The sequence below is a fragment of the Molothrus aeneus genome, chromosome 1, assembly GCF_037042795.1.
Source record: "Molothrus aeneus isolate 106 chromosome 1, BPBGC_Maene_1.0, whole genome shotgun sequence".
In the NCBI taxonomy this organism is placed as follows: Eukaryota; Metazoa; Chordata; class Aves; order Passeriformes; family Icteridae; genus Molothrus; species Molothrus aeneus.
The window spans coordinates 136,273,347-136,417,525 of NC_089646.1; the positions used below are offsets into that span (position 1 = coordinate 136,273,347).

General features: G+C 41.2%; 2 protein-coding genes across 5 annotated transcripts; one reads left to right on the forward strand and one right to left on the reverse strand.

Moving 5' to 3' along the window:
- The first annotated feature begins 22,390 nt into the window (after positions 1-22,390).
- ENPP2 (ectonucleotide pyrophosphatase/phosphodiesterase 2) lies at positions 22,391-94,833 on the forward strand. Of its 4 annotated transcripts, none has more exons than XM_066565803.1 (25): positions 22,391-22,517; positions 38,036-38,138; positions 43,928-44,083; positions 46,106-46,231; positions 48,235-48,295; positions 49,556-49,653; positions 50,661-50,740; positions 51,957-52,076; positions 60,616-60,671; positions 62,838-62,903; positions 63,655-63,727; positions 71,787-71,898; positions 73,232-73,357; positions 76,900-76,931; positions 77,752-77,879; positions 79,802-79,889; positions 80,004-80,091; positions 81,053-81,225; positions 81,507-81,558; positions 84,354-84,490; positions 84,978-85,113; positions 85,892-85,969; positions 88,551-88,683; positions 89,329-89,485; positions 94,217-94,833. In XM_066565803.1, exons 1-25 carry the CDS (start codon positions 22,497-22,499, stop codon positions 94,385-94,387), a joined length of 2,571 nt encoding a protein of 856 aa, XP_066421900.1. In that variant the 5' UTR covers positions 22,391-22,496; the 3' UTR covers positions 94,388-94,833. The 4 variants fall into 4 exon arrangements, with proteins under 4 accessions (XP_066421900.1, XP_066421877.1, XP_066421884.1 ...); XM_066565780.1 differs by lacking the exon at positions 22,391-22,517 and adding an exon at positions 37,471-37,590; XM_066565787.1 differs by lacking the exon at positions 22,391-22,517 and adding an exon at positions 37,645-37,731.
- Positions 94,834-131,475: 36,642 nt separating this feature from the next.
- CCN3 (cellular communication network factor 3) lies at positions 131,476-138,022 on the reverse strand. Its single transcript, XM_066549153.1, has 4 exons — positions 137,620-138,022; positions 137,100-137,351; positions 135,041-135,246; positions 131,476-132,679 (listed from the first exon to the last, which is right to left on the reverse strand). The coding sequence occupies exons 1-4, from the start codon at positions 138,020-138,022 to the stop codon at positions 132,383-132,385; spliced, it is 1,158 nt and encodes a 385-aa protein (XP_066405250.1). The 3' UTR covers positions 131,476-132,382.
- Positions 138,023-144,179: the final 6,157 nt, after the last annotated feature.

Sequence of the window (144,179 nt, forward strand, 5' to 3'; positions counted from 1 at the left end):
AAAGTTAATAAATACTTTTATATTCTATACCTGCTGGTGAATCCTGTAGTTCTTGGAATAAAAAGTTATCTGTAGGCTAGAAAGATGATAGGCTCAGGTACTTTGTAATATGCACATACTTACTTTGTTATTCAAACACCACATCCTTTTAATAGTGCACAGATAGTTGTGCTAATCGTTGCCCTTGGAACCCGTTTGGGCTGGATTCAGACACAACAGGCCTGGGCAGCCCTGCAGCCTCTCCTGATCTGCTGCTTTGCCAGGTCAGGGAAAGCCCTCCTGGGTTTCCTTTTAGCAGTAACTGCAAGCTCCTGGAGCTTAGGTGAGCTAAAGGTGCAAGAGGAACACCTAAGCATGGGCTGGATGAGGTGCTGAGCAGGTTTTGGGTACTCACCATGTGTGCAGCTCAGCTCAGCTCAGCACTCCTTGTGAGACAGCGAGTCATAGCTCAATGGAAATATTCTGAGGTGTTTTTCCCTTGGCTAAGCAGTGATGTAACAGTGCCAGGGGTGTTTGTGGGAGACCTGGGCTAATAAGCAATGAAAGCTGGCATTGTTTGGGAGATTGAAGGCAGATGCATTTATGTTTTAAAAATGAGGTCATGGATAATTTATACTGGTGTAGTTTCTACTTTCAGAGATGTGGATTTACACTCTTAGGCTGAGAGAAAAAGTATTGTTCAGTGATACAGAACTGAGGCAGAGCTGTAGCACAGGAATTCTGCCATCAGAGATTTTGCTGTATGACTAATTTAACTATTCAATACATGCTGAGACAATATGGTGAAGATACTGCCAACAGAAAATTGGAAGGTAGGGGAGGGAGGGGGAGAATCTAAAAAAACTTCTAATGCAGTTTCTGAGGTTACATCATGTTCCTGGTTCAGAATATCCATTTGTGTATTTGATGGAATACAAAGTTTGAGGTCTGCAGGTGGTGCAACATGGACAGGCTATGTTCACAAACTGGTAAGTGTGCTCAGAAATCAGAATAATTTGGCAGATTGCACAGGTGATTCAAAAAAAGCAAACTGGAATTCAGAAAGAATGAATGTGAAATACTGAACTCCAGGGGAAAGGAAGTGCATGAAAGCAAGCCATTCTCCCCATCTAGTATGGTGGAGTGAAAAAAAGCATCTGCTTGCACAGAGGTGAGCAGTTTGATACTATTGCAAAAGTAAAAGTCATTTAAGGATTAACAGGAATTTTTTCAATATAAGATCTGAAAGTAATTGTTCTATTGAGTGCCAGTGATTTGGGGCAAAATATTTTAAGTGGGCAGATGGAAACAAGAGGTAACATTGCATATAAGAAAATACATAAACAGAACTGAGTATTCCTGGTCTAGAACAAATTAAGTCTGAGGGAGGAACTCGCCCTTCACATACCTAAAATATTGCTACAACAAAAAGTGTTTATCAGTTGTTATATTTCCCTTGGGAAGGGAGGTATTACCTTTATTCACAAGAAAAAATATTTTTGTTGAATATTAAGATAAAAAGCATTCCAACAGGCACCCAATGATGAGGTGAAAACTCATTTCTTGTAGGCTTTAAAGCAGCAGATTGGCAAACATCTGGAGGGGATGTTTATGGGATGTTGCACCCTGCTGCAGTGCAGGCACCTCACTGCTATGGTTGTTTTTGTGGTGTCTTTAATCTTTCATTTATGTCAGCGAAGTTCTTGTGGTGTCTCCCTGGATGTGACCAACACTTGCAGAAGGTTTAGGAAACTGAGATCTTTGCTCTCACCAATTGTGTTTTAGGTTGAGTTTTTCTTCTGCTGAAAACCTGATGACTATTTCAAAGTTATAACCTGACATTGATTCAAGTTAAATTTGATATTTGGACAGTGGATTAATCTCTCTGTTCTCTCCACCTTCAAACCTCATAGGTTGCCTGCAACCCATGCAGTTGCTTTTGATCTGATTTTTAGTTAAAACTCCTGCTTTATAGTGCACTCTTCTTAGAACAAAAGTAAAACTATTTTATTTGATAGTCCAAATCCAAATACTGCAGGAATGCACATTATACATATAAGTAGAAATTAATGTGTTGTTGAAAATAGGCAAAGCAAACTGGAGAATTTATTTCGGCATAACAGCTTTTAACACGAATTCCTTTATTTTGTTTAATATAAACATTAGAACCCACATAAGTGCATGGCAAATATGTAATGCTAAAATATCTGTATGTGTTTCTAATGCAGACTTTTCATTGGGTTTTTTCTTTATTTCTCAGTATAATTATAGAATAAAATGTCCACAAAGTAAGTACTGCATCTCTTAAATTTGTAGGCATGCTGAAGCATCTAATGAGGAGATAGCTCCTCTCCTTCCGAGTCCAAGTAAGCAGGAGTTTCAGCAGTGTCCCAGTGCTGTGGAGGGAAGGACAGCAGGATGCTGAAACCTTCATGGAGTCCATGGAGTTTTGGGTGAGCTCAAAACATCTCTGTATCAATAAGCTCTGCTGTCCATAAAGCACTCAGGCTGACACAAGGGCTCCTATCAACGAAAATTGGTGTCTTACACTATTCAGCCTTTGGGAATAAAAGAGCTTCTTAGTTTTAGTTGATTTCATATTCATAGAAATAGAATTTTTTCAAATTCTAATACAAGAAATTTTGAGTCATGTCATTATTTTCAGTTCTTTATGGTAGTTTATTCTCAGAACTTAAGAACCCAGATTTTAATGGAGCATTGGTATTAAACAGCAGCCCTTAAAATACACAAAGTAAGTAAAAATGTTTTAGATGAGATTGAAATATTTTTGTATGTTTCCATTTTTATATATTCATTAAAATATATATTCTAAAATATATGTTTACTTTCTGATTTTATAATTTTAAATGACAATAATATATGAGTGTTTGCATATGAATTAAGTCACAGCAGCTAATATTTAAAGTTGCATTATTCCATAGGCATCTGATACCATAAATATACATATTCTAAACACATTTCTAAGGCTTTCTTTTACTATTATTTTTGTCCTGATAAATCTACAATGTTAACAATCTTTGTAGATGTAGAAGAGTCAGGATTTCATTTGAACCACTTTGCATTTTACTGAAAAATCCTTCAGTTATATGGTGCTTAGGTTGTGGTAACCACCATAAAGTGACAGAGCAAATGAAAGCATATGTAGCTGGATTTCCTTAATCTCTGAATGAAAGTGAATCTATGTGGGTATGCTTTGGGCTGGTTTAACAGCCTGTCCCTCCTGCAGCAAGAAGCTCTTTTTCCCCCACAGCTCCTGACCCCACAGCCACATGTAGGATTTTTTTTTTGCTATCATGCCACTGGGCTCTTCAGTGGCATGATACAACTCTCTAACCCATGAACAAAATTGGGGTTATTCTTGCACTGTTAGTGAGCTGAAACTTTTGGGCAGAGGCTGAGTAGGCAGCAAGGCTCATGCCTGGCTTGTGAAGTCAAGGGTGGAGTGGGAAGAGGGAGGGAGGGAGGGAGGGAGGCGTGAGCAGGAACAAAACTCTCTTTGGCAGCAGCAGCCAGTTCATCTGGCTCCACTTCTTCTTGGGACTTTGCTCTGAGAAAATCATACAATGGGGAGAATTCAAGTTTTCACATCTGCGCCTCTTTGGGAGTCTTAATTTTGTCATGAATTGGTTGAATGATTGTTTTGAATCAGATTCATTTTGGACGTTTTGGAAGGTTGGAGCGAGATGAGCTTATGACTGGCAGTTACTTTTTTTTATTTGCTGTGTTAAAAAAAAACTGGTCTCAATAATAGAGTGGAAAAGAAACTCACTTCAGAAATTACTCCAAAAGTAATTTCAGGTCAAATGGAGTTTTATTAATTACTTTTGTTATTAATATTACTATTATTATTATTATTAGTAGTAGTAGTAGTAGTAGTAGTACTACTACTACTACTACTACTACTAATACTAATAATAATAATAATGTGTTTTTCTTTTATCCACAAAATTGAATTTCACAAGAGTTAATCTGAAGCAATTGATTCTGAAAATGGACTTTTCATTTTCGAAATATTCCTATGTTTTGTAAATAAAGCACTCTGTGAAGTGTAAGTAACTGGTTAAATCTCTAAATTTAAAAATTCCCTGAAAAAAGGCAGAGTTTGAAAATGGAGTACAAACGAAAGCATATTGCAAGACCTGATTGATTCTTCCCCTTTTCAAAACCATATTTCTGGGGAAAAAAAGTCTCTTTTGAAACTTACATGTTTTGTAGCTCATTCCCCACCCAGGATCTGAATCAAAGCATATGAGGGAAGAAGGTTTCTTAGAAGTTTTGAAACTATTTGACTACAACTTTTCAAGCTGATACAGAGCTCAAGGAAGTTTTCACAATGCTAGTTTTAGTCAATTCCTAGTTTTTCTGTACAGAGAAAAACTTGAGATAGGGAGGAAGAGAAGGGTCTGGGGTGGTCTGTTACCTCAGGGAAGAGAGGCTTGGCAAGATGAAAGGTCTCCCATCAGCTCTGTCACTCACCCTCCTGAGGCAGCTTCTGCTGCTTTTAGGTATCACAGAGCTGCTGCTGTCATCACTTGTTTTCCTCTACTGTTTCTTTGCCTTCAAGTCTTCTTCCAGTTTATAGATGCAATAGATGTCAGAGGGATGTCCAAGGTTCCAGAAAGACAAATCACTCAGAGACATCCACTAAAGCAGAGGGTTTAAGCTGCTTAGGAGCAGCTATCCTACACTTGAGGGTTTGAGTCTTGTCATGGCTTTTCATGGTCTGTTCCCTGTTCTGTGGCCAGCAGGCTGCTACAGCTTATTTCTCCTCTCTGAGAACCAAACACAGACATTCCTTGTCCCTTGTGGACATTTTACAATTCCAGAGTCTGTGCAAGCATCTTGCTTGTGTTTGAAGCAGCCTGTATAAAAAATGCTTTTCCATCTCAAATGCCATTTTATAATGTTGGAATTCTGTTTTTATCTGAATAGTTGACTAATTTCAAAATATTGAACACTTTCTGTTGCTTATATTTTGAAAGTCGGATTTTTACAGAGACATATTTTTTATAGCACTGAAAATCTTCCAGGTGTTCTGTGAAACACAGCACTTAAGTAGGATTAAGACACAAAGTAGGAGAGAGAACAAAAGTTTTTTGTACATCTCTCGATGGAAGAGAAATACAATTACACAGTAGGAGAACTGATAAAGGACTTCAAAGAATTGGTTGTTGACTATGGCTATGATGAAGAGATATGAAAACCTCAGAGTAAAATAGTGTGGAAAGGGCAGCTGATAACAGTACTCTTTTTGCAAAAAAAAAGTTAAAAAATTTAATTGGAGATAAAATCACTTGTGAAATGAAAACAAGAAAGTAGTAATGTATATAACGTACAACAGCTGCTTAATTTTTGACTATTGTCCTTGAGTGCTGTATTCCTTAACTGAGAACCTAGCAAGAGCCCCATTTCTTTTTCAGAGTCAAGCAGTGTATCATGACTGAATATCTGTCATCCAACACAATCTAACAGCTTGGAGGTTCACTTTTCATATTCCTTTAGCGATTTGTGCTATCAGTAATAGAGAAAGCTTCTAAATACGTGATTTACAGCTGTTTTACAAAAATCAAATAGAGTTTGAACCTGATTTACCTGTTCTGTAATAATGTATGTGATGTATACTTGAGTTGCACAGAAACACAGTTGGGAATTAACCTTTGAGCTGTGTTTTTATCAGTGTGTGTTTCTGATTGTGGCTGTGAGTTGAGGCAATGACTTGTACCTTTCCCTCGAGTCTGAGATGATTTTGGGTAATTGGTGCCACCATTTGAAGCAGATATTGCAATGCCATTGAGAGCCCCTTCCAGCTTCCTCAGTTTGAGTGCCAGTTTTTCTCATTCATCCACCTTTCTTGTACTTAAATATGATGGAGGCTTCACCCAAGGATGATGGGAGGATTCAGTCTGGGCAGATTTTCAGGCTGAGGTGATCCTGCTCCATGTGCTGGGCTCCTGAAGCAACTCCTGGCAGTTACTTCTCTGCTGCAGAAAAGAGGGAAGCTGTAAATCCTACAGTGGTTTTTGGTAACTGATATTTAATGTAAAGATGAATTAGTGTAAAGCATCCACAATGCTATTACTGTTAAAAGAAGGTGGTGAATTGTTACATGTGTGATACTTAATATTCTTGGGCCTTTGACATTCATTGGAGGGACATGACCATCTCAGCTTTTTGGATCCCAGAATAATTCAGAATTTTTTAGTTTCTTTTTGTATCTGCAGAGTTCATCTCTGTGAAGGCAGCATCTCCCTCTTCCTTCAAATTACTGCTCAGGTCCTCTATTTACATACTAATTACTTCTCTGCCCTTTCAGGGGGGCAAAAAAGCACTTGCAGGCACCTGAGCTGCAGTCACAAGTTCCAGGATTTTTTCTCCAGCACACCTTCTGCATTGTGATTGAAATGTTCATCAACCACACAAATGAGCTGTTTTGGACATTTCATGTGGCAGCAGGTGCTGTAGCAGCACCTTGCCAGGCAAGGAGGGGATGGACTGGAAGGTGAGCTCTGTGTACCTCTCGCTGTGTACCTCACGCCCCATCAACTCTCAAGCTCCTCTTCTCCCCAGCCCCATCCCCCTGCTCTTCAGTCTCCCCTCTTCCTTCTCTCCATTTTCTTTTCCTCTACTATTGTTTCACAATTCCCCAGCTCAGACATGATTTCAAACCTCATTGAGATGAAGAGCTAAACCAGAAGATGGAAGTACCTTTATGCACAGGCCATCAGTACATGCCACCAAACAGTCTCTCATGGCCTTGAGACCCTTACAGAGGTGGTAAAATCTGCACATGCAGTGTGCAGGTGAGGGCACTCTGCTCAATTGCCTCTGCCTACTCCCCAGACTTGTTGTTTTGCTTTTTCAGAGGTTTTGACTGTCTCTAGTGTTTTCTATAGCCCAGATGGATGCAGTGTTCTGCCCTTGGCACAGCTCTGGGGTGCTGGAGTGAGTGGGGACAGGGAGCAGCACCAGTGCCTGACATGTCTCTGCTTTCTGGACTGGGGGTCATGCTGGTGCTCCAGCAGCAATCAGAGACCTGTTTGATCAAAATACAGGCAGCAATTCACCTCCACATACTGCTCATGTCTAGCACTGTTTACAGGCTGGGCTGGGAACAGGTGACTGAGCAGCATTTTCAGCCTAGAGGAAAATAGGTCATTTTGTTTAGGATTGGGTATTTTTTCCTTTTTGGAAGGCTACTCTGTTAAACATCTTAAGCATACAAAGTTGACCTAATAATGTACTATGTCCTTTCCATTCAGAGACTGTAGATTTCCTTCTATATATGTAAATAAATAAAATTTATTCTGAGTAATTGCAGGATTTCTATATAAATTGACTTTATATGGCACTGATCATGCCCCTCTGGGTTAATAATGCTCATACTAAGGTTTGATTCTGAAATATAGCAAAACTTTAGAGAAAGGCATAGGGAAATGAGAGGCCCCATTGTGAGCTAATGACCTCTGTGAATGAACCAACATGTCAGCACTGTAAAATGAGATACACTTAATAGCTTTTCACAATGGATGCTTGTATACGATACACATCAGCGTACTGTGAAGTGGCTTGTTATGATAAGACCATAATATAGAACTTTTCTGTTGAAATGGTTCTCTCTCCCTACTTCTTGGGAAATATTTGTTCAAATAAATATGTGGGTTAGTGAGGCAACAGATAGTTATTTGTCTCTCAAGTGTGAGTAATGTAATATGAACAAGCATTAATGACCTAACTCTTTAATTCAACAGGAGATCCTTATTTTTCTTACACGCTAGCTTATTTCTTAATATTTTGGAATCCATTGCTCAGTGTGTGTTGTGTGTTCCCAGGGGAGCTGAGAGCAAGTTACAAGCTCTGGATTAACTCTCAGTTTTGCTCAACTTTATTATCTCTTGACTCTCTCTGGGGCTTCTTCAGCTCAATGGCTGGCAACCATGTGTATCTGCTCCCTGCATCATCCACTAACATCTGCCTGAAATACTGAAGGACTCACATTTTTCAGTGGACGTGAGAGGCAAAACTGGCCAAACCATTCACGTGACTTAGAAGTCCTTGCCTGATTTCCAGAGGAGACTCCAGCATGGCAAAACCAAAGCCCTTTGAATTTCTGTGACTTTGCACCTTGATACAAGGCTCAAGCAGTTCACATAATCACTGCCACCAGGGCAGAGGCAGCAGAAGTGAGGGAGCTAAGCAAATGGATCAGGAACTGTGAAAGGGAGCCAGTGACAGGCCATAAAGTCAAAGGAAAATCTGAGAGGCAATAGCAACAAGGAAGAAAAGCTGGGCATCAAAGAACAATGGGCAAAGATGACTAGACAGAATAATTTAGAGCTACGATCCACTGGGTTGTAGCCAGAGGTTCAGGAGTCTTACTGCTCCTGGCCAACAGGTTTCATATCCATTTGCTTAAAGCATGTGTTTTATTCCTCTGTAGTTGTGAGTTACCAAAGGGATGACAGCCTACAGCAGCTGTGGTTGCCAATCTCTTACCTCATGCAAGACAGACATGTTCCAGTACTCCTCTTGAACCATGAAGGAGGCAGCACATCACCAGCACACTAGGAATTGCTCTTTGAATTCAGTCTTTTAAAATAATTTTTAAAAAAACAAGCCACAGAGCACTCTCTTTGGAGAATATGAATAAGGCCCATTTGAATGGGCATAAGACCATCTGGGCAACTTTATGCAGTACCTTGGCATTCAAGTACAATGAGACAATCTCAACACAGTGTCTTGGGTGGGGAATGGGGCTGCAGGAGAAATCTGGTCATGCTCAGATCAGCTCAATCTTTTTCTGGAGAGCTGGATCCTGTTTCTGTGTCTCCATAGACAGAAGTATTGTGAGATGCTGCCAGGTCTTTTAGAAAACTTTTAGAAAAGGTTGGCTTTTAACTTCTCTGTTCAGCACTCAGCAGAGCCCAGCTCTGATTAGGAGAACTGCTGAGTCTTGATGGGTTCATGTGAAGGTAACAAGTCTATGCTGCACATATCCAGTGCAGCCAGTCTCTGGTAGTGCCTATTACAAACTGTGGTAGTAGTGCTTTATAAAGCTGTGCATTCTTGAAATTGGCATTCTTGAAGTCTTAAGATACGCTCCTAAATGTAATAGAAATGGTTTGTTAATGTCCCTGTCTCTCATTTGCAATGGTGCTGCCTTTACCTGAAAGGAGTGCTGTCAAGATACTTTGGTAGCTGCTTGGACACCACTGCAAGGACATTTTTTGATCATCTTGTCCATAGAGAAGCTTTGAATGGTGCTCCACAATAAAGTCAGGAATTTGTATGCAGTGACTGTGCTGAGCTGCTATGCTGCTGTCAGTATCACTGGCAGCATCTGGAAGATTCAGCTGGTCCTACAGCCCTGATGCACAGCTCTGTAGCTTTTGAACAGCAAGGGTGTGTTCTGTGCCCCTTTTTTCTCAGCAGCATTTAGCATTGCTAAATGGATGTGTCTGAGAGCAAGCTGGTTCAACATTTCTGATCTGGAACAGCTCTCTGCCTGCGTTTGCTGAGTGGTGTTCATGTGGGAAGCAGATGAAGCAAGGGTGTAAGAACATCTGTTTGTTGCTGTGGCTGATGTTGCCTTAAGCAAGGGTCTACAGCACCAAGACCTGTACAGAAAGCACCTGAACAGGACATATATGAGCCAGAGCAACAGACATGAATCAGTGTCTGACCACAGGACAGACTGAGTGGCAGTGGAAATCTGTCCTAGTCTGAGTGACCTAGAGTATATTTTGGGTGACGTATTTGAAATTTAGGTGATAATGCTGATACCCTAAGAGCATGTTAAAGCTGGCTGTTGCCTAGATATGAATATACTAAAAAGTGCAGGAGAATTGTGGTCCTACATTGGATGCCTTCTACAACACAGAATTGGTTGCCATCTTGATCAGGTCCCCGGTAGCAGAGAAACACAAAACCAGCTGGGAGCTCCTTCTGCATTAGGCAGGAGGTTTTCCCTCAGCCACACTTCAAGCTCGCTTTAGCCTTGTGCTGCTTGTTGAACACTGTGTGGCTTCTCAGTACTTGATCACTGTTTGTATTTGACAGGTGACCTTCGAGTCAAGTCAGTGGCTACTTGCCATCCCTTGTTAAATCCGCCTGGTTTAGGGTCATTGTAAAACTTTAGATGGACTTTTGGTGAATATAACTGGTTTTCTCTTTGGACAACATTCCAAATTTAGCACATCTTCTCCAAAGCTTAGCATAGCACTTTGCTGGAGCTGCATCAAATCCCAGCACTCAGTGTTAGTGCCTGTTGGAGATGATGTTGTAATAGTCTCTGTCACACTTTGAGTGATGGTCTTGTTTTCTTTAAATGTCTCTTACCATCTTGGAGATATCAAATTTTGGAATCAAACACTGACTTTAATGCACGAATGTTCCCCATGGGCCCTGATGTTTTATCCAAGAGTCCCAAACTTTGTATACAATTGCTGCTGTTGATTTCCAGTCTAGGGGACTGTCTCAAACCCTCCCTCCCAAGTTTTGTGTCACCAAAAAAGCTCACATCTCTTTGCAGGTATTCAGAAAGAAGGGCTGGGCATTAGGAGATCATCTGATTTTGTAGATACTGGAAGAAACCTTGATTAGTGGCTCTTGAGCTGAAGATTTATTAAGTGATTTTATATATTATATTCCTTTTTGAGTGACTGAATGCATCTCTTGACAAAATGAGACATCCCTTTTCTGCTTCTCTCCATTCTGCACAGTTCATGGTCCCCAGGGATGGGAGGAGTTCCTTCAATGAAATACAAACAAAAAAGTCAAGATTCAGTTGCTACATGGGAATAGCAATTAGTATTTTCAATGTTTTAAACCTTTAATATGCTTTAACCCTCTCATTCTTGTTTTCTAGGTGAGGAAATTGTTTTGGCTTTCCTCAGAAAGGCCTAGGTAATCCTGTTGCTGAAATATACAATTTCTTTTTGTAATAGAAAGTGCATGAGCTGGGGAGACAGAAAGTGCCAGCTCCTGGATTGTTTTCTCAAACATTTGCAATGGATATGGATTAATTCAGGGAACTTCTTGGTTTTGTCATGAAGGGTGAACTTGGCAATCATGTTGTTGCACCTCCAGCTCAGACGTATTTTGATGGAAGTGAATTTTTTATATAAAATTCATATCCAAGCTGCTCTGTGGCCCCATGTGGGGGGTAAGATTTAGTATCAGGTAAAGGAAGGAATCCCTGTTCTCAATGAACAGCCCAGCTGTGTGTTACTGTTGGGCCTGTTGCTAATGTTTTTTCTGATGAGGCATGTTTATTTACTTTCACCATGACTGTCCGGAAATCCCATGGCAAGAAATGTCAGAACATTTGCCAAATCACTACTTCACCCATCAAGCTGATTGTTGTGTGTTACTCAGTCTGGTTCACATTAAGGGTTTGCTCCATCCCTGCCTTTGCTCTTTTTGGGTATATTGATTACTTGTGGTGGGTTTTATGACAAACAGCCCTTTTTGAGGGATTACTCCCCCCTTTTCTCCCTGCGCCTGTGGCATATTAGTAAATACAGGACTAATCTTTTCTACTTCAGACACAGTCTATCTAAGGCAGTTCATCCAAAGCAAATCAAAAGCAAACTCCTTCCAGTGGTTGATTATTATATTATAATGTCTTTTGCAAAGCAAACAAAAAAGAAAAAGCCTACCTATAAAATCGAAGGAATGTAATAAAACTGGAAGAGGCTTAATTTCTCCTCCTGACAAGTATCTTGTTTTTCTCTATATAAAAAACTTTTTCAAGAATCACAAGTCCTGCAAGCAGAGGTAGGCTGGTGCTGCTTGAGAGCTGGCCTGTGTAAAGGGAAGGTTTGGCAGCCGGGGTCTGGCTGGCTGGGGGTGCACACAGCCAAGCCCCCTCGCGCCAGCACAGCCAGGGGGCTGAAGTCTCTCCAGGGGTTCCTCCAGAGCACAAGAGGAGATTTGACTGATAAAGACAGGCCTGAAAGGCTGTCTCAGATCTGCTGTCTGCAGTCCCTGTGAAACTCTGCAATGGACAGAGGGGGCCTTTCACAGCCTGGGTTTGGAAGTCTGGCATCCTCCCCAGCCTCTGATTTAACAATTTCATCTTACGTCCAACCTGAGATGAATGGCAAAAGCGTAAGGGATCAGAGAGAGTAGACTGGTGCTTTGCAAGAGAGAGGCAGCACTCTTGGAACCCTCTTGATGTTGTATTATTGCTGTTATTTATTTGCATAGTTCCACATTAATCCTGCTGGTTTTACCTACTGGTAAAGTACGAGCTGAATTAATAGATGGGTGAAACTCTGCTGGAGAGTACATGCTTCAATAATTAAATTTTAAAAATTATAACTTGTTTTATTTCTACTATGCATGTATTGCATTTATACCTAAATTGGCTTTTTGTTGTGCATTAAGTATTCCTGCATGTCTTGCAGGTAACTTGGGAAGGAAACATAATGGGATTGTGCTCTACTAATCCTTTTAAATGGAGGAAGACACCTTAAAAAGTCATCTCTTAAAGTATATTTGGGCTTAATTTTACTTTTGAAATTCTTATTGGTCCCCTGGAAGATGTGTGAAGACTGACAGTTCAAACAGCAGAATTCTACTTCAGTAGTAATTATGTATTTTCTGAAAGTGATGCCTTGTTAAAGGTAAAATATGTTTTTTGCAGAAAGATGTTTATATGCTAAAAATTATGTGGAAATTGCTGTCTGTGAGGCAAGAAGAGAAAGTGGAAGAAGGATGGGTGCTATCACCTGTTAATTTTTGTCAGCCTTCTCTAGGCTTGTTCTATTAAATGTTTTTCTCTGAGGTAATGGATGTAGGGGTGGGATGATAGCAAGAGGCATAGCAGGCTGAACCTGGAGGTGTTTTCACCTTTTGAGCCAAAAGTGATAAGAATCAGCAGTGGTACTGAGAATAATGGATCTGGAACTTTGAGATTAAGAAAAAAATCTGAAACCTGAAATTAGGCTGTGATGAAGAGCTTTTTGGAGTTTTCTAAGCTCAACAGCTCTTCATTAATGCAGTCTGACATATGTTTATTTCAATACTGTGATCCATAACAGCTAACTCCAAATAGAAGCAAGAAACTCAGCTGAGCACAACTTGGCAAGTTGCTGGGGTGTCTGAGTTTTATATGCTCTTCTGGCTACATGGAAGAGATTGCAACAATTTAAACTGGAAATGCTCAAAGCCCTAATGAAAGGTTTCATATTTGAAATGTGGAGCAAGATTATACTCTGGGCATAAGCCAGAAAATGAGATGGAGTAGCTGACATCACCTTAGCTAGATTTGAGCTTTTGTTGGCGGAAAAAAGGTCTGAGAAAAAACTACATCTCTGTAACAGCAAATTGTGTTGCTTAGGCCACCTACAGGGACTCCTTGCTGTGCTGTTCATTCCCTGGCATCCATGTCATGAAAGCAGCTGAGAGCTGTCAAGAAATACAGTGCTAGAAGATGTAAAGAAAATAGAGGTGTTCAGCTCTCACCTGCCTCAGGCCTCTTCCTTGGCATCCTCACACAATCAACCCTGGAGAAATGGCTTTTAAATTCTTTGTTTAGTGAAAGATGGCTAAGCAAGTGATCACCACCTTACATTTACTGTATGGGTCCTTGTCTCTGCTGGGATATTTGGGTGTCCGGTTGAAAACAAATTGACAGAAGTAGCATTGATGGTAAGAGATCCTGCAAGAACTAAAGCAAAACCTCAGGACATACAAATAAATATCCATTTCTTGGTATTCCTAGACACTAACTTGCTGCTGCTTGTGAGCAGCATGGTGCAGCTAAAAACTCTGATCTCATTACTCAGGTCCTGCTTACCCTTTGCAGGGATGGGAAGGGATACAGTGCCATTGACTAGCTTCCTTCATCTAGGCCACTTTTCTGTAGTATTTAATCTCATCATACAGCTAATTAAATATGCAAACACTTATTATAAATTATAATAGCTATTGCTGGGAAAATTCAGCAGAAGATGAGTCTCCAAGTTTTCTGCTGTAAATCTTGATGCATTGGCTCACTGACACATGGTTAAAACACAGCCATAAATCTCCTTGTGAGACATGTTGTGAGGAAGGAAACACACAGGAGTTTTTCAGCAGAGCAGTTACAAGGAAAAAGCTCGGAGCTCCTTGCTGCTGCCAATCCAGCCCCACTGGTGTCCGAAGTAATTAATGAATTCCTGGCTTTTTACCAAGGCTGGAAAGTGATAAAAAGAAACAATCAAGTTGCTTTTACCTTGATTCCTGTCACTGAAAAGTTCAAACACCCACAAAAGCCTTCAGATGTTTTCACTTGAGTTCAAGTCAAACATTGCAAAGTTTGCAGTTCCCACCCCCCACATTTTGACCTGGAGTATGATATAATCAAACTGTTTGCATCCTTACCTTAAAAGTAGGCGTACAGCTAACATGCCAGCTTTGAAATGCATTTAGGTGCTGCTAAAAATCTGTCCAGGTCCAAAAGCTGCCATTGTTTTCAGGAAATCTGCACTAAGATATTTTCTTACACTTTGTGTATTGTAAAATGCTGACAAAAAGGAGACGGTGTATAGAGATATGCAGCCAGAAGGATAGATGGAGCTGTGTCTTTCTCTTCCCTAATTCATGTATGATTCTACAATTAGTTAATACAGGACTTCTGAATTTGGTGGTCCTGTCCTCCTCCCACTCCACTTCTGGGGATTCCTGAGAATCAGCCCAGAGGCTCAGCTGGATCTGGTGAGTCAGTTTGCTAAACAGCCAGAAACCAGATCCAGCCAAAATCAGGGGGGAAAAAAGTGTTTTGTGCCTTTTGAAGGACTAAACTAAATCCCCTGGGAGCCAAGTGGGAACCATAGATGGTACAAGAAGGGGGCAGTGGTGCCAGCTGGGGGCTGCCAGCTTCCAACCTGCAGGGCTATGGGTGAGATCCTGTTCTTGGGCACTAGGAGGGAACAAACCCCACAGGAGTTGAAGTGCTTGGTGTCCAGCACTCAGCAGTACTCAGCAAAAGGCAATTCCATCGTGTGAAGGCCACGGGCACAGAGCTGCAAGCTGGAGGCAGCCATGACGCAGTGGATTTTGTGAGCAGATTTGGAAGGCAGCATGTTTGGCCACTACAAGTGGGAGGCTGTTCCCTGCGTGCAGTGTGGGGACGCAGCTCTATGAATGGAGGCATTAATTGGGAGCGCGGCTGCAGCACCAGCTCAGGAAAGCTGCTTGGTGCTTGCTTGTGTCCCTTCCATTGCATCAAAGCTCGAGCACTTCATGGAATAAAGGCATATGGGACCAATAAAGCAGATTTAAGGAGATGGAGTCCAGGTGGTAAAAGTGTATAATGGGAAGTGACTTATGGGAAAATGTTGCATTCAAAACTCCTCTGTTAGTTTAGGTGACCCTGTAAATCCAGGCCCGGCTTTTATTCAATGGGACTACTCATGAGAGCTGAATTACTTATGTTGCAGGATTGAACCTACTGAAAGGAAGACTTTTCAAGGAGGTCCAAATAAATGTTCTGACTCACGCTTACAGTGTTCTTAGTTTTAGCATGAGCCCAGTTGTGAACACAGACAACCAATTTGCTGTGATTTGTATATTTGGTTGGCATGTGTTTACAGAGGGGAGATCTGGATTTATGTAAAGAACTACTTTGCCCCTGGTTTCCATATACTTCCCTTAATCTCTCTTCACAAAAGAAGCTCAAACAAAACCCCCATACCCTCCTTCCCCCCCCACTTAATGGAAAACTTGAAAGAAAGCCCTGCACAGTGTACCTTTCATATGCACATAGCTACCTTGCAGTGAAATGAGAAACAGCAGAAGAGCTCTGCAATAACCATGACTGAATGTGCAAGGAAAAAATCAAGCCCTTCAGTAGAATACTCCTTCGTTAGATCTTAAAAGCAGAAAAAAGTCCCCTAGAAATAAATCCTCAACATGAGTCTCATATGAAAGAGAATCTTTCCACGTTGAAACCAAATGTTCAAAAGCTCTGTGCTTTGTTGTATTAATGCCCATAATTTATTCTTCTTAGAAACTATCCCTCACAGGCTGTTATAGCACTCAGTGTGGTACATCATAATAAAAACAACTTAGAAGGCAAAAACATTAGAACAAAAACAAAACTCTGAAAGCTTTAGTGAATAAAGACTTGCAGGGGGGTCCAGAAAAAGGACACAAATGTTGTGAGAAATCAAAAACAGAAGTATAAATTGTAAGCAGAAATATAAACTAAGCTTTGTGAACAAACAAGTCCTTTTAGAATTCTCAAGTAGTTGCATGTAAAATTGATTTGTGCAACCCAAAAACCTTCACTGCAGTCATTCCTCTCTGCAGTATCCAAAGGTAAATAAGCCAGTTCACTCTTGGGTTTTTTTTTCCCAGAATCGAGTACATTTCAGTGCAGGAGGAGCTGTCACTGTGATTGATACCTGCTCAGTCTAGCACTTGTTAGGCCCTAATCCATGTTGCAGTTGGGCTTGTAGTTTCTTCTCACAATGGATTTTCACACAACAAGGACAAGTTGCTAAATCATGTGAAATAGCTTTTAGACCCCATCTGTAGATGATAAGAAATAAGAAAATTTTATTATCATTATTATTATTATTTTTTACTTCTTAAAAATTTATCCAATTTCCCCTGCCCCAAAAAGACTGAGATGTTTATTCTCTCTGGAGATTCAACTTTCTTTTCAGGAAGATGAAAATCCAAGCGCTATAGTAATGGTGGCCAACCCCCTGATCTTGAATTACAAATGCTGCATCTACAACCCAGGTCATGTCACAGCTTGGACCAACAGCTTCTTGCTGGCACAGTATATGGTGGGTAGTCAAAATTCCTGACTGTGCTTCAAAGGCTGATCTTGGTGTATCACCTGCAAATCCATGTGTATATTCAACCCCTGCCCTGCAGTGGGACCCTTGGAAGTCATTGGTCTGTAAGCCTTGTTCTCTAGGGTAAGCCTCTGTTCTCTAGGGTAAGCCTCTCTCTGTTGACTGTGTTTGTTGCTTGTATTTGTTGGCTACTGTCACCTATAGATTGGTGTTAACATCTGGGAGTGTGTAATCATATTATTATTTTTTATTTAATCTTCATAACCCTCATTCCTAATGCAGCATCTCTTGTCAGGCCTTTATAGTCAGGTTTCAACACTGGATTTTCTGTAGCAGGTAAGAGCAGCCTTGAAATTTATCATGTTCCCTTCTCTATGGATTTTACTAACTTGGTCCCTAGTTAAAATTTGTGAGTTACTGTTTGATTTAAGAAATTTGTACATCTTGTTCAGGATGTAGACTTTGACTTCACTTGTATATATTGTGCAAGACAAGGAACTTCAAAATTAGGTGGAGCTGTAATTGTGTTAGATTAAAGAGATGTTGTTTGGGATAGGGCATAAGGGATTGTCTTTGGAACAAGAAAACCAGTAGAAGAGAAGGATTGAAAGGTGTAGAGAGCAATGTCTTAGTGATAAGACAGGTAGATAAGGAGCCATGGTGTCAGCCCTCAAGCCAGGGAACAGGATCTTGGCTGATGCTCTGTTCTTCCCTGTGGCTCTTTGCTGGCCTTATCCAGGGCTTGGAGTGCCCTGCATGATGGCCAAAGTGATAAAGCTGTGAGCTATCTCAGCTAGTTCTAGCTCACTCTCTCAGAGGAGAGCTGCAGCCCATGCAGAGTCTTCTCATGTTGATCAGGGAGAACTAAGCCTTAGTTTACAATCTTTATGATTCTTCACACATCCAAACTTTTTCTCCTCATACATATTTATCCCTGGCTACAGTTTATGGCCATTTCTTTTCCATTCTAAATTCCCCATGGCAGACACCCTCACAGAGGTGGATCCTGCTGGTGCAGGTTTGTAAAGCTGTGATATTTTATAACTGCTTGTGGCTTGGTATACTGTGGTTAACAGAGCCCAGGACAAGAGGATTAATATTTTGACAGATGATTTTTAGAAGCTCTGGGTCTGATGACTTTTCAGAGGGAAGACATGTTTTTGTTTTAACTGAGGATAAAGGATACTGTAACATTCCCACTGTGGGCAAAGTCTACTGGAAATAAAAAACATTTAATAGCAGGAGAAACATTGTTTAACAGTGGTAAAGCTTTGGAGTTTGAACAAAGCTTTTATGTAGCTGTAGTACTGCAAATGAAGGGTTAAGAACAAGAAAATATGCCAAAGCAAAGTCAGAGATACAAGACCACATAATCCATTCAGATTGCAGACGGAGTAACTCCAGCCATGCCTAGAAGGTAACTGGACAAAGTATGTTTTTTCCATTAGCTCAGCTCACACTATTATGCTGGTACAGGATTACATATTTCTGCACAGTTCTGGCCACATAAGCTATTTCTTCATGCTCAGATCTGCTTGCTGGAGGTGAAACTGAGCCGGGTCATTGGAGCTGCAGAGAAACTCATAATGAAACAAAATCGCATGAGGTTGTGCTTTGCAGGAGGTGGATGGCTGGATTAGGCAGCACACTAAGTAGTCCCCCGGGATATTTTTCAACTGCAACGCAAGCTCAGTGATCAAATATGGAACAGATTAACAGGAGGAGGGGTTGTATATTTCTTGTAAGTCACAATCTTCTTTTATTCATGACTATCTGCAGTGCAAATTTTTTGAAGCACTGGTTTTTATGGTTGATTTTAGTGCTGTAATACCCATGGCATATCAAGCTGCCAATATAATTTTCTGATGAATTTATTTGCATTAATACTGTTTAAAATGAGTGCAGTAAGTGCAGAGATTAAAAGAAGTTATGTTTAAAAGGTCTTTGTTTCTGTCTAGCTTATCTGTAAACACAGCTTTTAAAAATAGGATCTTAATGTTAGCTCCATATATATCCATATATAGTTGCTCAATGTGTGGCCTGATTTAATTATATAGCTACTCCCTCTGATTGCATGAGATCAAGAGATGTTCAGATTTCTGATTCTGAGGAGAACAGCTGCTTTAAAGCTGAGCTTGCACAATCTTTTCTCCTATGTGTTCTGAATATTGAAAAATAATTAATATTTTTTTATCCATTTCATTAAACCTTAGCTACACATGAAAGCATGAGCCTATGCCCCTTAGAGTGAGTACTCTCCTCAATGCATTTGTTGTAAAATCATATTCCTGAATACTGATATCCGAACCCAGTGTACCGGGGAAGTTGCCACTTCTGTTTTCATTACTTTGGATGTTTTGCATGATCAAAATAGGACCTTGGTGTCTGAAATGTTTTACTTGTAGCTATACCTGTGCAAGTGCAGCCCTGCCCTGATCTAAGCAACTTGTGCCTTGCTGCTGCCTAAAGCCAAGTCCAGAAAGCAGATCCAATGTCTCTGATCACAGCTCACTGAGGGTATGCTGCAGGGAGAGGCTCTTTGATATTATCACAAGGGCATGTAGTGATAGGGCAAGGAGAAATGGCTTCAAACTGAAAGAGGGCAGGTGCAGATTGGATATTAGGAAGGAATTTCTCATTAGGTGAGTTTTAAAGTCCCTTCTGACCTAAACCATTCTATGATTCTGTGAAAATGAAGTGATGGCCACAGCCTGTAAAAGAGTGGTGGTGGCACTGCACAGATCGCCTTTTAGGGATGCTAAATAACTCCTTATACATATACATTTCAAAATTATGTGGGTTTGGGTAGAAATCCATTCCCAAAGCCCTTCAGGACAGGCAATGGCTTCCGCTTCCATCAGTGTGTGTCCCTCTGCCCCAGGTCACTGCTCCTGCTTGAACTGAGGTAGTTAATCCTGAGGAAGCAGAACCTAAAGCAATACCCACTGCTCCCCATGACACCGAGGGACAGCAGCATCTGTTTTGCTAAATAGCCTGAATGTGTTTATACAGAGTGAGAGTTGCCTAAGATTTATTTTAATTGAGTATGACTCAAAAGTGAGTAGCTGTATGACCGAGAATGTTGTGGTGTTAAACTGATGTCAAGATTGACCAAAATATTTTTAGAGTGCAATGAATATATTGGGAAATGCTAAATCTTGCCAGTTCCTGCAAGCCATGCTGAATTGAGACCAAGTAGGGAAGCTTGTGCTTGTCTCCAAATACAGGTATATATTAACTCTGTCAATGTGGAGAAATAATTTAGTTTATAATGTAGACGTCTTTATTCAACAGAACACTTGTAACAGTAAGTTTAAGCCCCTCTGCTGTAGAATAGATTCGTTTTCATGGTGTAACAAATAATGAAAGGTGATAATCTAAAGTCAAAGAAAAAAAAAAGGAAAACTATATTTAAGTGACATGGGGTTAAAAGGCTGTCAATGGCATGGCAGGCTGCACATTAGCTTCTAAGGCAAGTGAGATGCATCTTTTTTCCCATGGAATTCAAGCAAGTATAGGGAGCACAGTGTTGGGAAAAGCCTGCTATGTATGAGGAGGAGATCTGTGTATTTGCTAGTTTGTTTCTTCTTCTCTGGTACTTTTTTGCTCCCTTTGCTCAGATATTTTGTGTTTAGATATTGCAGAATATATGTATATGTTAATTTCCTTGCATTCATTACTTGTAGTACTCTAACTGGATTTGTATCTAAAATTCTTTGAAATTTTAATATTCCTCAAAAACTTGAAATCCGTCTGTTTCTGTGTTCTCTGTGCATTATCAGGTGCTCTGTGCTGTCTTTCCAACAGACACCCTGTTTCATTTATGACAGGACCTATGCAATAGCTCCTCAAAGCTTTGATTTTTATCCTCCTTCTCAATGTTCCCTCTCTTGAAAGACTTATGTTGAAGGAAGGGGCTGTAGGGAACAGGGAGGATAGTTGGGGAGAATTCACAGTGGGGTTTGGAGTTTTTTGGGGGGTGGGCTGAAATTTATTTCAGCACAAGAAATTTGCTTTCCCAGCATGCTCAACACCACACTTTTTATGGAGAGAGGCAGGCTGTGTGTGCAACTGTGCTGAGGGAGTGGTGTATGAAAGAGAGCCATGACCACACTCCTGGACCTGGCTGGGACTGTGAGCACCTTTTAAAACTCCTTTCCTTTGAAATAAACCTGCTGTTTTAATTCACAAATTTCTATTGTGACCCATGGTAAGTGAGGGCCTCAAAGTCACCCAGAGAAGATGCTCTCCAGAGAGCTCAACATTGAGTGTGAGCAAGTTGCACACAGTGCTCAGCATACACATAAATCTCTTAAAGATCTGTAACTTGACAAAATTTGTATGGAATTTGGTAGCAATGAATGAATGTAATCATTTGACAAAGGCCATTCTTCCCTGGTCCCCAAAATCTGGTCTGTTGCTCCAGGGTATGTAAGCCTGAGATCTGTTTATGGACAGGACAGATAATTTTGGTTAACATTTGTATAGAAAAGAACACATTCTTTGTTTTAATCTCAAAAATGTTCAGTGTATTTTGCTGCAAACTAAAAATAGATTAAAAACTCCCAACTCCTTTCAGCACAAAATATCAGTGCAAATATAAATTTGTCAGAGCAATAAACAGCAAAAATCAAGGTCCTATAAAGGAAAATTTGGCTAACCTGAGAGTCACAGTGCTATTTACTTTCCCTGTAACCTGATAAATAATCACTCTGAGGGCCCATCACTTCACCTGCAGCATTCACTGCCATATCCCAAGGTAAAGGTGATAAAATCTGTCTTCATGCCTACACCTCCAGCCCAGCTGGCACGATAGTTGGACTTCATGCATACTGTGTATTGACAGCCACTATTTCATACCCATTCAAGTAAGAAGCCTTCAAAATACTTAAAAATCATAGTTAAATTAAACAATTTTAAATACATTTATTCACAATAAATTTATTTAATAAAATTTAATAAATTTGATTCAATAAAAGCCACTCCAGTACAGTAAAAACCCAAGGCCCTGTTGTTGTTATCTGGATGCACAAATTTAAAATTATATGTACTCTAGCAAAGGTGGCCTGAGCTTGGATGTGTTTGGAAGTGCTAGTCAGTGGAGGCTGGCTCAAGGCATGGGATTGGAAATTGGGGTGTTCTGCTTTTGGGGTACTCTGTAGTTAAATTTCTAAAAGCAGAAAAGGAGCTCCAGGTAGCAGATCCTGGTGAAGGACTTTACAAAGTGAAGAAAGGAATCTTATCCGTTGCTGAATAGCTCTATTAAATGATGAGAAAAAGCTCAGCACCACCTTGTTATCTGCACATGACCTCTTCTGAGGCATCCGTGGCACAAAATAAAATAGGAAAAAAGAAGGACAGATTAAGCAAGAGCCCGAGAGTTCTGCATTTGAAAGCAGAGCTTCAGGACAAGGACACTTTCCAAAGAACCATTTCAGGCAAAGGTCACATGTACGCATATAAAATCATTCCTGAAAGCAGCGCCTTTGTCCCCCAGCTATCTCCCAATGGAGCCATTGTCCTGCCGGGGCAGCTGGCACCCTGACTTCAGCCCCGCCGCAGCGGGGCCGGGGCGCGGGGCACCCCCGGAGCCGGCCTGGCCCGGGGCAGCCGCGACCTCCCCGGGGCACTCCGGGCCCCGCGCGTCTGCCGGAGCCGCTCCGGAGCCAGCGCCGAGCGCAGCTTCCACGCCGAGCTTCTGACATGGAGAGAAAAGACCCGCTGGTACGGTAGGAGCATCTGCACTCCCCTTCTGCCCTGCGTGTTTTCCTGGCTTGCCAAAGTAGCCTTAAATAAATATCATTACAAGCAAAGTCAGCTAATGAAGTAGCATGAATATGGTTTTGCAGAATGTAATTCGGATTGGGATTTGGCAAGTAGGAATCCTTCCAAAATGCATTCAGGGGTGATGTTGAAAGTCCCCTGGTTCATAATAAAAGAGAAAATATTATTTAATGCACAGAGAAGAAAATGTATTTTGGAAACCATAACAAGCTTGTATAGCTTGTTTTGCCTCCTGAAGAGATCTCCTCTCTTAACCTATTTAATATAAACTGCTTTTCATATATATTCTTATATATTCTTACCTTATAGCAATATCAAAATTGGCATCCAGCACAGACATGAGCAAAGTATCTTGTGTTTTGTTTATATTTACCTCCTACAGTATTAATATTATGCAAGTACATAAATATGAGTTTAGAACTCCTACATCACTTGGCTTTTGATTTATATTAAAATTTCCAGTGTCTGGAGCTTCACTGGTAAAGTTCTGGTCTTGAAGGCAATCTTTCTCAACAAAGTTCCTGTATGGGTACCTCTCCTTAAGCCTTTTTCTCCAGGGGAACTATATGGATTCCTTTAAGCAGGGTAGTAACACTTCAGGTATCTGTATTTTTTTCCCATAACTCCCTGTGCCACAACTGTAAAGTGCTGATTAGAGAGACAAATTGGATAAGGAGCAATGAAACACTGCATGCCTCATAGTTCTTCTATTCATAATGGACTCATTATGATTTTGATTATTCTGATTTTGAAGGATTAGTCTTGGGTCCTTCTTTCAAGGTTATTTGCTTCTGATTTGCTTACATTTTGATTGTGATTTGCTTCTAATTTCTGTTGGTCTATGCAAGCTTCCTGTCAGCATGTGTCAGTGCTGTGCACACTGTTCCTTATTGCCACCACATCTGTGATGGAAACTCTGCAAGTGGAATTGGGACACTGACTTGTCCATGAAAAACAAAACAGGGAATTAGGGCATTTCAAGGGTGTCAGTTCTACCTGAAGTTCACAGGAATGCTCCAGCTCCCCACTGGACCTGTGGGGAGGTGGGTAGGAGCTGGCAGAGAGCAGTGGCTGTGCCTAAAAAAAAGCAAAAAAAAAAAAGGTGGATAGGGAGAGATACCGGGGGGGTGTCTGTGCCTAAAAAAAAGCCAAGGTGACTGTGCTGCTAAGATTGGCTGCCCACAGAAGACCTGTTGTACCTGTTTAGGGACAGATAGAAACATTTGTAGATTAAGAGCTTCTCATGAAGCGCAAGGCGGGGAAATGTTTCCTCCTAGGAGGCTGGCCTGTATAAGATGTTAAGAAAACAAAATAGTGCTCCATTTGTGTAGTAATATTTATTCTACAAAATCTTAGCTTATTTCAGAGGTTGTAATATGAAGGTTAAACAATAAGTTTAATGTCACTGTGGCAAGGAGGTTTCCAATTATTCATCAAAGATGCCAGCTGAGTTTGAATGCCAGACAGCTGAAGATATGTTAGGTTCATTCTTGGAAGCTGGAGCTGTTCATAGCGGTGCCTGCACTGCAGCCTTTACCAATGGATGCCAAATGAATCCTTTGACATTAGGTGAACTGGAAGTGGAGGTAATGAATATTTGTGAGAGATGAATGAAGTGGTGCATGAGACTGCTCCTGGCAGTGCTGGGGCTAGCAGCAGCTCGTCCAAATGCCCGTGCGCTATTTGTGCCCATTTATGGCACTTCCCCAGATTAATGGACCACTTATGGAAACACATCAAACCTCATATTGCTGACACACCAGTAACACAAACTGTTTTTCAGGTGCTTACAAATCTGACAGCATCCTTGACCTATGCCACACCTTGCTGGATGAGGGGTTTTGAGCCTCCCAGCACAGGTCTCCCCATGCCACCCACACCAGCCCAGCTGGGATGCACCCTCCCCTGTGCTCACCACCGGGAGAGATGACAACTGTGTTTGTAGGGAGCCAGACCAAATGATCTCACAGGCTTTCTTTGTCTCAAAACCCAGGAAACTCTGTGTGCTCCACATAGTTAGAATAAAAGAGAACTGTTGCCTTGGTACACAAAAAACCCCATAAATATAGAAATAAATACATATTGGCTCTATCACTTTTGGTGAAATATTTTCCTATTGTGTACAGTTGTTTAAATTCCATGAGATTCATGGTAAATGGTCTTTTGTCTTAGAAGGCTTCATGTTTCACAACACTGAAGTAATGAATTGTTTAGAAGTTCTAGTGGATAGTGCTGTATGTGAAAATTTGGATAAAAAGAGATTAAAAATACAAGATAATAGCAGGTATGCTCAGCTTCTGTCCTCTTGCCCTAAGCCAGACAGAACTTTTCTCCTATTGCAGCTGGATTGCATCCATGACTGGGAGATTGTGTCCAGACACCTGCTCTTCTCCAGCCCTTAGCCAGCCGTTTTCTTTTCATTTCTTTGTGGGGCTTCATGCCCTCCTTCCATACTGTTTTTCTTCTGAAGTAACTCAGAAGTCTTGTCCAAAAGCTTTCCCCTTTGTTTATCTAACTTTGTCATTTCTTGTAGAGTTTTTTTACTAGGAAGCTCTTTTGGGTTGGCCTTGTCCGGCTGCCAGATGCCCTCTCTCATTCCCCCTCCTCAACAGGGCAGGGGGAGAAAATAGGATGGAAAAAGCACGTGGACTGAGATAAAGACAGGGAGATCACTTACCCAATTAGTGTCTTGGGCAAAACAGACTCAACTTGGTAAAAATGAATTCAATTTGTTGCCATCTAAAATAGATTAAGGTGGGAAGCAAATTAAAAAATTGAAACAGCACCTTTCTTTCCCCTTTTCCCAGTGCTTCATTCCTGGTTCCTCCACCTCTCCCCACCATCCCAGGCAGCACTGGGGGGATGACCAGTCCACAAGAGCCCTCCTCTGCTGCTCCCTCCTGCTCACACATCTCCCTGCCCCGCTCTGGGGCCTTTCCATGGGCCAGGGTCATCAGGACAAACCTGCTTCTCTAAAGTATTTTCTGATGGCTGCAGGGGAATCCCTGCTCTGGTCTGGAGCGCCTCCTCCCCTCCTTCCTCAGTGACCTTGGTGCCTGCAGAGCTGTTTCTCTTACTTTCCTCTCACTCAGCACTACCTGCACAGCGCTTTTTACCCCCTTCTCTTTTGTTCTTCCCGAGGCGCCGCCATCTTGGCCTTGTGAGGGGCTGGTGAGGGCCTGAGCCCGGCCTGTGGTGGGACAGGCTGTGTCTGCTCCATGGCAGCCCCGGCCTCTCCACATAATGCACTACTGCTCATGTTTCTGCATTCTCACCCTCTGTTGTTCTGTTTCCATGTATTTTTTAGGTTAGTTAAAGACTTTAACCTGAAAGCCTTCTAGTTTTGAAGACCTCTCTGGGCTTTGCTGTCGCTTGGCTCTTCACCATCCTTGTCCATAACCTAAGTTTTTCTTCCCATGTCATCTGATGTAGAAATCTGCAGAAGCACCACTGTTGGGACATGGCCAGGGTTGTTCCTGAAGTCCTCCCTTCCACAGCACCCACCTCCCATCCCCCTCACTGAAATGTCACATTTTATTCCCTTCACAGATTTCTGTTCCCTGCTGCTTGCTGTAAATGGTGTGTTCAGCTGAGGCCCTGCCTCTCATACCTGTGGTGCTCAAAGAACTTGGGATATATGGATTGTCCTGGGTAATAATGCTTTGTTCATGCAGGCTTCTTGATCTATGCCAAGTTTCAAGCTCTATATTGGCACATGTGGCAGTGGAGGTGGCTGCTGGGACATGGCAGGATGAGCTGCTGAGGCTGCCAGGCCACACATGCACTCAGCCAGCACCAGCCCACTGGTTCCCAGACACATCCATCAGGGAATCACTCCCTGATGTTTTATAGAGTTTTACAGAGAGCCCTGTGCAAACCTGGGACAGGATTGGAACACTTCCCTCACCTGTTTTGCAAACAGCATAACAAAGCAGAGGGTAGGAATATGGCCCAGGGACACCTCATCCCACACCCTGAATTTTCAATTAGTTGACTACAGCAACTGGGGTCTGCAGAACTGCCCCAGATTGTCTAATTTAGTCCTTGAGGCAGGAGATTTTGGTGCAGCAGGATGCACCAGCACCCATGACAAATAGCAGTAAAAACGGCAAAGACACTGAAGTGAATTCCAAGATAGGATTTACTATCCACAGGACATTTGTGGATTTGAACCTATTGCTGTGTATCTTACCCTGCTGAAAAATATTTTAAGTAGCATTAGCTTTATGTCCCTGGTGCTGTTGATGAATGTCACAGCTTGAAGACCTTTTCTGGCCAGTGACAGGAGAAAGGGAGAATGGAACAAGGGTTTTTGGAGCTGCAACAGGATGGTGGTGAGGAACCTGTGTTGTGGCAGCAGCAAAGGGGGACCAGCCCTGCACCAAATTAAATGTTGGAGCTACCAAAGGGGACAGGGAAACTGTGATTGCAACTGCAAGGACTGTAACAGTTGAGTGCCCCTCCAGCTGCACCAGCCCACGGTTTGGTGTGTCAGCCTTGGTCTCAGGTGTGAGTGGGATGGTGGGAACTGGCACTCATCTGTATCAGGACCACTGAAGGATGGTCAGTGCAATACTTAAAGACTTTACAGGCTGTATAAAGAGAAAATATTGATTGGTTCAGCCATCTTTGGAGAAAGAGGAGTATGAGTTTGTGGCTGCAATCTGGTACCTGCACCAGGTGACACTTCCTCAGTCGTTTCAGGCATTCTTCAAAGGCTCTTTGCACACCCACAATGATTTTTGGCTGGGACAATCATCAACATCCATAAACATGAACATGAACATAAACATGTCTATAAACTGGATATCCAGGGGATGAAAATATGGTAATTATGGGGTAAGAGAAAATGTACTGATGAAACAATATTTTGTAAATAATTAAGTTGCCATCACCCATAAATTCCTGTTTTTATTTCTTTCCATGCTGAGGCTGAGCAGCTAAAATGGCAGTGAAGACAGTAGGCAAACCTCAGGAAAGGTCACCCCTCCAGCTTGGAGAGAGGGCATGCTGCAAGATGGGGTGAAATTCCCTTGGAGCTGATGACCCTTCATCTGGAAGAAATGTAAGAAGCCCTTAAGTGCTTTTGGGATCTCCAGAATAACAGGATTCCTTTTCCTGCTCAGGGGAACAGTATTTCTTTGTATATTCCTTGTAAATGACAGGATTGTACCAGAGAATCTAAGTCTCTGCTTACAGGAAACAACCTGAAGGGTCCCAGCCTCAGCTGGCTGCAAGTCCAAAAGCACTGGCCCAGGCCATTTGTGCTTGACTACATGAATTCAGTGCACCTAAAGACACTCCACTGCTTTGACATTCTCTAAAATATAATGGACTTGTGCAGTAGAGTACAACTGAAAGAGCATTAGCAACAGGGCAGAGATCACAAGGATGTTTTCCTCCTTCCAATCCTCACAACAGCAGGAACAAGAAGGAGATTCCCTTTTGGAGTCTCCAAAACTCTGTTCTCCTAATATATTTCATCTCCTTTCACCCTCAACACTAAGATGTTTTTTTCTGCCCTCCAATTGCCCTGCCAAGCCAGCCCAGCATTCCCCACAGATGGCAGGAGCTGGCTGTGACAGTCGTGGGTTATTGGGTACCCTTCATTTACTGTGCTGTCCTAGCAGTTGCTGTTGGCAACATTGAGCCTGGTTTGTGTGTTGAATCTGCCACTTCTCCAAAAGTTTCCTGTGCCTTTCCCCTGTGCCTTCTGTCCTGCAGTCTGACTGTACTTCCACCTGCACTTACACAATGGAGTTTAGAGTTTGCCTTATTTGTTTTACTCATAATGCATCAGAGTAGGAAGCAACAAAACTTTTCCTAGTGTTGCTTTATTTTTACTTCAGTACCTTCCAAAACTATGCTGGGATTATCTGCAGAATCAAGCAGATGCTTCAGCAGGCTTAGACTCCCAGCAAGCAGGAGTATGAACATGAGGTTATAGTCCCATACCCATTTTCAAACCAACTTTTACAGCTTAAGCTGCCAGAAGGGCAGTTTGTGCTTCTGTTCTGTATCAGTGCAAGGGGAACTCAGTTAACACAGGGGTAGGGGTGCTCCTCCTCTGATGATTTCAGCTGTCACCTGAACATATTGCTGCTCCTTGCCTCTTTCCATCATCCATCCTGGCTTCTTTGCCCAAAGTGTATTGGGATTTTTTGTTTGTTTGTTTTAAAGGTGATTTAATAATAGTATTCCTCCTCTCCCAAAAGACTGAAATGTTGAGCTTGCACATCTGAGCAGGGACAGCAGGCACTGGAGGCCCTCCCTGCAGCTGGTGAAGGAGATGTCCCTGCTTTCTTCACCACAGGAGTAGTTTACTCAAGTCTTTTTTACATGGTTTAGAACACTTTGATGGTGTTGCCATCAAAGTTGTTTGGTTTCAGTGTCTTAGAGAAGGGTTAGCCATGGACAGTGAAAAAATAATAAATAAAATAGTTTTGCAGGCTCTCTGTGGATGCCCAGGAACATCTGTCTCTACCATGGAAATCTTCAACAACTATAATTTTAAGCTGGTTTCAGTCTTGTCTGCTGTGAAAAGGACATTTACCAGGGCGGGGAGCCTTCTCTGAAGGTTGAGCAGAGCAGAGCTGCTGTTGGTCTACAGCAGTCAGCAATCACTAAACCAATGAATTGTGTCTTTCTGAAAGTTTTGTTTTGCTAAATAAAAAGCCAAAATATGAGTTAAACAAAGCTTAACTCAGTAAGATTATTTGCTTTAAAATAATGAAGAAATCTATTAATATTTAAGTGACCTGAGTTTCCCTGCAGTTTATTTGTTTAATCTGTTAGAAAAAATACTTTACTCCTTTCCAAAGTTTTATGCTGAGAAAGTGAAAAAAGTATTTGCCTAAAACCCCCTGATAATCCTTATGCAAACCAATGCAGAGTAGCATATTTTTGATTACTAGCATTTTTCTTCATTATTTTTATATTGCATTCCTGCAGACTTTGAAATTTTTTCAATTACACATTATGATATGGGTTTTTAAAGGAATCGTTCAGCAATGGATCACATTGTTTAGTTGTTGAAATGTTGCCTATACTTTTCTCACCCGTAGAAAACAGGGAGTACTGTTCCAACAGGATGTTTTTCCCTTTGTACTTACATTTGTCATCTTTGCACTCAGCTGAAATCAGAAAAAAAAATGTGACCTTCAACTGAACTTGCGGTGACATGTTTCAACTTAGGAAAATTTGTGATGCTTGGAAAGTGGCCCATCTGTCCGAAATGACCCAAAAGCCAGATGTGATTGTTTTACCCTTTTGTGCTTTGCCATTACAGCGGGCAGCAGCAGATGCCTAGTAAGAAATGCAGGGTGTTTAGTGAATGCTGAGGTGACAGCGCTCCCCTGGGAGCAGAGGGAATGGGGGACAGCAGAGCTCGTCCCTGCCCCCTCCCCACTCCCCTGCCCACGGATGCTCCTCACTTACTGGCAGCAGTAGCAGCAGTTTGCAGCTCACTGTGTCTCACTGCTGCCAGGGCTGAGGACGAGGGCAGGAAACTCATCCAACTGTAAAACCTGTCAAAGGAAGGGAGGTTTTTAACCTGTTTTGATTTGCGGTGTATCTCTAGAAATGGTTGGGGTGAGAGGATGGAAGAGACAGCAAGAATTTGCCAGTCTGCTAGGCCTGGTGGTAGACATTAGGTATCTGGATTCTATTTGCTGTGTTTATTTCTATTCTGAAGGAAAAGGCCAGAAAGGACAGTTATTTCCAAGGTGTGGAAATATCTCACCCCTCTCAACAGATAGGGAAGCTTTAAAAGATGTGTCTTTCAACTATGAGATAAATGAGATAAATAAATGAGTACATCCAAAAAAGGGCTGCAGATGGGATTAAGTTTATTAACATGTTAGCTGTGTCCCCATTTTATGCAATTTTCCATGAACAAAAGCCTGGACAGTTCCTGTTGTATCTTCTGCCACATAAATATTCATGTGGCCAGTGAATCAGATCAGGCTGTTTAGGCAGCATTTAATAATTGTTTTTCTCTTTAAGAGGACACCTCTTCTTCATCAGCTGTCCTAATTTCTTCAGGATTTCCTTCTCTTTATGTTGGACTGATTGCATTTAGTGGTGTAGACCTGCAGTTCTTATGCAAATAAAATAGATTTGCTTGAGTCAGGCTGATGCTCATGTGGAGTAGGTTCAAGCCCTAGAAGGCCCACAGCTTTTTTTTCTTTTTTCTTTTTTTTTTTTTTTTTTTTTTTAATTTTTATTATTATTGTCTTAACTGCAGCACTGCCAAGGTCTGTTCTATGTTCATGCATTTATTTTCCATGCCAAAAAAAAGCTTTAGGTGGAAACACACATCACCATAACAGCAGCCAATTCTTCAGCCTCAGATGCCTCTTATGCATAGAACCAGGAGGAAAATGTGCCCATCTGAAGGCATGTCTCCATTTGTGTGGGAATCTCTGTTTCCAGCCTGACCCCACTTTGATCTTTCTGAAGTACTGATGCTGCAAAAAAAGTCTCAGCTGCAAGCAAGTCAAGAACAATATTCCTAGTGACATATCTCTTTAAACTGAAATCAAATAGGATTCTGCTGTTTTGAAAATATCAGGGGTTTTTTTTATTAACTAGTAGAAAGCTATTAATTAAAATATTTCTTTTTTGATCCAAGTGCTGAAAACATGAAAAAAAGTATTTCAAACAAACAGAAACTCTTGTTTGCAAAGAAAACAAAGTAAACAGTATTAATTATATCCACATTTTACTTGTAGGGGAGAGACTAGCACTTGGAAATTTTTAATCATATCCAAACCTTGACCTTGAAAATGTGCCAAAATGGAGTTTGAGCTGAGGGTAAATGTAATCAGAGTCAGAGAGATATGTTACAGGGTTATTGTAGAAGTCCTCACAAGAAGTTTTATATACCCAGGAGATTCAAAGCTAGTATTCTACTGAGAAAGGTTTGAAAATGGTAAAGGATGTACATAGAAATTAGAAAAAGAAACTGGAAAGATTATTTGAAGTCTAGAAAACCTGCTTTTTTACATCTTTAAGTAGCTTTCCCATCCTTGTGGGGTTTTTTTTGGTCTCTGTTTAGCTTTTTTCACTGTTTGTTTTTGTTTTGGTTGGATTTTTTCCTCATTTAGCTTTAATTCATTATTTTAAAGAGCCTATGGTTTTTGTGGGATGTAATAGGTTGTATCACTTGTAAAATTCAAATAAATTAACAACAATTGTGTGTGGCATATGCAAGGTACCATGCCAGGCCCTTGAAAGCTCCAGACTGCTGTCTGGGGGGTAGGTGGGTGGATTTCACACCATTGAAATCTACAGCTCTTTGAAAAAGACCGATGTAAAGCTGTTAATGGGCACCTGTGACACCCATAGCAAGCACTGGAAAACAAGAGTGAGGACTTGAATACACAGCTTTTATGGGCTGTGCTAAAAACACATATGGGCCCTGTGGCTCCATGTTTCACTCCTTCATATTCTCCCTGAAGATTTTTCATCACTGAACAGCTTTTATTCTGCAGTTGCTAGAATTTTTATATATGACTATCTTAAGAAATACAATTCTAAGTGCATTTTAGTGAAGTGCTTGAGCTGCTTCATAATAGTGTTATTGTCCAGAAACTGAATTGGGCATATGTTAGTTTCTTTAAAGATGAGGAAGGCACAGATATGGAACTGCTGTTAACGCTGCTACTGTCGTGTGTGGCTCTCAGTGAGAGGTGAAATACCCTGCCTTGCAGTGGGTGGTGTATTAGCTGTGGTACTGCTGGGAGAGAGACAAGCACCCAATGCTTTCTCCAGGTCACAGAAAACTCCTCTTCTCTTTCCAGCTGACCTAGCTCTCCTGCTAAAACACATAACCTGGCATATAAACCTTGTTCTGCTTGTGCCACCACAAATGGTGATTGTGTGTGGAGGGGGCACTTGGGCTGAGACCTCTCCACAGGCAGCTTCTGGAGCTGCAGTGCTGTCACCAAATCCACAACCCTCACTGAACCACTGAAGCTGTTGTATCTGATCTGGGGTGTGAGAAAATTTATTTCTCTACTGCATTATGTCCTCCTTTATCTCACCAGCCTGCTCACCAGCATTTCAGTCATCCCAGTGAGTATACAAACATTTTACATAAGTAAAGCAGAGACAGGGACTCGGGTCCTCCCCTGGCCAGTGGTTCCTCTTCTGTCTCTGGCTAGGCAGAACCCAGATTCAGCCAGGCATGAACTCACTGTCCCTGTGTTTTGAGCAGGACACGTACATGAGGGTGAGGTGAGGTGAGGAGGGGTGCAACGTGCTGTGCTGGTGGTACTCAGTGAGTTTTGGCTGTATCTGAGTGCTCTCCCTCCAGCCCTATGAACCCTGCAGGCATTATATAGAATGCTCAGAAATGCTGATGGGCCTATATGTGCCTAAGGCACTTGGTGCTTCAGGGGCTGGGCTGCAGCAAACTGCAATTTTGAAGACTTTAATTTGTCCATGATTGTCCCTGAGGGTCTGGCACTGCTTTATGGGTCTTTTTGGCCAAGAAAGTCATCCTCAGCACAGCCCTCCAGGGCACCAGGCACTATGATTTGCATACCATTCCCCTCGGGGCAGTGATGAGCAGACAGATAATTGAAGACTGGTGGTGTTTTGAGAAACTGCGGTGAGGAGGGTGTACTTTCATGTGAGCACAGCCTGGTTTGTGGGTCTCCCCAGGCTCATGGGGTAGCAGAGGGCATAGCTCCTCAGCAGTCAGTCCTGTGCCTTCGGAAGTTCCATCTGAATGTGAGGAAGAACTTATTTACTGTGAGAGTGACTGGAGCAAGCTGGAACAAGCTGCCCAGAGCGGCTGTGGAGTCTCCTTCTCTGGATATATTCACCATCCTTAGAAGTCTGCCCTAGGGAATCCTGTTTGATTGGGGAGGTTGGACTAGATGACCTCCAGTGGTCCCTTCCAACTTTAACCATTCTCTGAGTCTGTAATTAAAACGTGGTTTAAAGTTCTTTATACACAGGAATCAGCTCTATTTGATATATTGTGCCTCTCTGACTTTGTTAAGACTCAGGGTGTCTTCAGCAAGGTACTCAACTCTTCCCATGGTCACTCTGACTGTTGGAAGTTCATTTGGTTTCCCAGCACTTATACCTGAGTACAACTGATGTGGATACAACTTGAATTTCTATGGCTTGTCCAAAGGTTTTGTTCCTTGAAATTGCCATTTTGTGCACTCAACTGACTGTTTTTCTTGGCCACGACTATACGTGGATGCTGTGTTTAGGAGGATGAGAGTTCTGAGGCACTATAAAGAAGTCCTTCACCTTTCTGTCTTTCATGTTGCTGTCAACCCTACTGGAGGCTTTCACCTGGTCCCCCAGTCACCCCATACATCCAGCATCCAGTGCAAAGTTGACACGAGTAGCTAAAAAGGCTCATTTTATTGCAGTCCACTCTATCCCCAACCTCTGACTCAGCCAGCATACTTGATTTCTCTGCATTCCTTTTCTCATTAGAAAAACTGCAAAAGAAAAATGAGTTTATGTAAGACTGTAAGTACTGCTTTGCTTATATTAACTCTATGGAATAGCCTTTGATACCACTTCCCATAGCATTCTTCTGGAGAAATTGGTTATTCATGAGCTGGATGGGTGCCCTCTTCACTGGATTAAAAAACCTGCCTGGATGGCTGGGCCCAGAGAGTGGTGATAGAGTTAAATCCAGTTGGTGTCCAGTCTCCAAGGCTCAGTAGTGGGGTCAGTTATGTTTAATATCTTTTATGATGACCTGGACAAGGGAGTTGAGGGCACCCTCAGTCAGTTTGTTGCCCAGCAGAAAAGGAGCTGGGAGAGCTCATCAGCAGTGGCTGAACATGAGCCAGTGTGTGCCCAGGTGGCCAAGGCAGCCAACGGCACCCTGGCCTGGATCAGAAACAGTGTGGCCAGCAGGGCAGTGACCTGGCACTGGGGAGGCTGCACCTTGAATCCTGGGTTCACTTTGGAGCCACTCACTTTAAAAAGGACATTGAGGAGCTGGAGCATGTCCAGAGGAGGGAAACAGAGCTGGAGGAGGGTTTGGAGCACATGATGAGGAGAAACTGAGGGAGCTGGAGCTGTTTAGCCTGAAGAAAAGGAGTCTCAGGGAAGACCTTATCACTATTTACAGCTGCCTGAGAGGAGGCTGCAGCCAGGTGGAGTTTGTTCTCTTCTTCCAAGCAAACGTAACAGGATGAGACAAAATGGCCTCGGGTTGTAGCAAGGGAGGTTTAGACTGGATATTAGGAAAAATTTCTTCACAGAAATTGTTGTCAAACTGCCTAGGGAAGCTGGTGGAGTCACTATCCCTGGAGGTATGTAAAAGACGTTTAGGTGTGGCACTTAAGGACGTGGTTTAGTGGTGGACATGGGTTTGGACTCTGATCTTAATGCTTTTTTCCAACCTAAATGTTTCTGCGACTCTGTGAATGTTTGTAACTGGAAATGGAACAGCACGAACCTCTCCTGTGAGGCGCCATCTGGTGCCTCCTTGTAAGCTTTGCAACCCATGTTAAACAACCAGGCTTGTAATCATACAAGCCTGAAAAGCCAAAGGACAATTTTTATACACAAAAAGTGAGGAAGAGGCATTACATATTCTGATGATCTTGTTAAAATTCCTTTTTAAAGTGTTTCATTTAAGCCTTAAAACTTCCACTGAATTGCTGAATTTGTGGGCCAGGAATATATTATTTCAGCTTCAGTCCTTTCTTTTCTGATTAGTAAAATGGCAATTAGTTGCTGAAAAATTAGTTGCCAGTAATCCCAACAGTGAAATTTTTCCTGAACAAAATCATTAGACCTTGTTTATGCTAATAAGTTCCTTTTGAATCTGTGGGATAGCTTCAGGCACAATCCTTGTGACAAAAAGGACATTGTGCATCTGACTGTGTTCAGTTCAGAGCTACTAGAAAATGTCTTACATAACACAGATGAAAGAGATTAGCCATTTCAGAGTCATCATCTATAGTTCTAAAGGACATTACAAACGAGCTTAATTAATTTAATATACTTGTAGCATGGACTAGGAAACATAAAATAAGCTCTTCCATTTATGTCACGTTGTGAAGTTTACAAGCTCCAGAGATGTTACATGAATGGAAGAATGAAATATGTATATTTCAATTGGTATAAGTCATTCATAAAGCTGTATTTTTTGGTTTTCTTTGTTAAGGGTTTTTTTCTGAATGGCCATTTTTAACATATGTAGGAACTTTCCAAAAAAATTGAGGACCTGTGTGTTAGGAAGATGTGCAGGAACGACAAAGGCTGTGAAATTGAGAGCATCTCAGAGACTTCATGTATTGGTTTGAGCACACAAAATTGGCCACCTGATTTGAAAAGTCCATTGTGTTTTGCCTGAGTCCCTTGGTGATCCGAAGGTCCTAGCCTGGAGGAGAGCTTGGAGCTGCTGATTCCCGTATTTTGCTCTGAAACCATGAACTCCGTTAGTTAAGATACATAGGCAACACTGTTAGCAGTTTCATTTGTGACACTTCAGGTTTCCCTTCTGCTGCGCGCACACTGCTGCACTTAACCTAGTGTTTGGGCATGAGGTTGTTTGACCACAGGATATCCAGAGGCTAAGGGCAAAGAATTTTATAGTAAAACCTTTGATGATTACTTTTCTTTAGACTTCAACACAACAGCTTTTTGCTAGAAAAATAGTGCCTATTGCAACTTTTTTTCTTTTTTTTTTCAGCCCAGATAGTGATAAAGTGAACATTAGAAGATGGGTCTTGAATACATAGTCTCAGTTTGTGCAAGGAAAACGAATACAATGTCCTTGTGTAGGAATTTTCAAGCTAATTACATTGCCTTGAGACTTGCAATGCAAAGTTGCAGCTGCACAATGGAGCCACTTTCGGTTAAGAGACTGCATAAAAAAGGATCAGGTCCTAGCAAAGGCTAGCAGGCTGACACTTGGGCAGCAAAGAGAAAGGATTTTTAGACTCTGTCTTGTAAAGCTACACAGTGGGGGAGTTATTTCAGCAGGTAAAAGTTGCCTCTAAACAAAGTTCAAAATTGTATGTGTTTAATACTGCAAAATATTTTAAAGAAAACTGTACTGTGTCTTTCAATGCCAGTATAGAATATGGGACAGGTCCCAAGGGAAGCCCAAGGGAAGCTCAGTCCACCCGAGGGCTTACAAACCTTGACTCTGTCCCTTTAAATGTAATTGTTAGTAAACATTTTCATGAAAGAAGCTTTCATCAGAGAAAAAAAAGTGGCAAACTACAGTGGTAAATAATTTGCCTTGGCAAATAACATTTAATCCACTGATTTGAACTGTAATTCTGTTCAGCATTATCATTTGCTTTGTAAATAAAAGTGCTTATCCAAACAGCCAAGTTTTCTGTTGTTGATGAAAATGGGGAAATGTGGGGCAGAGGGAACGTGTCACTTCCCTTCCTTTCTGGAAGTCTGGGGTTTCCAGCTATTCAGATGAAACTGCTTGTGTTTCCATCGATACGAGCCTTGCCCTGCCACAGCAGCCCGGGCGAACACCCCCTGCCCCCCGCTCTGAAGGTGTCTCCAGTTTCGAGAGGCCCCTGCTCGGCAGCGCAGAGCGGAACTCGGGGAGCAGCCGCGGAGAACGAGCCCCAAACCCGCCCGGCCGTGCCAGGGCAGCGGGGCGGGCGCGCCCCGGGTCGAGCCCCTGGGGCTGCCACACCTGACACCGGCCGGGCCACTTTTGGGGGTGGCAGCGGCAGATCTGCAGTGCGCAGCCCCCAGCGAGCTTCCCCCCTCTTCTTCTCTGAGCCAGATGGAGCCGCATTTGGTTTCTCTTTTAAGCATGTTACTTTTGTGAGGAGAATAAAACGAGCAGGAACAGCTCTTGGCCGCAGCGGCACAAGCGAGCCCTGCTCTGCCAGAGGAAACCACATAAAAGCGCGCGGGTGTGCGTTTCGGGGGAGGGCGTAGCGAGCGATGATGCCTGGAGCTTCTTGCACTCGGAGCTGCGATTTGTGAGTGAAACATGATGAAATCACCCCCTGGACAAATCACACGAGCCTGTCAACCTCACCAGGTGGGATTACTCGTAGCTAATAGCCTCAACTCCCCGAGCAAACAGAGCTCTGCGCTCACTATAAAAAAAGGCGACAGTGCGGCGTAGGCTTTTCAAGAATTCCCTGGTATGGCTAAGCAGGGCTGCGTCCACTCGCACCAGGTAGGAGAGGAGAGGAGCGGAGCGTGTTTGCTTTTAGAGGAGGAGTAGCCCGTCCTCATTCCGAATAAGTTCCTACAAAAAGGAGCGTTTCAGCTCCAGAAAGAGATGTTTTATTCATAAACCCCTTCTGGTCTGTGTTACTCTCCAACGGTGACGCTGTCAGCTGCTGCTCCAGTGATGGGAACTGCAGTGCTAGGGAGCTCCAATGTACTGAGGACCATCTCCGCCCTTTATGCATAATGCTCTTAGTGCAAAAGTCCTGCTTCTTGCACGGTTTGCTTACTTTGCTGTTTTACTTTTGCAGGTTATATCCTTATTTGCTTTTGCCTTTGGAGTAAATGTCTGCATGGGATTTACAGCAAATCGATTTAGGAGATCTGAAGAATGGGATGAGGGCCCGGTCTCAGGTACAGTAACAGACATAAATTGTACATCACCATATACCCTTATGTTATAGACTGCGGTTAGAAACCATTCCTACTCTGTAACAGTAGTTTGCTTGTTCCTTTTCCCTGTAGGATATAGAGAAGAATAAATAACTCACTGAGCCCGAGTCAGTTGACCTTTGGGACTCACCTATAGGTCTCCTATTTACTTAAACTTTTGCTCTGTGTGCATGTGACTATGGAAAATTTAGCTTATTTTAGGACTAAGCACTGTCAGTCTCACAGAGACTGGTCTCCTCGGCTCGTGAAGTGTTTGCTGTGTTTTGTACTCTGCACGGCTTCTTTCTAGCACTAAGAGAAACTCCCTGATGGCTTTAAGGGTGGTGGATTTATTTTGGTAGCACTGAAGCGGTTTCTAGAAACTTGATTAGTGCTTTCAAGAGGCACTGGTGAGAAAAGCTTTTGGGATTTCTGTGGCTCCTGAGGTTATGCTGGTTTGTGAACAGTAGACGGCAGACATCTGACGGCAGAGAAGGCTGGGAGAGGAGAGCAGGTGTTCGTGCAGATGTGCTGTCACCGAGTCCTCTGCTTTTCTTACGCCTGCTACTTTTACTCTTTGGAAGACAGCAAGAACATGCCGCAGGAGAAGCTGTTATTTGTGTTGTGGGGCAGTATAGGGTTCTGTGAGCTCAAGCATAGTCCCAATGGAAAAATGTATAAACCAGACAACTAGCCTTTTTTTATTCAAGAAAAAAAAGGCTTGAGTTGTGTCTCTGTTCCTTTGGCAGGAGAAGGGAAACTCGCGGTCATTGACTTAGAGCTGGTTAATGTAACTGAAGTGAAAGGGTTTCATTTGCAGTGCCTGTCTATAATGATAGCATGTGAAGTTTAATTATAAAATTGCTTGCTGTGGCCAGAGTTTCTTGTGTTCCTGGTAATGTATCTGTGTCCTCCTGTCCTCCCTCTTTGAGGAATTGGTGTCTAATCACAGCCACTGTCAGGGCTGCTGGTCACTGAGTAGAGGCATTTTAGGATTTTAGGTAATCAAGAAGATAGTGGCTGTTGCTTTTGATCTATTTAGCAGTAAAAGAAAAATTGCTTGAAAAATAATTTCTAAAAATCTTCTAGGATGTTAACTGTAGAACAGATGTGTAGTGTCTGTAATAGGGATGGGAAGGATTTGCATTTCAAGTGCTCAATACCTGAGTGGCAGTTGCTTTGCTTTCACTGGTGACTGTCTAGGGTAGAGCTCAGCTGGTTTTTCCTAAAGACCCAGAGGTCTGATATTGGGGTCCCATGGCAGCTGATTGGTGCCAACCCTGCTGAGCCAGCCAGCAGTGTTCAACACATCCAGGGCTGGGAACAGTAGCTGTGTGCTCCTTCCAATAGCAGGAGGATTAGCTCAGCATTCCAGAAAAGTAGGAAGAAACACAGGATCTCTTGAAAAGGGCGGGAGATCGGATACTTTTGGAAATATATTGAAAATTTGTTTACACGTGGGACTGACCCAGCACCTGGCATTGAAGTCGTCCAGTCAAGGGTGCAATAATGAGAGACAAAATAATGGAGGATTTTGTCCATTCTGTATTTATATAGCTTGGTTACTTTTATTGCAGGAGAAATAAATTATAGCAAAACATAAAGGTGTATAGTCACAGTAAAATATAAACAGTAAAAAGTTACACTGGAGATGTACAGGGTTTTAGCAAACTGAAAGCACTGTGATCAAAGAACCTTAGTCACTCTTAACTGCATGACTTCCAATTATACTTCATTAGAAGAGAAGTCCAGTGAAATATCCAGAAAAAAAATTAGTATAAATTCTTTTTCAACATCACTATTCTTTAGCTTATTTGCTCCCAAGAGTCTTGACGTTGAGAATTAATTATTTTATGTTGGCAAAACACTTTCTTTACCAAATATTATTGTAGAAATCAGTTTGTTATTTCTCTAGAGGTATGCCATGATTGTAAGCAAATTTTCATTTTTATCTAGCATGGAACTCTGCTGTGAGCCAAAATTTTTATGGTTTTTTCCTAGTCCCTTGCAAATTCACTCCAAAGTACCACCACAGTGGCTAAACCACGCCTTCTTGTTCTCTTTTTACAGTGTACAGATGTATGTCTTTATACACTTAACATGTTGAATGTTTGTACCCAACAAATTATTTAATTTTCATTAAATTTTTTACTCAAAATAAATTTTTTACTCAAAATTTTAAGATACAGTAAAGAACCAAAGCTCACACTTTTCCTTAACTTTGCCTTTGTAAGTTACTTGCTTTATGAATTTTCTTAGCCATCTTTTAAAGCAATTCAGGGAAAATGGCCTTAGTAATCTCTTGAAGCATGGTTCTTGATCACAGTAGGATAACTTAATGCTTTAGAAGGAGAAACACTGTCGATTTTCTCTCTTCTCACTGTAGTTTTAAGCATGAAATTAAGAATGGAGTAATGCTTTTCTTCTGTTGGAACACTTGTATTTTTCCCTTACCTGACTTTCCATTTGGATTTAACTCATTGTAAAGATGAAAAGCAAGTTCACAATAGGTGTATCATCTAGCAGAACTAGCACTCCAGATGTTTTGTTAAGTATTTGGTTGTTCCATATGGGATCCAAAATGGCAAGTTTTTACTAGGTAGTCTCCTTTTTATAATGACTCTGTAAGCATGTCTATATTGTGTAATCATGTTTTAAACACTACTGCAAATAAATTGATTTCATTATTTTTAAACCTTTTAATCAGAATCAAAAGAAATAGTTCGATATGGCACTTTCTAAGATAAATATAACACCTTTAAAATGGAAATGTAACAGCTTCCTTGAACTGAATCACAAAGGCACTATTGCCCTATTTAGCTTTGCTCTCTAACCTATGACATAGAAGACAATTAGATGGCTGTTTTGAACTTAGTGGCAATAAAAGGAATGGATGGAAAACAGTGTGAAAATCTTTATGTATGAAATACTGAAGGAAGGATCTTCAGGCTGAGGTCCCAGTGCCTGCTGCACCGTCTGACTGCAGGAGCTGTGGAGGGATGCAGGAATTTTGAAAAGGATTTTTAAACTGTCTGAGTTTGTTCTATACAAGGGTTTTTGTTAGTTTGAAAGTGCTCACCACGGAGAGAGCTCCTGATGACATATTTTCAAACTATTCTGCATGCACCAGTACCTGTGCCATGGCTTTGTGCATGACCTGAAAATCATGGTCTGCCTGCAAAGGCAAGGTCAAGCATGAGAAACAAAGGAGTGATCTTAATGTATTTGGAGAAATTCAGCAAGCTCTCTTTCATGCTGCCATATGGAAAGTGTCCTACATTGACTTAGGACGCGTGACTTGAATTTGCAAAGTGATTTGGGATAATTCGCTACATCACTAATGAGGTGGTTGTCAAGAGATGTGAAAAAATTAGACAAGGTAGGTAGGCTAAACCTTTCTTACATTATATGGAAACCCTTCTTGCAGTTATAGGAGATGGAGCTAGAAGGGATTCTGAACAGCTGTGTAGACCTCCATATCCCAAGACCTGGTCAGTTGTTACAGAAGTACTTCTGACAGATCTTCTAGATCCCTAGCCCTTCTTCAAAATCTTCAAGCTCTGAGATTGCACAGCTTCTCTGTGGGTGGTTTTTGGTGCAAATGAGCTGTTCTTTACAACAGGTAGGCATTCCTAGAATGCAGTTAATTGTCTCTTACATAATCTGCAGTCAGATTTACACCTTCTCTTTCCTAAACACATGTTGATGTGTTGGTTTTGGAGGTTTTTTTGGCCCTTTGAAAAGGTCTCCCTCTCTGCCCTTTGAAATTAAAAGGATAATGTTCAGGTAAAGGTTTGGTTTATATGCTGGTATGCAGTACCTTCAAGTTTCTAATACCTTTGATTTGCAGCTTACTGGATCTGTGATTAGATATTACCTACCTTCCAAAAAAGAAAGTAGTGGAAGAGATTCAATAACATGAAAATATTTTTTGATAGTAGATTTTCAGAAGCATTTGATAGGAAAGAGCTGTCATCAAAAATAAGGACCGCAGCTTCATAACTCTGAAAATTTGAGTGTTAACCTGATTTGAAACAATTCTCATGTGATTGATTTCTAGCATAGATTTGTGACCTACTTATGTAAGCAAAGAAAATACTGATCTGTGTATTGCCAGCATAGATGCACACTCTATCTCCTTGGAATTTCAGATGGCCAGAATCCTAATGGCTCACTAAGAGCATGCCTGCAGGGTATGTACCTGTAGACTGAAACTTCACTGTGTGTATGATGTTTCTCACCCTGAGCACTGCTGACGTGATTGAAATAAAACCCCACAAAACCAGAAAGATGGAATTGTCTGCTACTACCTTTTCCAGCAGTTATAGGAGTGTGCCTTGAACCTGTTATGAGCCACAACTGCAACCATGGTACATTTGGGTTTCTTACCTATGATCTTGCTGCAGCACTGATTTTCTGACAGGTTTACTCCCTGAGGTGGTTTGTGCTAATATACAGTCAGTGCCACTCCAAGGCAAATGGTGGAGCAGTAGTGCATGGGATGAGAGCTGGTGACACATCAGCGGCGACAGTGTCACCTCCAAACTCCCCCTTCATCATCTTTTCCATCCATTTTCACAGTGTTCACTTAATGCCATCTTATTTGGGAAGAGATTTCCCTTCAGTTTATGTGGAAACTAAACTCTCAGCTATGTAAAAGTGTAGGGGGAAAAATACATAAGAAAATATCAGAGCAAGTATTTCCCAAAAGTGCCATTGCGTCAGTCCTCTAAAAGTCATACTCCTAATCATGGTGAGGTTTGCCAAACCCAAAACCAAACTATGGCCTAAAAGGAAACAAAACAGAAGACAATTTCAAATACTTAATTTTAATAGGTCTCTCAAGGAACAAAAGGCATTGTGAAATTTTCCTTGGAACACCTCTATATTTAAAGGAAAACATACATTCCTTACTTTATTTCATAAAATACAATTAAGCCTAGAGAATAGCACACAATTTTCCTGCTTCATATAAGCTGTTATGTAGGATTCTCCTACAAGAAAAACTTTTAAAATATATGAAGTGTATAAAATAGTAAGTTTTGAGAAAAGAGCCGACATATATCAGCTTTGACATTAAGGGCCCTTACTAATAAATAGATTATTGAAGTCTAATACATTATTCATGGTTTGCAGACTGGCAGCCCTCCATTTACTTATATATGTAATAGTTATTGATTTCTTAAATACTTCTGTATTTTTAAAAGTTTTTATAATTTAGTGCTTTGCAAAAGCCCATCAAGAAGTCTTACTTTATTTCTCCATTAATTTATAAAGCATTTTAAAGTTTTCTTTCATGCTTCACATTGATTTGACACCTTCCAGTGTAGCAGACCAAGTCCTGCTGTCTGCATGTAGATTAATTGGAGTCCTTTCCTATGTAAACTGTCCAGCCAGCCATGAAAATGTCACTTGGTTTCTGAAAACAAAGGCTTGCTTCTGTGGAATAGCTACAGCTCCTGGAACTGGGCCTTGGAGACTTCAATACATTTCTGCTAATGATCTCTTGATTGTTACAGATGTAAAGCCAGGGCTGTTTCTTTGCAGGATGTTATCACAGCATGCTGCTTCCTCTTATTTTCCCCAAAAGAACAACTTTTTTTGAATTTGTTCTTTTTTTGTTTCGTTTCTTTGAGCAATTCTTCTGCACTCCCCTCCCTTTCCCAGAGCAAGCATCCGAGGTCTTGCTCATTTGAGTGGCTCAGGCCTGAGCTGCCTGTCCCATCGCTTGCCAGCCTGACAGATGTTGCCCTGTTTCTTGTTCCACACAGTCCTGTCAGATTCCCCCTGGATCAATACCTCTGGCTCCTGCAAAAACAGATGCTTTGAACTTCAAGAGGCAGAGCCTCCTGGCTGCCGCTGTGACAACCTGTGCAAGAGCTACAACAGCTGCTGCTTCGACTTTGATGAGCTGTGCTTAAAGACAGGTATGATGGGTCTCCTGCCCTGCACTGCCGGGCCCTGCTGACACCTGGGTTCTGCCAGTGGTCAGGACCTGCTTGATAAACCAGCACTCCTTGGCATAACCTGCATCTCTTCCTCACCTTGCTTTGGTTGGGCAGGCTCAGCTCAGCCCAAAATGCAGCCCAGGTTTCCTTGCAAGGAGCAGCAGGACTGTGCACCTATTGCTCCTTACTGTGAGGAGCAGAAAAAGCATGGTACTCTTCATACCACGCTGAAAAGTAGATCTTCTGACACAAAATTAAAAGTAATAATCAGTGTTCAGGCACCCATCTGACCTCTAGTTTACAATCAAAAGCCATGGTAAAAACTGGATATTGGTCATTTTGTGTCAGCCATCCTTTTTCATCCCGGAAGCTAACTTAATAGTGGAGCAATTCCAGCTCACTTGAGAGAGTGCCTTGGAAGCTGGGTTTGTTGAAGGGGTACAGGTCCTCTTGGAGCAGGGGACAGTCAGGTTTTGCTACCCATGCCCCAGATCCTGATTTCCAGGTGTTAGGATGCATATTACTGTGCTGGTGGAAACATTTGACTTCAATTCGTTGGACCCTGGGGGATGGAAATATAGCAATAGGTTCATTTTCTGGTTTGGGCTTTTTTTTTTTTTTCCATGAGTCATAGGCAAGGAAAACTTCAAAGAGGGACATGAGTTGTATTTTACTTCTTAGCATGGTGCATTTAAATTATTAGTTGTATCCATCTCCTTCGGTGTTTGCACAGTGGTCAGAGTTGACACAGGTGCCTTTTATTTTTGCCATTGAACTTGTTCTTGCTTTATTGAAGTAATATACTTAATAAGCAGCCAGAAGAAAAGTGTAATGATTAAAAATATCAGTGCCCATGGATGTGCCATGCTTGAAAGTCCTGACTTCCTCAGTTCTGTTTATGATTATATAATTTTCATAGATTGGTACCAAGAAAGAGTGAGCTAATCTAGTATGAAAACCAATTTTGGTTCCAGGCCAAAAATTTCTGAATTTTAAGCTGATGCTCTTCTGCCCCTGCTGTAAATGGCTGCAGAATAAGAGGCTCTTTTTGAGGACTTTCAGCACGATATGTGCTACCAAAGGGCAGAATTTCAGTTCCTTACCCTCCTGTCCACAGCAGACACATATGTTCACATATGCATATGGATACTGTATGGCCCCTGGGGCTGTTGTGCTAGCGATCATATATTCCCACAGGCATTTATTCAGGCAATTATCACATGTGTGATCTGTAAATATTACACACTTATAGGAAAAAAGCCCCAAATGAAGCAGAAAAGGGGATAATGTGTGGCTTTTTTACTGGGTGCATGTTGTCTAAAGTGATTTTTATAGTTTCTTGTGTAGGCCTTATTGTGGAAAACCATATGTTTAAAACCATAGGCCCTTTTCCAAAGCAATGTACTACCCTTGAGAGAGCATCTATTTTACACAGGCCAGATCTTAAATTCATTTGCAAGAGAAGAGAAGATGGAGTTCTCACAGCAGCCATGCCATGCTTTTCCTTGAAGAACAGCTCTTGCTTTTTCATATCCTTGAGGTTGGTGCTGGATCTGCCCTATGGGTGAGGAACTGATGGTGGGAGTAAGGCATCACTTTGCATCGATGTAGTCTCTTTTCTACTTTCTTATTTCCTAGGGATTGAACAGGGGACTGTAGTAATTGTGAGGAAAAGCAAACGTTACCCAAGAAACACTGGAATTCTTAGTTTGTGCTTTAGGTTCCACCATCTATCTGTGAAGATCCTTTTTTGTCTTTTCCTTTCCACATTTTTTCTGGCATTCAGATTGTACAAAGCCTGGAGTACAACACCTGAGGGTAGCAGAAATACTCACACACGTGTTTGTGGAGGAGCCCTCCTGCACTTGCAAGTGATGAAGGTCCTTTTAGTTTCTGGTTGACGTACCTACTTTAACGACTACAGTGTTTTCCTTATAGCGTGAATGAATACTTTTTGTTTTGATTGCAATCTCTCATTCTTGCTTACACTGAATATTTTAGCTCGGGGCTGGGAGTGTACCAAAGATCGCTGTGGAGAGACCAGGAATGATGACAATGCTTGTCACTGCTCTGAAGACTGCTTAAGTAGAGGAGATTGTTGTACTAATTACCAAGTCGTTTGCAAAGGTAGGTCTTTGGTCTTTCTACCTCTTATCTTTCCAAGCCCAATAGAAGGCAGGGTAAAGAGTTTTCATCTAAAGGAGGAACTCTCCTTGTTTTGCTTTGATTTTTTTTTTTTTTTAGGAGGTGGGGGAAGTGGGGAATCGCATTTTTAAATTTCTGGGCACTAGCAGAGGTAAATAATAGGTTGAAGGATGTTATCTTTGCCTGTAGAGGTAATGGTCGGAAGAGAAGAGGTGGAGGTGGGTGAAGAAGAGTTTAAAGCAAAGCTCTAAAGTGCTCAGATTCGTTTTTCTCCATCACAGGGAGTGCAGGGGTATCTAATGATCCGAGAAGGAACGGAGCATTCCTAGATATGTTATCTCTGTCCCAAAGACCTCTCTCCACCCCCACCACAAAAGCTCCTGCTCAAACCACTTGGCCTAATATCTGCAGGCTCTGTTTCTTGTGGAAGAGGAGTTGCAAGGGCTATTGCTGGGCTTCAGGTGACCATGACACACCATGGCTGCAGAACAGCCCGCGTTGCCTGGCGGGTGGATGGGCTTTGAGGACTTTATTTTCATCCACTGCTCTGCTCTTTTAGAGCGTGGATGCCTGTCTATTGTGTCTGCCATGGACAGCAGGCCTTCTGGTCCTTGGTAATGAGTTCTACTGGTTTTTGCTTTTGTATTTCACCTAGTTCTTAGGTTTTTTTTCATTCATTAACTTTGCAGGGGCAAGGGTTACAGTTTGAAATTGTTTCACATTTTTGGACAAATGCATGTGTTCACAAAATTGTAATTGTCCAGATCCATCCATACAGTGAAAATGGGCCTTTTTGTTTACTTGTGTTTTGCTGTTGGGAATCCAAATGGAGTGTGTATTTTTCAACAAATCCCTGTAGATTGTCCTTCCCCTTCCCAAATAAACCAGAAGCTGAGATCACTTGAATACTGGTATAGATTCCAGTTCCTGCCTTTTTTGTGAGCTTCCTCTCACAGGGGTCAAAACAGAGGAATTAGTGTCTCTAGCTTTAATGCACATAATCTTCATTTAATTGGGTAATAACAAATTATATCATCAACCCTGGAACTCTGACATGACTAAGCTTTATGTGAGAACAGTGTTTCCTCTTTATTTGTGCCTTTGCACATCTGAGGATAGTGTGTTGGGTTTTTTTTTTTCCCTTGGAAATTGTCCATCCACCTCCTGTCATGGTCAGTTGGAATTGCTGCAGCACACATTTCCAGCATGTCTTTTCTATGATGTTTTTTGTTTCATTCTTTTAATTGAATTGCAGTTCCTCTATAAGTGCCAGGTTCAGAAAGTAGGGTTGTTAGTTAATAATTTGGTTTTTTTCAACTGATCTGTAAAAATGCAAGTCATGAGCCACTATGAGCCACTCTATAGACAGCATTCATCAGTGAAAACCTTAAGAAAATAGTTGATTACACAAAGTAATTTCAACTAATGTAGCTCTGAAAGAGTATTTAATGCTTTTTTTAGCTTGAGTCTCACCTGATCCATGAGCTGATCCCCTCTCTAAGCCAGCTGGAAACTATTTAGAGTTGTTTTGCTTCCCCAGAATGAATTTTGTTCTATGCCTTTAGACAGCTGAATCAGCTCATGGAGCCATGAGAACTGATGGTAGGAGGGTGGGAATTCACACACAGAAGCAGCACTACCTGTTTTTGACAGATCAAAAATTAAAAAAAAAATTAAATAGATGACCACTGTGCCTAAAGCATTACCACTGTCTCCTGCAGTCAAAAGGACACTTTTAACTCCAGTTTTAAGAGCTTCTTGTAGAAGTGCTAGTTTGGATATTTTTGTTGAATAGAATATAACCAGGTCACTTGTTCAGCTTTGTGAAAAGACATTCTCATTACTCATGGGAAGTATGACAAGTCAGTCCATTAACTGGAGCTAGACTTTATTTTTTTACATATATTTTCTGTGAAACCTGTAGCTGTATCCACAAATTTTGTATTTTTTTGTTTTTTGAAACTCCAATGTGAATTTTCTGGTAGGAGAAACCCACTGGGTGGATGATGACTGTGAAGAGATAAAGACTCCTGAATGTCCAGCAGGGTAAGTGTTTGTTTTGCTTGCATCTGGAAAGGCAAATGCAGCAAAGCCAGTGGTCCCCAGCTCTGCCTTGGACCTCTGCCCATCACATTTCTGCACTGGCTCTGTCATGCAGGCTGAATAACTGTGGGTTGGATGCTTTCCTGGGCTTCACCATTTCTAAAGTTAGGCTCATAATACTGTAATGTATTTGCCTTTATTTAAGCTCATAATATTGTCATGCATTTGCCTTTGTGCTGCTGGATGAGTAGTGGTGGATGATATTGAACTCTTGGTCTTCAATCACCTGCTGCTGGGTTTGCCTGCCTCACTTACGTGCAGAGGGAAGGTAGCCAGACTCCTCTGAAGTCAGTGGAAAGGCCTAGGCTGTTCTGCTTTCAGTAAAATTCAGGTTAAGCCATACGTGAGCACAGTTCAGGCCGTTCATTTGTTTTTTTAAGTATAATTTTGTACTTTTAGCATTATGCCCTTAAATGAAAGGATTTCTAAACTGCAGTGGGGTACAGACTTAGTGAGGAACTTGAGCATATGAGTAATATGGAGAAAGTAAGTAACTTTTGAAACCATTTGTCTCACTATTATCCCCAAAGGAAAGCATCTGCTCTGGTGCTGTGTTGGGTTGCAGCTCAGCCTGTGCTGTTGGGAGGATAGTTTGGAGATGCTTCTCCTAGTGACAGTGACAGCTGCTAATCCCTGCAGCAGATGACATTAAAAGTCCAGGTGTGTCCATCCATGGCATGTATCTGCCTGCTTGGACTTGACTTTCAATAGCAGTAGTAAATTCAAAAAGTAATAAAGTGATAAGAAATACTGTCATCTTTAGTATGTTAGAATGAACTGTGCCTCACAGAGTATGCTCCAAATGCCCCATGGACTTATGTTTGAGAAAGAAGACCAACAATCATGAGACGTGGTTTTTAACTAGAGATTGTGTGCTGGACTCAGTACTTGTGCATGGTAAATTTCCTTCTCCATCACCTTCTATAAGCATTTGCCTTTATGGGTTATATCTTTTCAGCTCAGGGAAGATGTCTTTTATGTTGGATATCAGCCCTTTCACTGGCTGTGAGTGAGCACTGGCTGTTACTAAGTGTCAGGATTATCAGTTTCTCATGATCTGTTAAGTGTGTAAAAGACTGTAGGTATATAGTTTATACAATAACTGAACTTCTGGATTTCCTAGAGGCTCAGTGAGCAAGTGGAAATTAAAAAAAACTAAAATTTTGAAATGCTGCTTTATATTCCTGCTGTTTTTTTCTTTAGCTTTGTTCGTCCTCCTTTGATCATCTTTTCTGTGGATGGTTTCCGTGCATCATATATGAAGAAGGGGAACAAGGTCATGCCCAATATTGAAAAACTGAGTGAGTACCTGTATTTTCTGTCAATAAATGAAAGACAGTCTCCTGCAGCTCAATTGCTTTCTTTGTTTGTTGAGCAACAGAAGGGTCAGCATGGAGATGAAATGGCAGAAGTCCCCTTTAAATTAGGTGGTATCTACTGGTGACTTGAAAACACCCTGAATAATGCAGCACATTATTCCCAGCTGCTGCTTTGGGAAAGGCTGCTCAGAATCAGTGACCTTTATGTGGTTCTGTCAGCAAAGAAGTTCATCTTTAGTACATGATACATATACATGCTTACAGGCTAGTTGGTAGGTGCCCACAAAATTTTCCACTTGGTTCAGAAATGTCAGAAGTATGGATAAGTGGCTGCAGAAGCTGTACTTGGATGCCTGGTAACTGGATGAAAACATGCCCTGCACTCATCCTCCTGGCAATGGGCATCCCCATGGGTTTGTGGAGGACTGGGTGCACTGAATATTTGAGCCTCTCTGTACAGCATGGTGGTTTGTGTGTTCCTGTACCCTTGAAATATGTTGGGGTTTTTTCCCCTGTGTAGCCAACTATGGTTGGTTCAATGATCTTGAAAGTCTTTTCCAGCCTAAATGATTCCATGATGGGGGGGGGGGGGTGCTGAGGCCACAAAGCCCAGTGTGAAACTGCAGCTTTGGTGTATTTATTACTTAAAATAAACCTGTGTTGTCTCATGTTGTTTTAAGTATAAAGACACTTCCAATGACTCCAGATGGAGACTATCTCAGGAAAAAAAAACAATCTATGGGAATATAGCTGGTTCTGTAGTCATCTGGAGGCATTATTTCAATTGTCAGTTGTGAAGTACAAAGAGTGCATGAATAGATTTACTACTGCCCTTACTGCTGACTGCTGTTAAGCAGCAGAAAGTTCATTCAAATTAGTTAAAATTTAACTAGTTTCTGCATCATTTTGAGTCACAGAAATCACTTTCTCTTGTTTGGTTTTCCATGTCTAAGAGCTTTGCTTCCTCACATTTGCATTTGATTTTTCAGGATCTTGTGGTACACATTCTCCTTATATGCGACCTGTTTACCCTACAAAAACATTCCCCAACTTGTACACCCTTGCTACTGTAAGTCCCTGGGAAGGATTTTTTTATGATAAAATGTTGCACTGGAGTAGAAATATGTGTTATGGGAAGCAAGGTTTAAAAAAAAAATATATATATATGTGTGCAACTGTTACATTGTCCATGCTTTTTGGTATTTATTTATGTTAAGTATTTTCTTCATTTTGAAGAAAAAGTATTTAAGTATTTTCTTTTATTTTGAAGTGGTGAAATGGATTGTATCTCCCCACTATACACTGTCAACTGTCACAGCTTTCCTATGCTTTCTTGTGTCTGCTTTTGCAGTTATTTGTACTGCTGCATAATTACAGGTCAAAGTTTTCCTAGGGGGAAAAAACCCACCCCTGCAATGCTGCCCTGAACACAACCAGCAGTTGTTTCTCTGCTGGAGCAGTCGGAGTCAGGGGGGCAGCGTGCAGCTGCTGAGTGTCTGGCCATGCAGAGAGAGGAGCCTTCGCTGTGCTGTGGTGGCAGGGCTGGCAGCCAGGCTGTCCCCACACCTGTGTGACACTAATAGTGCTCCAAAAGCTGCCATAGGGGACTCTCCACCTGCAGCTGAAATTTTTTTCCCTTTTTTTTTTTTTTTTTTTGCACAGCCACTGACTGCACAAATGTTTAAATGGATGAGACAGGAGCATATGGAGAAAGAATAGGTTGGGAGGGGAGAGGGCCCAGAGAAAGGAATTTTCTGCTCTTCTCTCTGAATTGCTTTTACTGTGGGACAAATTATGGTATAAAGCCATGGCTTTGGGTGATCTACCTCAATTTTTTTTTCTTGGAAATAATTTATCTAACAGAAGCAGTCATGAAGATAAAAATAGTAAAAAATGGAAATGCTAAGTGTTACTCTTGCAACCAGAGAATGAATTACTGTGTCCAGAAAGGGCATTCATAAAGAAGAACTGAAAGTACAAACAGATCTTTTTTTTATACATATATACTTTTTCTTTGATGACCTCAAACTAACTTTTAAACAGTGTGAAAAACTTGAAAGTATTGAGTAACAGGAGTTTATTTTTTTAGCACAATTCAATCATCTCTTACTGCTTTCATTACTACAGCCAGATTTAAATCTACTTATCTGAAAGTAAAAATATTTTCCATTATGTAGTTACAAAGATACTTATTTTAAAATAATTTAGTGGTACTTTCAGATAGCTAGGAAGCACTGCACTTGTGTGCATTAGAGTTTTACTAATTAATCTACTTCTGCACAAAGGGACTCTATCCTGAATCACATGGGATTGTTGGCAATTCGATGTATGACCCAGTGTTTGATGCCAGCTTCAGTCTTCGAGGGCGAGAGAAATTCAATCACAGATGGTGGGGAGGTCAACCAGTAAGTTTCAAATTCCCTCCTACTTTTTTCTTCCTCCCTTTTCTCCCCTCCCCCTGTGCTGTGGAACATAGCCAATAATAATAATTAAAAAAACCATATGTGAACAATTTGTACCTAATCCCTACCCCCTCCCCCCTGGCGTGGCCCTCTGTCTATCAGTTTAATGCAATGTTTTGAGTTGGCTTTTGCTTTTCAGAATAATAAATCCATTGACTATGGAAAGGTCCTTGCACTGATAAGTATAAATTAGACATAGCTAGGACAAAACCCTCACTTGAGGCAGCAGTATAACACTGTGATTTTGTTACTATGGTATAATGTTTCCTTTTCGTTATGGGTTTCCTAGGTTTTTGTCCTAGTAATGTTCTTGAGAAGTTTTAGTGTAAATATTTTGTCAGCATAGCATGGCATAATTTCATAATTACTGTTAAAGTCCACAAGTAATCACTGTTACCTGATTCCTGTTACACTGTTCCAGAGGCTGTGGAAACTTGAGAATTAATTTCTGCCTTGAGCACAGCAGCAGAGGCTGGTCCAGTCTCTTAGGTTAGTGATGGACTTGGTTTGTCTAGGTCTGAACCCTTATTCTAGGCAAGGAGATGGAGTCCTTCCAAGTATTCTGTGTTACTACAGCAAAGACAGTCCCTTTGCCTCTGCTTCACTTTCCCCATTGGTGCATGCTGTGTGGCTTGCTTTGTAAGTAAACAAATCAGTAAGTTTTAAGTGCAGGAAGCCAAGGTGCATGCACATTTCATTGCACTGATTGCTTTGGGAACTATGGTTCGAAATGCTCTCTGATTAATTAACCTCACAAAAGAATGAGATGGTAAAGGTGAGGAAATCAGAAGGGGTTTGAGAGCACCATAATCTGTCATTTCTGTTTGCTGAATTGATCGATATCATCCCTCAAATCTCTTAAAACAGAAATATCCCAAGAGGCTAAAGGGAGTTATTCTGACAGTTGTAGGCTTAGCAAGTGTCTGTGCTGTCTGCAAGTCATTTGGTCCTCAAAAAATGTGAGACAAGGCAATTTAGAGCAACAGGCAGATGTGTCTGGCTGTAGCTGAGGCAGAATGAGGTATTTGTGCTGTTGTAAAGCCTGTCAGTGAGTGTAGGCACTCCCTTGGCTAGCTATGACCTGGGTTAGCTTTTGGCATGGGTGGTGAGGAGAAGACAGGCTGAGGAACATAGCTATTACCTTTCCAGATGGAAGCAAGGAATCAGGATCAAAACTAGGAGCAGCAAAAGAGCAGCAGTGTGTAACCTCTTTATCTCAGCTACAGCCAGAGCCACACTGTTAAAACCTGCTCCAGTCTGGAGTTGAGCTCATAGATAATCCTGTGGCTCAACTGCTGTGTGACAACTCATAGAGCAGTTGGAATTTAATTTTGCATTGCAAATTTAATTCTGCATCTTACCTTAATCATGGTTAGGTAGGAGTTAGTGGAGAACTAATTGTTGGGGCTTGTACAAATGTGTGTACTTTTAAAATATGATATTTTAGAAGTACAATATAAGTCTATGAAGACTTCATCACCTCCTATGTTGTGTGAGGAACATTGTTAATTCCCACACCTATGCTACTCCAGGGAATAAAAGATTTTCTGGATGAAAAATTTCATCTGAGAAGAGTTCAAGGAAGTTATGCAATAGTGGGTGACCTTATGCTGGATGAAATCCTCAGAGGATGGGGCGTGTGTGTGTGGGGGTGTTGCATACCCAAGGAGGGATAATAAAATAAACCAGTTGTTCTGAAAAATTGTTAAAAAGGAAACACACAAATCATGCAATAAACTGGACATGTCTTAGGAAAATTGGAAGCAAATGCACAGAGGAAGGACTATAATTCAATCCCCATACACAATAATATGAGGGAAACACATAAATTGGGCAAATCTGATATAGTGGCCACAATAGCTGGATAAGGAGGTGATACATCTCTTGCAGAAATATGGTATAAATTATACTCTCTCTGCATGTGCAAGAATTGCACATTTGATAAGAGAACTGCAGATTTTTATAAGAGAGGAAGTTATCTCTGTCTATATATTGGTTAGATACAGTCAGCTTCTAATACCTTTTTATAATTTTCTTTAAATATGACATTGACATAGACTGCCCAAAATAGCTGGGCATTGAAAGATGAGACAGTTCAATTAAGGGGGTAGAAAGGGATGCCTGGTCTATGTATCAAAGGAATCCTGTCTGTCATATCACATATTCAGCTGGCTCTTTTTATGTCCTGGGTCTCAAACTGAAGTATTCAAAACCTGCAGAGTGGAATATGGTTTGCACAGGATAAGAAATTACTATTTTTCTGTGCAAAAAGGCAGAAAAAGTGTCTGCGATTCCCAGCTTTGTATTATGGCTAAAATGCCTAGAAGAGAATGTAATTTAACGTTGATAATTTCTGAAATATTTTCTTGCTCCTGGAAACTGGCCTACTGTATGGCTCTATGAAAATATAGAGGGGTTTGGTGGTCTTTCCTTCTTTCCTTCTTTCTTTCTTTAGTTGTTCTAATACTCAGTCTTTTGCTGAAAAACAGCCAGATTACCCCAGACATCAGTGGGATTTGGCAGATGAATATCTGGATGCTTTTACTCCATGAATTATGAGAAATTAATAGCATTAGGAAAGGGAGAAGGGGGAGAAAGTAGCTTGGAAGTGTTTCAGGGTACTCTAGCTGGTTATGGGACTTCCTGATTTAGTATACAATGTTGATTTATTATATAAGCTTAAAACAACCTTGTTTTCAAAACAAAAGTGTTTCATAGGAAACAGCCATAAAACCACTCCTCATACTGCAACAGCATCTCACAGAAATGGTGAGCATCAGGGCCCATGGGGGAAACTAAGTTTACTGCTCATTTTTCATGACACTGACATTCTTGTTTTCATCCCAAGTAACTTTAGGCACTAAATTTAGGCCCCAGCTGTCTTTGGCTTCTGTTAAGCACTAGTTTTCCATGTCTTGGTTTGATGTAGTGAGTTTAAACTTACACTACACATATTGGGGTTTTTTAAAGTGATCTTTCATGATCTTTAGAAATAACCCATTAGCCTCTCTGAGGTCAGAAGAGGCAAGGTATACAACTGCTGGTTAACAGGGACGGAGAGGCTCCTTCACAAGGTAACCAGGCTTGCATTTGAGTTTGGGTCCAAAAGATGTCCTTCACTTCAGAAATATCATGATTATAAAAGTATTGATGGATGTTTAGGGTGCCTTGTATGTAGCTTTAAATTCACTATCAACCTTTTAAAGACTACAACCCTCAAAAAAGGCCTATCTTGAGATGTTAATCCTTAAACGTGGCCATGACATTCCTAGGTATCAGACAGCATGTTGTGAAACTATCTTGGTAGTTTTCAAGGTATGCCTGTGGACATTAGCTATCATCACCCTGCTATATCTTAACTTGATATTCCTGATTCATCCAAATTTATATATCAGTATTTAGAATAAAACCATTATTGGAATTTTGTTGTTTTGTCTGTCTAATAATTACAGACAGAGCTTCAGAATGCTGTCATATGCCTTTCCATCCTGAACAGGTCTTGCAATCACTTTGTTGATTGGTAGAGGAAGCAGAAGGAGAGATGTCTGTAATTCTGTTTTATAAGTACTTCTTTTTATCCAGCTTGAGCCATGAACAAGCAACAGGACTCTGTATATTTAATAGACTTCTTGTACCAAAAATCTTCTGTCTGGGCAAAAAGGCAATGCTTAGTTGCCAAGTCTGGGAGAACATTTCTGTCACGTAAGAAGTGTGGAAGGGGCTACTCCATACTTTACCTTGTTGGCAGAACAAATTGCAAATGGTGCAGGAATGTTATTAATTCTACATGCTTGCACCAGTCTTGTACACATTTCTTTACTAGGAAATGCTGTGATTTCCTCCTTCCCACCTCTGCCTAGATCTGGGAGGGATTTCTCATTGCTACATCAGCCTTTGATTCATCTGACACATCAAATATGTGTCAGCCTTTGTGAAGTTGTGGGCTCTTGTTTACTCATGGAAGATTAAAACCAGGGAGGTGTCCTACTTTCTGTGCAGGTTTTCAAAGAAAATTCCACAGCTATCTTGAATAACTCTGGATTAAGTGCTTGCACACCTGTGTGCAAATGTGTCTAGCAGTAAGAAGAAGGGAGAACCTGGGACTTCCATGTTCCATATGACATCTAACTTATTGCTTAGCCTTGTCTACTTTCATCCATAAGTAATGGAGAAGAATTGTAGTCATTCAACACAAAGGATATAAAAATAAAAGTGATTCAACTTACAGGATATGTTTAATATATATCTAGGAAAGCACGTATACTACTTTTTGGGACACATGCCAGTGTACTAGGTTTGAATTTGTGATTGCATATTTTAATAGGTCTTTCTATATTGGAAAAGCTGGATATTGTTGGTTTGATGGTAGGAAGGTAGAGTGGTTGATGTCATTATTTTTCAAATATTTATTCCCCTTCTCTCTGCTTAAGCAAATTAATTCAGAAGTATGTCCTTTATAAAGTTTGCAATACAATTAAGCTTGTCCCCTCTGCAAACCAGAAGAGGACATTTGACATGGTTAAACAGCTGACTATAAAATTCTAACATATTAACAGTTAAACCCAACAAAATTATGTATGGCAAATGAATTGCATAAGCTCACAAATGGTACTGACCTTGCAGAACAATAACCCTTATTTACTTCCTAATTTCAGCTGGTTTGAATGGACAAGGTAGAGAGGGCATCTGGCAACCTTTTTCTATCCCACCCTCCTGCATAACTTGTAGACTGCCTTGAAAGACAATGAATTTAACTTAGACAGTGAGAGGTGTTCACTGGTGGTAAGACTACAGTAAGAGTTTGCTGCCAACAATTCTACTGAAGTTATTATCCTGTAACCAAAGTACTAAATAAACTTGTGTGCTCCCATCAGTTGCTCCAGTCCGTTGTCTAATTTTGCCTATCCATTAAGGGGTCTGGGTAACAAAGGTATCTCTAGTAGAAACGGCTCTGCTAGATGCATCAGCAGTGTCTCAACTCCAAAACATGATGAGTATTTTATTTAGAGCTTGATCAATGCAAATAGAAATTCTTCCACCTCGATATGGCTGCTTCTCTGCATGCTGAAAGACATCCACAAACATAGTGCTGAGTAGCAGTTTTAGGTACCGTGGTGCTAGTGTTGTATTTTCTTAATTTGGATTTAAATAAATCAAGGGCTGGCTGGTTTGTTTTTTGGGGTTTTTTTTCCCTTCCTCTTAAAAAACAAAGGAGAGCAGAGGTCCAGTAGTGATTTGATGTAAGTTTGAGTTGAATCAGGATCTGCCTGCCAAAGTCAGGATGGTGTCGTTGAGACTCACTCAGATGTTGTAGACAGATAGGGGCCCTTTGATTTGCTGATCTTTGACTTCAACAGATCCTTGTCTTAGCTATTCATCTTATTTCAAGTGCAGCAGACACATGTACTCATCTAAACTGCTAATGCCAATGTAAATGGCTGCATTCCTGAGGTGAAATACTGGCAGGTGCAGCTCTTCCCTCTCTGAAGCCTTTAGGCTGAATGCCTTTAGGCTGCACCTATTTCTTTTAGGACTGCACAACTGGGAGCGATCTCCATTTATGTGCATTACCCCAGTGCATGCTGTTTCAGATGAAGAACACTCTATGCTCAATGAGAATAAAAATATAGCAACCTTTCTCACACATGTGCTGGCTACTTGGTGAGATACCAACGATCCAGTTATTCATCTGTCAGGATGACAAGTGTTTTACTTGCCTGACTGGAGGGAGAGTGTCTTTTGGCACGTGTTTAAAATCTCTGCCTAAAACACACAGGGTCAGAAGGGAATTCAGCTGTGTAAGGAGCAGCACAGGATGTCTTCAGCTGCTGAGGGTTGAAACTGGCTGGTCTCATTTAGACAGCCAGGCAGACTGGACAGTTTGGGCCTGTGTGGACCAAAGTACTAGGAATTCAAACTAGAGTTTGCAGATGGTAAAATCCAAACACAGAATTCTCTGGACTTAGCTTGTTGGTACCTTCCCAAAGATATCTGCAAAATTATTTAGAATGTGCAAGAACAAAAACATTTTCAAAGAAAAATCTGTTGTGGGGAAAATGGTTCTCCAAGTAGAGCAAGACAGAGCATAACAACAGTAGGAGCTGGCACACATTTCATGCTGAATGTGTCTTTGACCACCTTTCTCTGCCAGGACTGGGCTTTTCTCTATGAATAAATCTGCAATGCAAAGGAAATTGCTTTAAGTGTGGGCCCTTTTTCACCTGTGAATACCATGAGGCACTAATGAATATGTAATGAATAACTGCCTTTAATTAGACAGTATCTAGGCTGGTTATATACCCTGATGTGCTGATTTATGTGGCACAAACAAGCATCCTTGCATTGCAATCATACTTCTGACTGCAGTGTGTGGGCTGAGTGACATGGCCACTGGGTTGTAGGCACGCTTCCTTTCCTGTTCACTTACATCCTTCTGTCCCATCCCATCAGAGCTAGTATCCTGTGATATTCAAACTTCAGTATCCTGAGATACTGAAAACCATATTCAACTATAACCCCCAAATTCCAGTATAAATTCAAAACATTTTTTTTGGCAGTTACTGTGCAGCCACATCATTTTCTGATCATTGTCACTATGCAACATATGCTGCTGGTGCAAGGCTGGGGCTGCAGAGGCTGGGGGAGATGTTTTGGGGACTTGCTGTTTGGTGGCAGCTTTTGAGTGTTTGTAAATATGAACCGAGCCTGAAGTCAGATCCTTCAGGAGAAGCACCTGAAAACAAAGAGTGGGCTCCAAACCCGTGGCCATTCTGCTTCTGATCTTGCTGCACGTATTTAGTAAAACATCCTTTCTATAGTGTTACTCTGGATGTAGTTTTCACTGGAAAAGAGGTTTCTAGCATTACTAAAAAGTTAGAACAAAATGAAAACAAATGACCTTTTATAGATATAATCTTGATTTAATTGGACTGAGTCCAGTCAGATTTGGTGGAGTAGAAGATGAGAGGTAAAGGTTGTGTCCAGGGCAATGGAAATGCAAATATGACCAATTTTCCCATAAATAACATTACAATATCCAAATCTAATTGCTTTTAACTATAGCCTCATTGTGCAAATGATCTTTCATTACTGTGCCAAATCAATTTCAATTAAGACTGATGTGTGAATAATTCAGGCATGACATTTGAATGATGCATGTCCAGATGACAGTTTATAAGTGCCTCTTTGAGCAAGGTACAGGGACTTTGTATTTTTAAAGAGTTGATTTAAAGTAAACAAAAACCTGCAATTATTACATAAGTGAGCTACATTTTGTCTTAAAGCTTCATTAAGTGTATACATTGCAGTATGCATAGGTAATGGGAGGAAATAATCTAGCTCTATACACACTGCCACTTTTGAAATGAGTTTTGAGATAATTTGGATAGTTCCTTGCAAGAGAAATTTAGTTCTGTAGAGCTATAAACATATCTTGCTTTCCTTGATATTTATATTTATATTGCTTTCCAAGATATTTATAAAAATATCTTGCTTTCCTTGATTGTGAATCTTTCTGATTTTCTAACATTCTCATTCCCCTGCCTTGTGTAGAGTCATAGGATAAAAGAGAGAAAGAGGGTGGTAAGGATAACCAGGAGTATGTGGTATAGCTTTCATTAGAGAAAGATCAAACAAACCTGTGTTTAAAAAGGAATGAATAGAGAGGAATATCATGAATGTTGTATAGAAGTGGAAGAGAAAAGATTAATTACCTGTTTTGGAGTATGAGAATGGTACCCTAACCCCATTGAAAACCAGCAGGTTTTAAACCAAGCAAAATTAAAAATGCACTCACGGAGTGTGTGACTACATTGCAGAACTTTCTACTGCAAACTGATTTATAGCTAGAAAAAATGCAAGGGACTTGAAGGATTGGAAAAAGGGTTTGAAAATTTCATGGAGATTTTTTGGCCATTCCCAGCAATCACCCCATCGGGTGAGCTCAAGAAGTTCTTCAACATCTGTGTAGGAAGGTGTCCCTCCCTGCAGTCTTAACACCTCTGTGTCACTCTCTGTGGCCTTTTTTGTGTGCTCTCTTCTAACACGTCTTCTGCTGATGGTTACTGATTGTAGGATACTGAGAAGAGGGACATTTATGCAGACGCTGATTAGTGTTAAGGTATGTTCCTTTCTAACTGAGTATCCTCCAAAACCTGAATGCTAAAAGGGTCAGATGAGTAGTGCTGGGTTTTGAAAACAAAATTAAATACTGGAGGAATTCCTGACCATGAAACTTAGTGCTTTTAATTAGAGCAACATAGAGATTTAGGGGTGAAAGTCCACAGCACAGCAGCTAACCCACTGCTGCAGAGTTTGCATAGGTTTGTCACTCCTCGTTTTCAAATTAGGGCTGAGCTGAAAACTGCAATTTTCACTTCTAGGCTCAGGGTAGAAGAATGTGTCCTGAAAACATTTTCTTTTGATTTCAGAAAGTCATTAGAGATCTGAACACATTCTAATCCTCTTATATTTTCCTCATTAGATTTGGATTACTGCAGCCAAGCAAGGGGTGAAAGCTGGCACGTTCTTCTGGTCTATGTAAGTACCTTCTGTTTAAACTAATAATTCAGAATTAATTCAATATAAGTATTTATTAAGTTGTTTTCCTTTCTCTAATAATTCGGTAGGTTGGAGACTTTATTTGTAACCCTCTATTTGGGCAATGTTTCTGATAACCAAAGCTGATGCTACTGTTTGCTGCTTTAGATTCATGCACTGACTTTTAAGAGTTGCATAAAGAAAAGATGTGTGCCTATGTGAAAAATTGCTGTCTTTCATTTCAAAGTGTGGTTTTTTGCTTCCTCAGTATTGCTAGCAATGTTTCTTAGTCCTCTGAGTGTGGAAGACTCTTGTTGTCCTCTTATGTTTTTGACATCACCAGTCTAATTTATTTAAAGGTCGGATTCATTCATTTTACAATACAGTCTGGTCCTTTGAGCAAGATACCCAATTTCCCTTTCCTAAGAGGCAGCCTTGAGGATCTCTGCTGTTTGTTCTCTTGTTCAATTTTGTCAACTTATTTTCCCTTATTCCCACTAAAATATATCTTTACAACCAAAAATGAATGAATTTTGATAATTTTTGAGGAATTCATGTAGATCAGCTATTACAGCTTCTGGCAGGATTGCAGGAGCAAAGACAATGTTTATGCTACAAGACTGAAATAATAAGGGGATTTGACTATTTTTCCTTTGTGATTCCTTTAGAAATAGTATGGTTTACTGTTCTAAATATCATAAAGCATGTGGAGGGAATAATAAAATACACCACAAGCTGATGATAGGTTTAGGCTTGCAAGATGAAATCTGACAGAGTTCCACTGTGGTGCTCTACAAACTAAACTATAGCTAAATAGTCTACATAAGCACCCTGGCCAATGCATGCTTGGGGATACAAAATGTAAAAAAGGTGGCTAAGGATAGGTTGTATGAATGGTACTAGGAAGGGAGTGAGGCAGCCAATTTATGTATGATTGAAATATATATGTCTTAAAGCTGTATTATTTCATTCGGTGCACAGAATATTTTTGGGAGAATTTTCAGGCAGACTTTTTCAGGAAAATAGAATTTTCAAAACATTTTAGTCAGAAATGAGTTAATTGAACTAATGGATTTTCTTTTTTTCATACTGCACAAGTAATAAGAACATAAAAGTTGGACAGTATCCAAAATCATTATTCCAGTTTAAGATTTTTGCCTTATTTGCAAATTTTAGAATAAATTCTTATTTTTATGGTTTTTTACAACCCGAAGTTCTCCATGTAGCTGGAGACTGAGGACTACTGTTTGTCTACACGGCATTAAAAATGAAGGCATTTGCAAATGGCTGCTGCCATCTCTATTTCTCTTGCCAGAGGTTTCCAAATAGTGCTGAATTCAGTTCATTATGGTGACTGATGGTGGTGTCTGATTCCTGCCTTGGGATTCTGCTCCTGAGCTAAAGGATTCTGGACTGACTGTGCCATTCTATTAAAATGACTATGTGGTCACTGACCTGCAGAGCTTTCCTAAGATGAGATATTTGGAACTTTAACAGTTTCTAGGGTTAGTCATTCTCATAGCATGAACTTGGCCTCAGCAGCCAAGTGAGAATGGCAAGCACTGTACAAACAGTAAAGTGAGATGGGTCTGTTCTGCAGAGTGAGGAGCTGTCAGGGTCCAAGTCCCTGTGCTGCTGGCCTGGTGATTCAGATGGCTCTGTTCTGATTCACACCAGCCTAGCCCTCAGTGGCTACTGTTAAGGCAATGAAATTTTTCCAGTGTCTGTAAACAGGAAAAAGGAGTACTACCAGAGCAGGGTGGTTTTTTAAACCTGTACTGATGTGAGCAATATAGTAGATTTTACCCATGCCAGCTATCCAATGGCAGCATACATAAAGGTTCATCTGGGTTAAAGCCACCAGAGTGGATCTTTTATTCACTCCTGCTTGAAGAGGTAGATTTACTGCTTTGAGTTCTGACTACATTTGAAGACTTTTATTCATCTTTCTTTTGGAGTATGCAAACATTCAGGAGATCTGATGTGATTCTGCTTGCAAATTAAGAATCAGTATTAAGCAACAAAGAAGCAAATTATGCTTCTCAGTCATATCATATGCTGTTATGATACATTATATTAATATTAAATTCAGTTCATAGCAAGCATTTTGTTGATGCTTTTTGTATTCTATGATAACAAGGTATATCTTTGTATTTTGTGGTCCAGTGTCATCCCCCATGAGCGCAGAATATTAACAATACTTCAGTGGTTAACCCTTCCAGACAATGAAAGGTAAGTCACTTGTTATCTGCTGTTGGATAACTGCTAGTTTGCCTTCTCTTTATAAGTAACTGGAAGAGCAAGCAAAAATTTAATTCTGAAATTTATGTTTGTCTGTTACAAGCCATCACTGATTTAAGGATTTGTTTGGCTTTTGTGCTTAGTGTGAGTTCTTTGGGATTTGGGGGTTTTTTGTTTGTTGGTTTGGGTTTTTTGGGGTTTTTTCATATCAGCTTTTAACCATCAGCAGGTTGATTCTTCCAAATAAATGTATGATATGAATTTATTTCTTATCAAGAAGCATGCAATTACATGGATTAACTTGCATTGTTCTTATCCTACTGAGCCTAATATGGTTTTAAAACCTTACAGGCAATGGCAGTTGTAGAACTGGACACCAAGCTCTAGGAAAATGTTAAGATTTTAATTATGAGTGGGTTTTACTGCACAAGTTCCCACATGCTGCTGCAAGGCTTAGGCAAGCTGCTGTTGGGATTTCTCCTCCAAGATTTAGAATGAGCATGTGTCCTCAGATGGTACCCCATGTGCCTCCTTGCATGTGTTCTTGCAAAACAACTAATCATGCCATGGAAACAGAAAACTGCTAAATAATTGTAGGATTCTGTGACTGAGAAACAGTTCCTTTTCCATAGAGCTAAGTCTCATTGGAAAGCTGACTCGGTTTGACTTGACCTGGCTAGCCTGTGTTTTTGTGGTGTTGTCAAAGGAAAGCTAACCTGAACAAGACCTTTCTTTTTTTCAGGCCTTATGTTTATGCCTTCTACTCTGAGCAACCAGATGCTGCTGGCCACAGATATGGTCCTTTCAACTCAGAGGTTAGCACAGATTTTTTTTTTCTACAGAAAAAGCAGGTGTCTCTAATACTTTTTTTTCCCCTCCCCAAAATATTGATGCTGCTCAGGAGTAACATTTTTAGCGAGTTTGTTTTCACCTGTTTCTGCAGTATGCTTCCCCTCTGCCAGAGAAAACAAAGTTGTCTTCTAAAGGATTTATAATTTAAATTCACTTCTGGGAGAAAGAACTGCCTCTGCCTTTCAGGAGGATATTTCTTGATGTGATATAATATTGCAAATGGAAAGATTTATTTGGTGAAGACAGGAGTATATTTGTGTGCAACAACATAATTTAACTTTCCTCTAACAGTTTATCCTTCTGAAAAGTAATTAAAATATAATACAGAAAATATTGAGATAAAATGTAGAGAAGAAAAAAGCTTTCTTTAAAGCTGACAGCCAGCAGTAGCCAAAGTAATAATTCCAGTCTGTCAGGAAATATAAAAAGCTGCTAGTTCCAGTTTCATATAGGCCCCACAGGGGTTCAGAAAGCTTTTCCAATAATGTTCCCTCAGGACCATACTGTTGAGTTTGGAAAAACTTTTAAACCACCATAAGGCATTTTAATGAAAAATTATGTGCAACATTCTGCAGTAGTTTAACCTCTTCTTTGACTTTGTGTAGCTGGCTGGGACTGATGGGCATTGTTTCCCCTGACAACACTGTTCAGGTGACAAGGACTTAGAGATAATGTACTTGTCTGGGATATGTAGGGAGGGAAAGTAAATGCTCTACCCAAATATCCTGCTTTGAGTGGCTGGGATCTGGCACTTCCAATGATGTCTGACATCTTGCAAAAGTCCCCTGGTTTCAGTGCAAATGCATGCCTGCAGATACCCAACACAAGACTGCAGGAGTTTATATATAAGATTTTCAAAGGGTAAACAAATGTGTGCCATCTTCAAAAAGTGAGGAGTGTATCAGATGCCTACCCTCTGGAAGGCAATGCCAATCTCCTTGAGCAGCCAGGTACCCAGCAGTAGTTTCTTATTTGTTTGGCAACATCTGCTGGCTGTTCTTGACAGTAGAAGAGAGCAAAGAGAAGCAGCATTAATATTTTGTAGTATAGTTGAGTTATTTGGGCTGTTTAAACAGTTTGCAGAGGTTATGAAGTTGCTGTGAGTAGCAGCCCTGTTGGAGCAGTTTGAGCCATGGTCCTAAAGCAGTGGGTGTGAGGAATTATTCCAAATCAGCACTGGAGCACCATGTTGGATAGACAGAAGCAGTCCTTTTTCTGGATAAGCAGGGGTTAAGATCTACCAACACTTTCTAAATTGACAGACATGGATATGTGTCCATGTTGTCCTTTGGCTCAGGAGTTGTGTTTGATTCAGTCAGGCAAGGTACTGGTAATGAGAGCTCTCTGATTTAATGATGTAGTTCTTAATAATGCTTTATAGTTCCTCTTAGTGAAATGTTACAATTACTATATGTGCCTTATGATTGAAAACTAATTTTATTTATCTGGATACAGCCACTTCGAACAGAATGATGGAGCTTTTTCCATGGACTTAAAAGGGGAATATTAAGATGATGGCATTGTAAATGTTCTTTCAGTTGGTGGTGTTTAACAAATCTGCTTAGCGTCCAATGTGGCAATCTAGTTTCAGGTTAATTATAAGAGTCTAAAAAGTGAAGTGTAGCAAAGTGTTCATCATAGGAAAAGTCTTTATAAAAGTAAAAAGCTGCCAAAGGCTCTTCCTGTAGGGGGGCTCTCGTGGATCATTATCTGAAGGTTGATCTCTAATTGCAAGGCAAAGCTTCAGCTCTTGATAAGTGTGAATTAATAGCTTATGAAAGTTTTGCAAATAGATAGTTTCATGTCATTTGTATTAAACACAAGAAGACCATGAAATTGATTTTAAGCAAATTGAGAACAGATGAGTTAGCAGAAGAGCATGTATGGGTTTGCAGTTCAAACAGTGGACCAAACTTTGTGAATGGAAACTTAAGTAAATGAATACAGCTGTGTAAGTACACAGATGCTGAGCTTTGCTAGGGGCCTGGTTTTGGGATAGAAGAGCTAGAGGAAGCATTTTATATTGTTTCTCTTAACACTGGTTTCAGTATTTAGAAGCTATGAAATTTACATCATCTGGAAGAAAGTCCTCAAAAGGATCCCCTCTAGCTAATTCCTTGATACCAAGAGCATGACTTCCCTGTGAAATCGTTTTTTTCTTGTACATGACTGGCAGCAGTTAGACATTTGGAGCATTACTGACCATTTTTTTTCTTCATGCAAAGGCAGATCAACTAAACAATAAAGTTTGAAAACAAGCTTGTAACAACTCTGTGTTATATTTACAATGGGCTTCTTAATTCTTCTTTTGAATATTTCATGCTGATTTTTCTTACTGCAATTAGTAGTTTGAGGAATAGTTATTTAGTTATTTACCTTGAAAACCACCAAATCTTTATTAGAATGAAGGGAATTTTTATTTGAGCTTATTATACCAAATAATGTTTCAAATTTATTTAAAATAAATTTAAATCTTAGAGGTTTAATGGCATCCAGATGGCTCTTAGATCTTCCCAGCACATGCACAGCAGCCTATGTGCAGAGTGTCTTAAAGCAAGAAGCAAAGGGACTTAGATACACTTAAAATTTATTGGTGAATTGCCAGTGTTTTTTATATAAATGGAATTGATATTATAACCAGTCTCCACAAGTGTAACTTTGCATATCCACTAACATGAATTTCAGTGTAAATGGGTTCGTTGTCTGGGTTGTGGGGTTTGGTGGGGTTTTTTTTTTGTTTTGTTTTGGTTTGGTTTTTTTGCTTTGGGGTGGGAGCATTTTACGGGTTTTTTTCTTTAAAAATAATTTAGGGGGTATTTCCGTGGGTTCTATTACATTTTCAGGAGCAGTTGTGGGAGTTATAAAATAATATGCTTGCTTTTGATTTACTTCTGCCTTTTTTTTTTCTTTCCCTCTGTGCTTCTGCAGTTGAACTCTGGTAGGTTGGTCCATCCAGGTCAAGAAGCAAAGCTTTGGCTGGCTGGTTACCCTTGTGATGTTACAGTTTCCTTCTGTAAGCGGGGAGGGATTCAGTTCCCTCCTCCATAACTCTGTTCTGACTCTTCTCAAGCAAGACTAAGAATTGGCTGGTTAATAAGAACTTGGCTTTTTTTATTTTTTTCCTAGCTAATTTTTTTTTTTACATAAAATATTCTGGAAATATACTACCATAAGAGCTCTGAAATACATCAAAATCTGGCAGTGCTAAGCCATTTCTGCTGCTCCTCTAACATGCTGTCTTGAGACAGTCACCTCAGTGTTGAGACCGCGGTCTCCCGCGCTCACGTGTTTCTGGCATTGTGGAGCTCTCTCTGAGCCAATTCAGAGACAGTGAAATGAGAGTCCTTTCTTTCCCTGCCGCTCCTCTCATCAGGACTGCACAAAGCTTGAAGTGTTTTAGAAACAGAAAACTCTGGTGCTGCTTTATTAAAATGCCTTTCTGGAGAAAGACGAATGAGACTGGACTAGAATCTCCTTTCCAGCTGCTTGCGTTGGAAGCACTGAAACAGCATGGCAGATGGTAACATCCCCTTCTTCCCCTTCCCTGTTTATGGAGCTCTGTAACCCAACAACTGGGAGAAGCTGCCTAAGTACATAGAACTTAAATAGCATCATAAATCTCCAACTCTCCCCAGCCCACTCAGCATGCTCCATTGCAGATTGTGGTTTATCTCCTTGTAGGTGTCACCTGTCAGCTCTTCTCACACCATCTCGAGCAGTGCCAAGAGCCTGCGAGTTGTGTCAGCAAGAGTGGGACAGTTTAGATTACAAGCAAGTTGATTAATGGGAGAGTAGCTTATTCTAGCTAGATCTTAGTTTTTCCTTCTATGTTTTTTATTTTTCCTCCCATAAGTCTGTCCTAGGTAATTGTGCATTTAGGAATAATACCATTACCCAATCAGATGCCACTCTGAAACAGCTGGGAAATTAAATTCTCAAAATGCACATAAAGCTGGTAATAAGGGAGGTAGCAGCACAGATTTCTCATGCACTGACACTAATCTGCCCCACCCAGCTAATTTGAAGCTCCATGTTAATTGAGTCTCACCTGCATAGCTCTGATCTGCAGACCCCAAATAGTGGCAAATGGGGTTCTGGTGATTTCAGTCAGGTGCAGGGTGTGGCACACAGTAGTGGTACCTGCTAGTGCTATGGATGAAGAGTACTGGATTTCATTAATTCAGCCAAAATATTGGTGTGGGAAGCCTTGCAGAAGTCATTGAGACTGGACAGCATCTAATACTCACACCTGAACTGTTGTTCAAGTGAAATGTTGCATTTCCATCAGTAATCAACCCTGGACACTCATTAAGTTTTGTGCAGTGAATTTTGCTGTAATTGAAATTAACTTAAATCTCAGTAATGGATTAATATTTGATAACTAATACCCCCTATGTCTTTTCAAACACAGAAGCCCCACCTATCTTTAGAAACATCAATTTAATTTGCTTTTATGCTGTCTGCTCTTGTAACTGCTGTTCTGCTTTCAGTACAATTTGGTGAATTCCTCCTTAAAAAGGGGTAGATCCTAAATTGTCCAAAAGCCTAAACATTTGATAAGGCCATAGCATTTATGCTTCAGGATTATCTGGCACAGGTAGCTTTACTATCTGATGTGAGTTGAGACAGGCTTTTTTTCTGAGTCCAGACATCTCTCCCTGCCAGTACAGGAGAGTAGTTATGGCTCCCCTCTTACTCCGCCTAAGAGACCTAAGAGAAAGCTTCCTCCTAAGAGGAGACAGGAAAGACCAGTTGCAGCTCCAAAGAAAAGAAGAAAAGTACATAGAGTGGATCAATATTCTACGGAAACTCGTCGGAAGAAAGTAAGTTCCAAAAATTTATGATGGAAGTGCCTCTTTTTAGGCACTAAGCTGTCTTTATTTTTTTCAATTTGGGAGTTTTCGCCACGCTTCAGGTTGGGATTTTGCAGCCAAAACTTTTATAATTTCACTGAAGGACCCAAAGGAGAGCAGCCAAACCAGACCAAGCCTTCTGGGAGCTGAGTTTTTCTTGTTTCAGACTGTTTGCATTAGGGAAAGTTATCTTTATAATCTCTATTTTTTAAAACCCAGCCATCAGCTGGAGGCAATGTCAGAAAAATCTGGGAAGACACTACTACTGCTGCTAAACTTTCTGAACTATTACGAGTTCTGCAATATGTTGTAGCCTCCCTAACTCCCAGCTCATGGGAGCGTGGTGATTACTTGAGGTTTTGTGTCTAGTTATGTTTCCACAACATCATGGTTGTGGAAATATCCTGAAAATATGACTAATAAAAGCTGAAAGGAAAAGAACATTTGTTTTAAAAATACACATTTTAAAGTCATTTTGTGACTTCGGAGGGTAAGGAATTTTTCTTGCAGGATTTCTGAATGGTGTATTTGCAAGAGGTGGTGTGTAAGTCTGTTTTCACAAGGAAAACATCAAATAGAAATTGATTTATTAGGAAAAAGTGCAAGTGGATGAAAAGAGTATTCCTTAGTGTACTGTCTTTACCCACCTGGCACTAACAATCTACATATTTCTCCTTTAAGCTAGAAACAAAAGCCTTTACACTCCACAGTATCCTACAAGAGGCTATAAACATTCTTCTCAAGAGATTTTTTGTGGGAATGTTTTTTGACTTGTTGCACAATTCAACTTTAAAGAGTTATTTTGAGACACATTATTTAAGTGTAAAAACATGGCAGACAGGGACATGCAAAAAAAAAATCACATAGAACCCCAGGAATTTTCCAGAGAACTTTTAAAATTTTAAGGTTTATTTGAGAGGAGAACTAATAACTACTATGGATGATGTTGCTATTACTCACTAATTTGCCATTCCAAGTGATACCCTTCTGGCATGAAATAGAGTAGAAATAATATTCCTAGTGACGTGAACATGTGTTGCTCTTTTTTTGCCTTTCTTTCTCTGAATGAAAAGGTCATCCAAACTTACCCCTTTTTCTTAAGAACTTTTTCTTAAAAGTCAGCTGTGAAAATTTGACACCATTATTTCAGAAAAAAACTCCCTACTATTATGTAGTAGTGGCCATCATATCTGCAAGTTAATCTTTTGATGCTGTTTGACAGCAATGAAATGCCATACAGGATGGATCCTATCAATTATTTAAAAAAAATAAAAGTAAGATTCTTTCTTTCTTTCTTTTTTCCTTCTGATCAGACTTTCTCTATGGGAAAACTTGTGAGAGAATCCAGCTGGATTTTTTATGTTTCAGGTACCACACCCAGCACTTTCACAATGCTACAAAACTCTTTGCTGTAGCACCATCCTAGAAATCCATGTATCTTTAAAGATAAAATGGTTCTGTACAGTCTTCCACAGTCTTGATAATAGGTGAAGAAAGATTTATGCAACAGCTTTGTTAGCCAGTAAATCTTTGAAATCTACATCTGGGAGGAGCTGTAAGAGGAGTTCAGATTGCTGAAGGAAGAGGGTAGCTAAACAGAACTATCACTTGAAATCTTTGAATTATTGTTGCTGTTTATCATCATTATTAATTTTGAAAAGAAGACTCAAGCTTGCTGACAAAAGAAAACATTACTGGGAAATCTATCTGGATTTCCAGCTTTCTTGAGTACATTATGGATTCTGAGTAAAAGTTGTATTTCCTTATATGATTGACACAATATAAATAGACTTTCATAAAAATGGAATTTCCATTTGTAGAAGAAACTCCTTGTATTGGAGAGTGAAAGAATGCTGAAACAGAAAATTTTTTTTTCTGAACTTGAAGGTTTCAAAGTTTTAACTTTAATGACTACTTAGGCTTTCCTGAATTAAAATATTTCAAAATTTCACCCCTTGTCTGAACCACTTCCATATGTTGCAGAAATTGTTCCTCTTGTTCCCCACCGTGATTCCTTCTCCTGTAAGTCCCTTCTCTGTATTTATGGTGCCACATGGGAGTTGATGTTTCCTGTCTTGTAACCTAGCAGACTCATTTAACATCTCTCCCTTAATGATTCAGGCAGAGGGAGAATTTCTGAACCGTCTCTTTCTGGGTCACACTAACATGGTGTTTATTTTAGAAAATTCTGCTGAAATCTAATTTTTTTCTCATCCAGAATTTATCATTCTCTTTGTCATTGGAAGGATTTTTTATTGTGAATACTTGAACCAGCCAAATCAAACAGACAAGTGAGGAAGAAGTTGCCATATAGTGACAACAAATGTTTTATTCTCAAAATCAAAACAAAATGAATCTTCTGCCTAAAATCTTACTTTTCCTCTCTCTGTGTCATGTGGTAAAAAATTTTTCATTTTCTTAAGGCAGAAAACATAGTCCTGTGTCTTGCTTTTTTCATTTTTTTGGGGGGCTTTGGGTTGGTTTTTTTTTTTGTTTGTTTTGTTTATTTTTTTTTAATATAAAAAAGAAACTTTTAATGAAGAAATCACAGTTCAGTATCTGTCCTCTGGGGCCTGCTGACAATTTTGCCAGGACTGTCATTTGAGCTGTTGGAAACTCTTGGCTTTGAAGCTGAAGAACACTCACTCTGAGCCCCATGTGCTACTCAAGTGACATGCATCTTGTCATCTGGTGTCAGATGTCCTTTGAAGTGAACTTCATTAAGTGCCTTGGCATGTGAATCCCAAGTCTAAAGCTTCATTTCATGCTCATTTTTTGACTAAACTATTCACATGAAATACTGTTTTCTTTTAAAAGCACTGCTTTCTATCTACAAGAAACAAACTGAACCCCAAAGTCACATGTGTTTTTCTGCTATCTGCACATTGTTTTACCAACGGTACACATGTTCATGGGAGGCCTAGGATCAGCCATAAAGACCCTTTGCTGTCTTGTCAGCATCTCAGCAAGGCTTTCTCACAATGAAATCATAGTGTGGATATACAAAAGGAAATGGTAAAATAATAGTAGGAGTAACAGCTCAGCCAAGGCTTTGCCTCTTGACCTGGATGATTTTCCCATCAGAGTTTTGCCAAAGGAGCCCCATTTGTAGAAGTAGAAACATTACAATGACAGAATTAATTTTTTTTCCATCCGAATATTTATACAGATGATGGTGAACCCCCTGAGAGACATTGACAAGACAGTAGGACAACTAATGGATGGACTGAAACAGTTGAAACTACATCGATGTGTCAATGTCATATTTGTTGGTGATCATGGTAAATTTTAAACCATAATATTTATGAGAAGATAAATGCTTAAGCAATGTAGCTGTAAATATAATAGGTAACCTAAATCAAAGTTCCATTTAAGATATTTTTGCACTGATATTGTTTTCTGGTAGGTTAACTCTACCCAAAAAAGCCAGTTGGTGTGGATGGGCCACTCGGCTCACCTGTTAATTGTCATCGAGAGACACTTGTCTTTCATAACAGTGATCTGGGTATTTACTTCTTTACTCAGAGCTTTTCAAATCTTGGTGTTTCTGATATCACATCCAAGTGTAGCTCCTCATGCATGTATTGGAGGGCTATAATTTGCCTAGAGTAATCTTCTTGTCAGTTTTTATGGAATAAAAAATTTAGTAGCCTTGTTCTCCTGTACATTATAAGAATAGGACTTTAGATTGGGGTACTTCCATGGCAATTAGTAGGTCAAATTATCCTATTAGAAGAAAGATTGGAATATCTTTCTTATATCTGTAGAATATAAGACTGTGCCCCACTTAGATTGAAAAGTAATCAAAATAATGGAGGAAGAAGGTAAAAAGATATTTCATGGTCAGATGTCATCACGTAAAAGCACAGATGCTATTTGGTTGGTCTTATTCCTTCAAACATTAGAATAGACTTTGCAATATATGAAATAGTAAATATTAGCAAAGATAAAGAAAGTTTTATTAAAGGAAAACCTGGGTTTGCATAACTTTTTTAGTGATGCCACCAAAGGTCCTCTTCTTTTTAGGTCTTTATTCCTGACAGTCTCACATGAACTGCTACATCAACAATAAAATGGCATATGCCTCGTTTCTGGATGTGGGTAGAGGAGGATAAGGGTCAGGAAGGATTTCCAGGGGTGGCAGTTCTGTGCTGAGAACCTCCTGTGGCTGGCAGTACATTCCTCCCCACCACAAATATCTGCAAGAGAAAATTGTTTATCTGCGGCTGCCTTAGAACAGACCACCAACAGACAATACCTTTTGTATGCTATTCCTCTTAAAATAATTTGTTTAAAAAGAAATAATCCCCAAAGCAGAACATTAAACTAGAAACAGACTTTGATTTTTCCATGAGTTTAGTTTGGAGTTGAGTCAGTGCACACATGTTGTATGTGGTAACTGCTCCTACAATGCCTAGGCTGGTATTTCTCTTGCATAGGCACTTCTAGTTGGAGTCCCACCAGTGTATTATGTTGCAATTAGATGGCTGTAAAGAACAAGTTTAGTTGTCCAGAAGGAAATAATACATAGGGTGTTTGGGGTCTCCTCTTTTTGCTGTTCTGGAAAATGTGTTTATTTTCAGGGTGGATTAATTTTGCATTTCCTTTCTGCAGGGATGGAAGACACAACTTGTGAAAGAACTGAATTTTTAAGCAACTATCTGACTAATGTGGATGATATAATTTTGCTGCCTGGATCTTTAGGGCGAATTCGCCCTAGGTCTAGCAATAACCTAAAGTGTAAGTTAGTTTAATTGTCCCTTTTACATCCTGAGAACTAGACTCTATTCCTTCCTTGAAATGATGCTGTCCACAGAGTATAAATTTGCAGGATGTTGGCAGGAAGTTCAGAGGGAATCCCACTGAAGACAGCTGCTCGCTCCCTTTCCATTTTGTACTTCACAGACCCCACAGTGGTAGAACTGTTCTGGGGAGTGCTTAAAAGTTTTGGGTTAAACACCACTCTTTTATATCATGGAGGAATGGGAGCTCCAAGCCAGTTTCACATGCCAGCTTACGTGTCATTGTGAGTTTATTCATGCACTTTTCTCCTCCTGTTTTCCTCCAACTAAAGCTGTATTTGGGTGATCTCAGCACTGCACAGCTTGGATGTAAAAAAAGAAAAGCATCTGGTACATTTTATGAGTTAATAGGAAATAAATGACTTGTTAATTTTGAATTCAGTAGTTTTATCATACTTTTGGCATAGATGAGGATCATATGGGTTTCTAAACAGCAACAGACTGGAGATGTTGAAGGATATAAGGAAGATTAGCACATGCATCCAGGGCCAATGTTGTCAGTAAAACTTGTTGTTATTTTGAACCATGCTTTTAGAAGTTTACCCTGACTTAGTGTTTGAGATTAACTTATCTTTGACAATAGGCTCAGGGCTCAGGCAGGAGTTCTCTGGTGAAACTAACTCTGTAATTTCAAGCATTTCAGACCAGCTGCCCTCCTTTTGCCTCCAGGCAAGGAGGGACAGGGCTTTGTGCCAGCACCCTGACTACTCTGGTTCAGCGTACAAGGGCAAACCTGGCTTTGCCAGCAGTTTACCATGCTACCTAGCTACCATGCAAACTGTGTAACTCATAAATAACCCATAAGTACCTGTGGTTTTTGCACCATATGTTTCCAAGAGTGACAACTTTTGATAGAGGGGAAGATCTGACATCTGGGATAGCCAAATTTTCCCTCACAACACTTCAAATATGCTCTGGGTGAGGACAAATTTCATAGAAAGATCCATCTTTGAAGATTAAATACTTCCAGAATAATGGCAAAAATCTTAAGAATGTGGTAAAACATCCATAATACTGTTTTTTCCTTTTTTTTTACTATAAATTTTTTGCCAGGTAAAAATATAGCAAAATAAATGCATATACAAATCAGTATTTGGGTATGTATGCTCAAGGAATATATGATGAGTGTGTAAAGATTTGTTGAAAATAGTGCACATGTTATTCAAATTTTGTAGACTAGCATGAGACTGAATTCCTACACTACACAGTCTACTGAGAACAAATTTCAGTTCTGAGAAGTCTTTTTTTTTTTAAAGATCTTTCAATCCTTGTCTTTCCAAATTGCTGAGAAAAATAAGTTTTCCTTAGAGAATGAATGGCAATATGTTTCAAAAAGATCAGCTTGTCTGTGTGACCTCTGAGTCATACCACTGGTTTTCCCACAATAACATTTTCCTCTTTTGGCCTCTGTGTGTAGCTTCCTAGTTTGAATATTTGCAATTGCTTATAAATCAGCAGTTTGAATGTTTGAATGTAGAACAAAGAAGCATGTTTCCTACCTTTAGAACTGGGGTTTACCTCCTTAAATGGCAAATTACCAAATTCTTTATTCTTTATTGTTCCATAATACTGTCTCAATACTGCAAACACACCTTTGCAATGCAAAAACATGCAGTTTGTGTTTTGAGATGCAATAGAGCCCATTTCAAGCTCAGCAAGATCATGCCTTAAGCAACCAAAATGATAGTATTTGAACAAGAGATTTTCACTTCCCAAAATGTTGTTTTAGCCTATTTTTCCTCTCATAACTGGAAAATGTTTCCCCCAACCCCCAGAAGAGCACAGTTAGTATGGACTGTTACTGGGTTTGGGCTTTCTACCTCTTGCATGTCCCTTTAATAGCTCAAAATCAAATCCAGAATATTTTACTGTTTCTTTTCACTTTCTCAGCAGTAGCCTGTGAAACTGGTCAAATGTTAAAAGTGATCAAAAAATGCTATATATTTATCTTACTCCTTCTAACAGACTGCACTGTTGCATTCAAGTATGCTTTCAAAAATTTTTGAAGGAAAGTCATTGTGTTTGGGGATAATGTTTTATTCTAAAGTAAATTAAAACAGACAAAAGTTTTGAAAGTATGTGTTTGCAGAAAACAAAATGAGTATTATCTAAGGCCCAGATTATAAAACAGTGAGAACACTACCTAAGCAAGTACATGTCAGCAAGCCATCACACATCACATGCAGGACAGCCAGGGAATCAGGCCCATCCAGCATGGGTTTAGGAAAGTCAGGTCCTGCTTGACCAACATGGTCCCCTATGGCAAGGTGACCTGCTTCTGTGGATAATGTTTATCTAGAGTTTTGTAGAGTCTTTGATATTGTCTCCTACATCATTCTCTTGGAGAAACTGTGGCTTGGACTGGTGCACCCTTCAGTGGGTAAAAACTCTCTAGATGGCTGAGCCCAGTGTTCCCGGGCTCTGTATCAGGCCCAGTTGTGTTTAGTAACTTTATTGTTCTGAATGAGAGGATCAAGGACACCCTGAATCAGTTAGCAGACAACACCAAGCTGGGCATGAGTGTTGATCTGCTGGAGGGTAGGAGAGCTCTGCAGAGGGATCTGGACAGGCTGGATCAGCGGCCAAGGCCAGTGGTGTGAGGTTCAACAAGGCCAAGTGCTGGGTCTTGCACTTGGGTCGCAGCAACCCCACGCAGCCCTGCAGGCTGGGGAACAGTGGCTGGAGAGCTGCCCTTGGGAAAGGACCTGGGGGTGCTGGTCAGCAGTGACTGAACATGAGCCAGTGTGTGCCCAGGTGGCCAAGAGGGCCAATGGCATCCTGGCCTGGATCAGAAACAGTGTGGCCAGCAGGACCAGGACAGTGACTGTCCTGGTCCTGTAATTGTCTGTATTTGTCACTGGTGAGGCCGCACCTCAAATCTTGGGTTCATGTTGGGCCCCTCACTCAAAAAAGGACATTGAGGGGGTGGGGTTTGTCCAGAGAAGGGCAATGGAGCTGGGGAAGGGTCTGGAGCACAAGTCTGAGAGGAACAGGTGAGGGAGCTGGGGGTGTTTGTCTCCTCAAGAAAAGGAGGCTCAGGGAAGACCCTGTCACTCTCTACAGCTCCCTGAAAGGAGGCTGTAGCCAGATGGGGGTCGGTCTCTTCCCCCAGGTAACAAAAGACAGGACAAGAGGAAAAGTCCTTGCACCAGGAGAAGTTCAGATTGGATATTAGGAAAAGTTTCTTTATGAAAAAGATGGTCAAGCACTGGAATAGGCCACCCAGGGAAGTGGTGGAGTCACCATCCCTGGAGGTGTTTAAAAGATGGAGCACTTGTCAACATGGTTTAGTGATAGACTTGGCAGTGATGGACTTGATCTTAAAGGTCTTTTTCAACCCAAATCATTCTGTGATTCTATGATAAATAGAAAGCACTTTTAGTAAAGGTCAGGGAAATATTAGGAAGTATGCTTACGTAAACCTTGTGTTTTCTTTCGGAAATTTTTAATATTTTCTATTTTTTTTACCTTTGTTTGCAGATGATCCTAAAATGATTGTTGCCAACCTTACAGTAAGTATTTAGGACTGGGAGTTATCTATCTGTACTTCACTGTTCACTTCTTGATTTGTGGTATTATTCAGGTTTTTTTCTCACTCTTTGACAGAAAAAATCAACCAACCATTATTAAAAATAAAGAATGTTAAATGCTGCCCTTCATGAGCACAGATTAATGTTAGTCATGTTTTCCGCTGTTTGCTGCTCTAGTAGCTTTTATAACCTTTCTGGGCAGTACAGAGACAGAATCTCCTGGACTGTCTTTACTGCCTGAATTGAGTCTATTTATTCATTGCTTCAGAATTGGAAAGTAATCTTTTAGGGTAAACATTTTACTAGCACTTTGAAGATGGTGAAAAAGTGCTTTTGATAGCCTTCAATTCTAATCTTGCCATTAATGGAAGAAAAATTGAAAATGTTTAAAATTAAAAAACCAAAAAAACAGAATCCCCCAAGTTTTGTAACCAGATGGCTTTAAATATATCTGCAGATGAGGTGTATTTTTGAGCATTCAGGTTTCCACTGGAACTTAAACTTTGGTCCAGTTCTAATAAAATTATTCATCTGTGAATTAAGTATGTGTAATATTTTGTTTGATAGTTTCATAAAGACTGTCACGAGAATGAAACTTTCCAAATATATATTCGAATGGCTCCTGGGCCTTGGCTGCATGTAAATACTGCACAGAAATGACTGGACTAAATACTCTAGGTGTACCCTTTGTTTTCCAGACACCATCAGTGATGACCTTAACAGCTTGATTTCTGTAGTCAAAGCTTTTGTGTGCATCTTAAGCTAACTGACAGCATGCTATTTGTAACCATTTATTTTTCAGTGTAGAAAGCCTGACCAGCACTTCAAGCCTTACCTGAAACAGCACCTGCCTAAACGCTTGCACTATGCTAACAACCGAAGAATTGAGGATGTCCATTTACTGGTGGATCGCAAATGGCATGTGGCAAGGTAAACCCTTGCATTTACTGCCATCCTGAGTTCCAGTCTTTTCTTCTGAGGAAATGGGACACTTAGGATTGCTCTGTCTGATAACATCCTGCTCCTCTACCCTGTGAGAAAGAGGAGTTTTGGGAACACAAAATATTTTTAAGTGTGGGAAAAGCAGTTGATGGATAAAAAGTAGAAACCCAGACTGATTTGCTCAAGCAGCTTGGTGGCTTTGACTGATTAGCTCAAATGTGGAAGCTGATAAATTTTTCTAATGAGGTGCAAGCTTAGTCCAACAGGGGAGCAGGGAATATGGGAGGAAGGGGTAGGCTTATGTGGTGAAGGAATGTTAGGGGACAAGTGTTTGAGTGGATGCAGTAGGTGAATGGAAAGAAAATGGAGATATTGGCAGAGTGGGTGAATGTCTGAGAACATGTGGAAGGATGTCACAGGGTGGCCATCAATGTGCTGTGCTGGCAGTGTATTGCATTTAAAAAGAAATCCACAGAAAGACAGGATGGTTTAGCTCAGGCAAAAACTCTGGTTTGGGTTGCCCTTAGCCACATGACTCTGAATTTTTGGTTATAGAATATGGGCAATGTTTATTAGTTAGCTAAAAATTGAATGAGGAAAAACCAGTTAGCACATACACATATAGAGTGAACAGGAGAGGAGTAGCCTTTGTTTATGGGTGGTGCACAGCTTTCTATTTGAATATGCTTTGCCACGTGTTGTGTGTTACAGTATGAGAATGGTGGGCACTTTTTGCATGAATCTGACTCAGTGCTTCTTGGAAGATGACACAGCTTTTGGCTCATGGTAGACTGTTATGAGCTTTAGATTATTGGTAGGATTCTTTGCCCATATAGCTGCCAGGCAAACACAAAGTGTGTTATAAGTGCCTTTTGACATCTGTGCTTATCTTTCCATGAATTATGCAAGGATCACTCTGCCGAAGCAGTGAATGAGAAACCCCGTTTGCTTTCTTGTATAACTCCACTGGCTGCTGGCAGGCTGCCCCGCGGCTGGGGTTGTGTATATTTCAAAGAATCACACTCTGAATTTTAGGTCTATAAAAGCTTAATGGAATGGATGGGATCAACTGCCCAGGTTGATTTACATTTAGTAATTTCTTATTAATTACATCAGTCTTTCTTTGGCTTATTTATTAATTTCCAGTAATTCATTCATTAGTGTAACTATAATTGGTAGTTACAGGAAAGTGGTAGTTACAGCCCTAATTGCTGCAACTCTAGTAATTTATAAGGCCGAAATCAAACTTTCACTGAGCATTATTTTATTGCAGATGAAGAAATTAATTTGTAGGATAATGTGGTCCTCTGCATGTATTATCTGCACGTGGCCCTATAAAACTGTATAGAAGTACTCTGGAATAAGCTGGTGATTATAATTCCTGTGACACAATACTTATTTTCCCACATATTTTGTAAAAAACCCCATCTCAATAACAAGCTGATAATTAGCATTCCTGTGGTATAGGACTTATTATCCCAGCTATTTGTCTTCCTGAAGATCTTTCTTTTTTCTGCTACCCATTTTTGTTTATTGGGCTGAAGGCAAACAGGTGAAAGCACTTTATATCATTGTATGACATTTGCAGCATTGTAACATCACAGAAGTGCTTTCTGAGCAGCCTCTGTTGGACTGGAGGTCCAGCACCTCCAGGCTGCAGGAGATTATGTGATATGAGGAAATATGAGAAAATAATAGATACTGATGTTTTATCAATAATAAGAGTTGTTTCTTAGAGGGAGAGTAGAGGGAGAAACCCTGGGGATGCTGTATAAGCCTACAAGTCCCTACTACTGCTGCTCATGAAAGATATTACAATGCATTGCCCTGTAACCTTATCCTACCTACCCAGAAGAATATTGTCATGTCAGCCACCTTTGAAGAAAATTTCTAATACTTTTTCAATTTAGGAAAGCCATGGATGTTTACAAGAAACCAACAGGAAAATGTTTCTTTCATGGAGACCACGGCTATGACAACAAGATAAACAGCATGCAGGTATGAGCAATGTCTGGGAGAGTCATTGAAGGTCTCTGAAATGTAAATATTCAGTGAAAACCCCCTAAATTTTAATGCTCTTCTTTCATATTATTTTTTTTCTTTTTTTTTAAGACTGTCTTTATAGGTTATGGCCCTACCTTCAAGTACAAGACCAAAGTGCCTCCTTTTGAAAACATAGAACTTTACAACGTCATGTGTGGTAAGCTGCCTGCTTGAGAAATTGCAAAAGCAGCAACTTATTTTAATAGGGTTTCATTTAGGCACCCATGGGCTCATTCCCTGACTTCTTCTCAGTGTTTTTTTTTCCTAGTCCCCCTTTCCCAAGCACTTGCCAGGAGGGCTGAAGGCCCTTCTCAGGGGTCTCAGTTTGCTCTGGAGCTAGCTGGTCAATAAAGGGGGTTACTATAGTTTTGATGTTTGCAGCTTGTCAGAGATCAAATGGACACCTCTACAATGTGTGGTGTCCACATCTCAGCTCTCTAGGAAGGAGATTTCTGTTTAGAGACTGCTTCTGCATCTGCAGGTCTCATGCAGCAGTTCAGGTTGATCACTTAGTTTTCTATGGCATTTCCTTGTATGATTATGTTTCCTGAATTTGTACTGAAGCTGTGAAGAAGAATCTGATGATGTAGACAGATGTTCATTAGGGTCTTTTCTTTAGTATTGATTTTCTAGAACAGTGAAACTTTCAAGGTGTAATTCACAATGAAACTTTAAAATGTTTCAAAGATGTAATTCACCTTTTTTCCCCAAACATGAAAAGTTTAACTACCTAAGGGGTAGTTAGCCCTTATTTAGAAATCACTGTGTTGCAATGTTTAGAACAAGGTCAGCACATGGAGACTGTAGGCTTGCACTGGAAGCTGAAGGAGTAGTTATAATAAAATAGTATATAATAACTTTTTACAGTTTAAACTTTTCCAGTGTCTTGATGCAAATTAACATTTTGTCATAAAGCCGAAGATACTATTAGTGCGACATTTACAATTTTATGATTTAGACAAAAAAAAAATCAGTGTTTTTATTACATTTAAAGCTTTCACTAACATGCTGTGGAATGTAAACAGTATTACTAAGAAACGTGTTGGCTCAATAGAGTTGCTGCTTGAATATATGTTTGTAGTGTAACCACCATTCATTTTTCCTTGGTATTTTCATAGATCTGCTTGGATTAAAGCCTGCTCCCAATAATGGCACCCACGGAAGTTTAAATCACCTACTGAGAGCCAATGTTTATAAACCAACTGTGCCAGATGAAGTTGCTAAACCACTGTATCCTGTGGCTATACCTTCTGCATCAGATTTCGATATAGGATGTACATGTGATGATAAGGTAGGTGTGTAGGATCTGTGGAAGCCACCACTATTAGTGGTAGTTTTGGTAAAGTTGTAGCCACTTTATTTATTTTGAGAGGGTTTGATCTGTAAGAATTTCCCAGGTCCCCCTGTGAAGTCTTTATGCCCCCTTGGAAAAATTACTGGTTTTTGTAAAAGCAGAGACAGGAAAATCCTCACTGTCTTATAGCACTAGTTTTGTTTTGTTAGATGCTAGTAAAACAAGATGTTGGAGTGCTCCAGTGGTCCTAATCTCATTCCTTTTTTTCTGTTCTTGAGAAGAACAAGCTGGATGAGCTCAACAAGCGCTTTCATATCAAGGGAACAGAAGGTAAGAGCCTGGTGCCTCAGTTAATGAAAGCTGATTTAATTTTCTTTTGTAAATTACTTTGCATCATTAATACCAGAGCACCTCCTGATTGGTTTAGCTAATGTGTAGTAAACTGTCTTTTCAAGTACTTGCCAAGGTAGCCCACAGACACACGTGAGATTCGTGGGCAAGGTGAAGTGCTGCTCACTTGAGAAGGTACAGTAGCTTTTGCTGAACCAGGGCTGAAGTATTGTTCAAAGCAATGCAAGTTTCCATTCCATCACCTCGAGAAGTTTTACACCCATATGTGAAGGCAGAGACAAGAGGAAAGGAGAGGGTGCCTGAGGCAGTACTCTGTTCAACTACAGGCTGTAAATGGGGAAGAAACCAGACTGTGTTTGTGGGCTGGGTTTTACCATAGTTATCCAGGCTTAGGTTTCACCTAGAAAAGATGCTACAGCTGCTTTGACTATCCCTGAGTGAGTCTTATTGCTTGGCTCTTAGGGTGCAGGTTACACAGTGAAAGAAGTGCTCTGCTAGTTCAGGCTGCTCAGTGCAATTCTGTTCCTCTTCAGTGTTCAAGTCAATGTTACTCCCAGGAGAAAGCATTCCCAGCTCTCCTGGCCACTAGTTCCTGCTCTGTGCCAGCACTGACTTCTGTGTGGCTGCCCTCTCAGCTGCATCAGGGCTGTGGTCCAGGTTTAAGTGGGGCAAGAGGAGCAGAGGAAAGAGGATGGGACCTGCTTTTCTGAGCAACTCTACTGACTGAAAGGCTCCCCAAAGCTGAGTTTTCCTTCCCACAGTGGTGGTCGAGTACAGCATAACAATTCACAGCATTTCCCTTACCATAACAATTGTCCAAATTAGCAAATTCTGAAGCTTTCAGTTTAGGCATAGATTTTTTGAGGTCCTGTGACTGTGGTTACAAGGGTTTTCAGGATGAAGAAGAGACGAGAATGTTGATCAGAAGGCTTGATTTATTATTTTATGATATATGTTACATTAAGACTATACTAAAAGTAATAGAAAGGAAAAGGTTTCTTCAGCAGCTAGCTAAGCTAAGAAGAGACAAGAATGAATAACAAAGATCATTGTCTCAGAGCAAGAGCTAGTCTGCCATGAGTAGTCAGTAAATCTAAACACTCACAAGAAACCAATCATAAGTCTACCTGTTGCATTCTACAGCAGCAGATAACCATTGTTTACTTTAGTTGCTGAAACTGCAGCTTCTCACAAAGAAAAATCCTAAGAAAGGATTTTTCATAAAAGATGTCTGCGACAAGGTCCCTCAAATGACATTGTTAGGATGATAAGGAGATTTGTTTTAATTCCCTTATGAAGGTATTTTCAATTTCTCTGTTGTAAAAGGGCAATGCAGCCTTCCTTTAGTTTCAAAAGGTGACCATAGTCTTTTTCTTTGTGAGTTAAATTGCCTTTCTGCTGCTTTCATCTTGTTATACTGATTTTCCCAATTAATGAAGAGCTACTCCTCACTGTGGCAATTTATGGCATCTGGAAAAAACACCCTCACTGTTGTAATTCGAATCTCAACATCTTTATTTTTGTTTCTGGTTTTCATCCTTCTTCACTGCAGTAATATAAAAATAGTATTTTTGGTCTATTTTAAGATGTAAGCATTTAAACCAGTTGCATTTGCTCATTTGTCAATTCTCTGTTAAATGGCATGATGTGTCCTTATTTAAACAAGCAGTTCTGCTTCATGCAAGTTTTGTTTTCCTTCATGGTGCACTTTACATCGTGGTGCGCCATGTTGCTATTCACAGGCAGAAGAAAAAGATGACTTCAGCTTCTCTTGAATAAAGCAAGTTTACCATCTTTGTCCTTAGACTAGGCATTTCCTATTTTTTTCCTTGTGCCCTATAAAAACATCTTCTGTTTCTACTCAAGCACTAATAAAACATGCCCTTTTCTTTCAGGTTAAATGCCTATCTGGGAACTGTGTTAGGCCACTTTCCTTGTTTCTATGTTTTCATTTCCAAAAGCATGCCAAGTGTGTTTGCCAAAAGGTTATCAAATTCAATGGACTGTGCAGGACAATGCAAGATTATCCAGGAAATTTATTTTTCTTCTATCCCTTTCAATTTTTTTTTCTTTTTGTAAGCAAGCTTGTCAGAGTTATCTAAGGACATTTAACCATAACATATTACCAAGAAAGAAGGGCTGTTTTTACAGAGCTGGAGGTGTCTTTTTGTAGCCAAAGTTAGAAAAAGGTTTTTTTTTTAGTTTGTTTCTTTGATATTATGGACAAAAAACAGCATATCAGTCTTCAGAACAAATCTGTATCAGCCAAGTGGGAAAAAACTACTCTTTGAGTGAGTGACCACTTTTGCCCCACTTTTGAGACCAAAAAAAAAAATAAAAACCAAACATAGGAAGGAGAGAAAGTCCACTGAAGAGTGGCAGGACTAATAGGCTGGGACTGATTTAAAGTGATGAAAAGAAAGTCCTTATCACCTCATGTGTGACTGACAGGTGGGCACAAAGATCGTTAAAGAGTCTCCAGTTTTTGGAAAAAACATCCTCTCTCCACCCTGTGACACAAACAAGCTTTGAAGTGTAGAAGGGACTTTTAATCCCTAAGGGTGTTTGTGAACCTGGAGTGGGGTTCACCAGAACAGCTTAAGACTTCTTGTTCTCTCTCTGTCAAAAGATTTCCTTAGTAGTTACTTGGGGTCAGTATCCCATTAATGATCACTGAAAAATTCAACATCTGATGGAAAGCCACCCCCCCTTTTTTTTTTTAATCCTTAAGATTTTCAGTAATAAACATAAACGTAATTTCTTTTGATTTTTAGAGAAGCATCTTTTATATGGACGCCCTGCTGTACTGTACCGCACAAAATACAATATCTTGCATCACCACGACTTTGAAAGTGGCTACAGTGAGACATTCCTGATGCCTCTGTGGACATCCTACACTATTTCCAAACAGGTTAGTGTTCTCTCTACTCTTGAAATGTGCTTTAAAAATCTTGGAAAAAATTTCTTTGGTATCTTTGTTCTTGAAGTCCTAAAATTTCCCTTCCCCAGGAAATTTTTCTGATGGGAAATCTTCCTACCAGAAATTACATCAAAGTACCATTGTAAACCATGCCCAAATTCTTTTATTTCCTTAATGAGAGAACAGTTTTAAGGGGAAGGGCTGTGTATTTCTTCTCCTGTTTTATTTTTAAGTTTTGTTCAACGGGGGTTTGTTTTTTTATGAGCGACTTCATTTGAATTTTCTCCCGTGGGGATTTCTGCTCCCTGAAGAAGGGGCTGTGCAGCAATGCAGGAGCAGGATTGGGTGGTACAGCCAAGCACTTTATTTTACTGCACGCAAGGCCTTCTGTGTAGTCTGTCAACAGTATGACCTAGTTTCCTTTTATCTATAAAAGCTGAAAGTACATTTTTTGTTGTCTCCATGTTCCTCAATGCAGGCAGAGGTGTCAGGTGTCCCAGAGCACCTGGCCAGCTGTGTGAGGCCTGACCTCCGCATTTCTCCAGGAAACAGCCAGAGCTGCGCCGCCTACAGAGGCGACAAACAGCTCTCCTATGGATTCCTTTTTCCTCCTCGTAAGTTTACATAGATTTTTAGTACCTAGGGATTTTGTAGTTTTCTTGTTTTGTAGGGAAAACCTTTGGTGTGAACATAACTTCTGGCAAACCCCACCAGATATAAACAGACTAATTTTGATACCAGTAAGATAAACATATTTTTAATTTATAAATCTGAATTAGTCTCTTGCATACTGTAAAAGTTTCTACTATCCTACAGAAACAGTGATAGTAGAAAACCTCTGTAAAACAAGCATCCTCAATTCTCCTGATGTGCTTGCTTTGCTTCAGTATTGGATCCATGATCTTCTGGGATTAGTAAATGTTGAAGGGGCACAACTGTCTCACAGTTTTGAACTTCATTGCTCCGTCTTCCTCACTCAGTGGCTGCAATATTTTATGCTTGATTTCTGAAATGGAATTACAGGTGCAGAGGCTTGCTCAGAACTAGAAGATAATCCCACACTCCTCTCCCAAGAAATTCTTGGTGTCTTTTATAAAAGGCTGCAGAGCTCTCTGCATTTTAAGATTACAAAAATAGATAAGCTATATGAAAATATTTTGAACTGATTGACAGTTGAAGTAAAGATAAAATTCTTCCTTTCCATGTTCAGCTGTCACATTAAAGACAAATTTTGTGTATGTAGTGTGCACTTCTGAATATAACACTCAGATTGCTGTTTAGATTATGGTATTTCCTTTGGTTAATATCTGAAGCCATTTTCAAAAGATTTCTATATTCTCTGAAATCCTTATCTTTCATCTTATTAATATTTTTCTGTTTCCCTGTTTTCAGAATTAAGTTCCTCTGCAGAAGCAAAATACGACGCTTTTCTAATAACAAATATCATTCCAATGTATCCTGCCTTCAAAAGTAAGTGCTCTTTCCATGACTATACTTCTCTTTACCAGCAAGCTTTTTTTTCTAACTTTGTGTTGGATTATGGAATGAATTGATAGGACAAGTTTAGTACATTAAATTCAGTTACCTGTAGCCAGCAGCTAGTACCTGTGGACACCTGTATAGTGCTTGATATGGGCAGGCAAAATACCACAAGAAAGACTTAAGTTTTAAGAAAGGTTTATTTTCCTTGGTGCTGGGTTAAAGTAAGGGCACAGCCATGCTGTAGGTCTGCAGCTGTGCTTTGTGCCACAGTAATTCGCTTCCTGTAAGACAATTCAGATTTTCTTGTCTGTAGCCCAAGCTAGTGCAGAACATACTTAGGCAACAACTGGAGCCTGAGAGTGTGCACAAGCCTGGGAGTGTGCCCTTGGTATTTTGTAGTTCAGGGACAAGTGATTACATTTCATTTTTCTATGCATACCCTTGGAGGGAGACTGAACATATTTATTACCTATTAAAAAAAAAAAAAAAAAGAAGAGAAAACCAATTTATGGAAAATAAGGGATGATTTAAACCTGTCTGAGACTTTCAGTGCTGCAGGGTTATATTACTAACATTTCTTTTGTCTGCATATCCCTTTTCTCTCTAGTCTTGCCAAGAGGTAGGAAAACCATCAGGCTATTCTGGTGGCATTTTTGGCTTGGCAGGGATTGACAAGCATTGGAAGAATCTCAAGAGCCTGTTGTGAGATTTCCAATTCAGATTTTAGGCAAGAGAGGTTTGGATAAACATCAAAGCCTATGGAGACTTCTCCTTTTTAACCAGAAAAGAGTGTTTTTAACTGAAAAACCTCTGTGTAGGACCAAGTGGTGATGTTTGCTGGAAATCTGAGCAAAAGCACTTGACTGATTAAAGAGTGAAAAATTATTGGGTATTTCCCACTCCTGAATCACTTCATAAAAATGCTCTTAATGTTAATGTTAATCTAAGTATTTGGCTGAAATGCTAATCACAGGAGAACAGCCCACCTCTAGCAGCTCATTCTATCTAGCGGCCTTCTTCCTCACATGTGGGTCACAGATTCCTTACAGAAAAATTCTGGTACTAATGTCATTGCTGGGAAATTACAAACCACTCCATGTGTACAGGTTGCAGTGCTGAGAGCCAAGTATAAGCTCATTATATGGATCTTTTTCCATGACAGGTCAAATAGGAGGTGGCAGTGCTATGCTGTGCTGGCTATGGTGGTAGTGCTGCCTGCAGAGGCCACCTCCTCTGCTTTGTGTTTATAATTCACTGTCCCATCCCATTCCCACTGGCAATAATTCTATGTCCACTTTTTCCATAATGAGACTGGCTTAAGCAGTTCCTGCTTTGCTGTAGCTCCAAAAATGATACCCCTGGGCTGCCCCCTCATTGCCCTGGCATTGCTCTGTATGTGGTTGCAGTGGGAAGTGGAGCTGCCATCTTATTTAGATACAAAACTCGAGGCAGTTGGACAAGGGAGAGTCTTTCATTTTTGGACTGTTTTTCTTGATAAAGCACATGCAAAGGAGGAGTGAGCAGCTGCAGGAGTGGTATTGCCAAGTGATTAGACTGAGGTTCTTGTTAGACAACTACAGGTGGGGCCTTGGGCATCAGCCCCAGCTGGGACTGCATGTGGCACTGAGCAGTGTTAGAACAAGGTGTTCAAGGGGGCTTTCTAAGGCTGTCATTGCCACCAGCTCCAGGGAACCATGGACTTAATGGTCTGAGCTGGCAAGACAAGAGTTAAACTCTTGCAAGTCTGAGAAGTTTTGTTTACCCACTCTTCTGTTTGTTAAAATAAAAAGGAAAAGAAGAAAAGAATGATATCATTGGAGGTTCCAGTGTGTTTCCCATCTCTGCAAGAATCTTAACTTTTTGAGGAGGACATAGTGGGAGAAAGTGTATCACGCTCTTCCCAAATGTTGCTGCAAGGACATGACTTTGGTCACCCTTGATGGCACCTAGTTTAAAAGTTAAACATTTTGTATCAAAGGAATATTTTACTGAATGAATTTGTATTTCTCTTGCTTTTAAAATGTTTGGTTTTAGCTTTTAATTACGGTACTGTATCCTTTTTAAGATTAATAAAAACACCCTAAACAAACCCCCCCAGCAGTGCTCCCTGTAAGCAGATAACAAAGGCAAAGGCAGTGTTTAAAGAGACATCAAAAACCTGTGAATAGCTGTTTCTACAGCTTGGTGAAGGAGCAGCAGAATCTCTGTGCAAGGCCTATGGCAATGCTGTCCTGGGAGTGGTAGCATGTATTTCCTTCATCACTGGTTGGGGAAAAAAATAACAGAGAACAAATTCTGAATAGACTTTATTGACAAAACTGAATGAAGCTGCAGTAACTGTGTAATGCTTAGTCTTTCATTTCCCCTACTGTCATGTGAATAATATCCTCTAGATTTTTATCTTGAGGAAGAAAAAACTTTATAATCTTGCCATATTTTGACTTATCCAAATGTTGGTGTGTTGTGGGGTTTTTGTTTGGTTGGGTTTTTTCTGTTTGTTTTGGGTTTTGGGGTTTTTTAATTTATTTTGGTTGATTGGTTGGTTTGGGTTGGTTTTTTTTCCCCACAGAGGTATGGAACTATTTCCAAAGGGTTTTGGTGAAGAGATATGCCACTGAACGAAATGGAGTCAATGTTATAAGTGGACCAATCTTTGACTATGACTATGATGGTTTACATGACACACCTGACAAAATAAAACAGTAAGTGTTTGTCTTTGAATTGCTTTGCTGTTGCTTCTCTTAATGATGGCTTTATCTTAAACAATTAATTAACTGCACATTATTTAATTTTTTGTGAGGAGACATAATTTTCTAGCTCTTTCTAAAGTTATTGGGACTGAATGCCCATGTAGGTAGGACAGTGGTTAAAACAAGCAAATGACAATTCAGCACTTAACTATTCACCTTGACTTTGAAATTGTTTTCATCCTCCAGACGAAGTTCAATTTGGTTCCACATAATCTATTGTCTCTAAAATTCTCCTTACTTAAGGAGCACTTAAGAGCTGTGCTATTGAGTTACATACTCAAGTCTTTGTTAATTCAGCAATGCATTCTCTCTATGTCTCTGAACTGAAGAAGCCTTTCAGCACCGCATGAGGTATGTCAGTAGCACAGTGTGAGCTAATTGGATGCTCACCTTCAATAGTGTTATGGAATCAAATAGTGTTCAGGAATCAAACAGTGTTCAGGAATCAAACACATTTCAATAACGTTCAGGAATCAAACACATTTCAACAATGTATGAGTGTCCTCACACGTAGGAGAGGAAAGACCATGTTGTTTGTGTAACCTTCTTCCAAACAAGTTCATCCTTTGTGGATAAATATTTGCTTTATTTCTCCAGGTTTGTGGAAGGCAGTGCAATCCCTGTTCCAACGCATTACTATGCCATCATAACCAGCTGCTTAGATTTCACTCAGCCAGCTGACAAGTGTGATGGACCACTCTCTGTTCTCTCATACATCCTTCCCCATCGGCCTGACAACGACGAGAGCTGCAATGTAAGTTCAGCTGCACTGCTGCAGCCCTGTGGTAAATGTGTCCCTGAGACATGTGAAAGCCCATTACTATTAGAAGCAAGTGTTCACTAATGTCTTGGATGAGAGAACAGTTGTGCCTCTGTTGAAGTGTCATTAGCTCATTAGACAAAAGCGCTCCTCCATGATAGCAGCAAAAGTAAGGAACTATTACTGCACCTAAAATTGTCTGGAAGAACTGACATACAGAAGTTTGGCAGTATTGTTTTTTGCCTGTAGGATTCTATATTTTGTCAGAGCAGACTCGGGGGAGGCTGTATGCATAAACATACTGTGCTGGCACCCAGCCTGATGTTTTTATGGAGGTCAGTTTCCATTTGCAGATACAGTGCAATCTGTCTGCTATAGAAGTCTGGGTGCATCAGTCAGCATGATTACATCCAACCCAGACAGTGTTAAAAGTATATGCTGTAACCTGCCAAGGGTAGAGTGCCAATTCTTGCTGCTTCCAGAACACCTTGATTCAAGAGAAAAGTTTGGCTTCTTATTACAGAGATGGCTAAATACCCTCCTGGTTTCTTTTCTATCTTCCATTAGGATGCAAGATCCTTTACTGTAAGAATCTTGATGAAGGCTTTGGTCTGGCCAGCACTGCAGAAAGTGCACACTTGGCATCTGATTGAGTGGCAGGAGGGTGTTGGGTCCCCCGTGGCCTCTGGCACCCCGTGAGGACAGCAGAGCTCCCAGGCAGCTGTATTTAGCCTTGTCCTTCCGCCTGAACTTGTTCTCCCATTACACAGCTGGGTGGATTCCTGCACACAGACACTTCACTATGGGCTGCCAGGAGACTGTTTCCTGAATGAACGCATTAATGTTATGAATTTTGTATTGGCAAAAAAGTTAAGACTCCTATTCCAGCTACAGGCAGAAATAGTCATTTCAACTCTGTACACAATTCACCTGGAACACTGTTTCTTTCTCACTCATCAAACAACCGTTTCCTGAATGAATGCATTAATGTTATAAATTTTGTACTGGCAAGAAAAGCTAAGACTCCTATTCCAGCTACAAGCAGAAATAGTCATTCCAACTCGGAGCACAATTCACCTTGAACACTGTTTCTTTTTCATTCATCAAACATTGCTTGCTTTCAGGGCCCATGCTTTTGGAGCAGTATCCCTCTCTCTTGAGCAGGTCTGGCCCTATTTGGATCTCAACTGTTTTGGGCAGAGATGTCTTTCACCAGAAGTCTCTGGAAGTCCTACATATATTGCATTGTGGCTTTTCCCTGGACTGCTTTTCTCTGAATCAAGATCCAGTTAGTGATCTGGAAATTACTATTTTGGTAGTTATTAGTTATTATTTAGATAGTTATTATCTCTGCCCTGTAACTCTGCCAATATGTAATTTTATGACAAAGTAACTTATTTTTTCCTCCTTATATTGTGTGTCATAGCTCTCTTAAACTGCTGAAATCTTTTTAATGAGCTCTTTACAATAATGGTCTCTTTTAATCCTTGATTTCTTACATTTCAAACCAGGCTTCTTTTCTCTGTAGATCATGCTACTTGTAAATGCATATGGTGTATGTATTTACAGTTTGAAAGAATCTTCAGTGCTTCTGCAAGGTCATTAGCAGATATTGGTCCATGCCTTTTATATAGCAAAGAACGACTCCAAAATATTTAAATGTTGCTCTTGAATGAAAATACAGTTAGGCAAATTTTTGCCACTGAAATCCATCATTGATTGGATTCAGCCTTACTTTTGCACACTTATTTATTCAAAGAAGTGATTGCATAAAACCTCGCCATACTTCATGGATGAAATGCATGGGATAATGTAGGAATTTTGTCTTAACCTCTCCACTGTTTTCTTTCAAGATTTGAAGAAATATTAGCTTTCCCTCTGCTCTGCTCTAGCTGTACACACATTCTCTTCACACAGCTGTTGAAGAACACCACCACTCTTCTCATCTGAATTTGTTCCTTTTCTAAAGTGTGTTTATTCATGGTGAGGTTATGCCCATTTATTCTTGTGTCAACATTTTTCTGCGTCTTAAATAGCCTTCTCTGGGTTTTACCCTTGAGATGATTTATGATGATTCTCAAGGCAAATAACTTCTCTCTATTCATGGATGACCCAGGATCTTTTTTGCTCTTTTAAGAGAGGATGAGACTGTTGATAGAATAGACTTCCAATGCATCTTATCCAGTCCAATCTTTTTTTTCACCTGGATCAAGAATGAGATTAAGTACTGCAGCTTAGATCTCAAAATGGAAATGTTTTTCTTTCCACTGGACACAACTCCTCTGATACTGCCTATAATTTGCTTTTTCCATAGCTGTGTTATAATGGTGGTTCACACCCGTGCACAGCTCAGGTCCTTCTCTTCTGCCTGTCAATTTGGATAACCCAATTTCATTCTGTCCAGGGAGCTCTTGCATCTGCATCCTCCACTGTGCTATTCCACCTTCCTCTGCACTGACAGGAGTTCTCAACTGTTGGGGGTTTTGCTAGCAACTAATGACCTTGGCACAAGAAGCAAGTGTGAAAACATTACAAAAAATCCTTTCTAAGACCAAAGCTGAAGGAACCCTAGAGACTACTAGAAAATTCCTCCAGGCCACTGTTTTCTCTTTCAGCAAAACATTTAAATTTCTTTTCTTAAGTCAGTTCCTCACCCACCTGTCTATATGCATCATGCTCAGCTTTCCAATTGATATCCAGAGAGATTCTTCTGCAGAATATCTGGTATTTTTTACACTGGGTTTTGTGCTAGCCTCCTAATCGATCACCTCTTCCTATTTATCTCCATGTTTTCAATTGTTACTTTTTCCTTCTAAAATTTTCCTTATTTTTGAGGTGGAACTAAGCACTAAAGCTGGAGAAAACTGTCATTTTAAATGTATACACTTCATTCATTGTTACATGGTAATATTGTATTAGTTGATCACTATTTAAAATCCTTGCTGCTGGGCCTGAGGCTTCATGGGCCAGTTGTGGACTGGAAAAAATAAAACATAGATCAGTTGATTGATTTTCTGGAGTCATGCAAATGCTGTCTTGCTGGACTAGGTTAAACAGGCCTCCCCATCCTGTGATTTATGCATGTTGCAGATCTTTTGCAAACTGCTCGTATTCAAGAAAAGTGAGGTTTGTAGCTCGCTCATAACTTCTTTTTGAGCTCTGCAGATTTCCTGCTCAGAAGAAAGGCTTGAAGAAAGCAAAAATGTCACAGTGGCTGCCTTTGCACTGGCAGCCCTGCTGAGGCCTGTTTGCAGACCCCTGGTTGTGGCTGAAGGCTGAGCAGGGGCTTCCTGCGGCCACGTGCTGCCAGGAGCATCCCTGGAGCACGGCACTGCAGGCTAAGGGGAGTTAGCAGGACACACTCCCTCCTCTTCCCTCTTAATTTGCATCTCTCTTTTCTTGTTCCAGACCTGATTTTGGTCCTCAGGTTGTTAGTGGTAGGACAGGAAAGCTGTCTTGGGGCTGAGAGCTTTGAACCAAAGAGGTGTTGACTGGGTCATGGACGTTTGCTTTAGAGCAGCCAGCTGTGATCTGTCTGGGACTTCGTGTCCTCTCTGTGCAAACGATCACCTCACCCTCCTGCCTCTTGTTGGGTGACCCACTTCCTAGTCTGTGGCTCAGCTACTGCACTGGATAGGTCCTGGCATTGCTGGAGTTTAGTCTTGATCCATGAGAGGATCATTTGGTAGGAGGACATTGATGACTGAGGCAGTCAGGAAAGGGTTCATTTCCAGGAACAGCCACACACATGAAGTCTAAATACCTGAGATATAACCCACTTCCCTAGCAGCAGAGTACAGGTACCAGCCAGAGGGGCCAAAGGGGGAAAAGTCCTGTTTGCTTTGTCCTTTTCCCATGTCTGGGCCCCGTTGTGCTGTCCCTAGGCCTGGGTGCAATGCTCGTGGCACATGCTGCTGGGCTGGTTAAGGCACACAAACAGCAATGTTTTGCAGGGCTGATTTTCTGATGTGTTTATGAGTTACCTTAGTTTGTGGATGACTCCAACATGTGCTGGTGCTGGCACAAGGCATGAGGTAGCAGCTATCTCCTAAGAGAACACAACCTGACCCCAAACACTCTGGCAGCATAACCTTCCTGATTATTTTTTTTCTTTGTATCAGGAAATGCTTGGTTAATTCTTTTATCTATCAGTGAATAATATGCATGTTCCAATCACAAGAGTTTTTAGGTACCTACATAAACCATTGTCCCAACTGTGTAATGAATTGTAAAGGTCCCCTAAAAACTAAAATGGAAATATTAAAATATTACTGTGTTAGATGATGTGATGGTCAATTGAGAATAATGTGTAGGTGTAGAATTCAAAGCCAAACAGCCTAGAGTTTGGCCTTTGGTAAATCAAAAGCGATTAATATGGAGTTCTTTCTGTGAGATAGAAAAATATGGAGTGATCAGTGGATCTTCCAAAAACCTATAGCTGTTCTGAAACACTTGCAGCTTGAGGCTAGCTTTTTCTGGATGATTATGGTCATTGTGTCAACCCCATCATAAAATGGGTACTGAAATAAAACTGCAGGATTCATCTTACATCTTAAGTGTCAAATTTATTTTCTTGGAATTCATTTACCTTATTCACTCTTGAATAAAGCACAGAGATTCTTCTTCAAATCTGGAACAAATATGTAGACAAGTTGCATTTGCTTTTGGAGATGATTTTTGACAAGACTTGTGATAAAAATATATATATATATGTTTTCCCCCCAGAGCTCAGAGGATGAGTCAAAGTGGGTTGAAGATCTTCTTAAGATGCACACTGCGCGTGTCCGTGACATCGAGCAGCTCACTAGCTTGGACTTCTTCCGAAAGACCAGTCGCTCCTACACAGAAATCCTCTCCCTAAAGACATACCTGCATACGTTTGAAAGTGAAATTTAGCTTTCTAACCTTACTCAGTGCATCCTTTTATCAACTGGTGTATATTTTTATATTGTTTTTATATTTATTAATTTGAAGCCAGGACATTAAAAATATTAGTATTTTAATCCTGTATCAAATCTTAAACATTAAACCTTTGTGTCATTTGTTTTGTTTCTCTAATGTTTAATATAGGTATGTCTCTTGGTTGATTTAGTAGTGCTTGTAATACTGCATTTTGAGTCCTTACTCTGAGCTTTTAAGTGGTGCTGCAAGGTTTGATGCGTGCATCAAGGAAATATTAATTTCTCACGCTCCTTTACCACATTTGTAGTCCTGTACTGTGTATCAAAATACTGAACATGTAAAATTACACTCATTTACTGATAACTGTGTGACAGAGATATTTAAACACTATAGACAAATAGCATCTTAAATATAATAAACCACACATTCAGTTTTTTTAATGTGTTTTGATTTCCTTTCATAGGGATGTTCAGAGGGGCTTGTGGATAGCTGAGCGCTGACAGATCTCTTACTGGGTAGAGCCCTTCTCAAGAGCTTAGGTTTGCTGGTAAGAGGACTGCCAGGGGCCCAGATGCCCTGCCCTCATACTCAGCAATGAGACCAAAAAATAGACACCCAGAGCAGTCATTACTGGTTAGGTTTTGCCATAGGGTGAGAGCTGGGATGGGAGGATGCTTGCTGTCATGAGCTAGCAGGGATACCCCATGCCTGATGCCACTTGGCCCTGCTCCAGAACTGTGGAAAGGATTTTTTTAAGGAAGACATGTTATGGAGCATAAGTGTTAGTGTACCTAGATGATGGAAAAGAGGAATTATTGTTTTGAATGCCTTTGAGGCTGAACCCACTAATGACACTATTGTAAAGCCTTTATTTGGGCTTACACATTTCCCTCTCTCTATGAAAGTTGTGTCTATTTTCTCCTTGAGGATTGCAGCTGCTGAAGGGAAGAGGGAAGGGCTGGAAAGCATCTCAGCCATGTACACAGATGAGTAGCCAGGGTCTCCTAAGTAAAATTATTCTAGCAGAACATCAACTTGCATCCCTGTAGTATATCCATCTAAGAGAAAGTAGTAAACTGGAATTAATCATGTTAACATAGATAATAAAGCTCTTGTGACCAGACAAAAATTTATTATTCTGTCTGCCTAAATCTGTTTAATTTAGTAAAGCACAAAGCTTGAATACTTTATAATAACTCCAAAATATTAGGATGGAAATTCTAATAACTGCACAAAGCTATGGGAAACATCCTATTCTTGCAACTTAAAAATTGTCTCTTGTGGTTGTCTGGTAGCACAGAAATATTTTCCTGTAAGCTTTCAGCAGGGCTTCTTGCCATGATAAACTTAATGTTCTTACATGTACTACAAAGGGTATTTCCATTGGATTTAAAAGAACTTTCTCTTAAGACCTAATTCCTTCAACATGAACTTTAGTGATGATTTAATGTGGTGGTTCATAAACTAAACTAAAGACCATTACTGTTTTGCTGTTTTGCTTTGACATTAATCTGTTGCTCTGTTTGTTAGGGTTTTTAATCAAATTGAACAAATTCTGTAATTCTTTTATTTTCTCCCAAAATAACATGAAATTTATACCAAAGGAACATTTAAGCTCTGAAAAATAATATTGTGTTCAAAGAAGTTTGCTTCTGAAATGTCATTAGTGATTGAAAATGGTTGGGAGAGACAATTTCACTAAACAGTGGTGATTAGTGTATAGGGAAACAATTTTTTTGACTAAGTTTGTTACTGTGACCATAAATACTAGTAATTTACTTCTGTCCTACCTACTTCTCTTCAGCCTTTGATTCCACTTTCCTGCATGGTATTGCTGTTTTATTTTACTGCATTAGCAGAAATAACTCTGCTGAGAAATATTTGTGGTGACTTCTGCACATGGCATGAAGTACTTTTCCCATTGAAAGATGCCTTATCAACACAAAAGCTCTAATGCAAAGCTAAGGCCCTGTAAATCCCTCTGAGCAACATGAGCTCTGCAGGAACAACAGGTATTTTAAAGGAAACTTGTAATTTGCCTCCAGTAGTCTTCAGGGTGAATGTTAGCTTAGGGCAGAGGGAAGGAACCCTTCTGCCTTCCAATCCTGTCAGACCATTTTGAAAGGATTAAATACCTCTTGTTTCTGTTACATATTGCCTTTTCTTGATATTTCTCTGGCTTCAGCAAGAGGTCCATTGAGGAGAACAAGCACTGAATTTTTCTGTGGAGCAAACACTATTTTTGAGGATTTGGGTAATAATTGTTTGCACTTGGTGATGTAAATTTGAGGCATGTTCAATGGGTTAGAGGCAGTTCAGTTGAGCAACTGCCACAATGACAAAAGCTGTGGTGTCCTGCACACCTGGCAAAGTCCTTTTGCTCTGGGAAAAATCCTTCAGATGTAGTTGTGCAACTAGAATAACCCTGCTACAGGAAACTGTTACTTTTTTTAACCCCTTTTTTCACAGTCACATATCCTTAACAGATGAGTACTGAAAGCAGGTCAAGTAACCTGACCAACAGAATGGTCATGATGGAGAAATTATAGCAAAAGTCCCCATCCTGTTCTGACAGTACCAGAGTACTTAATGACTTCTGATTATGTTCTGTCCTGATCAGCTAACAGCTTGATTAGAGACTTTCTACTTGCTGTTTCCCTCTTCTCCATGTCCAGCCTTTAGCCTCTTTTATGGAGTTAGGTACAATATTCAACAGTTTCTGCACTTTTTTGAATGTTGGTTCTGGTTTGCTAACAGCACATCAGTTTGCATTGTGTTATAAATCAATTTCATCTCTAGATGAGCAAGAAAATGAAAATATTTAATTGTCAGGTCTGTGCCACCTTGTGAAGGATTTTCCAGAATTCACATGGATTTAGTGTGAGTAATAACCATGTGTAATTAGGCCAATCTTGCTGTGTCCCTGGAGGCTGCTCCATAGCAGCCCTGCCATGATCCCTTGCTTCTCAGTGCTTTGTATGCAAACAGTTGGTTAGCTGAACGTGTGAAGATTCTGAGACGTCACCAAATAAAATACACACACATGGCAGGTTTATGAAGTCCCTGTTTCCCTTGCATTTGGTTTCCTCCTATCCATCACTCTGTAAGGTACAAGAGGTGAAATAGCTCTCTAATTCCTGCACACAGCCAGGAAGCAAAAACCTTTTCTGGAAAGCTGAAGGAGGTTCCCTCTGAAGGTGTTGCTAGTTGCAGGAGAGAACAGGAACTCGGGCAGTGTCCGTCTTGGAGAGTGAGGACAGAGTGCAGGACCTGACTGAAGGAAAAAAATTTGTACCAGCAGGAACTGATGTTCCAGCAATCCCTCCCTTCAGTCTCACATCCACATCAAACATCTTTAACTACCTTTAAATTTGTATTACACTTCTGTGCAGATTACCTTGGCTCCTTTCTGCAGGAGACAGAGGAGATACTGCTTGCAGTGCAATCGAGAAAATTCCCCCTTAATATATTATTTTTTAGAAAACCTGCAAGGCCCTACCAACAGAGGGGCAAATTCACTTGTTCTGCCTTGTGAGAGAGGGATACAGCTGGGCTTTCCCAGAGCAGGAGAGGGTGTGGGTGTTGCAGAGCTGCCGCTTCCTCTCTGCTCCAGTACGGTGCTCTTCCAATGAGTTTGGCACTTAGGGCAGCCGGGTTTTTTTCTGCTGGTTTGGCACAGAGAGACAAATGAAACTTCAAAACACATCTGGGAGGCTGTTGTTACCACAGGCATGGATGAAACTGTGGCATGGAGAGGTTGGATAGTCTGTTTAAGAGCATGCATATAGTATGGCCTGTAAAGCTGGTCACAGCACTCCTCTACAGGGCTTAGTATGTGACATTTTGAAATAATTTTTGGTAGTGCTATCACTGACAGGAGAGCACAAGGTATGTTTTGTAAAGCAAAAGCTTCAGAATCATGTGGCTGAAATAAAATTTGAATACAGGGCAAGAGAAGGAAAACTCCCTTTCTTTGAGGGCAATAAATAACGCTGAATTGGTTTTCTATCAATCCTATGCATCAAAATGCTTTTGGAGGCCTGGTTCCTTACCAGAGTCCTTCTGTATCCCAGAGAGATGCCACAGTACCTGTCTGTCCATCCTGTATATGGTCCTAGTCGAGATCAGTTTTTGACTAGTTTCAATTTCCCTTACTGCAGTCTCAGACCACTGTTGCACTTGACCTAAGAGACGTGGTACAGTCATGAAAATATAAGTATAGCCTGACCAGGATAGACCTGCCAGTAAATGATTAATACCACGTTAACTGTACATCTTCCAAATGAAGGAAATGTGTTTGAAATGTTTAAAGTTCAGCCCTTGTTCAAGAGAGGAGAAAAAAGGTTTTTTAAACATTGTGGAAAAATACCTAATCTCGTTTCTTTGCACTTGTTGTGTAAATAGAAGATAAGAGCAGTATTCCCAAGGTTACTGCAAACAGCCTGTCACTACAGAGTACAAACTAACATTTACTAAAATGTATGTTGACATAAAAAGCAGCATTGCTTTAACAGTCAGCTGCAGTAAAAAAACCCACCAGTTTCTTTCCCTTTACAAATCAAAAGTTTGGGACGTAATTTATCCAGATCTGCCCTCCCAAAGGAAAATCCCTGCCTTGCTTACAGCATCCCTGGTATGTGCACAGTTGTTGTGGAGCCTTACCTTACTGCATTACCTTATCTGTTGTTTTCTAAACACAGGAGGGAAAGGCAGAGGGAGGTCACCCAGGCTTCATCTGCAGGTTTCACCATGGAGACACCAGCAGGCAAAGAAGTTAGTAACTGTGGATTAGCACAGCTGTAACTGATTGACCCTAAAACTGGAATTTACTAGAAAAGAGGTGGGATTATTTGACATCATAAACCCTCAACAGAAAAGGATTAAATCCTTTTCAGGGGATATTTTCATCATTTTTTTTTTTCCTGGCTGAGTGCAGCAAATAGGGAATTATTTCTTCTTTTCTACAGGGAGGACTGATATATCAGAAGAGGCTGGATAAGAGAGAACAGGAACTTTGCACACCCCCCAAATAAATCTCCAGCCCCAATCCCCTTCTGACAGCATCTCCTGGACCTTCAACATGTTCAACCTCTTCTGTCTCCTGAAATGGGAAACTTCTCTTATCTCCTTACACAGCAATTTTTTTTCTGCTGACCTCCCTGTTTTATTTTAGCTTTGATCTGTTAATCATCTGCAAATATCTTTAGTGTTAGCCTACCAGCTTTTAGCTCTGTCAAGTTTTACACACTTAATCTGAAGAGGATGTGGAAGATCCTGATATATTCCCATTTTCTTTTCCAATGCAGTTAAAACCCAGGGCCAGGTTTTCAGATAAAAACCCTCTTCAGAGTATGGCATTTAATGTCCCTGAGGGTAGAATGCCAAAGCTCTGATGAATCAACCAGAACTTCTCCTCACAGGCCATGACCAGCTAGACTATTGCTAACAACAGAGAAAATTAGCTGTTCCTAATGTCAGTGTTTCATTTCTGGGGCTAGAAAGTTCAGACCCAATCCAGATGAGCCAGAGTTCAGGTTCTATTGACTGTGACAGATCACCTCTGTTCATTGGCCTGTTTTCACCCAACACATCTCTAGGACATGGCTGATGGCTGTGGTTTCACCTGCTCTCTGCTGGATGCATGTTTTCATTTGTACTTGTAGTCTTTTCCATGTTTCTAGTTGGCTTTTGGGATGTGTTTTGGGTGCATAGTCACGGTCTTCTGAGTTGACTGACAGTAACTACATCCTCCTCTTCCTCCTCCATTGTAGTGCCACATGAACAGTTGTCCCTGGTTCCCCATGGCCACAGGCCCCTTGCTGTACTCAGGATTGTAGTACACTTAGTGCATACCTCTGCAGAGTCTAGAGACAAAGACAGTAGGAAGCAGGTCACAGATGATGTGATACCTTCTCCTGGGCTGTATCTAACCTGTGTGGCTGCAGAGCTGGGGCAGATGTAATCAGTCTTTTCCCATGTGATAAACATTGAATCCCCAAACATTTTTGTTTGGGGAAAAAAAAAAAATTCTAAGATTCTCCTTACTGGTAACACCAGAACAAACACTGATGTTTGAGGATCTAACAACTGACATCTTTATGATGATCCTCTTAAAGCAGTAGAGAAAAAAGAAGTTTGCAGAAAAATTGTTCTTTTTGTTTCTCTCCTTTGTTAAAAAAAACCAAACAAACACGTTATATGCAGCATGCTCAGCTGGGCTTGTAGACCTCCACATGGAACTAAGAGTGCACCTCCATGGCTTTCACTTTCTGTGCCACATCTAGTTCTAGCCTTTCTCAAAAGGCTTCCATATGCATTCATGAAACCTTGGAGCCCTCCTGTGGTCAAAATCATGAGCTATTCTTCCAGTTGTAACCCAAAATCTGATGCAGTCAATTCCATTTTAAACTTTATCTTTGGAATATTCATTAAGAAAGCTTCAATCAGTTAAGGAAGAAAAAAGTTTAGATAGTTTCTTGAGCTTTTGCGTGGGTCAATCTCATTCCATCTCACTCCCCTTGGCCATTATCTGATGCTGTCCACATCTCTTTTCCAAGGTTGAGGTATTGCCTGACAATCTGCCCATTACTTCATCTTTCTTCCCTCCATATTCCTTCTCCCTGTTTGCTGTCCTTTGTGGACTTCTCCATTTCTGGTTTGATCTAATCAGGCTCTCATCATCAGTCTGTCTCAGAACCCTCCAACTGTGCATTAAATAATGTCATCAACACAAATTTCAAGTTTACTGTCTTCCTTGCTGGAGAAGTATGTGATTCTGAGGGCTTTGGTGCGCTCATTTTTAACGTTGAGCTGAAGTTGTAGAAAAGGTTTTACATTTCCTTCATTTTTTGGCCTTTGTAGAGCCCCTCAGGAAAATTCTGTTTCCATGTGGGAAATTGCTTCTTTTTCAACAGCATTTCATTGTGCATGAGAAGAAAAGGTGTCAGCAATCTTGAGCAGGTTTATGAGGGAGTAGGAAAGGGTGAGGTAAAAATGAGGAAGGGAAGGAGGAGAAATGGCCCCTTTGCTTTTGTCTGTAGTGAGGCAAACGCTGAGTGTTTCTTTCCTGCTGTGTAACTAAAGGGGAGCACCCCAGCTGTGCTATCTCACACCATTCACCGTGGCTGCTCCTGGGCTGCATTGAAGATCCCAGCGTGGTCCACTGGAGATGCTGGATTTGCTACCCAGAGTGACTGACAGAGAAGGGCTGAGAGCCTCAGCTCTTCCCTCTCTGGCCAGGAATTTGTAAAGGCAGTTGGATATTCATGAGGGTAAATACTTCAAGGCTTGTCATTTGTAAGATAACACAGCACATACCACAGGGGCTTCAAAAGGATTTGAAGTTTCTAGGCTGCACTACTGTTACAACATTTGAAGATACAGATGTTCATGGAAAATCCCACCCAAAATTTCAGCATCAAGTATGCACTATGTAATTCACCCAAGGGATGGGGCTTTTTGAGCTTTGTTTTTATCATAAGCATTACCTGACAGAAAAATAAGTATCCTAAACTCCATAGTCTTAGAGGTTGCATTTGTGAATTTCACTCAAAAGTGTAGTGAGTTTTTGAGATCACAGAAGGTCTAGGAAACCTCCAGTAAGAGCTGCAATAAGCAGTTGGGGTTAAGCTGTTGACCTCTCTGCTCTAAGTGAAAGCTAAATCCAGAACTGTAATGATAAAAAATGGCAAGTCTTAATGTGTTCATGGTCAGATTATATCTTCTTATCCTTCTTATCCCTTTTGTGTCAACATCATTCTTATCCTAACAAGCTCGCCTTCCTCACTGGTATTTAAATAATCCACCCACTCCTTTCCAAAATATTTTTTTTAGTTGGTTGGGGTTTTTTTTGATTTTTGGGTTGTTTTGGTTTTTTTCTTTAACCTGCAAGCACTTTTCTTCTGAATAAGAAAAGAAGCTGTTGCAAGTGATTCCTGAAAAAGAGGCTCAATTAATATTTGTATTTATCTTACAGATTTACATTTATGTGAGCAAATGCCTACATTTATGTCTTGCTTAATTCTAGTTTCATAATATGGATGTCATAGAGAGGACTGTATTTTCCACTCTCATAATTAAATGTACACTAGCAAATAAAGTGTGCACAAAGATACTAATTCTTCAGCAGCTACTGAGTCCATCTCCACATAATTTAGTGTTAGTTTTTGCCTAAGGATACAGTCCTAGAGTGGTTTAACAAGCCACCATCTCCAGCCCAAGGTTCAATTTCTTGGTGTGGCAGAGGCAGATCCTGTGACATTCCTGGGCTTTGGACACAGGCTCTCAGCTGCACTGAGCTGGCTGAAGAAGGCATTGTCTCCTCTCCTGGCAAGGGTTATTGTTTCCTCAGTGCCTGCAGAATGGCTTCCCTCTAATCCATTCCAGGAGGAAGAGGAGCAGTTTATTTCACTAAAGGGTTAAAAAGCTAGAGTTCTACTCCTGTGGCTCATTTACTTGGAAATGGGTTAGGAAGTAACACAGAATATGCCTGGTTAGAAAACAAAAAAGAGCGGCAATTAGTGATACAGTGACTGAGATGATCTAGTGAGGACTAAAGATATTTTCATTTGAGACAGATGGAACTAGTTGAGGTGATCCTTCACAGACTTTATCTGTTTAAGTCACAAAGAAGCCTGATTGTTTTAGATTACCTTTAGTAATGCTTCAAAGGAATTCAGTCACCCATATTGGTGCATGCTTGCCCTGTGCTGCTTTGAGGCAGCTGAGTCTATTAAAGGATTCTATGATTCTGTGATTCTAACTCTTGCTTAAGAGAGCTTCAGTCCAAAGCAAGAGGACTTTGCATGTGTTGAAATAATAATTTTAAGGCAGTGGCCTAAATACCTAATTGCTCAATTAACAACATGACTCGATTTTTAATGGTGCTGACTGTTTCTCTGGACTCCAATAAAATTCCTTACTTGCTTGTAGGCCTGAAAGTAATCTCCTGACACTGCACAGCTCTATTCAGCAAAGCATTTCAGCAGCTCCTTAAATCCAGATATTTGTTTAATGCAACTGCTGGCAATGCTCTGTGTGTGAAAAATACACTCTTCTCAGGAATGACACATATTTCTGACCCAATGATGTGATTGTGTAATTTGTTTGATCTCCTACCTTCAACAACCTTTGTCTCCATAGACTTATTTCAACTCATATAATCATTGGGTAAAAATCTGGGCCCAACTGGTGCAATAAATAGAAGTGATGTTCTGCCCAGTGTTCTCTTTTGGAGGGGACTTGCACAGATGCATCAATCGACCTGCTGGTCGGGAGAAAGCAGAAGATGCAAATGGTGGGTGTATATATTGGCATCTCTAAGTTTTTGTAAGTCCTATATGTGCCACTTCTGTGAAAGGAAACAACCACCAGCCTTGAGGAGATGTGGGCCTGATAGAAATGCAGTTTCTGCGTCTTCCATCACATGAGACACTATTAAGGGAAAATCTTTGTTAGATGATCTTATTCTTGCCTTTGCAAATGTCCCCAATTCTCACTTCACTTTGAGCCAAGAGCTGGTTTAACCACTTCACTGGCAGTTTGTTCCCCTTTCCCAAAGGCCTCCTTCTTGGAACTTTTGTTTCTGCATCAAACATTTTCTTTGCTACTTCACACCTCGCTTCCAGCTGAAGAGCCTCTCACTGAATCCTCACAAGCCCATTTTGGTCAATGCCATTTTTTCTGTTCATTTTTTTTTGCTTTTTCAGTGGGTATATTTTCAAGGTTGAAAGAACAGAAGAAGCCATTTTTGCAGCACTTCACTGCAAGTGTCAGTGAATGCAGGATATCTTCTTCAAAATGTTTTTAACATTTGAATGAAAAAGCTCCTGCTATTATCTGATTCATCTGTGTTTTCTTTGATGCCCTCTATTTGCAATGTAAAATGTGGTATTTCCCTCTGAAAGGTGCTTAATCTCTTCCTGCCTTTCATCCTGGTCTTATGCTGAATCATCTCTAGATCATGACTTTCCACTGTGACTTATTTTTTTTTTTGTCCTTCCTGTCTAGGTAGAACATTGTCAAGCCATTTATGAACAAATGTATTGAGGGGAAAAGATTAGTTTTACACTGGGTCCTACTTGTGGTTTAAACTTGGCATTGTCCTGGTTACCCAAGCTGTACAAATTAGTACATTTATAAGTGTAAAACAGTCCCAAGAAGTTCCTTTCAAACCAAAAGGAATTTCAGTGCTCCAGACCTTTCTAGGAAAGATGAGTATTTAATGTCACAGTATAATTTTTTTGCAAGGATAGATGATCTCTGACTGTGACAGCAAAACAGATGGAATCATATTAAATAACAGTTTGTTCTTTCTGGCCTGGCCAGTTAGTCAAACTCTAAAGCCTCCAAGGCTGGCTGAATAAAGAAGAACCAGTAATGCTATTCATCTGATACGTCCAATTTCCAGGAAAGTCTCCTGGAATTAGCCTGGCGTTTGAGAAGATGGGTGCAGTGGGACTGCCCGGTGACTCTGAACAGCCGAACCACCCGGGACATGCCAGGTCAGGGGATGAGCACGGCACATCTGCCACCTGCTGGGACCTGAGCTGCCCCCAGAGCCTCTGAAAGACAGAGCTGAGGGGCAGCAGAGAACCAGTCTGTAGTATGGAAGCTGCCTGGACAAATTTCTCAGCTGAAAATAGAGGAAACATGACCTTAAGGAGCTCTAATTATAGTGAAATTAAAAAGTGTTTTTCTAGATAAAGCTGGATGCTAGAAAAGGAGAAAGCCCTTCTCATAATCTCTGCTCTTTCCTAAATCTTTTTTATAGACATGTAACCCTTCACAGAACTACTCCTTGGCAAAATACTGGGGTATTGCACAATGGATATGTTGTACCAACAGCCTTGGCTTTCAACATGTTCCAGTAATTGGAATGTAGGTTCAATCAGTCATATCAAATTTGTGTGTGTGTGTTATCCATACTTAAATATGTGTTTAGCTCACATCTCTTTACTTAAATCCCTTTGATTTTTGAGGGCACTTGATCATGTGTTAAAATGTGCAAAGTATTTTCCAACACTGGGTTTTCCTTTGGGGGAGAAATGTACTGGGGTGTAGGAAAAAGTATTTATAAACTGTGACTCCTTTCGTATCTTTTGGGCTGCCTGCTGTGTCCTACCACAGCTTCAAAGTAGGTCCCAGACCTGACTGAAGTCTAAGATAATTCCTGTTACTCTGGTAATTGGAGGCTTTGTATTAAAATCTGTTTGATCTCTTACACCATGGATTATAAGACTGAACTCTTCTGCACAGCGACACCAGCTGTGACTATAAACTACATGTTCCCTTTGGAAAGAAATCACTGCTTCCCATTTTCCAAGTCTGTCTAACCATGTCCTTGGCAAATCACTTAATCATTACTCCAGTTCCTAACCTGTGCTAAAAATAATGTAGATTGATTTTCCAGGAATGGTAATGTATAGTTGAAAATAACCTTGATCTTTGTACTTAAGTATTATGTCTGTCATCTATGAATTATACGTATAAAGGTACTTGCTCATTGCATTTCTGTGTAACTTCTGCTTGCTGGAATAGTAAGTCTTTGCTCCATTAACTTATTTCAAAATGCATGAGTTTAGGGGTTTCTTGTTTGTTTATTTTGTTCTTTAAGTATGCTCACCTGCAATACATGATTATCCAAAACAGCATATAAAAGGAAATGAGAAAACAAAGATGGATCTCTAGGAGTGCCTGCAAAGTAGTAGGGACTAATGTTCAGTGAACTCAGTAGTTCAGGACCTACCAGGTAGTAGGCTTTCAGTAAGAAACAAACAAAGTAAGCAATCTTTGTCTCTTGATGGAATCCTTGGTATTACAAATTATTGAACAATATAAAAATGGACTTTTATTTTGGTTAGATAAACTGCTTTGGTCTGAGGTCCCAGAGTTTGAAAAAATGTTTCTGCAAAATAAGGAGGGAGAGTCAAAAGGGGCAAAATAGATTTTGGCATTTTAATTCTTATCTTCATATGGGACATTGACTGTCCTGTAGTGTTTTTGCTGGCACTGGTTTAACTCACAAATTTCAAAGCTTGTTAATGAACCTCTTTATCTCTTCTAAACCCACACACTTTACTGGTAAGTGCTTTACAAAATATGGTTTTACCCTGTATTTTAAGTGGTACCTTCATCTCAACTGATTTCTTAGTACAAATGAAACTTTACATGTTGAGCCTTGGAAGATTTTTAAGCACTTAACACTTAAAACAGTTCTTAAATAATTTTTAAATGTTGAATTAAAATCTCTCTTTTCAATGATGTAAAAGTTAAAATACATATATAAGAGGTATTAAAGTTGTAAAATGTTAAGCAGCATCTAGGCCAAAGATATAAATATTAAACTGACGTCCTTTCATATACCTGTTAATCTGTTTGGCATGTACAGCTCAGCCTATTTTTGTCCTGTTGTGTTCAAGAGTACCAGTAAACAGAATGTGTTGGGAAAACAAGATGACCTCACAATATGAAAAATCAAGCAACAGCTCATGGGATTTTTTTTCTTAATGCAGAGGCTCAAATCAAGTCCCTTTTGTTTCTCACCTTAGAAAATTAATTGAGGACATTAAAATCCGTATTTTTTTCTAAAATTTTTAGTAGAAAAATCTTACAGCTAAAATTTTATTAAGCAATGCAAGGTATATTTTAAAGTACTAAGTTTTCATAAGTACTGTTCCTTGAAATAATTCTCAGAGTGAGAAGTAACTGTAGGCCTAGATAGAATTTAAACCTGGAAGTGTGTCTGAACAGTTTCCAAAGAGGTGCCCAACTATTTTACTCCCACATATCTTTGTCTTTCTCTGGGAAATGTTGTTGCAGCCACCTTAGCAGACCACAAGGCTGAGATGAGAGAGCTCACAAGAGACCAGTCCTAAGAAAGGAAGAAAATCCCAAGAGGCCAGGGAAGCCCCTGCTGTGCAGCCCACCAGAAGCATGACTCCTTCAGCAACACAGTGGCTGCAAATAAAAGCTCAGTGAGCTTGCTCTCCAGTCTCCATTTCTGTGTAGAAATTTATAAAAATAGGTCTATATACTCAGACCCTCGTGTTTGCAGGGCTTGCACACCCCTCTGAGATGTTTGCCCGACTGCCTTCCAAGGGTGGCAGCAGCAGGAGCAGCCCCTGGGCAGAGGGGCAGAAAGGCAGGGAGGAGTTGGGTACATGTTTGCCAATTGTCTCTACAGATGCTCTACCAAAATTTGGGAAACCCATCTTGTAGACAAAAGGTAAAAAGGACCTTGCACGCAGCCTGTACGAAATCCACAGTTCCAGGCTGCTATTGGCTGAGGGCAGTGAAGGGCCAGGGAAAGGGCCTCAGCCAGATACAGCCTCAGCTTTGTGGGGTCATACAGTCAATGAATTATTTAGGTTGGAAAAGACCTTTAAAGTCAGTGTGTCAAACACAATGGTCATTTCCCACTATTTCCTCTGTGGGCTGTCCTTTAAGTGTGGCAGAAACAGGCAGCAAAACCCTGTTTTGCAGAAATGCTTCTATGGTTGCATTTCTTCCTTTTCTAGCCAGCACCTATCTTAATGTCCTTTGGTGGTTAATTTTTGGGGGGTTTTTTGATCCTGAGGAGGATGTGCCAGGAAAATGCTATTTTAAGGCTTCTCACAGATGGAATTTCTTCGTTTCTTTATCTATGAGTAATATTCAATGCAAAAAAAAAAACTTACCTGGAGAGGGTGGAATTGCAGCAATGGGCGAAAAGGCCTTGGTCTGGCTTTGAGCTTTGTCTTGAGGTGATGTTGGCTGTTGTCAGAAGAGTGGATTATATAGAGTGCTCTTGGAAGATCTGTGCTTTTTTCTGAAAATAAGTGAATCCAGATGCCAGAGGAGCTTGTGAACTCCATGGCCAGGCTTTACTGGAAGATAAATCATGACATGAAAGTTTCAAGGAAATTTCAGATTAAATTTAAAAAGTCTGTAAACAAATCTCACTCCTGCTCATTGTGTCCTTATGGATAGGTCCTTTCCTTCAAGCCTAGGCTTAGTCCTGCCATGCTGTACCAGCTTCTCCAGGTGCATCCAGCCTTGCCAGTCTGCCCTTGGCACCTGGAGGAAGCACCTGGCTGCATGCTCCACCTTCTGCTCTGTTGAAGGGCTCCTGCTCTGCCAGAGGAGGATGTTCCCTTTGCTCACCACATACCTGCCTACAGGTTTTTCCCTTTCTCAGGATTTTCAGGGAAAATGTCACCTGCCCTCTGCCCTCCCCACAAATGGCTCTGCCTGATCCACAGCACAGCAGAGGTGTTTGCCAGGACCAGGCTGACTGGTGCATTTCCCCCAGTTGTTCAGCCAAATCCTTTCAAATGGATGTAACATATTCACATTCAACCAGCTGTGAGCCAAGCTCATAGCATCTGTCCCAGCAATTGAAACCTCTGCTCTCATGGCCTGACTTCTTGGAAATCATCATAAATGTCATTGATCAAGTTACCATAGGAGTCATTTTAAAGATGCCTCTTGTAGGGCAGCAGCACTGTTGGCAATGGTCTGTCAAGGGTGGGGTATCAGGCTGCACTAGAGGCAAAATGAACTGGCAGAAAGCCTGAAAAACCCAAGGGTGTCCCAGGTCCTGCCAAGTTGGGGAGATAGACATGAAGGGTGAAAGGCACTTCATGCTGGCCCCATGTATGCTGTCCATCTCTGCCTGATCCACTGCTACCCAGGCACTGGCTTGCAGTCCAGAGGCCTGTGTTCATTGCTCAACACATATGGCCTTGCTTAGGTCATACTTGTGTTGATTTTTGGGCTCCTGAGGTGCCCAGAGGTGCTTTATAACTAAGTCTGTGCTGCTGTGTGTATGGTGCATAGAGGCTGGCAAATCTGTGACATGGGACAGGGATCTCCTACAGAGCATCTCCACCACCTTGCACAGCTGGCAATGTGGCCCTTTCCTCCCCACATGCGTGCTCTGAGACCCTGGGAGCACTCTGTGTCTGACTTGGGGTCTGTGCTTTGGACAGGGCTGTGCATGCAGCCAGGAAAGGTCCAGTTTAGGCCTTCCCTGACCTGCACTGTCCCCTGGGCCCTGCTGCCTGCCTCAGAGGCACTGCAGTGTTCCTTTGGGTCAGCATTTCTAAACATGTTTAATGTACAACAAATTGAATTTCTATTGTTACATTACTTTCCCCCCATTCTCCAGTTCTAAATCAAAGTGTCCTTATAGAAATTTAAGAACACAGTGAAAATATTATGACCTTTATCAAAACCAAAACTTCCTAGAACTATGATTCGTCCATTTTTTACCATCCGACAGTGAATAATTACAACTCTTGGGAGGCCTTTTTCTTCTGATATGCTTAGGAAAAAAATTATCCTCCCTGCTATCATTTCAATGGCCAATCCCCTCCCTCCCCCTCCTTTTGTATTCCATTGTTTCATTTCATCTGCCTTTGCTGGTATCTGATACACAGTTGTTATCAGCAGTTCCTTCCTTATTAATGATGATATATGTGGGGTTTGTTTGTTTAATATTTTGTTGCTGGGTGAATTGTGAAGGGGGATTGTTTGTGGAGTTTTCCACAAAAGCTGATTTAATTTCCTCTCAAAGCCAGCTTGTGCTTTTGTTTTGTTTTGCTTTGCTTTTGTTTTTAACTCCATTTGACCTCTTTTGTGCAATGTGAGAATGTTCCTTTTGGGGCACTTAGTAAATTGTGTTTAAATAGTTCCCAATTATCACTCACATTTTTCCTGTTTAAATTCTTTCCCTGCAATAATTTGGCACATAATTGTTTTCAGCTTTGTGTAATTTGACTTCTTGAAAGCACTAAGTACATAGACTTGCTGGTGTGGATTTCATCCTGTCTGCATGCAATTAAAGCAAACCAGCTTCTCCAATTCCTTCCTTTGTAACTGTCAGGACAACCCCAGTGCTGGTACTGCCTCCAGCGGGGTCTGTATTTTTATGTAAGAGTTTCTGCAGGTGTTGTTCCATGTCTGTTCCTGTAGGAGCTGGGTGCTCTCTACTCCTCCATGTTGTATTTTCCTTCTTGTCTGGGGGGATTCCCTTCCTTGCTTCTCAAGCTGAAGGTGTTCCTTGATGCTCCCTACCATAATTGAGTGGCCTGCCTTTTTTCCATTACTAGTAAAGAGTACTGAGAGAAGAGTGGAAGATCTATGTTGAAAGCCAAATTAATATTTGTCATGGTTTATGGCAAATTTGGGAACAAACTTCCAAAGTGGTCCCTCTAGAAAGCAGATTTAAGAGGCTCCTCCCCCTACTGGTTAGGGAAAAGATTTTCTTGCAGAAAAGTGCAAACAAACTGTTTATTTAACAAGCAAAGTATTCACAAGTATTAAAAAGAGAATAATATTAAACAATAGAAGCTCTTGCTGTTTGGAAGAGATGGCAAACTCAGAAATTCCTTTTCATGGGGTGTAGCTCAGATCACTCAGTCTCTTACCAATCCCTCCTGTGCTGGAAATGCCATGGCCTGGGCCTCGGTGGGCCACAGGTGTGAGCTCCCAGTGGTTTTTGTGTTTTCAGTCCAGAGCAAGGCCAATCAGCTCCAAGAAGAAGAAAAGCTACAGTCTGGGGAACTGCTCTGCCTCAGCTAGATTAAAAAAAACTGACTAAAAAGGAAAGGAGAGCTTTCTCCTGCTGTCTGTCAGTGCTGCAGACAACACAGTTTGGGAGGACGATGCAGGGGAGCAAGTGAAGTTTCTGAAAACAAACAAACTCTGAGCTTCTTCTCCTCCCTTTGCTCTCAGAACCAGTCTTAAAAGTGTAGAACTTAACATCCAACATAAACAGAGCAGATGACTGGGATACAAGCATCACAAAGTCAATGTTTCTCCTTGCCTAATTGTGGACAAAGTAGAGGAAAAACTGTGAAACTGTGACTTGTTGCTTTTCAAAAGAGAGCTCAAGCTTTTCTCAGCCTTTTGGTGCAGGAGAGCAGGACGTGCCTTGAGACTCACCAAGGTGATTATTATCACTGTGCTTTAATGCATTAACCTGGTTTGATTTTGATTTTCTTCCTCTTGATCACAAAGAAGAACCACAGGATGTGTGGTCTGGAAGGACAGACCCAGCAGGAGGCAGGAAAGGGGTCAGTATGGGAGCCTGTCCCTGTGAACTGGGGGTGGAGATAGCTGTAGATGTCAAAAAGACCCACATTCAGTTCACTCTTCCATTTGAGGAGGTCGGCTTTTCCTCTGTGCCTCTCTCCAGGCACATCCAACAGCTCTCATGGTATGAGCAGACTAGCCTGGAACGTCTCCTGTACTCCTGATGATGTTGGTACCCTCTGCAGGAATCCTATGGAAATCCTACAGGATTCCTACAGTGACAGGAAGCAATAAGCATTCCACAGCTTAGTAGTGGTGTCTACGTGTCTTGGGTTCCAGATGTAGTGAATGCTTCAGTAAAATAAATTGGCATGTTTTTAAAGAAGAAACCCCAATCTAGAGCTCCATGCGGTTGCCTCTGAGTTAGAAGAGAATTTAAATTTGCTCTCCTGGGTCTGTTGTGAGCTTATGCCTGTGATATTCCTGAAAGCTAGCACAGCATAACATTTATCCAGCTACAAAGTATCTATTTGCTTTTTCTTTTTGCCAAGGGACTTGATTGTTTCTTGTGTGCTTTCAGACTTCTTTCCTCAGTCATATTTCACTGTCAAGCATCCAGGATTTTAATTAATTAATCTTAATTTGAGCCATAAAATCTGCATGTTTCATGGGAGAAAAATTTTATTCCAGAAGAGTTACTAATGAAAGTTTCTAACAGCCTTGCACAATGAAAGGAGGCATGGCACAGGGTGGGCAAAAAGCCCCTTTACAACCTTATCAGGATGTTTCCTTCTGTTTGGCTTAAGGCTCTACTGTATGGTGTCTCTAGTTCTACACTCTCTAATTTTCCCTCCTCTGGGAAGGCATTGATCAGTATTGTTACCTGGGTCACAATTTTGGATCTCAAGCACTGCTGCTGTTTACTCCTTCCCCAGAATGCTCACTTTGGTTTATTTACACTTTATCAGTAATCCCTGAGGTTTGTCTATTTTTTCCACACAGTATGATGAAAGTAATTTTCACTCATCTTGCAGTACAAAGTCTACAATATCTTCAAAAGCACAGCTGCTGAAACTATGTATCCTACATTTCCAAATATTATTTTGTATGGTTTAAACATCATTGCACAGCAAGGGCAATTGTTGTTAGAGTTGCAAGCTGATCTCTCTTGAAGTTTGTTCTTGATTCCAAATTTCTGAATGCAGCTCCCTATGACAAATTTAACAAAATCATTTGTGCATATGATAGAGAAACCTTCAGTGCTTGCTAAACACTGGTATAAGTGGCATAGCTTCTTAGAAAGTGGGGTAAAAAAACCCCAACTAAACAACTAAAATGAACCACAACAAACTGTGAAAAAAATCAGTCTTGGTTATGACTCTCTCTGTTTCAGGAAAAACCCTTGGTTCCCAGTCCCCAGGTGTCCCCACATCCTGATAGGGCTGGTGCAGGTAGGCAAAATTGGCTCTGAACTATGAATTTCTTTTGCCCATTTGCTCTGGTTTCAGGCAGGGTGAACTGAGCCAATGAAACCCACGATTTCAAGCACATTTTCCTGTGTAAGTAAGAAGATGGTTTAACCACAGCAGCTGCAGGGGTTGAATTGTGGCTCTTGAGTCCCCGACTGCTGACCAAGCCACCTTGGCAGTATCAATGCTGCTGAACTTTTCTCCTGGCATGGAGAGGCAGGCCACCATTGCTATTTCTGGGAAAGACGTGGAATGCTGGGTCAAGGTCCTCCCTGCTGCCTTGGACTGCCTCACACTCGAGGGGAGGACAAGCACGAGGGATGGGGTGGATCCAGTGCCCTGGGGCTGCTGCCCACAGCTTTGTTTGGTGGGCTCAGCCCCAGAGATGTTGTCCCCCTGGGGTGGTCCTTCAGCTGCAGCACCTCTTGGGGTTCAAGGTTATTTATGCAGTTTAAGACACAGGAGGAGCTCGGTGTAAGCATGGTAATACCTCAGCAAAGTGTTTTAACCTCCCAGAGTCAGGGACAGGAGATCTACCTGAAGATCCTGCCTACATTGATGTGGACAGTAAGTCCCTCAGAAGCACTTTAAAACAAGAATTCCCTTTAAGGTCTCTGGTGAAAACTAAATGGAGCTTGGGAGTTCATTCCATTGCTTCTATTGTAAAAATTTGTGGCAGGCCTCACAGGAACTGTTTGTGGGGGAGAAAGTGTGGGGAGATCCCACCAAACACCAAATCAGCTGCTGGGACAAGTTGGAAGAAAGAAACATGCACCCAAAACCTGCCCTGAAACAGCACAAAAACTAGTTTGTAAGTCTGCTTATATGGGGGGTCATGATGGGCATAGTCAGAGATGGAAGGAGGTTGGGAAGAGTAAATAAGGAGAAGAATGCAAGGAGATAGAGTTGAACTAAATATGAGCCACTTAGGGTCCTAGAGACTGATTTATGTAGCTCAGTGAGTCCTAAGATACCTGAGGAAATATCATCAGTAAACAGTGCAGTTGACAAATGTGTTTAGGGGCAACCCAAATAAAGCTGGATTTCTTTGCTTCCATGTTTTTCTCTTTTCTTTCTCTATTTTTGATTTTTCTGAATTTCTCAAGAGCTTCCAAGATGAAATAAAATTAGGTTAGGTCTGGTCTTCTTTCTGTACTTCCTCCAAGCAGGACCTGAGGTATCATGAGCGAAACAGACTTCATGTTATTTCAGACACATAAGCTCCCAGATTCCAAAAACAATCTGTGAAAAAGATTTTTTTAAAAACATATAAATGCTTGTGCACACACACAGCCCTGTCAAGAACATAAAAGCTGGCTCTTTCCTCTCAGAGAGCTGCAAGGCTGCAGAAGGACACGGAGCCATTGCCTCCTGATGTGCCAGCCCAGCTGTGGGAGCTGCTGTGAGCAGTGAGGAACACACTCCTGTGCCCATTGAGGTGTGCAGTGAGGAACACACTCCTGTGCCAGGGGAGGTGAGCAGTGAGGAACACACTCCTGTGCCAGGGGAGGTGAGCAGTGAGGAACACACTCCTGTGCCCATTGAGGAACACACTCCTGTGCCAGGGGAGGTGAGCAGTGAGGAACACACTCCTGTGCCCATTGAGGTGTGCAGTGAGGAACACACTCCTGTGCCCATTGAGGTGTGCAGTGAGGAACACACTCCTGTGCCCATTGAGGTGTGCAGTGAGGAACACACTCCTGTGCCAGGGGAGGTGAGCAGTGAGGAACACACTCCTGTGCCCATTGAGGCGAGCAGTGAGGAACACGCTCCTGTGCCCATTGAGGAACACACTCCTGTGCATGCCATGTGTGTAAGGGAGCTCAGTGTCTGCCCTGCAGCTTCCTGCAGGCTGGCCCTGAGCATGGGAGGGGGCTGTGAGTGCCTCTGGCATCAATGGGCTCACGTGTGCTTTGAAGCACTGGAAGCAAAAGAAGAGAGTTTTTTTGTCTTTTCCCCTGGAGGGCCTTATGTAGGAAAGACATTTTGTGCTGTTCTTGTGAGCCAGCAAAGGCCTCCTGAAGATAAAGGAAAACCCCATCTCTTCTGAGGAAGACACCAAGGTTGTCACCATGGAGACGTGATGAAGGAGATAAAGTTAAGAGATACGGACTCTAGAGATAGAGATCCTTATCTAGAGATAAGGACTCTAGCTGGCTCACAGAACGATGTGGCTCCTTGGTCACCCACGGAGAACTTTGTTTCTCTCTTACAACCAATGGGCAGTGAATGTGTATGTTGAGTGAATGTAAATATCTTGAAAAAGTATAAAAGCAACATGTGGCTATAGTAAATCTCTCTTGCACCCTTCTGATGGAGTCGTGGTGCTTTGTGCTGTGTCGAGCTCTATAACAACAGACTTAGGGCTGTTTAATCAGATTTCCCATTCATTTCTCACAGAGACTGGGCAGTGTTGGAACAGCACATTGTGGGGAGTGCCATGGGCAAGCATTAGCATCAGCTTAGTGTTTGTGTAAACCAAGAATATCTACATGATCTTCCTTGAATAAAACACATCCATGGCTCTTCTATTTCATGAAGCCATGTGCTACTGGTATATTTTTCTTACCAGAGTACAGCTTTGCTCAGCTCTATTTTTTTCCCAATAAAAGGTCAAAGATAAGAATAAGAAAAAATTATGCTACAATACAGCAAATTTGCATTGGTTTATTGGCTCAAATCCATTCTTGAAATAACTTAGTCTTTTCCCTTCACTAATGTTGCACAAGAGATACATTTGTCTCCACAGGCTTGGCCTGGGAGTGCTGCTGCTGTTCCATGTGTCAGTTTTTTAGGGGTGGTATCATGGCAACATCTTCCTCTCTGCAATCTCTTTTCCAGAGTTTTTAATCTTACTCTTCCTTGCTCCCTCCCTCTCTGCGTTTGCCTAAGTGAGCTGCCTTTTGCAGCACTGGGATGGAGGCGTAGGGTCAAGGGAACAGAACATGTAATCATCACTCCTTGCCTTGGTTTTTGGCCCTGCCACTGATTTTCTGTGCAATTTAGAGCAACTGGCCCAACCTTTCTGTATCCAAACAATAACATGCTGTTTGCTTCCCAATCAGCTACAAATGCTGTCCAAAGGGCCTTTCCAAATTGGAAAGTGCCAAAGATTAATTTCACATGCAATTTCTTCTGAACTTCTAAATGCATTTGCAAGGGTTCACCTTAGGGATGGTCAAGAAGTCCCAAAGTGGCCCACTTACTCCTTCTGGCAGCTAGAATCCTGCTTTCTTGCCTCTTTGATCTTTACATGTTCTAAGCCTGTTGCCGCCTTGAGGACTTTCCTGGCATTTATTTACCTGTCCACTAGAGAGTAAGGACAGAATGAGAATTTTCCTTCGCAAGGGCACCATGGAAACCTGAAGTGTGTTAGTACTAAAGAATATGTCCCTTACAATATGCCTACACTGCTTCATGGGATCATGGCTACACTATTTGTACTAACTGAGTAAACTTGTTTAGAGACAACTTGGGCTTCTCTACCTTGTGGTATCCACCTACACCTTGAACGAAAATGTTGGCTTTTAAGGTGCACTGGGCTTCTGAGCATAGCTCTGTGCAGTGCTTTGTAGCCCTCAGCAAGGTCATCTATAGATAGTTAAGGCATTTCTGCACAGCACCTCACTGTGTCCTGCAGATAAACCCTCTGTGTATGTGAGGACGTGCGTGTACATGTATTACAGCAGGTTAAACAAGTATCTGCTATTCAGTGTGTAATTAGAGTTTGGATGAACCTGGAAACATAAACCAAGAGTTCAAGGATGCCCAAAACATATAAGAAAACTGTATTTGGGCAAGACTCAGAGTAGTCATTTGTGGCTAGAGATCTCTGGTTTGCACTGCTCCACCTCCTGTCAGTGAGGACAAGAACCAGGACTTTAAATACAGACTCACAAGATTCAGAGACTTTAAAAAACCAGCCTGGCCCATAACTAGTTAAATAATGAAGCAAACAAGAAGGGGAGCAATTAAACTTTTTTATGAGTAGCAGCAGAACCATTGATTGTGAAATTTACTGGTAGCCAAGTTCTCCTCCCTTCCCTACCACTTATAATTATGCCTTAATTGTAGCTACTGGCTGTGGCACAAAGCTCATACATATAAACAAATCCCAGGATATCCTGCAAAAAATACACTGTATGGGAGACATTAGCAAGAAGACAATCAGGAACTGGAAGAGTGTTCCCACATGGAAAGCTGCGGGTGGTATAAAGAGTTCTGCATCCATATGGTTACTTATGCATAATATCTTTGTAATGACATTAGTACCCCTCCATTGCTTTTTCTGGCACATGCCTGGTCTTGAGTCAGTTGGACTGATAATTACAAAATTGTGGTTTGCAGACCACTGGTGGTCCACAATCTTATGGTAAGTGGTCCACAGATGGGCTGCAGAACCAAGCTGAACAGCTTTCAGTTGTGTTTTCAATTAAATGTTTGATGATGCAGGGTACATGGTGGTCCACAAAAGGGTCTAAGCATTAATGGTGGTCCCATTACTCTGAAAGTTGGAAAACACTGGCTTAAACAATTATGAAGATCAACAGTCCATTTGTGTTATGTTGTTTGAAGTTAAATGTTACAGCATGTCTCTTCCTTTCATGTGTTGGGGCTGTGTTGCCTGCTATGCTTGTCAGTTTTAAAAATAAGAGTATTATGAAGTATTACAAATGTTTCTTCGTGGTCTTGTCTTCCCAGTTTATGATTTATTTAGCTCATCATTTCATATGCACTACTGTATTAACATATCAGAAGTTTTTGTCCAAAACCCTGTAGCATTTTGGGAGGAAAAGAAGAAGGATATTTTTCATATTTTGTTCGGTTAAATGGGAGTTGGGCAGATGCAGGGTATAGGGCTGGCTCTCTTCCCATACCTTCATGATTACAACAACATCTGTCATTCTGTCATTCAAAACCATGGCTCCCCTCAAACTGCAGCTTTTTAGGGACCAGCTCTAGACTGCTCTGGACTGTGCAAACTGCATTGTTCTTGGGAAAACTGCAGGAAAACTGCAGTATTTCTTGCAGGAGAAGAAGAACACAAACACAACCTTTCAGTTCAGGGCAGAGGGCATCTAGCTGGCAAGGAAGTGGCCTGGACTCTCCTCTTTACTTTCAGAGCTGTCCTCATATTTCATCCAATGCCTGGTAACATGATAGAGCAGGGACAGGAGCAGGAGCAGCAGGGATGGTTCCATCTGTCCAGAGACTTCTGACCTCCTCTTGCTTTACTTATTCCCCACTGAACATGGAACAGGGTGAGTTCCCAACAGGTGCTGATATTGTGCTCCCCAGACAAATGTTTTTGTTGCTAAGATAAAACACATGAGAGAGCAGCACCCCAACCCTTGTCCCCCGAAGGAAAGCAGAATTGTTACTGTGTGTGTAGAGGTGTCAGAATGGGCTGTCTGGTGGTCCCACACCAAAACTGGCGCCTCTGAAATAGTTTCGGAGGTGCAAATCCCAGTTTTGGCATCCCAGTTAATTTTGGGTATCAGTGAAGTCTCCAGCTGCTTCCTTTGATAAGACTGTGCACAGCCAGGACATTCCAATGCCTAGGTCTGTAAAGTAACCCAACTTTAAATTCAATTTAAATGCTGTGCAACTTGGCACTGCAGTAAAACAGAAGGTTCAGAGGTCTTTAACAAGCACTGTCCTAGAAACAAGTTTGGTTTGGAGCTTTTCCCCTTCCTACTGGAATATACTGCTTTCTCCATTAGGAACTCTTTTGTAAACTTTCAGCCTAAACTTCATTGCCAGCCTGTGCCCACATGCTCTTGAATGAGTTTTTCTACCTCTTTGTGTTTATAGAGAGTAATCATAGCTTTTTCTCCATGAGTGTTTGCTCCAGGCTAAGACAGATGCTTCTCATATTGTCTTGTAAGGCAGGCATTCCTGTTGCCTGTTTCCTTCTTAGCTCCTCTAGCTGTAAAATCATCCTTAATGAAAATGGATTTGTAAGAAAAAATGCATATAAAATCATGTTCCTCCAAACAAAAATCCTTTACCAGTACTGATTAAAACCTGGAATATCAGTTTTATTTTGTACCCACAGAAATATTTATCCTTCTGTATTCCACGTGTATGCCTGGCTGACTCACTGTAGCTGCAATATATGACAGTCATTTTCCTCTTCTGGTGTTCCCAAATCACAATATCATGTTTCTGTCATATACCCTTGATCCCCAAGATGCATAGCTTTGCATCACAGACCATAAAGTTTCAGCCTGTTTCTGCTCCTCCAGTGCCCAGGCAACCCAAGTCTCCCTTGGTTCTGCTTTGCTCTCCCTGTGGGCTGATCAGGACTGGTGTGTCTGAGGCTCCCCCTGTGCTATGCAAGCCAGGGCCAGGCTCACTGAGCATCTGCACTTCCTGCAAGAAAAACAGTGGCATGTCCTAGCATTTAGGGACAGTAAAGCAAGGCTGTATGAACACACTTTGTATGGACTCCCCATGCAAGCCAAGACCTTGTTTTAATTTGCCCCAAAACAGAATGCTCTTTGGTTGACCCAAACACAGTGGTTTTCTTGCTGAATCTGAATGGCTTTGCAACTTCCAACCTCTGGGACACTGGACAGTCTCAGCTGCTGTTTGCTAGGCAGGAGTGCTATTCCAGTTACAAGAGAGCTGGGTGTTTGTGTGGAGGCTAATTCCACACTGGATCTATTTTTATTATATTTCATCACGATCTATAATGCACCAGAGCTATAAGTGCAAGCACCATCCTGCTAAGCACATGCAATCAGGTTGCTTTCCAAGTGGTGATAAAAGTATTTTATAAACACCTGGAAAAATTTATGCTGAGATTTTTACCTTTCTCTTAGTCAGAAACCATTTGCTCTAAGCCTTACAATTTCTGTTTTAGGTAAGCACCTGTTTTGTGTGTGCCACCTGATACTTCTTGACTCTCTACCTGAAACAGTAAAATTCAGAACTGAAACAGAGTAACTCAGAGCCAAAATTGTTCAAACTTCAGAAGTGTCTGCAACATGGTCTTGTTAGGGGCAATTTTCTTCTGGTGGCAATGTCATTGCAGCCTGTGAGATGCTGTGCAACTTTTTTTGGCTATGTATTACAGGTATAATTTAAGAGAACACAGATTTTTTCATGCTATTGTCTTTATCACAATTAAAATAGTGAGATTTTCAGTCTTTTTTTTTTTTTTTTTGTAAAATTGACTTTTATTCAGAGCTCTCAAGACCTACAGGAAGCAGATCAAAAGCCGTACCACTCTGCAGAGAGATTGTAAGAGGCAGTGACAGGATTGTGCTCAGATTGGCTCACTGCCACAGTACAGTGAGGGCATCAGGAATCAGGTTTTACATTTCCTTCTGATGTAGGTCAGGCTGAACAACACAGTCTTTTGAGCCTTGGCCTGGGCTGCATCACAGTGGAGGTGATTTCACAATCCTGATTCCTATTTGTGTATTCAGTACAATTCTGGGACTTAGGAGGTGGATAGAAGGACTGCCTGGAAAAATAAAGTCCATTAAAACACATCTTGATACAATTATCCTGTAATGATTTTCTGGATGCAAATTTGAAACAACTTCAAAACCTTCAAACAGTGGAACAGAGACCTGCAAATGACAGAAAACAGAGAAAACCCTGGAGGCTGGAGGACTGGTCCTTACTGCCTGTATGTCAGCTGCCAAAGTCATTTATGAGAATTGTCCCCTGTGCAGAGCTCCATTATGCATACAGAACAATTTATGAAGATTTCCATGATATTTGGGATCTTTTCTGCTGTGTCATGACACAGATAACTTACTAATAAATTTCTATCACTTCTGGCTTCCCGGTCTCCTAATCTTGTATTATTGTATTTCTATTGTCTTATTGTATTATCTTGTCTTATTGTACTCTGATACTTGGTTCTTTTCCTAGAAGTGAAGTGTAAATGACATTTTTATCTGAAATATAGAAACAGCTAAAAATGACTTTGTGAAAGCAAAGGCTCCAGGCAGCTTCTATGACAGCTCATGTCTAAAACAAGAGAGTAAAAAGAGGGTCTGAGGGATCATAGAAGCTAATACATGGCTGATGTTACAAATAAAAAGAAAGCAGTTCCTGTGACACAAGTTGGTGGATTGCAGTCCACATAACCACTGCCTATTTTAATGATTATTAATCATTGAAAGTAATTTTGGCTATTTAAATGCAAGTGAACTGCCTGAAGTTACTTCACTCATTCCTTTTTTTTTCCCAAAGGGACAAATTCAAGCCCTAATTTATACTCCCATGAGAGGACACAAGTCTCAAAGCTGTATAAACTAGAAGTGCTTTGAACCAGGTAAGGTCTGTGTTCAAGGATGTTGTGTTGAGGATAATGAAAAGAACTTTGTAAATGAGTTAGTTACTCACTGGCTTCTTTTAGCCTTTCCTCCAAGGGTTAGTAGGAAATCAAGACATTGGAGGTGCAAACTGTGGATCTGGCAGAGAGAAATGCCTAGAGGTTGGTGTTCCTGTGATGCTCCAAGGCAGCTGTAGCACCCACTGACTTTTCCATATGTGGTCTGAAGAGAAGAAGCAAATCTCCACTAGAGCCATTCCTGGCTGCTTGGCTGATTTCATCTTATTTCAGAGTAAGCATAGATTGTTTGGCTCATACATTTTAGTTCCCTGTCTGTCTGCAAGGGGAAATCAGCTCCCATTGCCTTGGCCCTGTCATTTTTGTTTGCCATCATGGAGCCTCCTCCAACTGCTGTACCCAGTGCACCCATCCTCTTCAGAGGTGGGCTCTTGGGTTACACAGCACTTGCTTTGACCACAGATCCCAGGTGACATGTGATGTCCTGGTTACTTTCTTCTGTGGGGATTGGAACAACGAGGTTAATAATATAATTCATAACTCATGATATCAAGACACCTTCTAATGGAAGGTTGTTAGAGCCAGATGATCTTTAAGACCAAACACAAACCTTTTTATGATGATAATGATTCAACTCTTAAGCAGATAAACAGTGAGTCTGATAAGGGAATATGTTTGAATCACACCTCACACAGACAGCTTTATTGGTGACATTTCTAGGCTGGGAAGGATTGAATTTGCAAAAATGTTAAATTTTCTCTTTTAAATGGATTTAGTTTTTAATTCAGATATTTCCTTTCATGGCAGTCATTTTTGCAGGCTAGTTGCCTGATCTCCTGGCATTGGAGAGGCTCTGTTGACTTTCTTCCCTGTGTAGTGAATGTGCATTGGGCTAAATCCCAGTGTTGTGCCAGGATCTAGCTCACTGTTATCCCATGTTCCCAAATGCCAAGTGCATTCCCATTGCCTTTGGCTACAGCTCTCTTTTCCCACAGGCTTCCTGCAAATTTCCCTCTCTGTGGTCAGGTACACCTCCATCAGAACCCAGGATGCAGAAGGGTTGTTTCATGGTAACATGGGAGATGACTGTGCATGATGGGATGAGACCTTGCAAGTAGCACTAGAGATCTGCACCAGGATCTCAGAATTTCTTCCAAGGTTTGTTTTCTATGAAATTGAGTTTGCCCCAGGCCATAAGACACCATGTGTAAACTGCAGGGATCACAGGAGGCCAAAAATGTGCATAGTCTGGGGTTGGCTCTGCTGCAGATGGTGTCCTGTGACCGTGGGGATGAGGACGCCTTTTCAGTGCTGGCATTTTACAAAGGTTGCACAGTTGTTCTCTATCATCACTGCCAGATGATATGGTCCCAGTTCTCTGTGGCTCAGCAGAGTGCTCCTACAGCTACATCTTGAGCAACTCATGGTCACTAATATCTGGAAAAGCAGAGGGCAGCAGCTCAGCAGGGTTCTGAGGGACCACAGCCCCTCTCCAGCCCTGTTAGTGCTGTGCTGTGCAATGTGGCCTCGGGCTCCTGGGACATGGCACTGCTGTGTGGTCTCCCCTCACCACATCTGGGCACACTAACCTTCTGCAATTAAGAAATGCCACATCTTCTAGCAATCACTTAATCCACTGTCCATAGAGAGAGGCTGGGCTGAAAGACATCCTTCCTTGCCAGGAATCCTAGCAACTCAAAAATATGTGATGCTGAACATCTAGAAACTAGCATTTTGACAGTGGTTACCCCCCTTGACATGGTGGTATGTGAGCAGCCCTGCTCTGGGCTTTGCAGCATTGCTCTGTGCAGCAGCCCTGTTGCAATCCTTGGCTCTTTCTGCCATGGAAACTGAGGCAAACAAAGGCTAAGTAGAGCAGTGCTACACAGCAAGCCTGTGGCAGAGCTGGGAACCAAACACAGACTTTCTGACTCCCAGTCCTGGACTTCAGCAACCCACTGAGCTCTGACGTGCGACGAAGTGAATCTCACTAGAGACATCAGATAACCACAGTTTAATTTGGTTTCTCTGTGCTCTGTACCCTGGGGAGATAGCAGACCTCTGGCCACAAAAGGCAAGTTATTGAGAGATTTGCTGTTAATTCCCCCTTATGAGGTCCATCTTGTTATGTTTGGAGTTGCCATAGCTTTCTGTTTGTTTTGCCTGTTTTTTTGCATGTGGGGCTTGTGTATTTTATTAAGCCCTTGGCTAGTATCTTGTGCATGTTTAAGATTTTATAAGGGCTTCTTTCGAGGTTATTCATTATAGCTTTCAAAGGTGGCCTATTCTGAAGGCTTGCTATTGAATACCAATCTTTGATAGATTCATGACTCACACAGGGGAAAAGACCCATTTCTCACAGGCTCATAATTAGTGTTCCCAAAGGGTTCCCCAGCTGCTTTTCATAGCTCTTGGCTCATGTTGACCTTGGACATCAAATTCTTCATGGCTGTTGAAGTACAGTCATCAGAGAAACTGAGGGAGAAACCTCCTTTTATTTTCATCACTTCAACAAGAAAAGTCATCCAAGAGACACATCACTAGTCCCTTGTATTTCAGGTCTGCCACTGATCTGCTGGAGACCTGACCTTTCTGTGCCTCATCTGGCTTTCTTCTCTGCCTTGTCTGGTCATGCTGTGTGCAGTGGAAGGCTTTTTGATGACCTTAGTTATCACTTTAAGACTTTTCATGTTCTTAGCTTTTGATAGATATGTCCTTAAAAACCCTGTTTAAAACACACAGGAAATTAATTAGTTTGAGGAAAGGATTTGGAGTGTGTAGAATATTCTATTAGAAAGAGAAAACAGCTTCTTTTTCAGCACAAGTATGAATTGTGTAATTCAATGTGAAGTGTAAGATGTGAAATTTAGAAAGATTTTTGTATCTACTTCATATAAATCATGCAGCATGTGTTTGTGGGATCATTTAAGTTCTGGAGAAGTAATTTCTATTCTTTCACTTTCTATATAAAAGCAAAAGCATCATTTCCATTTGCACATATCATTCCTCTGGGAAATGCTGAATTTTATCTTAACTGCAGTTAATAAGATTTTAAAAACCCACTTTACTTAGAAGTATATGAATTGATAATAGACATTAAAAAGTTAATATTTTCCTTCAGGTTGAAAACAGATTTGCTTGCACTCTTTTTGTGGATGTCCCAGTTTTTTTCATTAAAAAATGAGTTCTAAGAACAGATGACTCATAATTTTTCAGCTGCCTCCCCCTCGTGGTAAATCTGGAAAACCTCTAGAAAACCTCTTTTCATGGAAATGGCGAAAAGCTGGGTAAAGTTCAGCACTTGCATTTCAAGAGATGTTTTTTTCTTTTTTAGTTGGGGAGAGGATTTAAAATGCTGAATAAATGTGAATTAAAGCAAGAATATACTAGTTCTTTCCATGAACAAAAAGCACAAATAAGCTTAAATAGAAGAACACAGGTAACCTCAAAGAACTTTGTGTAACAGCTGCACAGCTGCCTTGAGGCTTTTCCTGCTTCTCAAAACAATTTCTGCCCCTTCCCTCTCCCTTTCCACCTTTCCACTTCTGACAGGCCTGAAGGTTGCAGCAGAAACCTTTTTCTTTTTCTTTTTCTTTTTCTTTTTCTTTTTCTTTTTCTTTTTCTTTTTCTTTTTCTTTTTCTTTTTCTTTTTCTTTTTCTTTTTCTTTTTCTTTTTCTTTTTCTTTTTCTTTGTGTTCCAAGGGCCTGGGAGGCAGGGCATGGACTCACTGCCAAGCCCTGGGGCTCCTGGTCTTCCTTGTCTCTTGATGGAGTTAGAATACTGTCATTCTGCATGGGCTGCAAACACTGATCCCTTTGTGCTTTTTTTCACTCTGATATGGAAAATAAAATGTTCACTACAGCTTGAAAGAGGAAAGATTTGGCAGTGACACTGAATAATGGTTAGTGCAGGTGAAGGATGAGATGCAAAGCCATGTTCCACCAGGCATTCCATAACCCAAACCAAGGTGGTTTGTAATCAGGTGAGGCAGGACTCTCCTAAGTACATCTGCATCATACACAGAGAGCAAATTCTTCTCTGTGAGCAAATAATCATCATTCCTGAGACCATCACTTCCCTGGGCTCATTGTCCTTCTATTCTCTAAAAGCCTCTCTTTCGTGGGGCCTGAGACCCCTCCCATTCTCTGAAAAGCATTTTGCTCCATTTCCTCTGAAGGGAGTGGACTTGAAAGGGTGAAGCTGAGAGGAGCAGGAGGAGGAGCAGGAGGAGAGCCTTTGTGGTTCAGGTTGTAGAGGGTGACTTAAGAGAAATTTTGGCTCATTTCCTGGGCTTACCACAAATTGTGTGTGGTGGAGAGGAAGCTGCTCATACAGTCTGAGCTTTTAGTGCCTTGTGTGCTGACTAGAGAAAAGGGCCTCCCTTCATCCTTTGTGTCTTTCCCACTTCACTGGAAAGCCTGGGACAAGAAACTTTCAAATCTACTCAAGCAGAGAAGATCCTGGAGGAGGCTGGGCTCCACCATAATGCTAATAAAAATTTAGATACATTTAAAAATTGGGCTTCTGGCCTCCCCCGCTGTTGTTGACTCCCTAACCAGTGGCAGTTTTCATCAGCAACACCAGCTGGCCTCATCCTTGGGGATGCCTCCCAGCTTTCAGCAGCACACCCGAGGGTTGTCCTTGATAAATCCAAAAGCGCCGCAGCCACAAGGTGTCCCCCTTCTCCAGGGTTTGCAGGAGAACTGAGCCAGGCCGCTGAAACACATCTTTCATTGAAAATTTCAAGTGAAATACTGCTTGTAATCCTGGCCCCAGGTGATGGGCTCTTGGACCTTTCCTCTAAGCAATGCAGCAATGACCAAGGCAGCCCTTAGCACGGTCCTGTTATGACAATGACAGAGTTTCATGTACAATTGCAAACTCACAGCCCACAGAGAAGGAACATAAGCTGCAGAAAGCTAAATACTTTATGCAGAATACTTTCATTGTATTAAAATTCGGATCCTTTTCCCAAAAGAGGTGCATTTTATTGCTGAGGTAGGCAGCACAACATGTTACAGGCTGAAAATACAGTGTTTGCAAGGTGGTGAGGGTCCAACTTTCCAAGCATTTTAATGATTTTACTTGTATACAAAGGCAATTCAAAGAACTTAATTCTGTCTCAATCAATGTAAAGATTTCTGGGCTTCCCACTTGGCACAAACTCCCAACTTTATATTAAAGTGCAATTCTTTAATTAAAAACAGAGAAGGAAAAATGCCAAAACTACCCAAATAAGGTCTAACCTCCCACAGGGTCTAACATTATTACTCTTCTGTCCTGGGTATGTGTAGCCTCCAGCCTCTGTTTGGCCTAATGGAAGGATTCTTTCTGAATTTCTGTGAATCAAGCAACATGAAGTGCTGAGTCTGGGTCTTAACTGAGCCAGACCCAGAGGCACAGGAGAGCAAATCTCCCTCAGTTAACACATTTTATTCTCTTTAGAAAATAATTTATTATATCCTTCTAAATATCCTTTATATTTTACCAGCAGAAAAAAAAATATTTACATGCTTAAGCTCTAATTAGCTCCAAGCAAATGGGCTGCAATGGACACAGTGTGTCCTGAAGGCTCAAGTCTCATGGAGAAAGAGAGAAGGCAGGATGGGTGGGTGGGAACATAGGGAAGGCCTCTGGCAATGGGATGTGCATGTGCATGCTTCATTTACCACTTGAGGGCACAGTGAAGTGAAAAATAAGGAGTGGGATAAGGAAAGCAAAGAAAAAACATGGAAGAAGGTGGAAAACAGTCTCAGCACATGGTGACAGCATGAGAGGCTACAGAAGAGGAGAAACAACATGAAACCAGAGATCCAGGTGTCCCTGTATGAACTGAAATGCAGTACTTTGGGGGAAATACTTTATTCTGACACAGAGAATAACAGCAACCAAACTAATACCTATGGACATGGAGGAGTTTTAGGTCAGTGGGGTACTTTTCTTCATTATTTTAGTGTGATCATTTGCATGTCCAAGGCAGAATAACTCTACATCTTGGGATATAAATTGGGGTTTCTTTGCCTGTTTGCTAACCTACAGTCATTCAACTAAGTCAATTGACCAGCAATGGCTACTCAGTACTGTTTCTCTGAGTGGAGAGGCTCAGTGTGAGATGAATTTTGTGGTCTCTAGCAAGCTCACTGGCAGGCAATCTGCTGGGCTCCCTCCACAGTCCATGGAGAACATGAGATTTTAAATGCATGTTTACTTATAAAGAAACAGACCTAGCTCTAACCTTACACATTTAAAGAAATAAAAATGTTAACATCAGGGATTTAAAATAATATTTAAAATATTTACTAGATATTTGCAACTGAACTCTTCCTGTTGCAGTTGCATGGTAAGTCTCTTGACTGACATCAGTGTAGTATCTCTGGTCATAGAACAGGTGTAATGCACAAACTGGGATTGATAAAGGGAAAATCAGAGCACAATTTTCGCTCAAGTCACATTAAATTTCATGCCTTCAATAAACAGCTCGTATTACAAAATCTAGCATGGTGGATATAACTAGAATGATTTCTTGAAACAAGAGTCAATACAGAAAGCTTTGGTACAAAATAATTATTTTATTATTAAAAAAAAAAGGTAAAATAAATTCCAGTGCCGCCAAGTTCTCAGAGGAGAGAAATAAAATGTTATTTCATGAAGTTCACATTTGTCATAATATGTAAATAGTAGGACTAGAAACAATAAATAAATATTTTTCCATCCACCTTCCCATCCCCATCCACTGAGAAATTATTAAAAATAGGGTGAAGGAAAAGCATAGCTTGGACTAGAAAGAAAAAAAAAAATAGCAATATTCTATTTTTCCTGAAGAATTTATTATTATGCATTTTCCTACTCCTGGAGCTATACTGGAAAACAGAAAGGTCATGATCTTAGTGAAAGCAGTTGTAGAATTCTACTCATTTTGAGGTTTTCACTCCAATGCCAGGCATCAGCGAGCAGGCTGTCAGCTGGTCTCCTTACATAGTCCATGAAGGCAAAAAAAAAGATATATTTTCAATGTCTTTACTGCTGCACTAGAGAAATTCAAAGCCGATTAAATGCAAGAAGAATGCTGCTTTGATGAAGTCCTGGAGATGAGAGAGTCCTGGAAGTGGCTATAAACATCTCAGGGTACATGTGCTGTGGGTGTAACAGTGGGTATCATCAACATTTGTTATTGAAGCTGTACTTAGCCTACCAGCAAAAACTGTGAAGTGACTTATTTTTGGGGCAGTCCTTCACTGGCAGTAGCAAAGGAAAGACACATTTGTTCAGAGGACTTGGGATGAACAAGCTGACCAGATATTTTGTGCTTGTTTCATCAACACATACTCAGTACACATTGCTGTATGGGCCCATCCTTGCAACTCTGAGTGATGTTCCCTGAAATGCTCAGATATGAATCCTTGGAGATATGAGAATAAACTGCTTTAATTTTTCTCAATCTGAGTAATTTAACTTTCCTTCTTTAGGAAAATCACAGTTCTACACCAGAAATGTTCAGGCTTTTATCATTGGAGTTTCCTTATATCAATTTCACAGGTTTGACACACCACTGTTGTGTCTTAATTAACTCAGTGTTAAAGGCTTCTTCAGGAACAGGCTGAAATTAGCCCAGAGATTGAGGTAGTAACTGTCCATATTAAAGTAAAACAAATCTAAATATGTATAACCAAACTGAGAGCAGATGAAAAGCTGTATCAATTAAGCTAGGGTAAAATAGCCACTGAATTGGTATTGTATTTGTATATGGTCTAAAAGAGACTAAAACTGGATCAGATCTTTGGCTCCTTTTGTCCAGGAAACATTTGTGGTTCCTTCCAAAAGATAATTGCTGTTGTTCTGGTGTTCATAAAGATGTCTAAAAAGGATTTGAACACCATAGCACTTCTCTTTTGTCGAGGTTGCAGTGCTCGTAACAATGCAATTGCCTTTTCACAAAATGGGTTAAAGACATAGAAAGGTTAAAGAGAGGTTCTGGGGGCATTTTGGCACTGGTTTACTGAAGTACAGACTGCAGTTTAAAGTGCTGGGAAAACAGTATAGGCAAAAGGAGTTGCTCAAGTTGCTCTTGAACTCATACACCATAGTGCACACATTCCCTTTCCAAAGGAAGGGATGGACCATCCACAAGAGGAGTCCCAGCAGGAAGCTGCATTTATGTCTCTTCAAAAATATCAGAAATAAAACTCTTGTCTTTGTAGTGGGAAAAACCCACAAACTTAAGAGTAGTGGATGACCTTAATGTACAAAGGGTGGTGGGTTCATATCCCAGATGAGCTTTTTAACTTGCCTGCAAAGTGGAAGCTGCTTATTGAACTGCTTCTGCCCGGTGCCTGGGTTTTGTTTGTATGATCCAGTAAAAGTAAAACTTAAGGAATGACATAAAAATCTGGATAACATTAAGAGAAAACAGAAGGATAGAAGAGAAGCAATGCAGCAGTGATGAGTTGATGCTCAAGTATAAATAACTTTGGGTGTGGATGGAATAGAGGAACTGTCAAAATGAAGTGAGTGAACAATTTTATTTCAATCCAAAAATTGTTTAAATTTGTCCAGACATTATTGCTGCATTGCTCAGTAGTTGATGCATCTCTTGCAAACCAAGGTGCCTGTAATTTGCAAGATGACCCTGAGAAATACTTGATAGTTTGCATTATATTAGAGAAGCATTGTACAAACCAGCCTGATTTTTGGGGTGGAGGGGGGAAGCGGGAGGAGATGTGGAGTGAAAGTGGTTTTAAAAAACCCCTTTTTCCATCTCTCCTGGATTCTGATCTACTCCTTAATCACTTCTCAGCTGCTTTGAGGAGTTCTGGCCATGTCCTGTCTAGGTCCTGGCATTCCTAGCACAGAAGGTGTTACATTAGAAGATATGGACCTTTTGGACCAGGTCCAGAGGAGAGCCACAAAACTGGTCAGAAGGATGGAGTACCTCTCCTCTGAGGAAAGGCTGAGAGAGAGGAGTTTTAAGCTAAAAGAGATAGATTCAAACTAGATACAAGGAAGAAATTTTGTTTAATGGGGGTAGTGAGACACTGGAACAGGTTGCCCAGGGAAGTGGAGATCCCCATCCCTGGAAACATTCAGTGTCAGTTTACAGGACTCTGAGCAACCTGAAGCACTGGAAGATGTCCCTGCTCACTTTGAGAGGGTTTGGACCAGCTGATCCTTAAAGGTCCCCTCCAACCCAAACTATTCCATGATTCTATGATTAGGAATCAAATTGTGCAAGGGCAGGGAGTGTTGTATGTATGCACAAACACAGTCTTGTTCCAGCTGCTTGGAATGCATAAGGCAGGCAGGAATGTGTTGATAACAATAGCAATGACTACAGAGAAATTAATCATTGGTGCAGTTAGTGGAGAAAGACATCAAAGACCCCATGTGAGGACCTGATGTATCTAAAGCTTAACTAAATCAGCACCAGGGCCTCCTAATTTCAAAGATAACTTAAAAGTTACTAAAAACCTACCAGCTGTTGATGCTTGCCCATAGTTATCTTTACTTTAGGCTTCACTGGCTAAAATGAGTAACTTTCAACTGAATTCCACCCTGTGTCTCAGGAATTACCAAACCAGAGTTTGGTAGCTCCTTTAGAGGAGTAGAACACTAGGCCAAAATACGTTAAGAATTGGCTTTCTGCCTTTTTTTCTCAAGACAGAGTTGTTTCCTACGCCATGGTTATAGAACAGTTGAGGCATAAGTACAACTCTGCTGTCACTGACAGACACATACTGGGCTAAACCGAGTCTCACAGTCAAATTGTGAATGTCTCCACAATTGTACTTATGACCTATTGGCACAATCCTGCTACATACATGATTTAACATGAATGAGACTGCCACCCTCAGGCTCTTACTTCTTGAGGGTATTGCCATAGAGTACCTAACACAAACATGGTCACAGGCTGATTTTGTGAGGCTGAAGTGCTGCATCACCCAATGAAATACTTTGTTGGTCGTTCAGACCCAAATGTGAACTCTGAATCGTGTAATTATTCCTCACCACCACCACTATATTTCAGGACACACAAACCTTAGTTACATCATCCTATCTCCCAGGCTAACTTAGTCTGAAAAAAACCTCCTTTCTAATATGTACCCCACAAATGATTCATCCTTCCCTGTAGCAAGGCGCTGCATGACTTTTAAGGCAGTGATTAGAATGAGGTACATGAACACAAGAAATCATCTTTTGTTTTTAGGAGTCTGCAGACCCTTTTTTCTTCCCATTCCTTTTAGCTGTTAAAGGCTGGTAGTTTAAGAAAGACAACTTTAGGAAAAAATATTTTGAATCACATAAAGTTTATTTACTTAGTAAAGTTATATTACAGTATGTACAGTTTCTATTTACATATACACCTTTCTAAGAAATGAAGCACCAAATGATACAGTTAGTATTTTAGAGGAATTTACAGATATATTATTACTTTTGCATCCAGATAGTTATATCTACAGACACACATGGACTAGAATCAAATTCTTATCCATCACTGACTTCAGTTGGTTTTGGATTAGACTGCTAGTGAAGTTACCAAAGAAAAATGTAACTGCTGTCAGCTATCAACCTGCTGTGCTTCAGGATAAGAGATCTTACCCTATGTCATTTCCAGGGCTATGTGCAATCTTAATCCTCAGAGCCAGAGGTATTGACAGAAGGAACTTTATAAGCCACAAGAATGTAACACTTCCATCAGTAAGATTTTTACTGTCATCAAAAAACAGAGTTTCATTAAAAAGAAAAAAGAACACTGCTGGAGTGTTTATATGCAGTATGGAAAGTAAAGTTAAGAGCCTGGAAGCTTATGTGATGCCGTATCATGTATTCCTCAAGGAATACATTTGCTCTCAAGAAGCCCAGTCTTACACCCACTGAAACTTGCATGATCCCCTTAACTCAAGGGGAAAGTCTAGCTGTTGGCTTTGTAATCTTTATGCCACCATCAAGATAAAAAGAGGGCTCTGTCCAAGGTACAAAATTTCCTTCAAGTGAATAAAAGACATTTGGATGGGGCAAATGGAAAATGAGGTATTTAATAAACTATGAGGGGGAGGAAAAAAAGCACCTAGTTTGAAAGACCATTCTGAAAAATATTTTAGAAGTTTCATATATGCAATTGTTACATTCACCTGATTGTGGGTCAAGTCTCGTATAAACTGCTTATACTTTCTGTGCTATCTAATTCATGCTTTTCATAATTTTGCTTCACCAGACGTGGGGTCCGACGGCTGGAAGAAGACCATGTTACCCTGAGGACAGTTGCTGTGACAGACGCAGGTGTTGATGAGCATCACTGGCTTTTTGAGGAGGGTGCCCTGGGGGCAGCGGAAGTGGACGTGGATGGTTTTGGTGCTGTGCGGGGTGCAGCAGCGCCCGTCGCCGCAGAGCCCGCAGAAGCGCGGCCGGTACGTCTGCACGCTCGAGCAGTTCCGGTACTCGTAGCGAAGGGCTCTCGCGGCCTTCTTCGTCCGGACACACCTCTTCCCTTTCTGGGAGAAAGATGGAGACAGCAGATATATCATTGCATAGGACAGACAGCATTTAACAACTGATGTGCAGAGATACAGGCCGACTCTGACAATTTAAACTTGCTGTCTTTATCCATTCCACAGCAAGATGACTCTGAAACTGCTTCAGTAGTGTCATTGTTAGGTCAGACGTGGTGTACACACGTGATTAGGGTTTAAGAAGAAAACAGTTTTTTTTCCTGCGTGTTTTCTAGCTTATATATTTTTTAAAAAGTGTGATTTTAGGTCATTAACTACATCACAATAACTTATTATATTCATTGGTGTAAAGCAATTAGTGGCAAATGTTTAACAGAAATTTAAAAAGACACATATACACATCTACTTATGCACCTAGTCTAGCTTACAAAAATTTTCATGTATCTTTTCTAATCTGTTTTTATGCTGATGACCTTGTCTTCTTCCTTGCTATAGATACACTTGAAAATCATCAATTGTTATTTCTTCTATTAACTCAGCTTTGCTTGCAGGCCAGCTGTCAAGCCCCTCCATACAGTAGTTACCTACAGGTGACACCTGGAAGATCTGTTCTTCGACATCAGCATGATACTGGACCAAATAATTAAAATCCACTCTGGTCATCTGAGAAAAGCCCAGTCTACATTCATTAAAAAACTTTACTGAAAACCTTCTCAGGCTAGTGTAGTTCCATCAGAGAATCAGCAAGTCAAATGAGCAAGTTACAGGACTAGGTTCAGGGGGAAAAAAGGGGGCAAAATAAACTGCAAAAGTCATCACCCATTTCTGTGACTCAAGGCACAACCAGCTCTAGACATTATATTTTAACAAATGATTCACTAACTTATCTTTGGAAGTCTTCAATGACAGAGATTCCACATCTGCCCCAGACAACCCCAAGAGTTCATTATTCTTACTGCCTAGTACATTTTCACTCATGTCTTAATTTTATGCAGTCTAAACTCTCCATTTCTTGTTATAACCTCCATGCACTCAAAACAGGCCGCAATATCTGAATATGATTATGAGAAAAAAATCTCTCTCTTCCCTTGCATTCAGAAGAAGTCCAGTTCTATCTGATTTTCCCTAAATGAGCATGTTTTCTAGACTTCTGATCATTCTTGTAATCTCCTCAATTCCTCCCACATGTTTCATCTCGTTTACAAAACATGGTATTTAAAACTGCAGACTGTTCAGCAAAGGCCTTAGAAACAGCAAAGGCCTTAGAAATGCTTTCTAACACTCAGAACATTACATAAATTGATGGAGCTCTTACCTAGGTACATGTTATTCTCCCTGATAGAAACACTTGCACAGTGTGTAGAAGTATGAAAGTATTTTCTCTTATTTACAAATTTTTTTACATCAGAAATGTCAGTATTGGGTCTGCTTTGGGGGAAAAAAACCATCATAAGGATTAAGATAACGTTTAATTTATCAAGCAGACACTTCACACACTTCTGTGCAGTTCCAGATGCTCAACAGACTAGAAATCTGATATATCCATTCTGTATCACTGAAGCAACTCTGATGCACATGGTACAGGTAGTACAGTTGCATTTGTGGGAGAAGTTAGACTGTCAACTGTCAAGCTGCACATGCAATACATGTGACCCATTTGGGGTGACTTAAATTATCATAGAATCATAGAACAGTTTGGGTTGAAAAGGACCTTTAAAGGTTTTCCCATCCAACCCCCCTGCAAGGAGCAGGGGCATCTTCCACTAGATCAGGTTGTTGAGAGCACTGTCCAGTCTGACCTTGAACATATTTGGGAATGCAGCACTGACCACCTCCTTGGGCAACCTGTTACAGTGTCTCACCACCCTCATGGTACAAAATTTCTCCCTTATATCTAGTCTGAATCTACCTGTTTTAGTCCTTGTCCTACCACAACAGGCCCTACTAGAAGTCTGTTCCCACCCTTCTCATAGGTCCCCTTTAAGTACTGCAAGGGGCTGTAGGGTCTCCCCAAAGCCTCCTCTCCTCCAAATGAAACAATTCCAACTCTCTCAGCTTTACCTCACAGGGGAGGTGCTCCAGTCCTTGGTGGCCCTCCTCTGGATTAACTCCAGTAAGTCCATGTCTTTCCTGAGGGCCCCAGAGCTGGACACAGTGCACTGGGGGAGTGTCACCAGAGTGGAGCAGAGGGGCAGAATCACCTCCCTTGGCCCACTGGAGGTGCAGCACAAAGCTACTGAGCAAACACAGCGAGTCTAATGCTTTACCAAACCCACTCAGCTTGCTGCACTCATGCTAAAAGCTGTATTTATGTACAGCTGCATCTGGACCATTGTAGACCCTAATATTGCAACCTTGGAATTAGAGCTGAAGAGCTGCCTTGCCTCACTCTCTGCAGATTACCTTATCAGATGACTCTTCATTTTCACAAGGTCTTATCATGCAAAGCCGTGTCTGCTTCACCATCTCACACTGTTGATTCCTGTTGGTAACACGGGTGGAAAAGCCCATTCCACAGCTCGTGGAACAAGCACTCCATTCTGTTGTCTGCTCAATACAATTGGCACTTGAATCTGACACAATCCCGAGTGTGGCCTCTTGCCTGTAGGCTGGAGACAAAACCCCGCAGAGCTTTATTACAAGAGAAACTCACATGAAACCTCACTATCTAATTGAGCTCTGTCATATCTGGGAAGGAACACGTGAGACAAAACAAGGTTCAAAATCCATGCTTTTGATAGGATTTCGAAATTTTAAAAGCTGTCTTTTTAGGAATCCTAAGTAGCAATTTCCTACATCTTAAAAAAAGCCTCAAACCAGAAAGATGCATATCAATGTAATCAGCAAAGAATTTAGATTCTGTTCACTCAAATCCACAGCTGGAAGAATTACTGCCAACTTTTAAACCAGTTTAGAACCCTAACATATTTTTATTCTTCATTCTTTCTAATGGAAATACGTCACAAATCTGTTCTAAACTATGTCATAAAAATATTTATATTAGGTATGACTTGAGAGAGGCTGAATTTTTTATCTAAACTAATAAACAGCATGGAATGAAAGTCCTTTTACTCCTGAGAGTCATAAAGTCACCCCATCTTGTCAATTATTGACAGCCTGCAGCCAGGGTGATGGTGAGGAGGCAGGAGGGAAGCCATTTCCAGGAGCTATCACAGGCACTTAAAGCCATGGTCACGTCTGACCACCATCCTGCCCTCCTGGCACTATGCAAGTGTTGCTGAATAGTTTGGTTGGCTGCTTAGCACAGGAGCAAACAGGAGGAGACAATACAACCGAGCTGTCAGTCACAGCTCTTGCTGTTAAGCTCCTCTACAACAGCCTTCCTGCCTTTGGAATGGCAAAGATCCAAAAAAGGTGGCCTCCCAAGAGGGATGGCCATTGCTGAAAGAATGCAGAAAATTCATCTGTAGGCATCTTACAGATTAGCCTGTCACCATCAGACAAATCAAAGAAAAGGAAAGGTAATAGAAAAGTGTCAAACTTTTTGTTTATACCTTATGTGCTTTACAATTAACACTTCATAGCACACTGAAAAGCTACTCCAGCTTTTCTTCCTCAATCTTTTCTCACTTGTTTTTAAAATGGATTAGCTGAGTTTTGGCATAACTAACTGCCCAAGATCACAAAGAGCAGTGACTGGAAGAGAATGCAGTGCCCTCCACTCTCAGAAGAAAGTTATGAAAATCCATGTTGAATTTAGAGTATAATTAAAAGGGGATGGAGACATAATTCAGTACAAAAAAATGAAAATAGGGAAAAGCTGAAAAACGGGAAAATTTTACCTAGCTTTTTTTAAAGCCTGAGTTCTGCACTTTGGAATGGGTTGGGGTTTCTTACAAATCCATTCACCATGTTTATAACCACTGCCTCTACAAGTACTCTGTAATGTTTTTAATGCTGTGAGCACTCTATCACAGACAGGCTGGAATTCACTGGCATTGTAGCTACCATGCTGACCACTTGTAAGAGCTGCAGAATTCAGTGGGAAGAAAGTCTCTTGTAGACTAAACTGTCATAGTGTATATGTGATAAATTGCAACAATATAAGTTGTAACATATTCTTGCAGAGCAACTAGCAAGACTGCAGCTTTATTTTGTTGGGTTTTTTTCCCTTGGTATGGGAATGTTTGGAGGATTAGGACCTTGTCCTTGTTTTCTTCTGGTCACAGAACTAATGTGTACCAGATAAACAGGAATTTAAAAATTGGCAACTACATTAATTAACTTTTAAAACTGCCATGCATATTCATCCTCTGAATCTTTCTACTACCTGATGAGCTCTGCCTTTATTCATAACCACTGCTATGCTGGTCACTCTATGTCAGAAAAAACCCCGACCATACAAGCAATGTGCCTTAGATCTGGCAATCCTGTGGATATTTTCACAATGATATCACCTCCTGCTCACAATGACTATAATAACTAATTTTAGTTTCCTCACCAGCCATAGCAAAACCTCCCAAAATCACTTCATCATCAGGGTCGCAGACCCACTTCTCACAGCACTCTCCAGGGACTTCGACTTTCCTGGGGAAGGGGCAGTCGGGGCCGGGGAGCAGCAGGTCCAGGTTGCAGCGGGGCAGGCAGCCGATCTGGCCGTCGCGGCAGGTGCACTGGTACTTGCAGCTGGGCTGGAACGTCTCCCCATTGCGATAAATCATCCCATCGAACACGCAGTTGTCCCCCTCCAGCACTAGTGGGAAAAGGGGAGGCATTTCGCAGAGGCAGAGGGCGCTGGGGCAGTCCCCGGCCCTCCCAGCCCCTGGGCGGCCGCACGGGCGCCTCCCGCAGCATCGGGGCAGCGCCGGTGGTGCTGAGGATCGGCCGCTTCGCCGGAGGGCGGCCGGGAGAACAGAACCGCGGGGCAGCGACACCCGCGGCGGGCCGGGCGTCCGGGGAGGGTGTCCCGGGGAAGGTGTCCCGGCCACAGACGGGGACGCCCCGGCCCCGCCGCCACCTACCCATGCAGATGCCGGCGGCCGCGCCGTCCTCGGGGCCGCGGTCGCAGTAGAGGCCGCTGCTCTCGTCGCAGGGCAGCAGCGCGGAGCACGGCTCGCCGCGCTGCCGGGCGCACACCAGGCAGCAGGAGCAGCCGTCCAGCACGGCGGGCACGCCCGGGGCGCAGCGCGGCGGCTCGGCCGGGCAGCGCCCGCACGGACGGGGACACGCCGGCTCCCGGCCGCTCACCTGCGGGGACACAGCGGCCCCGGGGGCCGGGTCACGGGGCCGGACCGGCCGCCCGTTCCCCCCGGCCGCGGGCCCCGCCGGGCGCCCCGCACTTGCCTCGCACGGCCGGAGCAGCAGCAGCAGCAGCAGCAGCGGCAGCATCAGGACGGGCAGGTGCTGCCCGCCGCCCGTCGCCATGGTCCAGACCGCCGCCTGCCCGCCGCCCGCTCGGCTCTGCCGGCAGAGCCATCGCAGCCGCTTTTATAGAGGCGGTCGGGGACCCCCCTCCGCCACCACCCCCGCACGGCGGGCACCGCGGGCCGGAGGCGGGGAGCTGGAGCCCGGCCGGGCCCTCCGCTCCCCCCGCTCCCTCCGCCACCTGCCCCGGCGGCGCCGAGCCGCTGCCCTGCCCTGCCCGGCGCCGGGCGCGACCCCTGTGCCGGGGGCGGTGCACGGAGCGGGGAGCGGATCCGGCCCCTGCCCGGGGGTAGGGCTGGCCCAGTGCTACCCCCGGGGGGGCTGCCGCCCTCTGCCGGTCCCTACGGGCCCTTTCCCGTCCCTGTGCCCGCAGTGTCCATCCCCGGGCCGCACGCCGCGGGCTCGGTGCTGCCTCGCGGCTCCGCGGCTGCTCCGCGGTCTCTGGCACCGCCAGCCTGGCCGGGCAGTGCTTGGCGCTGGGGACCAGCCACCCCAAAGCCAAACGCCTCTCGGGGCTATTCTGCTCCTGGCCCCGGCCTTGAAGTGTTTTGAGCTTGGTGGGCATTGAACTCTCCAGTTTTGTGTCGCGGGCACTGCTCTTTACTGGAGAGGCGCAGGTGGATCAGCTGATGGGAAACAGATGCTGCATAGGGAGTCCTCCCTGCTCTGTGCAGCTCGGTGTGTGTGAGTGGTCACAGACTATTCAGTGCCTACACCGTGTATGCAACCGCAGGGGATACAGAGCCAACAGGCCTGGCCTCAGGAATGCTTTGTAGAAGTAGCTCCAGTGCTCTGTGCTGTTAGTTTAGCAAGTGCAGGACAGATTTAAGGCCAAGTGTAAGGGAGACTAAATCTGTTAATGGGTTTTACTCATCAGGAATTGCCTTCTGCCTAAGGCAGGCCCTCTTGGGCCTTGCTAGGATACAGAAATTCTTTATCCTTAGTTGTCGGAGACAGATAATATACACTGGATTCTGTTATGGCTTGTTAAAGAGAAAATATTTGAAAAGTAAACAAAACTTGTCGACACACTAGTGAAAACAAGATGTCTTTTAAGTTTAAGACATGACACAAGTGCTACTCATGAATTTACAAGGCCACCGTAGCTCTATACCAAAGCAAAGCACAACACCAGAAACAGCAAGACAGAAGTTTTGGTTTGGATGAAAGTGACCATTGCTTTCTTGATGCTGAGTGGCAACAGCAGGGTTTCTGGGAAAGCCTGGCATTCTGGGGAAAGCAGACTTCTCTGGTGCAGGAACACATAATCTCTGGATGTGTACTGGCCCTTCATTTTCTCAGGGACAAACAGCATGACCAGCCAAGGGGAAAATTGGATTGTTCAAACATTATTAGCAGCTTGGGTATGAGTTTGAGGTTATTTAAGTCATCCACTGCCTAACAGGCCATTTTGCCTTCCTTGTGTCATTTTTTCCCCCCTTGATTCTTTTCTTCATCTCTGACTTAGGCAGTCACTTTTTACAGCATCTTGCTTGTGAACAGAATAACCAGTGCTCTTGGCCAGGCATGAAGATTTGCTGAAAAGAAGCAGGGCTGTTTCTGTAGCTTTTGCAGAAGCAAGCCTGTAAGCCAGAGGGCACATACAAGACTTGGTTTTGCCCATTTCACTGTTTGTGAACCTGCAGAGGTTTTCAGTGCCTGTAATCATTACAGTCACTGAAAGTGTCCTTAGCTTTCAATGAAATCACTTCATACCACTCTTGAATATCTTCTGGTGCCTAAAAAAATGTTTCACCACATAAGGTTTCACCATTGCAGAAAAAGTCAAAGAAATGAAAAAAATATGTACCAGCATACTTAATTTGGAAAAAACCCTCCTCTTTTACATGTGTTTAATAGATTTATTAAAGCTGTATTTGTTTATGAACACTCTATTTGTTTATGAAATACCAGTTATGAAAACAAGATTATGCTACATTTTAGTACAATAGGACCAAATATATTTTCCTGGATATTTAACTTCCTCCATGCATAATTTGGAGTCCATTGAACTACCAGTTCTCAGATGCTGGTTTATTTTCCTAACTGTGAATCTTTTTGTTTGTACTTGTCTTATAACTTTTAAAGTGTGCCATACAGTCCTTATCATATGAAAGTAGCCTTTGTTACTTCTCATAGAGCAAAATAATGATCAGTGGAGGGCTTTCATGCTGGCTCAGCTGGCAATGAATAGCATTTATTCGTGATACAAAATTAGTAAGTTCAAATAAATATTTTAGTTTCTCTGTATTTGCTTTTTTAAAAGAATTGCACTTAAGTAAGTTAATATTTGGGTTGCCACCTTGGCTGTAGCTGTTGCAAAGAGTAATCCCTCTTAAGATGTAAAGAAATTAAACTCTGTTCTTTGCTCTGTGGGGAAACACAGCTGGAGAACACTGTTGAGAGGTGTAAATTCAGGAACAGAGCCCAGTAGCAGAATCCCAGTATTAAGAATATACTTAAAGGTTTTTCTGCACTGGAAAAAATGCTGGAAAAAGCTGTATCTAAAAGACTGGAAACAGAGTTACAAATAAAACTGGTTCAAATATTAGAGGGTTTCTGGTGGTTGATCCTATAACTGTCCATGGGTGTCAGGATATATATCAAGCATTACAAAATTTCAAGCATTCATAGTGCTATCCCTCTTTTTAAAGTCAGCTGCCTGTGAAATTCACTGCTTCACAACATGTAGCTCCACAAAATTATCTTCCATTCTTTGTGTATGGCAGGCAATGCTATTTTTAGAGTAAAATTGTCATAAACATCATATTATTTTCTTTCTTCTTCTGTCCTACCATGTTTTACTGATACAAACATAAGGTGGATAATTCAGCACTTGTCTTGCATTGTTTCATAAATAATGCTCTCTCTGGTAGTCTGCCTCATAAATGGCAGTATTTTTCTAGAAAATATTGCAGGTTTTGATTTTTAGCAATCCCTTTCCAGCCGCAGCTGACAGCTGCAAATTCCTAACATCTGTTGGCGTTATGAATATTGCACATGAGCTACATGTGGAAATGTCCTTGTCACTGAGCAAGTAACAAGTTTTATCACAGTGTGGGTGTGACTAAGTTGCTTGTTCCACAGCACCCATCTTGGTGCGGGTGTGGATTTGGCAGGAGAAGGCAGGGATAAGCACAGGAGGTTCTCCTCCTGGCTGGGGGTGAGGATTTGGCAGGAGAAGGCAGGGATAAGCACAGGAGGTTCTCCTCCTGGCTGGGGGTGTGGATTTGGCAGGAGAAGGCAGGGATAAGCACAGGAGGTTCTCCTCCTGGCTGGGGGTGTGGATTTGGCAGGAGAAGGCAGGGATAAGCACAGGAGGTTCTCCTCCTGGCTGGGGGTGTGGATTTGGCAGGAGAAGGCAGGGATAAGCACAGGAGGTTCTCCTCTTGGCCGGGGGTGTGGATTTGCAGGAGAAGGCAGGGGTAAGCACAGGAGGTTCTCCTCCTGGCCGGGAGTGTGGATTTGGCAGGAGAAGGCAGGGGTAAGCACAGGAGGTTCTCCTCCTGGCCGGGGGTGTGGATTTGCAGGAGAAGGCAGGGGTAAGCACAGGAGGTTCTCCTCCTGGCTGGGGGTGAGGATTTGGCAGGAGAAGGCAGGGATAAGCAGGGAAGTTCTCGTCCTGGCCCGGCCCTCCCTGGGAAGGTGTCGGGCTCAGCCCTCTCCATCCCCGCTCCCCGTTGGCCCCGGGCTGCGCTGCCGCTGCTGGTGCTGAAGGACAGCAGAGCCGAGCCCTGGTGATCCAGTCCTGGGTGCTGTGACAGGGACACCAAAGGTCCTGCTGGCACTGGGACCCATACGGGCGGGGATGTCCTCACTGAATAAACCAGGCCTGTGAATTTTCCCCATAGGGCATGCACTGCACCCAGCGTCTTCCCTCTTCAAAAGACATCCTGCTTCACCTGAGACAGATATTCCAGGAAAGCAGCTGGTTTATTCGGTGATTACTTCTGCTAACCCGGACATTATTTAAAGTAGGATTAAGTTCTAATTATTTTTAATGTCATTATCAGAATTATTCCCACAGACTTAGTCATGGTTGTGCTTTTGAGATGAGATTAAATATGTATTATCCTTTTGCCAATGGAAGAATTCTACTAGGTTTTGGTTTTTTTTTTTCCCAGTATTTTGTGTCATGGTCTACAATTCTGCTGAAGTTATGCTATGATACTGTGAGTTTTGCAATAGTAAGAATTGTGTGAATGACAGTGACTTGGATTTTACATTTTTGAGATATGCCTTCTGTGTCATCCATAAAAGAAAGAACAGCTTTAGCAAATAAGAAATCTGAGGGAAAATGTTGAAAGTAAAATAGTCTAGAGCATTATTTTTAAATATCTTACATACAATTGAAGAAAATTTTGGAATGAAATAACATTGCATTAAAAATCAAAACATTATTTTGAAAATACCAGAGTACTTATGTGGGGATGGGGAGTTGCATCACTGAGTCAGTCAGTTCTACATGCTCAAAAGAAATTCAGTAGAAAAGTTCCAGTTTCTTCTTAAATGCATGTTCCACCAAAAAAGTTTCTTTCCTCCGTGGCTATTTCAGTTATAAAGCCTGCTGGGAGTACTTCCAGCACAATCAGCAGGTGAAGTTCTTACACATGGCTTTGTTACTTTGGGGAATATAGGAGGAAACATAGATGTTTTTAAAAAGCTATGATTATTTGCTCATTTAGAATTGCTCCTAATGTCAAAATGCTTTAGTGCATGGCAAGAAATTTTCTCCTTTTTAGTCAGAAGATGGCAGGTGCTGTGATTTTGTGCAGGCTGCGATTTTTAGAAGAAAGACAAGAAGCCAAAACATGGTATCTGTCCTGTTAGAGATAGCACAAATAGTGTGAACAGTAGGTAGGAATGGCTCATGTCCCCAATGGTTAGAGCTGTCCTTCTTTAGAGCAGATACTCTGCACACACTAACTAGCTTTTGATTTTTATGCCCCTGGAATTCTCTGTCCCCTTATGGCCATAAAGCATTATTATTTGGGTAATAGTGGGATGAGTGAACAAAGTGCTTGAAGTCACTTAAGGGCTATGGTACAGCCCTCCAAAATGGTGTTTTTATACAAGGAACCTGAGGCTAGGTGCTGTTTTGGTATGAAGGCCTGCTCCTGTTCAGCATGGCAGTAGGTGTTTATATTCAGGAACAGGTACCCCCTTTCTGTAGTGACAATTTCTACTCTGTGGGAAACCAAAGGGATGACATTTGTGCCAGGAAAAGGTCATTAATAGTTATTTACAAAAGAAATGAAATAGTCTATATTTGTTTATTTATATAGATTTTAAAAATTCTTAACCCAAAATGTATGTTTTGTTCTGAAATTACCAGATTAACATTACTGAGGGTCTAAGATGGGCCCATTTTACCAGGTGAGATCATAATGGACAAACAGAATCAGGGAAGTTTTCCTTTCTTTATTCACTGAGTGAAACCAATTTCAGAGGGCCAACAAGGTCCTTGAGGAATGTGTCACCTAATTTCTCCTTCAAGAGCTTCAGTAAGAGATACATGTGGAACATGTGGGGTTTCCTGGATGAAACAGCTGTTAAAGAGTTCCCTCAAGGACTGCTTTTGAGAATAAGACTTATCTGTGTGAGCACAGGCAGGAAAAAATGCTGACAGACTGAAGAACCTAATGGTACTAAAATGGGTGTTCTGCAATCAGAAAATTAGTTCAGCTGAGTGGGATTTCCTTCACTAAAGAATAGCCATTTTTCAGAGCATGTGTGACATAAAGGGATATGGCTGATGAGATCCTAATTCAGCTAATTGAGAGTTCCAAACATTTTCAAGTAATTATTGTTACCAAATTTAGGGCTGTTCTTTGTGCCTGTTTCCCATATCCTCATTGGTCTCTGCCAAATGCTAAATAATCTGACCATAAGTGCTGAGAACATGTTTTATAGTTTTAATTTTATTTTCCAGCATGCTTTAGTCATGTTTTCTTTGGTCATAACTGAATAAGAAAGAACTTGTCCTGAGAATGAGCAGCTCCAGAGGCTTTTGAACTAGGAGAGCTCTGAATTAGAAACTCTAAACTTCTGAGAATGTGAGGTGAGGGAAATAAATGAAATACAAATAAACCTGACCCTCGTAGATTGAGCAGTTTGTATAGTCTCTGTTGTTCCTTTGCACTGTGGGTATAAAGGC

Excerpts from the sequence above, each read along its gene's own strand:
- ENPP2 (XM_066565780.1), top strand. The coding sequence starts at position 37,540 with ATGATGAAATCACCCCCTGGACAAATCACACGAGCCTGTCAACCTCAC. Across the intron at positions 81,226-81,506 it reads GATGTACATGTGATGATAAG|AAGAACAAGCTGGATGAGCT; the intron begins GTAGGTGTGTAG and ends TCTGTTCTTGAG. Across the intron at positions 85,114-85,891 it reads TGGATTCCTTTTTCCTCCTC|AATTAAGTTCCTCTGCAGAA; the intron begins GTAAGTTTACAT and ends CCCTGTTTTCAG.
- CCN3 (XM_066549153.1), bottom strand. The coding sequence starts at position 138,022 with ATGGCGACGGGCGGCGGGCAGCACCTGCCCGTCCTGATGCTGCCGCTG. Across the intron at positions 135,247-137,099 it reads GGGAGGTTTTGCTATGGCTG|CCTACAGGCAAGAGGCCACA; the intron begins GTGAGGAAACTA and ends TTTTGTCTCCAG. Across the intron at positions 132,680-135,040 it reads ATGAAGAGTCATCTGATAAG|AAAGGGAAGAGGTGTGTCCG; the intron begins GTAATCTGCAGA and ends TCTTTCTCCCAG.